Source organism: Trachypithecus francoisi, unplaced genomic scaffold (genome assembly GCF_009764315.1).
Source record: "Trachypithecus francoisi isolate TF-2019V2 unplaced genomic scaffold, Tfra_2.0 Lachesis_group5, whole genome shotgun sequence".
In the NCBI taxonomy this organism is placed as follows: domain Eukaryota; kingdom Metazoa; phylum Chordata; class Mammalia; order Primates; family Cercopithecidae; genus Trachypithecus; species Trachypithecus francoisi.
The window spans coordinates 112,923,560-113,048,331 of NW_022681470.1; the positions used below are offsets into that span (position 1 = coordinate 112,923,560).

At 42.8% G+C, this 124,772-nt stretch overlaps 2 protein-coding genes and 1 pseudogene across 2 annotated transcripts; all 3 read left to right on the forward strand.

Moving 5' to 3' along the window:
- The first annotated feature begins 6,058 nt into the window (after window positions 1-6,058).
- Window positions 6,059-18,428, forward strand: LOC117075272 (transcription initiation factor TFIID subunit 13). The gene is made up of 4 exons (XM_033197434.1): window positions 6,059-6,212; window positions 7,067-7,145; window positions 15,727-15,824; window positions 17,897-18,428. The coding sequence occupies exons 1-4, from the start codon at window positions 6,186-6,188 to the stop codon at window positions 18,065-18,067; spliced, it is 375 nt and encodes a 124-aa protein (XP_033053325.1). The 5' UTR covers window positions 6,059-6,185; the 3' UTR covers window positions 18,068-18,428.
- Window positions 18,429-36,777: 18,349 nt separating this feature from the next.
- Window positions 36,778-118,071, forward strand: WDR47 (WD repeat domain 47). The gene is given in 16 exon segments (XM_033196022.1): window positions 36,778-37,142; window positions 55,978-56,144; window positions 62,395-62,478; window positions 66,315-66,399; window positions 68,826-69,628; window positions 75,980-76,106; window positions 77,986-78,164; window positions 85,617-85,786; window positions 85,789-85,873; window positions 89,748-89,823; window positions 94,692-94,849; window positions 98,253-98,422; window positions 98,917-99,087; window positions 99,837-99,968; window positions 113,765-113,983; window positions 116,708-118,071. Coding segments are annotated over 15 exon segments (2,760 nt in total). The 5' UTR covers window positions 36,778-37,142; window positions 55,978-55,986; the 3' UTR covers window positions 116,851-118,071.
- Window positions 94,089-94,664, forward strand: LOC117074509 (annotated as a pseudogene).
- Window positions 118,072-124,772: the final 6,701 nt, after the last annotated feature.

The following is a 124,772-nucleotide window of genomic DNA, read 5'->3' on the forward strand; positions in this document are numbered from 1 at the left end:
CATACAGCTCCATTTCTTCCTTCTATCAATTACCTCTCTACTGAATCCATTCTTTTGTGAACAAATCTCTTTTGTCATTACCTTTTTCATTAAAAGCTCATTCCATTTTTTTGCTGTAATGAAAGGATTTTCTGAGCAGTTAGTTAAATAACTGGGATAAGTTCACAGCTTCAATTCATTCAGTAATCATTCATTCAAAGTCCACATTCCTTGATCCTACTGCCCTCTTGCCCTCTTTTTTCTTTTTCTTTTTTTGAGATGGAGTCTCGCTTTTGTTGCCAGGCTAGAGTGCAGTGGCGTGATCTGAGATCACTACAACCTCCGCCTCCCAGGTTCAAGTGATTCTCCTGCCTCAGCCTCCCGAGTAGCTGGGACTACAGGTGCCTGCCACCATGCCCAACTAATTTTTGCATTTTTAGTAGAGACGGGGTTTCACCATGTTAGCCAGGATGGTCTCGATCTCTTGACCTCTTGATCTGCCCGCCCTGGCCTCCCGAAGTGCTGGGATTACAGGAGTGAGCCACCGCTCCCAGTCTTTACTGCCCTCTTAAGGCTACTTTTCTCTCTGCTTTTCTACCTTCAGTATCCAACTATATACTCATTCTTTAACCTTTTATAATCTGGCTTCCCTCTTCACCAACACCCTCAAATTTTGTTCTCCAGATTATTCCTATACCTCCTAATTGTCAAATCCAAGGCCTTTTCTTAAATCTTCAATCTTGTGGCCGGGCACGGTGGCTCAAGCCTGTAATCCCAGCACTTTGGGAGGCCAAGACGGGCGGATCACGAGGTCAGGAGATCGAGACCATCCTGGCTAACACGGTGAAACCCCGTCTCTACTAAAATATACAAAAAACTAGCCGGGCGAGGTGGCAGGCGCCTGTTAGTCCCAGCTACTTGGGAGGCTGAGGCAGGAGAATGGCGTAAACCCAGGAAGCGGAGCTTGCAGTGAGCTGAGATCCGGCCACTGCACTCCAGCCTGGGCGACAGAGCGAGACTCGTCTCAAAAAAAAAAAAAAAAATCTTCAATCTTGTAATCTCTGGCACTGAGCACTCCATACCACCTGCTTTTATTTCTTGGGTTGTTTTGTTTTGTTTGAGACAGAGTCTCACTCTTTACCCAGGCTGGAGTGCAGTGGCATGATCTTGGCTCACTGCAACCTCCGCCTCTCGGGTTCAAGCGATTCTTCTCCCTCAGCCTCCCAAGCCACTGGGACTACAAGCACTCGCCACCACACTCGGCTAATTTTTTTTTTTTTTTTTTTTAAATTTTTAATAGAGACGTTTTCACCAGTTGGCCAGGCTGGTCTGAAACTCTGGACCTCAAGTGATCAGCCTGCCTCAAACTCCCAACACCTGCTTCTTTTTGAAACTTTTTCTTTTTGGGTTTTCAGTTCTCCTCCCTCTGCTCCTCCCCTTTTCCTACTTTTATCTTTTCCTGCCTCTTCGACCATTCCTTCTGTCACTCTGTCTCTTTGATGTACTGTTTCTAAGGCTGTGCCCTTTGCCTCTGTTCTCTTAGCCTTTGTTTCTGTGCAATCTCTTCACTATCACTTTGCGATGTCTCCCGTGTCATTTTCTCTAGTACTAATTTTTCTTTTTTTTTTTTTTTTTGGTATTTTATTATAGAGACAGGGTTTCACCACGTTGCCCAGGCTGGTCTCGAACTTCTGAACTCAGGCAATCTGCCCGCCTTGGCTTCCCAAAGTGCCAGGATTACAGGCATGAGCCACCGTGCCCGGCGTAGATCTAGTACTAATTTTTCTGTGGATTTCCGAGCCTGTAATTCCTGGCCTGGATATCCATCATCTTTAGGACATCTCCAGACTCTCAAACACATACTAAACTCATTTCCTTCCACTTCCAACTTCTTTCCCCTTTTTCTTTCCTGTTTATATTAACAGCATTCCATGCTTCTGTCCATAGCTCTCACATTGTCACAAAGTTCTGTAAATTGTCTCTTAAAGTTTGTCTTAAATCAGTTCCTTCTTCCTCTTTGCCTTAATTCAGATTATAATCATCTCTCATCCTAGTTTCCCTGCTAAAGTGATCTTTTTAAAAACTGTAAAGTCATGTGACACATCTGTGTCTATTCTATTCTGTTCTGTTCCCAAGAACTCTGTAGTTTGAAGTTCAGTCTCTAAAGAGAACATTTTAGGCCTTTCACACGCAAATAATTCCAGTCTTATTGCCTGCATCCCCATCCAACAAACTTTGCCCTGGCAACCTCCATAGAGCACACTATGACTTTTCACTCTGTGTTTTCCTTCTGCTCTGCATATCACACTGCAAATTTTTCCCCCACTTTGTATTTTGGATCTCAGGTTCACAGGACTGAATTATTCACATGCCGCAGTTCATGGCATACTATTACAATTGGCCCTTCCAAAGTCTTTCACTTTTTATTGATCAATGTATTCCTTTTATCCTTATTCCCATTTCTCCTAGACTGTAACTTACTCATGTGTTTAATGTCTATGCTTTCTTATATTTTCCTGTAAAATAAGCAGTACTTTTAATTTCTATAAATGGTATTATGTTATGAATTTTGTTTCTTACTTTTTTAACTTAGAACTGCTTTCAAGTTCTCTCATGTTGCTGAATCTATTGCTTCTGATTGCTGCATTGTACTCTATGCTGTGCATCCAGCATATTTTACCAATCTACTCCCCTGATAACAGACACTATGAATGTTTTATACCTGACCTCCTGGACACTGGATCACTACCTAAAAGCCGTTCTCAACCCTATTAGGCTCAACAATCTCCCTTAAATATTAATAACAAATACAATGTCTCCATTATTGTGCAGTGAAATTCAAAAATAATATAATTGACTGTGGTAGGTGGCCTCTCAGAAAGCCCCCAGTGATCTCCAGCGCAATATTCTTGCCCTTATGTAATCCCCTCTCCACGAATTTAGGCTGCACTTTCTTTCATTTCTGAGATGGAGTCTCACTCTGTCGCCCTGGCTGGAGTACAGTGGCGCCATCTCAGCTCACTGCAACCTCCGCCTCCCGGGTTGAAGCAACTCTCCTGCCTCAGCCTCCTGAGTAGCTGGGATTACAGGTGTCCACCACCACGCCCGGCTAATTTTTGTATTTTTAGTGGAGACAGGGTTTCACCATGTTGGCCAGGCTGGTCTCGGAACTCCTGACCTCGTGATCCGCCCACCTCCACCTCCCAAAGTGCTGGAATTACAGGTGTGAGCCACTGCACCCCACCTTAGCTGCACTTTTAGTGAATAGAATAGGGCAGAAATGATGGGATGTCACTTCCAAAATTAGGTAACAAAAAACTTGTGAGTTCTGTCTTCTGGGTTCTCTCACTTGTGTCCTCTGGAGGAAGGCAACTGTCACATTGTGAGCTGCCCTATGGAGTGGATTACATGGAAGGAACTAAGGGAGGCCTCTGGGCAACATCCGGTGAAGAACTGAGGCCCTTAGTCCAACAACCTCGAGGAACTGAAACCTCCAGCAACCTGTGAGTGACTCTGGCAAATTCTCCTCCATCACCAGTTGAGGTATGACTGTGGCCCCAGGTAACATCCTGACTGCAACAGGAAGGACCTTGAGCGACAGGCACCCAGCTAAATTGCACCCACATTGCTGACCCACAGAAACTGTGTGATAAGTATTTGTTTTAAGCCACTAAGTTTTGGGGTGATTTGTTATACAACAATAAATAACTAATATATCTACCTACTCACATAATTTTGAAAATAACGTAATACCCTAACAGGATCCAGTGATCCAGTGTCCAGGAGGTCAGGCATAAAGGTAATATAAAGTAAAGTAAAAGTAGTAACATATGTTTCTTTTTCTTTTTTTTTTTTGAGATGGAGTCTCACACTGTCGCCCAGGCTGGAGTGCAGTGGCAGGACCTCTGCTCACTACAAGCTCTGCCTCCTGGGTTCACGCCATTCTCCTGCCTCAGCTTCCCCAGTAGCTGGGACTACAGGCGCCCACCACAATTCTCAGCTAATTTTTGTTGTATTTTTTAGTAGAAACAGGGTTTCACTCTGTTGGCCAGGTTGGTCTCAAACTGTATCAGGTGATCCGCCCACCTCGGCCTTCCAAAGTGCTGGGATTACATGCGTGAGCCAGTGCGCCCAGCCAACGTATGTTTCAATATGTAAACACTCGAGCACTAGGGGGTATAATGAAGATTTCAGATGCTTGTACCTATATGTAGAATTACTTTGAATGCAGACTGATTTGAGTGAGTATTGTCGACCTAAAAGGAAGAAGCTGAGGCAAAATTAATATAAATAGAGAGTTTATTTGGGCCAAACTTGAGGATTGCAACTCAGCAGCATAAAGTGGCCCAGAATACACTCTAAGATTAGCAGCAGGTACAAGTGGATTTTTAAAGGAAAAGAATGAGGACAGGGAGTGGGCTGACACAAAGTTGTCTTTAAGGAATTCTCATTGGTTTACAAAAATAACATTGATTAGTGATTGACTAAACATTATCAAGCTATAGGGTGTAGGATATAGTGTCCGGTGGGGCATAATTAGGCTAATTTATACCTAATACTTGTGGAATGGCAAGCAGTTTTAAGACATAAATACATAGCTCAAAAGGGGGCAAGTAGGATGTGATTACCTCTTATTTTAATGCCTCTCTGGGCCTAATCATTTAACTCACATTTCTCAAATCAAAGTTCTTTTTTCAGTATTCACCATTCAAATTATTACAAGTGATATTGCTTTGGGTGACATTATTTCTTGAAATGGTACACAACTCTTAATGAATTCCAAACAAAACAAAATACAATTACTATTCAATTTTGGGGCAATAATATTCCTAGAAAATTCAACGTACATTAAAAGTGTGGGAAGATGCTTTGTGTTTATTAGCAAAGATAGGTTCAAGTCTCAGATAATTACTTTTCACTCACCGAATGTTCAGCAGGACATTCAGAAATCGTGTGTTATTACGGAATTTTCTTTATGTAGCATTATCTGTTACACTGTAGAACACATATTTTATATCCCTACCTCTGGCCTTCCAATGCCTGTGGTTTTCCCAACCATTGTTCTGACCAAAAGCCTTCCCTGGTGGACACGGTGGCTCACACTTGTAATCCCAGCACTTTGTGAGGCCGAGGGGGACAGATCGCTTGAGAGCAAGTGTTCCAGACCAGCCTGGGTGATGTGGCGAAACCCCATATCTACTAAAAATACAAAAATTAGGCCGGGCGCGGTGGCTCAAGCCTGTAATCCCAGCACTTTGGGAGGCCGAGACGGGCGGATCACGAGGTCAGGAGATCGAGACCATCCTGGCTAACACGGTGAAACCCCATCTCTACTAAAAAAAAAAAAAAAAAAATTCAAAAATTAGCTGGGCATTGGTGGTGTGCGCCTGTAATCCCAGCTACTTGGAGGCTAAGGTGGGAGGATGGCTTGAGCTCAGTAGGTCTAAGCTGCAGTGAACCCGGATTGTGCCACTTCACTCCAGACTGAGAGACAGTGAGGCTGCGTCTCAAAAAAATAAATAAATAAATAAAAAATAAGGTCGGGCATGGTGGTGCACGCCTGTAATCCCAGCTACTGGGGAGGCTGAGGCAGGAGAATCGCTTGAACTCTGGAGGCGGAGGTTGCAGTGGGCCGGGATCGCGCCGCCGCACACTACAGCCTGGGCGACAGAGTGAGACTTGGTCTCAAAAAAAAAAAAAACCTTCACAAAATTTTAAATGCTTAGTCTTGGGACATCATCTCATGGAAATTTCTGCTGAAGCATAGTATCCCCAATAATTAACGCAGTGCTTAGAAACAATGGAACCACAACTCTTCAAAATGATTTAAAAGCATTTGTGTCAGATAAAGGACCGCTGGCTAGCCCTCCTACGATCAATAGCTTCGCAGTCCCCAAACAGGAAGCCGTGATTCAATACGCAATAGCAAATTTAGGGTGACAACGAGATACACCCCACCTAGCCCGTGATTTCCTTTTCTTTGTTAGTTTTCAATTCCTTCAGCACTACAGGGAGGAGCTCCGGCCTCCTCCGCTAGAGACTGTCGCATTTCCGCCGCTAGGCCGGAAAGCACCATAGTCCTCCCGCAGGCCGCAGTCCTCCAGGCCCAGCTCCAGCCCCGCCCATCACCGGAAGTGAGTCGGCGGAAGTAGCGTAACCCGCTGGGAGCCAGCTGGCGGGGCGCTGTGGGTTGGCGGGCTAGTGGGATGGCAGATGAGGAAGAAGACCCCACCGTGAGTGACCGTCTCTGTCCAAAACCTCTCTTTTCTTCACTCCGTCGGGCTCAGTAGCGGAGGCAGAGTTCAGGATCGGATCCGCTTGCCTCAGTCAATTCAGCCGACAGAATTCGGGGACTTCCCGCCCTAAGGATTGATCATTTTAGAAAGTGGGGAAGGACATGAAGGAAGAGTAGGTTTTGTGACCCCTTTCCCCTTGATTTTGGTCTGTATTTGCCAGACACTGTTTGAAACACGTACAGAATCATCAGAGGTCAAAACTGACATCCATTAGCGCTCACTATGAACCAACAGTTCAATTGTTAACAAAACTGTACTTACTGTGAAGTAATGGGAAAAGAATGCATTGAAAGTCAGACAGCCTGGATTTCAAAATCTCCATTCTCTCTAAGCAAGTTATTTAACTTTGAACATCAGTTTTCTTGTTATAAAATAGGGTTACAGGCTTACTTAAGGAACGTTTTTAGCACCGTATAAGCAAATGCTTAGTAAATATTAGTTTTGCTTAATTGAAAGTCTACAAAGGTAGACTTTGATTCAGTATCAACTGTTTAACAATAGCAATAGGCCACCTTAGTTGTTTAAAAATAAAACCTATGTTCATTAGAACTCTTACACGTAGAAGCAGTAGGATTATTTGTTAGGAACATTGTAGAAGCCATTTTTGGATGAGTTGGAAATTGGACTCGATACCTAGGCTCCTTCAGTGCTAAGGTTTCGTGTTTTTTGTTTTTGTTTTCCTGCTTCCTTTAGGCTTTCTGGCCTATCTGTTGAAAAGGAAAAAAAATTGTTATTATTAAAATATCAAATACAAGGCAATTATTTGACATTTCTATATATACATTTTCTAGTTTGAGGAAGAAAATGAAGAAATTGGAGGAGGTGCAGAAGGTGGACAGGGTAAAAGAAAGAGACTTTTTTCTAAAGAATGTAAGTAGTATTTGACAATGATTTTGTTATAGATGATGAAAACTTTTGGACATGTCCTTTCAAAGTACATTTATTGCTTTGAATGTTTCCCTGTAGTGACAATATTCTCAGACTAGCCTATCAAATTCTGTTTAACTTTTGAATCAGATAGTACCAATCCTAACCCCAATTATATGTGTGTGTGTGTATGTGTGTCTGTGTATAAATTGCTTTTTAAGTGAGCAAATGTAGTTCATGTTTTAATTTAGGGCAGAAGAACATACCTCCATTAATTTTCCTCTTGTCTTTGCAGCAGTAGAAACAGAGGCTCCTTTGACTGTAAGCCACAGATAATAATGGATCCTGCAACAGGTGTTGAGGGAGAGTAGCAAGTGAGTTGGGGCTTGGGCTTTGGACTAAGGCCATGAACAAAGTAAGAAGGTGGTGAACAGCTGGGTGCAGTGGCTCACGCCTGTAATCCGAGCACTTTGGGATGCTGAGGCAGGTGGATCACTGGAGGTCAGGAGTTTGAGACCAGCCTGGCCAACATGATGAAACCCCGTCTCTACTAAAAATACAATAATTAGCCAGACGTGCTAGCTTGAAGCCAGGAGGGAGAAGTTGCAGTGAGCCAAGATTATGCCACTGCACTCCAGCCTGGGTGACACAGCAAGACTCTGTCTCAAAAAAAAAAAAAAAAAAAAAAAAAAGGTGGTGAATAGTGTAAGGCATTATAGTGACATGGAGGCTAGATGCAGTGGCTCACGCCTGTAATCCCAGCACTTTGGGAGGTCAAGGCAAGCAAATTGCTTGAGCCCAGGAGGTCAAGACCAGCCTGGGCGACATAGTGAAACCCTCTCTCTACAAAAAATACAAAAATTAGCAGGGCATGGTGGCACGCCCCTGTAGTTCCTGGAGGCTGAGGTGAGAGGATGGCTAGAGCCCAGGAGGTGGAGGTTGCAGTGAACGCAGATTGCGCCACTGCACTCCAGCCTTGGTGACGGAACCAGAGCCTGTGTCCAAAATAAATAAATAAATAAACAAAATAAATAATGACATGGAGATTATAATGTATTGATTCTCCATCCTACCCCCTCAGTAGATGGTTTTGACCCCTTTTGGCAACACGAGGAAGGGAGAGGAGCTGCTACTACTGATGGTACAGGCCAAGCCCTGGAACACAGCATGAGAATGTGCTCTCCATCTCCCAGTCCTGGGTCCTTTATGTAAAGTTATATCTAAGTATTGAGAGATGAGGCAACACAGATTTATGAATATGGTTTATTTAGGCTGGGTTATATCTGAGCAGTTCCCAAATGCCCTTGAAACTACAGGGTCAGTATATCTGTTTTTTTTTTTTTTTTTTTTGCAATTAACTGGGCATGGTGGCATGCACCTATAGTCTCAGCTATTCAGGAGGCTGAGGTGGGAGGATCACTTGATCCCAGGAGTTCAAGGTTGCAGTGAGCTGTGATCATGCCACTGTAGTCTAGCCCCAGTGATAGAAGAGTGAGACCCTGTCTCACCACCATGCCCCGGCTAATTTTTTGTATTTTTAGTAGAAACGGGTTTCCCCATGTTAGCCAGGGTGGTCTCAAACTCCTGACCTCAGATGATCTGCCTAACTCGGCCTCCCAAAGTGCTGGGATTACAGGCCCGAGCCACCATGACCGGCCATACCCAGCTAATTTTTGTATTTTCAGTAGAGACTAGTTACACCATGTTGGCCAGGCTGGTCTCAAACTCCTACCCTCAATTGATCCTCCTGCCTCAGCCTCCCAAACTGCTCACTCCAGCCTGTGTCGCCAGGCTGGAGTGCAATGGCATGATCTTGGCTCACTGCAACCTCTGCCTCCTGGGCTCAAGCGATTCGCCTGACTCAGCATCCCGAGTAGCTGGGACTACAGGCGCACGCCACCACGCCTTGCTAATTTTGGTATTGTTAGTAGAGACGGGGTTTCACCATGTTGGCCAGGATGGTCTCGATCTCTTGACCTCGTGATCCGCTGTCTCAGCCTCCCGAAGTGCAGGAATTACAAGCATGAGCCACCATGCCCAGCTTCAGGGTAAGTATATCTTTTTTAAGAAAAAGTGTTTTCTTAATTTTTATTTATTTTCTTAGAGACAGGGTCTCACTCTTCTATCCCTGGGGCTAGAGTACAGTGGCGTGATCACAGCTCACTGCAACCTTGAACTCCTGGGCTCAAGTGATCCTCCCACCTCAGCCTGCTGAATAGCTGGGACTATAGGTGCATGCCACCATGCCCAGTTAATTTTTTTTTTTCTTTTCCCCTGAGACAGAGCCTTGCTCTGTCACCCAGGCTTGAGTGCAGTGGCGTTATCTCGTCTTACGGCAACCTCCACCTCCTGGGTTTAAGCAATTCTCCTGCCTCAGCCTCTCGAGTAGCTGGTTTTACAGGCATGCGCCACCACGCCCTGGCTAATTTTTTGTATTTTTACAAAATACAAAACGGGTTTCACCATGTTAGCCAGGCGAGTCTCAAACTCCTGACCTCAGGTGATCCGCCCAACTCGGCCTCCCAAAGTGCTGGGATTACAGGTGTGAGCCACCGTGCCCAGCCATACCCAGCTAATTTTTGTATTTTCAGTAGAGACTAGTTTCACTATGTTGGCCAGGCTGGTCTCAAACTCCTACCCTCAAGTGATCCTCCTGCCTCAGCCCCCCAAACTGCTGGGATTGCAGACATGAGCCACTACACCCAGCCAGACACTCGTATTTTTTAACCATCCAAATCCTTTTCCATGTTTCGTTTCCTCACTAAAACTGACCATTTCTTATTTCATTTCTCTGATGCTCCTTATACTATTATGTGGTTTTACTTATTATATCAGCATAAGAATGGGATCCTTGTACCAGAGCATCCCAGAGTGATGTTCAGTTGGTTGTTAGCAAAGACCTTTGTTCCAGTGAGATTAGTTTGTGATGACAGGAATTTGGAATCTTCAGGCTTCTCCTTATCTTACCTCAATATTCACAGAGGTTACTGACGAAAGATCTGTTTCCTGAACCTTAAAAAAAAAAATAATTGCAGGAGACTGGGTACAGTGGCTCATGCCAGTAATCCCAGCACTTTTGGAGGCCAAGGTGGGAGGATGACTTGAGGTCGGGAGTTCAAGACCAGTCTGGCCAACGTGGCAAAACCCCATCTCTAATAAAAATACAAATTTAGCTGGGCATGGTGATGCATGCCTATAATTCCGCTACTCGAGGGCCAGGCACAGTAGCTCATGCCTGTAATCCCAGCACTTTGGGAGGCTGAGGTGAGTGGATCATGAGGTCAGGAGATTGAGACCATCCTGGCTAACACGACGAAACCCCATCCCTACTAAAAATACAAAAAATTAGCTGGACGTGGTGGCACATGCCTGTAGCCCCACCTACTTGGGAGGCTGAGGCAGGAGAATTGCTTGCATCCAGGAGGCAGAGGTTGCAGTGAGCCAGGATGGCGCCACTGGGCTCTAGCCTGGGTGACAGCAAGAATGCCTCCCCCCCAAAAAAAAAAAAAAAATTCCAGCTACTTGGGAGGCTGAGGCTGGAGAGTCACTGGAAACCTGGGAGGCAGAGGTTGCAATGGGCCTACAGAATTTCAAAGCATTATCTGGCATTTGTTTATGCCTTTATAGACCCTTTAACCAAATACAGTTTACATACTTCCCATATAATAAGTTTCCCTTTTCTAGTGAAATATATTTTCTGTCTGGTGAATTCTGCGCATCAAAATGTTAGTGACAAAGTATCTTCCTCAAAATATTTAAACAAAAACAGTAAACCTACAGTGGAGAATTCTGGAAGACACCATGTTAACCAAGTGATCAAAGCATCACTAATAATATACAGTATATTGACATTATATACCCCAGATATGATGCATTAAGAGGACACATCACCTTGGTGTTCTTCCTGGTAATGTCTAACTTCAATCTAATGAGGAAACATCAAAGAAACCCAAATTGAGGGATAGTCTACAAGATAACTGACCAATATTCTTCAAAAGTGTCAAGGTTTTTTGTAAACAATGGTTTCATTAAAAAAAAAAAAGGTGTCGGCCGGGCGCGGTGGCTCAAGCCTGTAATCCCAGCACTTTGGGAGGCCGAGACGGGCGGATCACGAGGTCAGGCGATCGAGACCATCCTGGCTAACACGGTGAAACCCCGTCTCTACTAAAAATACAAAAACTAGCCGGGCGAGGTGGCGGGCGCCTGTAGTCCCAGCTACTCGGGAGGCTGAGGCAGGAGAATGGCGTAAACCCGGGAGGCAGAGCTTGCAGTGAGCTGAGATCTGGCCACTGCACTCCAGTCCAGGCGACAGAGCGAGACTCCACCTCAAAAAAAAAAAAAAAAAAAAGGTGTCAAGGTTTTGAAAGATGAAAAAGTCGAGGAACTGTCAGAGATCAGAGGGAACAAAGGAGACATGACAACTAAATGGTATGGGAACCTGAAACAAAAAGGACATTGGTGGAAAAACTCGTAAAATCTGAATAAAGTCTGTACTTGTACCGATGTTAATTTCTTAGCTTTGATGACTCCCTATGGTTGTATAACATGTTAACATAAGGGGAAGCTGAATATAGGGCATATGGGAACTGTGTACTATTTTTGCAACTCAGCTGTAAATCTAAAATTATCTTTTTTTAAAAAAAGGCAAAAGCACAGAATCCAAAACAGAAAGATAAAACCTATTGGCTCCTGTGTTTGTTTTTTTCCTCCTGTTTCTGGACCTAAAGACTCTTGCCAGTGTAAACCCTAGGGATATGTCTATCTCAGGCTGGTTTCCAAGTCACCCTTTTCTTCTGTAGGCCTGGCCTACTTTCTTCTCTTTGTACTTCTACTAGTTTTTACTTCTTCTAAATAGAGGAATTATTCTTAATTTACTCATTTCTTCCTTTAGAAGTATTCTACAAGTACTTTTTTTAATTTTTCTTTTTTTTTTTGAGACAGTCTCCCTCTGTCGCCCAGGCTGGAGTGCAGTGGCGTGATCTCGGCTCACTGAAAGCTCTGCCTCCTGGGTTCACGCCATTCTCCTGTGTCAGCCTCCCGAGTAGCTGGGACTACAGGCGCCCGCCACCACACCCGGCTAATTTTTTGTATTTTTAGTAGAGACGGGGTTTCACCTTGTTAGCCTGGATGGTCTTGATCTCCTGACCTCATGATCCACCCACCTCTGCTTCCCAAAGTGCTGGGATTACAGCCATGAGCTACCGCACACAGCCGTACCTTTTTTAAAAAAAATAAAACTTAGATACAATAAATTGTGCAAGTCTTAAGTGAACAGCTTGCTGAATTTTATGTATACTATACAGTCAGCCCTCTATATCCATGGGTTCTGCATCCATGGATTCAACCAACCTCAGATGGAAAATATTCAGAAAAAAAAAAACTGCGTCTGTATTGAATATGTGCAGACTTTTTTTCCTGGTCATTATTCCCTAAACCATATAGTATAACAACTATATACATAGCATTTACATTGTATCAGGTATTGTAAGTAACCTGGAGATGATTTAAAATATAGATAGGAGATGATTTAAAATAAAATATAGATGTTTAGGTTATATGCAAACACTATGCCATTTTGTATCTGGGATTTGAGCATCTGAAGATTTTGGTATCCACGGGAGGTCCTGGAACCAAGCTCCCAAGGATACTAAGGGGCAACTGTATACACGTGCACACACACACACACTCACACACTTGTACCCACTACTAAGATCAAGATAATAAAACACTTGCAGCATTTGACAGTTTCTTACCATTTACATATACGCCTTTGAGAATCTGATGAAAGTTATAATTATTCCCAGAAAAATGCACATGTACAGATAATGTATAAAATTTTTCTGTATGATTTTAGGGTCGTCTCAAGGACTTTTTTTTTTTTGAGACGGAGTCTCCCTCTGTCGCCCATTGGAATGCATTGGCGTGATCTTGGCTCACCACAACTTCTGCTTCCTGGGTTCAAGCGATTCTCCTGCCTTAGCCTCCCTAGTAGCTGGGATTACAGGCAAGCGCCACCACGCCCCCCTAATTTTTGTATATTTAGTAGAGACGGGGTTTCACCATGTTGTTTAGGCTGGTCTCAAACTCCCAACCTCAGGTGATCTGCCCACTTGGGCCTCCAGAAGTGCAGGGATTATAGGCATGAACCACAGTGCTGGCTTGTCTCTGGACTGGGAGTTTATAGGTGATAGGATAAGAACCTGTGTGGATCTCAGCTGAGTGTGGTGGCTCACACCTGTAATCCCAGCACTTTGGGAGGCCAAGGCAGAAGGATTGCTTGAGTCCAGGAGTTCAAGACCAGCCTGGGCAACAAGGTGGGACCCTGTCTCTATGAGAAAACAAAAATAAATAAATTTTTAGAAACCAGTTCAAAACCAGCCTGGGCAACATAGTGAGACCCCTGTCTCTAGAAAAAATTTAAAATGGCTGGCTGTGGTGGCTCATGCCTGTAATCCCAATAATTTGGGAGGCCAAGGCAGGCAGATCACCTGAGGCCAGGAATTCAAGACTCTCCTGGGCAATGTGGCAAAACCCTGACTCTACTAAAAAATACAAAAATATTAGCCGGGTGTGGTAGCGCATGCCTGTAATCCCAGCTACTTGGAGGCTGAAGCTTGAGAATCTCTTGAACCCTGGAGGTGGAGGTTGCAGTGAGCTGAGATTGTGCCATTGCACTCTATTCTGGGTGACACAGTGAGACTTCCGTCTCAAAAACACGCCACAAATTAGCGAGGCATGGTGGCATGTGCCTGTAGTCCCAGCTGCTCACATGAGCCAGGGAGGTTGAGGCTGCAGCAAGCTGTGACTGCAACACCTCTCCAGCCTGGGCGACAGAGCCAAGACTGGCTCAAAAAAAGGGGAGCAAAGAAAAGAATTCATATGGATCCTGTCTGCCCTAAACTGCAAGTACCAACAAGTGCGATGCTATTGTGGGTATGAGGAAAGACCTGAAGCAGATCAGCTGGGTTCAAACTCAGGTTCCATCTCTTAATAGCTTTGTGACCTTGGATAAATCAGTTACTGCAGTGCTTTAATTTTCTCATCTATAGAGTGGGGATAATCAATAGTATCTACCTCAAAGGATCATTGTGAGGATTAAATGAGTTATATATGTAAAGACTTATGAGAGTACCTGGCATATAATAAGGACTATATACAGTTTATCTTTTGCAGTTTTTTTATTTCTGTATATTAGACTTCTCTCTCTATTATTATTATTATTATTATTATTTTTGAGACACAGTCTCTGTCACCCAGGCTGGAGTGCAGTGGCACGATCTCAGCTCACTGCAATCTCTGCCTCCTGTATTCAAGCGATTCTCATGCTTCAGCCTCCCGAGTAGCTGGGATTATAGGCATGTGCCAATACCGCCAACTGACTTTTGTGTTTTTTTTTTAGTAGAGACGGGGTTTCCCCTTGTTGGCCAGGCTGATCTCAAACTTCTGTCCTCAAGTGATCTGCCTCAGCCTCCCGAAGTGCTGGAATTACAGGCATGAGCCACCATCCTGGCCTTCACCCAGCTAATTTTTGTTTTTTTTTTTTTGTAGAGACAGGGTTTCGCCATGTTGCTCAGGCTTGTCTCAAACTCCTGAGCTCAAGCAGTCTAGTTGCCTGGGCCTCGCAAAGTGCTGGATTACAGATGTGGGCCACTGCACCCAACCTAGACTTACCTTTTTCATTTCATATGGGTTGTTCAGATGAAGCCTGAAAGGGCTTTGCCAGCAGTTGTATTGATCTAGGAAATGTCAAAATTCGTTGTAGTAAGCCCTCTGCTTTCTAATTTTGATTACCCTGTTGCTTCCTGTAAGAATGTATTTGGGGCCGGGCCCAGTGGTTCACGCCTGTAATCCCAGCACTTTGGGAGGCCGAGGCAGGTAGATCACAAGGTCAGGAGATCAAGACCATCCTGGCTAACATGGTGAAATCCCCATCTCTACTAAAAATACAAAAAATTAGCCGGGCATGGTGGTGGGCGCCTGTAGTTCCAGCTACTGGGGAGGCTGAGGCAGGAGAATGACGTGAACCCGGTAGGCGGAGCTTGCGGTGAGCCGAGATCGCACCACTGCACTCCAGCCTGGGCGACAGAGGGAGACTCTGTCTCAAAAAAAAAAAAAAAAGTATTTGGAGAACTTTCTCTCATGTCTTTTCCCCTATGGTAATATCAGTAAAGAGTCTGCCTTTTTTCCAATGCCCCACTGCCATGCCCACACACAAAAACTGTCTCCAAAAAAGGCTAAGCTGTTGCTATCTGTCCTGTCTCCTGCCAGAATTTCCTACTTAAAGGTGTTCTGCTGGGGTCAGGGGCTGGTAAATAGATGATAGAGATTAGGAAAACACTGTTTACCTTAGGGTTCAGTAGCTGGGAGGAAGGAAGAGTTTGGTTGGCGGCTATATGGGAACAGTTGGTCATCAGACTGTCCTTAAACCTTTTACACCAGAATCCATACTTGGAGATAACAAATACAATGTAAATATGTTTTTATACCAATATTGTCTATAACTTGGTTCACTTCTAGTTTATTTTTTTAAAGCATTAAATTGTTAAATCTGTAAAAGTAAACAAAAGTGATTGTTCTTTTACAGTGCGATGTATGATGTATGGCTTTGGGGATGACCAGAATCCTTATACTGAGTCAGTGGATATTCTTGAAGATCTTGTCATAGAGTTTATCACTGAAATGGTAAGATTCTTTCCTAACTTGTCTTACTTAATTGAAGAATAGATATGAAATATTAAACTTTAGGTAAGACTAGTAACTTATGTCATCCTTTGAAATAAGCTATCCATCTGAGTGCTTGTTTGCAGAAGTTATTGGTTACTGTTTATCATTAAGGATGGAGGTTATATGTATATATTCTATCCCCCCTTCTTCCTTTTTTTTTTTTTTTGAGACGGAGTTTCATTCTTGTTGCCCAGGCTGGAGTGCAATGGCGTGATCTCGGCTCACCGCAGCCTTTGCCTGCCGGGTTCGAGGGATTCTCCTGCCTCAACCTCTGAGGAGCTGGGATTACAGGCATGTGCCACCACGCCTGGCTAATTTTGTATTTTTAATAGAGACTGAGTTTCTCTGCATTGGTCAGACTGGTCTCGAACTCCCAACCTCAGGTGATCCGCCAGCCTTGGCCTCCCAAAGTGCTAGGATTATAAGCGTGAGCCACCGCACCTAGCCTCTTCCATTTTTTATAAGGACATAATTATAATATCCTTGAATAAAATAAAAATATTACCCCTAATGCCATTGTCCAACGTAGGTTTATTTTTTTCCCCTCCTTTTCCAGTATTTAAAGATATACAATGTTTTTTTGTGTGTGTGTGTGTGACAGGATCTCACTCTGTTGCCCCAGCTGGAGTGCAGTGGCATGATCGTTGTGCACTGCAGCTGAGACCTTCCAGACTCAAGTGGTCCTCCCACTTCAGCCTCTCAAATACCTAGGACTATAGGCATATGCCACCATGCTCTGCTTTTTTTTTTTTTAATTTTTTTTTTAGTTTTTTTTTTTTTTGAGACGGAGTATCGCTCTGTCACCCAGGCTGGAGTGCAGTGGCACGATCTCCGCTCACTGCAAGCCCCGCCTCCTGGGTTCAAGGCATCTCCTGCCTCAGCCTCCCGAGTAGCTGGGACTACAGGCGCCCGGCACCACGCCCGGCTAATTTTTTGTGTTTTTAATAGAGATGGGGTTTCACCATGTTAGCCGGGATAATCTTGATCTCCTGATCTCTTGATCTGCTTGCCTTGGCATCCCAAAGTGCTGGGATTACAGGCGTGAACCACTGCGCCTGGCAAGCTCTGTTAATTTTTAAATTTTTTGTAGAGACGGGGTCTCACTGTGTTGCCCGTTGGTCTGTAACTCCTGGGTTCAAGTGATCTAACCCCTCTGCCTCACAAAGTGGTGGGATTACCGGCATGAGCCACTGTGTCCGGCTTAATGCCATATTATTAAGTATTTAGCTTCTCTTTTTTTGTCATTAGAAATAATGCTGTGATAGGTCTTCAGTTTTGCACAGGTGAGTATATAATGACAGGGGATGAGATAGATTTATTTGGTTTTTAGAAAACCCACGAATATTTATTGGGTATTAAGATGGAGGAGGACACAAAGCATAAATGAAATGGGTGAGTACACAAAATGATAAATTATTTTATACAAATGAAGACAAAATCTACATATATCAAAAAAACAGAAAAGGAACAATAAAGTTGACAGTTTTAATGTCCTTAAGATATTTTTTTGGCTGGGCATGGTGGCTCACACCTGTAATCCCCCAGCACTTTGGGATGCCGAGGCAGGCGGATCGCGAGGTCAAGAGATCGAGACCATCCTGGCTAACACAGTGAAACCCCATCTCTACTAAAAATACAAAAAACTAGCCGGGCGAGGTGGCAGGCGCCTGTAGTCCCAGCTACTCGGGAGGCTGAGGCAGGAGAATGGCGTGAACCTGGGAGGCGGAGCTTGCAGTGAGCTGAGATCGCGCCCCTGCACTCCAGCCTGGGCGACAGAGCGAGACTCCGTCTCAAAAAAAAAAAAGATATTTTTTTAAAGTGACTGTGAAGCATAAAGGGAACATTGCTAATAACCCACTAGAAAATGGACAGAGGACATAAGTAGAAAGATAATTCACAAATGAATAGCCATAATATAGCCATAATAATAAGAGAAAATCTTCGAACTCACTTGCAATTAATAAATGCAAATTAAAACAGTAAAATATTAGATTGTAAAAAATTAAATGTAATATGTTTCTTTGTAATAGACTCACAAGGCAATGTCAATTGGAAGACAAGGTCGAGTACAAGTTGAAGATATTGTCTTCTTGATTCGAAAGGACCCAAGAAAGTTTGCCAGGGTTAAAGACTTGCTTACTATGAATGAAGAATTGAAACGAGCTAGAAAAGCATTTGATGAAGCAAACTATGGATCTTGACACTTTTGGTAGTTTCTGAAAATTACCATCTGGGGAAATCATATATAATAATTGTATATTTTCTAAAATAAGGTTCTGATATCTAGCCATGTAAATGAAAGATGGAGAAAGTTTTCAGCCTTTATTTTTATGCCTTTGATTTTAGAGTGATATGGGTGCATTTAATTGCCTGCCTTTGTATTACCATACTTGAATTACTTACTGGGATTCAATGACCACACATAAGTCAATGTACCTTGCAAAGCATGCCGTTCCTTCTGACTTTTGACTATCTAAAGGATAAAGTAGTATTTATCTGTTAGGTGTGTTTATACCCTTGTAAGCTATACTGTATCTTTTTTTTTTTTTTTTTTTTTTTTTTGAGACGGAGTCTCGCTCTGTCACCCAAGCTGGAGTGCAGCTCACTGCAAGCTCCGCCTCCCGGGTTCACGCCATTCTCGTGCCTCAGCCTCCGGAGTAGCTGGGACTACAGGCGCCCGCCACCTCGCCCGGCTAGTTTTTTGTACTTGTTAGTAGAGACGGGGTTTCACTGTGTTAGCCAGGATGGTCTCGATCTCCTGACCTTGTGATCCGCCCGCCTCGGCCTCCCAAAGTGCTGGGATTACAGGGTTGAGCCACCGCGCCCGGCCTTTTTTTTTTTTTTTTGAGACAGAGTCTCGCTGTGTCACCAGGCTGGAGTGCAGTGGCACGATATCGGCTCACTACAAGCTCCGCCTCCCAGGTTCACGCCATTCTCCTGCGTCAGCTTCCCGAGTCACTGGGACTACAGGCACCCGCCACCATGCCCAGCTAATTTTTTGTATTTTTAGTAAAGACGGGGTTTCACCGTGTTAGCCAGGATGGTCTCCATCTCCTGACCTCGTGATCCGCCCGCCTCTGCCTCCCAAAGTGCTGGGATTACAGGTGTGAGCCACCATGCCTGGCCTACTGTAGCTATTTAATATGTGAAATCCAAATGGCATTTTTGACTCGACAGCTCAGACTTGTACTTCATGTATTTAGAAGTTTTTAGACAGCAACTAGTTTATTGTCTAGTTTATTATTAAAGATAATTATTATTAAAGATAATGAACTAGGCCAGGTGTGGTGGCTCAAACCTGTAATCCCAGCACTTTGGGAGGCTGAGGCAGACAGATTACTTGAGGCCAGGGGTTCGAGACCAGCCTGGCCAACATGGCAAAACCTTGCCTCTACTAAAAATTAAAATATTAGCCAGGCATGGAGGCATGTGCCTGTAATCCCAGCTACTTGGGAGGCTGAGGCAGAAGAACTGCTTTTAACCCAGGAGGCAGAGATTGCAGTGAGCCAAGATGGTGCCACTGCACTCCAACCTGAGCAAGAGAGTGTGACTCTGTCTCAAAAAAACAAATACAGATAATAAACTGGTTTGCATTTCTTTTAAAGAGATGATAGAGGAAATACAGTTCTTTGAGAGAATGTTTCTATCTCTTAAAAGGTAATCTTTTAATTTTCTTCAGATAACAAGTTATTATTTTTTAAGAAAGCAAGTTTCACATGAATAATGCTGTGTTGGAAGGCTTTTTGATTTAAAATCTTTTCAGATTTATAACATCCTGTTAAGTTTTAGGAGAACCCGTTTTCCCAGATCAGATTGAAGCTTCTAAAAATAAATGCTTTCAGTAGCAGGAATGGCATTGCTTAAAAAGCTCATGGCAGGAAAAGCATTTGGGTTAGTGTTTTATTAACATATTTGTAAGTACTTGTTCATTGTGGAAATGTGACTAAAACCATATATGGCTATGGAAACCATGTTTGTAGTTCTGGATACACGGGTTTGTGTGTATTTAGTCTATTGTATTATTATTGCCCTCAGCTTAACGTAAGAATTACAATTGGATTTAAGTAGATCACTGATCTACTTATTGTTTATGAAACTTAACTTTTTGTGTGCCGCTTATAAACATGATCTATAAATCAGTGCTTGGGAAAATTTTACTTTCTTAATCTATTGATACAGGAATAAAATATGAGCAATTAAACAGGTTGATCCTTGAATCTGACTGATTTATTACTTTTTTCCCTCCCAGAATATTATGCCCATTACTGGTAATATGATAATTCTTGCTGCTTAGTCTAGCTGAAATTTTTTTTTTTTCAGTGCATATCTGGGTGAATCTTTTCATTTAAAAAAGCAGGGCTGGGCACCGTGGCCCATGCCTGTAATCCCAGCACTTTGGGAGGCTTAGGCAGGAGGATCTCTTGAGCCCAGGAGTTGGAGAAGGCCAGGCACAATGCCTCACACCTGTAGTCTCAGCACTTTGGGAGGCCAAGGCGGGTGGATCGCTTGAGGTCAGGAGTTCAAGACCAGCCTGGCCAACATGTTGAAACCCTGACTCTACAAAAAATACAAAAAAAATTAGCCAGGCGTGGTGGCATGCCTTTAGTCCCAGCTACTTGTGAGGCTGAGGCGGGAGGATTGCTTGAGCCCAGGAGTTGGAGACCGGCCTGGGCAAGATGATAAGACCCCATCTCTGTAAAAAATAGAGCCAGGCACAGTGGTGTCCGTTTGTGGTCTCAGCTGCTCAGGAGGGTGAGGTGGGAGAATCGCTTGAGCCTGGGAGGTCAAGGCTGCAGTAAACTGCTTACTCTGTCACCCAGGCTGGAGTGCAGTGGCACAATCACGGCTCACTGCCTTGACCTCCTGCACTCAAATAACCCTCCCACCTCAGCCTCCCCAGTAGCTGGGACTACAGGCATGCCTGGCTAGAGAAGCTATTTCACTCTGTTGCCCAGACTGAGTGGGGCTTTGCATTAAGACTATTTTAGGTTGCAAGTGATATAACTTAACTCAAAACTATTAATAGTGTAAACAAGGAAGTTATTGGCTTACCTAACCGAAACATGGAAAAGAAGGGATGGAGCTGAATTTAGGGTTGACTGGATCTAAGTACTTGAGAAGCAAGACTCTGTCTCTCTGTCTTTTATCCTAATTTTGGTTTTATTCTCAGAGTGGCAAAAGAACATGATGGCCAGCAGTTCTAGGGTTCCCTCCTTACAACTCCAAATTGAAGAAGCTGCTTTACTTCGTAATATAGAACATTCCAAGCAAGGATTATGACGATCCGAGCTCTGCTTATTTTCTTCCTGGACCAGTCACTATGGCCAGGAAGAAGTTGTGCTATAGCCCGAATTTCATGCCCCACTTCTGGTAAGAAAGAGCTTGGAGTGGGATTGGGATACTGGATACTGCCATTAACAAAAAGGGGGGGCCGGGCGCGGTGGCTCAAGCCTGTAATCCCAGCACTTTGGGAGGCCGAGACGGGCGGATCACGAGGTCAGGAGATCGAGACCATCCTGGCTAACAGGGTGAAACCCCGTCTCTACTAAAAATACAAAAAAAAAATTAGCCGGGCGAGGTGGCGGGCGCCTGTGGTCCCAGCTACTCGGGAGGCTGAGGCAGGAGAATGGCGTGAACCCGGAAGGCGGAGCTTGCAGTGAGCTGAGATCCGGCCACTGCACTCCAGCCTGGGCGACAGAGCGAGACTCCGTCTCAAAAAAAAAAAAAAAAAGGGGGAAAGAGGCTCGGCAGGCTGACTTGATTCATGAGCTTACTTATTAACTTCAAATTCTGGTAGTAAGATGGCATGGCTGTCTTCCAGTATCTACAGCTGCACTGTGTAAATGGTAGCCACTAGACACATGTGGCTATTTACATTTTAAAATGAAAAATTCAGCTGGGTGCAGTGGCTCACGCCTGTAATCCCAGCTTTTTAGGAGGCTGAGGCAGGCAGATCATTTGAGGTCAGAAGTTCAAGACCAGCCTGGCCAACATGGTGAAACACCATCTCTACCAAAAATACAAAAATTAGCCAGGTGTGGTGGCACATTCCTGTAATCTCAGCTTCTCGGGTAGCTGAGGCAGGAGAATCACTTGAACCCAGGAGGCAGAGGCTGCAGTGATCCGAGACTGCACTACACTCCAGACTGGGCAACAGAGTGAGACTCTGTCTGAAGAAATAAAATATTTTTAAAATGATAATAAAATGAAAAATTCACTTCCTTAGTTGCGTTTGCTATATTTCTTTTTTTTTTTTTTTTGAGACGGAGTCTTGCTCTGTCGCCCAGGCTGGAGTGCAGTGGTGCAATCTCGGCTCACTGCAAGCTCCGCCTCCCGGGTTTACGCCATTCTCCTACCTCAGCCTCCCGTGTAGCTGAGACTACAGGCTCCCGCCACCTCGCCCGGCTAGTTTTTTGTATTTTTTAGTAGAGACGGGGTTTCACCGTGTAGGCCAGGATGGGCTCGATCTCCTGACCTCGTGATCCACCCGTCTCGGCCTCCCAAAGTGCTGGGATTACAGGCTTGAGCCACCGCGCCCGGCCCTATATTTCTTTTTTTTTTCCTCCAGGCTGGAGTGCAGTGGCACGATCTCAGCTCACTGCAAGCTCCACCTCCCAGGTTCACGCCATTCTCCTGCCTCAGCCTCCCGAGTAGCTGGGACTATAGGCGTCCGCCACCTCACCTGGCTAATTTTTGTATTTTTAGTAGAGACGGGGTTTCACCATGGTCTCGATCTCCTGACCTCGTGATCTGCCCGCCTCAGCCTCCCAAAGTGCTGGGATTACAGGTATGAGCCACCACGCCTTGCCGGAATTGGTGTTCTTTAGTAAAAACTGTAATATTGTAAGTGTAGAAATTTTAAAATGGAGGAAAGAGCTCACTTGTCCTGTCATCAGTGGAGAAGGGTTTTGCCTGGAGAGTCATTTGGCCATTTTCCAAGAGACTTTGGGAGGTTGCATTACTTGAGTGAATATATTATAGTCCAGAGCCATAGTTTGATTTCCAGCATTGCAGGCTTGGAAACTGATTTCATCAGCAAATAGCACATTCATCTCTCTGGGTACACTCACAGAATCCAAACTTGTAAGACGAACGTATGGAAACGGATACCAGTTTATAGAGGTAAGTAAAACTTGCACCTATATGATCAGCACATTCTTCCTTCTCTAGGCATACACGTGTAGGAAATGAAAACAACATTATGAGGGTGAATGACAGTGAGGGGAGTTACATGAATGCATTGTCTAGAGCAGTGGTCCCCAACCATTTTTGTACCAGGGACCAGTTTTGTGGAAGACAGTTTTTCTATGGACTGGGGTGAGGGTGATGGGGGATGGTTTTGTGATGAGTCAAGTGCATTACATTTATTGTGCACTTTATTTCTATTATATTATATATTTTTTTATACACACGCCCATCTAATTTATTTCATTTAATTAATTAATTTATTTATTTATTTTGAGACAGAGTCTTGCTCTGTTGCCCAGGCTGGAGTGCAGTGGGACGATCTCGGCTCACTGCAACCTCTACCTCCCAGATTCAAGCGATTCTCCTGCCTCAGCCTCCGGAGTAGCTGGAATTATAGGCGCCCGCCACCACGCCCAGCTAATTTTTGTATTTTTAGTAGAGACCGGGTTTCACCATGTTGGTTAGGCTGGTCTCGAACTCCTGACCTCGTGATCCGCCCACCTTGGCCACCTTGGCCTCCCAAAGTGCTGGGATTACAGGCATGAGCCACTGTGCCCTGCCTAATTTTTTTTTTCTTAAAGAGATGCGGTCTTGACATGTTGCCCAGGCTCATCTTGAACTCTTAGACTCAAGCCATCCACCCGCCTCAGCCTCCCAAAGTGCTGGGATTACAAGTTTGAGGCACTGCACCCAGCCTAAAACCAAGAACTTTTAAAAGCTCTGCCCACATCACAGAACATACCCATTTCTCTAGGTCTGATTTTCTTAGAGTCCCCATGTTTTCTTTCTTGCCACAAATAGATACTGGAAGTGTGGATGATCAGGGAACAGGTGCTAAATGTGTTGTTGAAGGCTGCTGCTTTTCCTGGGCCCTTGTAAATGACTATATGAGTATTCACACCATTAAATTATGTGATAGGGCAGTCTGGGCGACATAGCGAGACCCCCATCTCTACAAAAATAAGAAATAAAATTAGTCGGGTGCAGTGGCATGCCCTTGGAGTCCTAGGTACTTGGGAGGAGTGGTCCTAGATGTGAAGACCACTTGAGTCCAGGAGTTCGAGGTTACAGTGAGCTATGATTGCACCACTGCAAACATATGAGACCCTATCTCAAAAAAAAAAAAAGCTGTGCCCAGTCCTGTAAATCTAGCACCTCTGGAAGCCAGGGTGGGAGAATCGTTTGAAGCCAGGAATTCAAGATCAGCCTGGGCAATATACTGAAACCCTGTCTCTTAAAAAAAAAAAAAGAAAAAGTCCAGGCGCGGTACCTCATACTTGTAATCCCAGCACTTTGGGAGGCCGAGGCGGGCAGATCACCTGAGGTTGGGAGTTCGAGACCAGCCTGACCAACATGCAGAAACCCCATCTCTACTAAAAATACAAAATTAGCCAGGCATGGCGGTGCACACCTGTAATCCCAGTTACTTGGGAGACTAAGGCAGAAGAATCGCTTGAACTCGGGAGGCGGAGGTTGTGGTGAGCCAAGATCGTGTCATTGCACTCTAGCCTATGCAACAAGAGCGAAACTCTGTCTCACAAAAAAGAAAAAAAAAAAAAAAAAGATTAGGGGATTGGCTCAAGGAAAATGTTTTCATATATTGAGTATTTATTTATTAAACACCTGTTGTATCTGAGACAGCACAGATACCATTTTGCTATGTGGTATCCAGATACATGGAATTCTTTTTTTTTTTTATTGAGACGGAGTCTCGCTCTGTCACCCAGGCTGGAGTGCAATGGCATGGTCTTGGCTCACTGCAAGCTCTGCCTCCTGGGTTCAAGCGATTCTCCTGCCTCAGCCTCCCGAGTAGCTGGGACTACAGGCTTGTGCCACCACACCCAGCTAATTTTTGTATTTTATTTTTATTTTTATTTTTGAGACGGAGTTTCACTCTTGTTGCCCAGGGTGGAGTACAGTGGTGCAATCTTGGCTCACTGCAACCTCCACCTTCGGTTTCAAGTGGTTCTCCTGCCTCAGCCTCTCAAGTAGCTGGGATTACAGGTGACCACCACCACATGCAGCTAATTTTTTTATTTTTAGTAGAAATGGGGTTTTACCATGTTGGCCAGGCTGGTCTCAAACTCCTGACGTCGTGATCTGCCTGCCTCAGCCTCCCAAAGTACTGGAATTGCAGGCATGCACTACCATGCCTGGCCTAATTTTTGTATTTTTAGTAGAGATAGAATTTCACTGTGTTGGCTAGGCTGGTCTCGAACTCCTGGGCTCAAGTGATCTGCCCGCCTCGGCCTCCCAAAGTGTTGGAGTTCCTTTGGGCGTGAATCACCATGCCTGGCATTTTTTTTTTTTTTCCCAAGACAGAGTCTTGCTCTGTCACTCAGGCTGGAATACAATGGTGCAACCTTGGCTCACTGCAACCTCCACCTCCCAGGTTCAAATGATCCTCCTGCCTCAACCTCCTGTAGCTGGGACTACAGGGGCACGACACTATGCCCAGCTAATTTTTGTAGAGACAAGATTTCATGGTGTTGGCCAGGCTGGTCTGGAACTCCTGACCTCAAGTGATTGCCCACCTCAGCCTTTCAAAGTGCTGGGATTACAGGTGTGATTCTGATAAATGGAATTCAAAGTTAGAAATAGGGCTGGGTAAGGTCGCTCATGCCTATAATCCCAACACTTTGGGAGACCTAGGCAGGCAGATCACTTGAGCCCAGGAGTTTGAGACCAGTCTGGGCAACATGGCCAAACCCTGTCTCTACATAAATTAGCTGTGTGTGGTGATAGACGCCTGTAGACTCAGCTACTGTGGAGGCTGAGGTGGGGGGATTGCTTGAGCCTGGGAGGCAGAGGTTGCAGTGAGCTGAGATCACGCCACTGCACTCCAGCCTGGGCAACAAAGCAAGGCCCAGACTCAAATAACTAAATACAATGAAATAAAGTAAGGAGCAAATTTTTTATGTGTTACCGGTAGATTGATAGGAGTTCCTTTTTGAACTTTTGTACAAAATCTCATGTTATTTGTAGTACTGAGACTTCCATGTATCATACTTTATTATATTTATACATAATAGGATGATTATTTGTGCTTACACAGAGAATCTGGTAGACTGCCTTGATATCCTTGGGTACATTCTTTTAGGATCAGAACAATTACTAAAGCAAAAATCATTTTTCAATTTGTATTTGCATGACCATTTTAGATAAATAACTGAAATTTTATTGGAAAGAGCCTGCATAGTTACTGACCAAACTCTAAAAGAAATGCTAATGCTGTACTTATTTTTTCTGAAATAGGGTTTTCGTAAGTATTTTGGAGGCTTATGAACTTATAAGACACCAGTCAAGACTTGTTTTGGTGATTATGACATTTCTTCCATCTTTATAGGAAGTTCTACTAAATGGTCACAAGCTTATTACTGGAAACTTTCTTTTTTTTTTTTTTGAGACGGAGTCTCGCTCTGCCGCCCAGGCTGGAGTGCAGTGGCCAGATCTCAGCAAGCTCTGCCTCCCGGGTTCACGCCATTCTCCTGCCTCAGCCTCCGGAGTAGCTGGGACTACAGGTGCCCGCCACCTCGCCCAGCTAGTTTTTTGTATTTTTTTAGTAGAGATGGGGTTTCACCATGTTAGCCAGGATGGTCTCGATCTCCTGACCTCGTGATCCGCCCGTCTCGGCCTCCCAAAGTGCTGGGATTACAGGCTTGAGCCACCGCGCCTGGCCATTACTGGAAACTTTCTAACCTCATCCTAAAACAACTATCTGAAATTATGATGCTTAATGTGCTTTATGTATTACTAACATTTCCTAACATTTAGTTTCCCCTTTTAAAAATTTTGACATATGGCCGGGCGCGGTGGCTCACACCTGTAATCCCAGCACTTTGGGAGGCCAGGTAGGCGGATCACGAGGTCAGGAGATGGAGACCATCCTGGCTAATAGGGTGAAACCTCGTCTCTACTAAAAAAAAAAAAAAAAAAAAAAAGAATACAAAAATTAACCAGGCGTGGTGGTGGGCGCCTGTAGTCCCAGCTACTCGGGAGGCTGAGACAAGAGAATGGCGTGAACCTGGGAGGCGGAGCTTGCAGTGAGCCAAGACTGTGCCACTGCACTCCAGCCTGGGTGACAGAGCAAGACTCCGTCTCAAAAAAACAAAAAAAAAATTGATATATTTCACTGACTTGATTACAGTGGATATTTTCCAAAATAATTTATTTTATTTATTTTTATTTTCAAGAATATATCAGATATTTACTTAATATAAATAACAGCATATCTCTTTTATGTATAACTAAGTTTTTGTTTAGAGGTCTAGATAGGAGCCCTGGAAGACTGAGGTAATTCTACCTCTGTTGCCCAGACTGGAGTGCAGTGGCGTGATCTCGGCTCACTCCAACCTTTGCCTCTTGAGTTCAAAGGATTCTCCTGCCTCAGCCTCCTGAGTAGCTGGGACTACAGGCGTGCACCACTAGGCCCTGCTAATTTTTGCATTTTTCAGTAGAGACAGGGTTTCTCCATGTTGGCCAGGCTGGTCTTGAACTCCTGACCTCAGGTGATCTGCCCCTCTCAGCTTCCCAAAGTGTTGGGATTACAGGTGTGAGCCACCATGCCTGGCCCTTGAATCTGTTTAAAGGAGAAGCAGCAGTGGTGGTGCTTTGTTCTTCTAAAGCCTCACTTAGGTTAATTCCATATCTTGGTTAGGTGCTACTGGCTCTGAAGCACAAAGCTCTTTGATGTGTGTATGTATTTGTGTGTTCTAGTAATGGGAGTGGAGCTTCTAAAACATGTTCTCTTAGCTCCACAAACTTCCCCTGAATTCCTTGAGGCAAAGTTTCCTAGCTTGGGCTTGTTGTACTCAGACTCCTGTCTCCTGTTTGGGGAAAACCAAAAACTTCTATTCTCCTTTTTAGAAATAACATTTGAGAATCATATTAAAAGAGGTCCACCTTAGCCTATAGGCATTTAAGTCACAAGGCACAATGAATCATTCTGTTTTGTAAGAACCTGCATTTCCAAATGATGCCTAACCTAGTTCCTGACCCAGAACTGGCATTCAGTTAATATTTGGTGAATGATTGAGGCAGTATCTTGGGATCTGAGGACAGTCCTTCATCTAAGCAAGCCTTGTCCTCTTTGAACAATTGACTGCTATTGCAGCAACTAGAGTGAAAGACAAGAAGATCTAATCTTAACCAGTGGGGCTGAGTATAGAAGCAAAGGTGATAACTTAGGCTACCAGCTATTAAGGTTGTAACGTAAACTTTGATGTTACATTAAGAAACAAATATACAGTCAATGCATTTATAAGTGTGCAAGTGATAAGATGTACCAGATGCCTTGTGTTTCAGTGCCTCCTTCTTTCTCTCATTCCACCTTCTTTTTTCCAGAAATATAATGGTGGTATATTTGCTTCTAACAATGCTGAATTCCTATGCATTGAAAATGCATATGCAAATAGCACTATGCTATAGGTTATGGAGAATATAAACATTAATAAGACCTCTTATCTTCTCTACCTTGTCAGAATAGGGTCCATTGTATTCAAGCTAAAATTTCTGGCTGAGCATGGTGGCTTAAGCCTATAATCCCAGCACTTTGGGAGGGAGTGCGGTGTCACAATCATGGGTCACTGCAATCCTTGACCTTCCAGACTCAAGCGATCCTCCTGACTCAGCCTCCCTAGTAGTTGACATAACGTGTTACCATGCCCGGCTATTATTTTTATTTTTATTTTTAGTCGAGATGGGGTCCCACTATGTTGCCCAGTCTGGTCTCAAACTCCTGGGCTCAAGGGATCCTCCCGCTTTGACCTCCCAAAGTACTGGGATTACAGGCATCAGCCACTGTGTCTGGTGCAAAATTTCTTAAAACAATTAGCCAGGCAAGGTGGCTCATACCTGTAGTCCCAGCTACTCAGGAAGCTGAGGCCAGAGGATAGTTTGAGCCCAGGAGTTTGAGACTACGGTGAGCTATAATCATGCCACTATACTCTAGCCTAGGTGACACTTTAGCCTGGGTGAGAAAGTGAGACTCTTGTCTCTTAAGTAAATAAATACTAAAATAAAATGTCCAGTTAATATAATGTGGTAGAATGAGGCAGAGCATGGTGGCTCATGCCTCTAATCCCAGCACTTTGGAGGCTGAGGCTGGCAGATCACCTGAGATCAGGAGTTTGAGACCAGCCTGGCCAACATGGTGAGTCCTCGTCTCTACTAAAAATACAAAAATTAGCTGGGTGTGGTGGTGCACGCCTGTAATCCTAGCTACTCAGGAGGCTGAGGCGGGAGAATCGCTTGAACCAGGGAGGCAGAGCTCAAAGTGAGCTGAGATTGCACCACTGCACTTCAGCCTAGGTGGCAGAGTGAGACTCCCTCTCAAAGATAAAAATAATAATAATGTAGTAGAATAGAAAAAGAAAGTTTTAAGAGTCAGAATATCTCTGCTACATACTAGCTGTGTGACCTTGGGCAAGTTATTTAATCACTCAAATGGGAATAATTAATAGGTATTTTAAGGGAGATTATGAGGCTTAAATGAGAACATAAGCAAAGCATTTCCTTTTGTGTTCAATGAATGCCAAAGCCAATCTAATACCTCATTGGGGTTCTCCCTCCCTCCCTCCCTCCCTCCCTTCCTTCCTTCCCCTCCCTCCCTCCTTTCTTTCTTTCCCCTTCCTTCCTTCCTTCCTTCCTTCCTTCCTTCCTTCCTTCCTTCCTGCCTTCCTTCCTGCCTTCCTTCCTGCCTTCCTTCCCCTCCCTCCCTCCCTTCCTTCCTTCCTTCCTTCTGATGTGACTGTAGCAGTCTTATATTTGCAACTCAAGAAGGAATCAAAGCAGCTCAATATGTGGGTCACCTAACCAAGATTTCGTTTTTTTTTTTCGAGACAGAGTCTCACTCTGTCTCCTAGTCTGGAGTGCAGTGGTTCGATCTCGGCTCACCGCAATCTCCGCCTCCCAGGTTCAAGCGATTCTCCTACCGCAGCCTCCCAGATAATTTTTGTATTTTTAGTAGAGATGGGGTCTCATCATGTTGACCAAGCTGGTCTCGAACTCCTGATCTCAAATGATCCACCCGCCTCAGCCTCCCAAAGTGCTGGGATTACAGGTGTGAGCCATGGTCCCTGGCCACGAAGGTATTATTATTATTATCATTATTATTATTTTTGGGACAGAGTCTCTCTGTGTTGCCCAAACTGGAGCGCAGTGGTGCAATCTCGGCTCACTGCAACCTCTATCTCCCGTGTTCAAGCAATTTTCCTGCCTCAGCATCCTGAGTAGCTGGGATTACAGGCACCTAACGCCACACCTGGATAATGTTTGTATTTTTAGTAGAGATGGGGTTTCACCATGTTGGTCAGGCTGGTCTCAAACTCCTGACCTTGTGATCCACCCACCCTCGGCCTCCCAAAGCACTGGGATTACAGGCATGAGCTATCGCGCCCGGCAAAGCTTTTTTTTTTTTTTTTTTTTTCTGAGACGGAATCTCGCTCTGTCACCCAGGTTGGAGTGCAGTGGCACGATCTCGGCTCACTGCAAGCTCCACCTCCTGGGTTCACACCATTCTCTGGCCTCAGCCTCCCAAGTAGCTGGGACTACAGGCGTCCACCACTATGCCCAGCTAATTTTTGTATTTTTTTTTTTTTTTTGAGACGGAGTCTCGCTCTGTCACCCAGGCTGGAGTGCAGTGGCCGGATCTCAGCTCACTGCAAGCTCCGCCTCCCGGGTTTATGCGATTCTCCTGCCTCAGCCTCCCGAGTAGCTGGGACTACAGGCGCCTGCCACCTCGCCCGGCTAGTTTTTGTGTTTTCTAGTAGAGATGGGGTTTCACCGTGTTCGCCAGGATGGTCTCGAACTCCTGACCTTGTGATCCACCCTTCTTGGCCTCCCAAAGTGCTGAGATTACAGGCTTGAGCCACCGCGCCCGGCCAATTTTTGTATTTTTTAGTAGAGATGGGGTTTCACTATGTTGGCCAGGCTGGTCTTGAACTCCTGACCTCATGATCCAACAGCCTAGGCCTCCCAAAGTGCTGGGATTACAGGTATGAGCCACCACACCAGGCAAAGGTATTTTTTAAACTACCACATTTACTCTGAAGCGCATTCATCTCCTTCAGCATCCCACCAATGAAGCACATGTTCCGCTTAGCTAGATAAAAAGGTGAGGCACACTTTGCACTGCTGACATCACAGGAAAGCTGTCTATAAAACTATACTTCTGATACTGGGCTCCAGCATTGTTCTCACAGGTCATCATCCTCATCCGGGAGAGCAGCTGTCTGAGCAAACTCTAAGTCTTCTTTCCGTGGAAGACAATAGATTTTGTCTTCACTTTCCTGTCCTTAATATCCACTTTGTTGCCATACAACATGATGGTGATGATTTCACACACTGGCACCAAATCTCTATACCAGTTAGGCACATTCTTGTACGTAACTCTTGATGTTACATCAAACATTATGATGGCACACTGGGCTACGGCTTGGATATAACAGCCATCTCTGTCCACCACATTTCTTCTGGCCGGCTGTATCCCATTTATTGACTTAATACGTCCTCTGTTGGTGTGGAACACTTGGATGAAGAACCCCAACACCCAAGGTGGCTACATATCTCTCAAATTCACCAGTCAAATGATGTTTCATGAAAGTAGTTTTTCCAGTACCACCACCACCAACCAGTACAAGTTTGAACTAGACCTGGGGCTCTCCCTGGGCAGCCATCATGGCCTTCCTTCCAGAAGTGTCTCCTGCCCGTCGGACTGAGTGATTCTTCCTTCCTTTCTTTTTTTGTTTTTTTTGAGATGGAGTCTCGCTCTGTCACCCAGGCTGGAGTGCAGTGGCTCGATCTCGGCTCACTACAAGCTCCGCCTCCTGGGTTCACGCCATTCTCCTGCCTCAGCCTCCCAAGTAGCTGGGACTACAGGCGCCCGCCACAATGCCCGGCTAATTTTTTATATTTTTGGTAGAGACAAGGTTTCACTGTATTAGCCAAGATAGTCTCGATCTCCTGACCTTGTGATCCGCCCGCCTTGGCCTCCCAAAGTGCTGGGATTACAGGCGTGAGCCACTGTGCCCGGCCTCTTCCTTTTTTTTCAAGCACTATCCCTAGCAGGTGATCGGTTGTCAGATTATCCCTGATTTAGTTACTCTTTCTAGAGCTAGTAGAAGATTTAAATATTTTAAAGGATGCTGGGCTGGGCATGGTGGCTCATGCCTATAATCCCAGCTCTTTGGAAGGCCAAGGGGAGAGGATCATTTAAGCCCAGGACTTTAAGACCAGCCTGGGCAACAAGACGAACCCTGTCTCTACAAAAAAAAAAAAAAAAAAAAAAAATTAGCCGGGCATGGTGGCTTGCACCTGTAGTCTCAGCTACTGGAGAAGTTGAGGTGGAAGGATCGCTTCAGCCCAGGAGGTCTAGGCTGCAGAGAGCCATGATTGCCCCACTACACTCCAGCCTGGGCGACAGAGCAATACTGTTTCCAAAAAAAAAAAAAAAAAGAAACGAAAGAAAATGTAATTAATTCCTAAAGTTTCAGAATATGAGTCCATGGGGAAAAGGTTCTAACTGATAAAACTGTTGGAAATGGGATAAAAAAGGAAGTTAAAAAAAAAGGATACTGGTTCTCAAAACTTCTTGTTTAGCATAAAGATTTAGAAGTGGTTTCTTAAATGAACTACACTAGCAAAATAATTGAGAGACTACTTCCAGGATATAACGTATCTGCCTACTTTTTCAATTTACACACTCTGTAATGCGTTATTTGCTTGTTTTGTTTTCAGTATCAAGATCCTGGGTAACATTCAATTATGTTTATATTTATTTGCCTGTCACTTATCATTAAGAGGGTTCATAATGAAGACTTTCTTTCAGGAGTTATTGACTAGGCAATTGAAATTTTGTAGTTCAGCTTTTGTGTGTTGTTTTCTCTGAATGCATAAGTATTTTTCTTAGAAATGTTTCCTCGGCTGGGTACAGTAGCATATGCCTGTAATCCCAGCACTTTGGGAGGCCATGGCGGGAGGATCACTTGAGGTCAGGGGTTTGAGACCAGCCTGGCCAACATGGTGAAACCTCGTCTCTACTAAAAATACAAAAATTAGCCGAGTGTGGTGGCACACAAATTAGCCAAGTGTGGTGGCATGTGCCTGTAATCCCAGCTACTCAGGGCTGAGGCAGGAGAATCACTTGAACCCAGCAGGCAGAGGTTGCAGTGAGCTGAGATTGCACCATTGCACTCCAGCCTGGGTGACAGAGTGAGACTCTGTCTCAAAGAAAAAAAAAAAAAAAAGAAGGCCAGGCGCAGTGGCTCATGCCTGTAATCCCAGGACTATGGGAGGCCGAGGCAGGCGGATGACAAGGTCAGGAGTTCGAGACCAGCCTGACCAACATGGTGAAACCCCGTCTCTACTAAAAATACAAAAACTAGCTGGGCATGGTGGTGCGCTGTAGTCCCAGCTACTCCGGGGTCTGATGCAGGAGAGTCGCTTAAACTCAGGAGGAGGAGGTTCAGTGAGCTGAGATCGCACTACTGCACTCCAGCCTGGGCGACACAGTGAGACCCCATCTCAAAAAGAAAAAAAAAAAAGAAATGTGTATCTTCAAGCTCTTGCTTCTTTTATCTTGAACTGAACAAAATTTTGTATTTCCAGAAATATGGTTTAAATTTTTTTTTTTTTTTTTTTTTTTTTTTGAGGCGGAGTCTCGCTCTGTCGCCCGGACTGGAGTGCAGTGGCCAGATCTCAGCTCACGGCAAGCTCCGCCTCCCGGGTTCCCGCCATTCTCCTGCCTCAGCCTCCCGAGTAGCTGGGACTACAGGCGCCCGCCACCTCGCCCGGCTAGTTTTTGTATTTTTAGTAGAGACGGGGTTTCACCGTGTTAGCCAGGATGGTCTCGATCTCCTGACCTCGTGATCCGCCCGTCTCGGCCTCCCAAAGTGCTGGGATTACAGGCTTGAGCCACCGCGCCCGGCCTAAATTTTATTTTTAATTTTTATGATTACATAATAGTTATACATCTTTCTAGAGTAAATACAATGTGTAATGATCAAATCTGGGTAATTGGGATATCCATCACCTTAAACATGCATTATTATTATTATTATTATTATTATTATTATTATTTTTGAGGCAGAGTCTTGCTCTGTCGCCCGGACTGGAGTGCAGTGGCCAGATCTCAGCTCACTGCAAGCTCCGCCTCCCGGGTTTACGCCATTCTCCTGCCTCAGCCCGCCACCTCGCCCGGCTAGTTTTTGTATTTTTAGTAGAGACAGGGTTTCACCGTGTTAGCCAGGATGGTCTCGATCTCTTGACCTCGTGATCCGCCTGTCTCGGCCTCCCAAAGTGCTGGGATTACAGGCTTGAGCCACCGCGCCCGGCCGCATTATTATTATTAAGAGACAGGGTCTCACTCAGTCACCCCAGCGGGAGTGCAGTAGTGTGATTATAGCTCACTGTAGCCTTGAACTTTGAGCTCAAACTATCATCCCAGTTCAGCCTCTCAAGTAGCTAGGACTGCAGGTGTGTCTCGCCATGTCTAATTTTTTATTCTCGTTTTTGTAGAGAGGGAGTCTCACTATGTTGCCCAGGCAAGTCTCTAACTAGTGGCCTTAAGTGATCCTAAGCCTCCCAAAGTGCTGGGATTTCAGGCATGAGCCACTGTACCCAGGCATTTATTTTTTTTTTTTTTATTTTTTGAGACAGAGTCTTGCTCTGTCACCAGGCTGGAGTGCAGTGGCCCAATCTCAGCTCATTGCAACCTTTGCCTCCCAGGTTCAAGTGATTCTCCTGCCTCAGCCTTCTGAGTAGCTGGGACTACAGGCGCACACCACCACACCCGGCTAATTTTTGTATTTTTAGTAGAGACAGGGTTTCACCATGTTGGCCAGGATGGTCTCGATCTGCCCATCTCGGCCTCCCAAAGTGCTGGGATTACAGGTGTGAGCCACTGCGCTTGGCCTGCCATTTACTATTTCTTTGTGTTGGGAACATTCTGAATCTTCTCTTTTAGCTATTTGGAAATATAGAATAGATTATTGTTAACTATAGTCACCCAATTATGCTATCGAGCACTAGAATTTATTCCTGCTATGTAACTGTAGTTTTGTACCCATTAACCTCTTTATCCCCCCTTCGCCCTCCACTACTTTCCAGCCTCTGGTAACCACCATTGTATTCACTACCTCCATGAGATCAATTCTTTTAGTTCCCACATGAATGCGAGAACGTGCAATATTTGTCTTTTTGTGCTTTGCTTGTTTCACTTAACATAATGTCCTCCCGTCCCATCCATGTTGCTGCAAATGACAGGATTTCATTCTTTTTTATGGGTGAATAAGATTGCATTGTGTGGCCGGGCACGGTGGCTCATGCCTTTAATCCAGCACTTTGGAAGGCCGAGGCGGACGGATCATGAGGTCAGGAGATCGAGACCATCCTGGCTAACACGGTGAAACCCCATCTCTACTAAAAATACAAAAAAAAAAAAAAAAAAAAATTAGCTGGAGGTGGCAGCGGACGCCTGTAGTCCCAGCTACTCGAGAGGCTGAGGCAGGAGAATGGTGTGAACCCGGGAGGTGGAGCTTGCAGTGAGCCCAGATCGCACCACTGCACTCTAGCCTGGGCGACAGAGCGAGATTCCATCTCAAAATCAAAAAAACAAAGATTGTGTTGTGTATATGTACCACATTTTCTTTATCCATTTGTCTGTTGATTGACCTAGGTTGATTCCATATTTTGGCTATTGTAAATAGTACTGTAATAAGCATAAGCATGGGAGTGCCAGAAGTATTTTTAATGTTTATTCTCTTTACCAGACTGTTACCCCATTTTCCTGGGAGGTCCAGCTCACTCTGGACTTTCGCCTCTGTGAGGATGATGTTCTTTTTTTTTTTTTTCTTTGCGAGACGGAGTCTCACTCTGTCACCCAGGCTGGAGTGCAGTGGCATGATCTCGGCTCACTGCAACCTCCATCTCTCGGGTTCAAGAGATTCTCTTGCCTCAGCCTACCGAGTAGCTGGGATTACAGGCGGCTTGCCACCACACCCGGCTAATTTTTGGATTTTTAGTAGAGACGGGGTTTCACCATGTTGGCCAGGCTGGTCTCAAACTCCTGACCTCAAGTGATCCTCCCGCCTCAGCCTCCTAAAGTGCTGGGATTGCACGCATGAGCCGCCGCGCCTGGCCGAGGATGATGGTCTTACAGGTTTGTGTAATTGTATTCTTCCTTATGGTTATACTTCCTGGATGCTTAATTCAGCTCGGTTGAGCATCACGTATATTTGTGGAATAAGTGGCTTACAACCAACAGGGATAGACAAAAACTGAACATGTTAAATGTTAAGTAACTGAAAAACGCTTTCAAGGCAGATCACCTTTACAAAATGAGAAACCAGGAAGGAGACAAACTACTGGAGTTTTCTGGGATGAAGTGGCACCTAGGAAAGCAGCGAGAGAAGGGTAGAAGGCAACATTAATTTCATTAACCTTTATTAATTATCTGGGAGGAGTATGAAGAGTCAATCCTAATGCGCAGTCTTCTGTATTTGGAGGCGACAACCCCGTTCGTGCTATTTTGGGACATGGGGTCAGCGACCTGCTACGGGTCTAACTCCCTGCCACTAGTCTCACGCTATTGCCGCGCGCGTCCTGCTGGTCCCCCGGGCCCTTAGCCGGTCTCTCCAAGCCTGCCCCGCCCCCAGCCCCGCACAGGCTTTGGGTCCGCCCAGCCCCGCCCCGTCCAGCCCAGCCCCGCCCACCCCACCCTAGCCGACTCGCCCTTCGGCTCAGGCACCTGCCTGGCCGCCCCGCGCGGCGGGGTCCTGAGGCGCCTCGGGGAAGCGCGGCGATTGGCTGTCGCTCGCGGGTAGAGCTCGGCTCCCCGGCATTTGACAACCGCAGTCTGCAAGAGGCTGAGCTGAGCAGTCGCTGGGCCGGGAGGGGCCGACGTGAGAAGTACGGATTGACGAACTGATGGATTGACGCGCGGGCGGCAGGAGGGAGGACCGACGCCAAACCCAGACCGCCGCCCTCGTGCTCCCGCCGCAGACCGGAGCCGGCCGCTTCGGTGCCCTGGCCACCGGCCTCCCAGTCGCGTTCTCCTCCGTCGCTCCTCCAGGCTTGCCCTGGAGCCCTCAGGTGAGTGAGTCCGGGAGGCGGAGGCGGGGTCGGACAGTTGCACACCTCGGGTTGCCATGGTCACCCGTCGCCTCCTGTCACCACCTGACACGGCTTCGACCGGGCGGACCCGAGGGCTGTTTGCAGCCCCAGAGAGGGGTCTTTAGTAGGCTTGGGTGCCGACTGGGAGGGGACTGGGGTCGTGGGTGAGGCCCCAGCATCGCGGGATGAGGACCTGCGAACTGCTGGGCCCCGGTTCGAGGTCACCGCTCCTGGACCACACCTTTCTCACACTACCAGTCGGATTCTGGGGGCAGAGCGACACCCCTCGCCCTGGCACCGAGCAGCAAGTGAGCTCGAGGTTCGTGCCCATTTCGCCGCTGCGCGGATTCTTCCTTCCTCGCCCCTTGGTCGAGCCCGTGCGAGAACTGAGGGGCGCGCTCGCGTCCCTTTCTGGGCACGCCTTGGCCCGGAGGAGGAGAGGGAGCGGCGGGGCTGGGAGCCCCGCTGGGGCCGGGTTTGGCTTTTCTTACATCAGTGGTCGATGGGAGCAGGCCTTTGGGGGTTTGGGTGTGTCGCGGAAAGGGGCAGCGACTCGATTAGAACTGGGATTGTGCTGGAGGGGCGCCTGCGTAGAAGAACGCAAGGTTGTGGAACTCAAAGGGTTAAACCTCTTCCCTTTATAGGGGAGAAAAATATTGGAACTCTAGCTCGGGGGCGAGGCCGTGGGCAAAGGGGGCGGGGGCGAGGGTTTGCCAGGGCGGCATTTGGGCTTTTGACCAGATGATTTTTGCTTCTCTGTAACAGACATGCAGTTAGTAACCGTGCATGGTATCTGAGGGGACCGGGTTTTTTTTTTTTTTTTTTTTTGGCAACTTGGTTTTCTCTGCGTAATGAAAGGAGAAGTCTTTGTTCCACCCAGATTCATAGGTTGTGATCCTAATAGTTATTTCTCTCTTTGTTGTAGACTCTGTAGAATGCCTCAAAAAGTTAATGGCACAGAAATGAACATGTAGGTTTAAAAAATGCTATAAATCTTTTTTTCACGGTAAATCCAAGTAGAATTTTTTTGTCTCCAGCGTTGGCATATGTTGCATTGACATTTTACTAAGAAGGAGAAACGCCCAAGAGCCCATTTTCCTTTATATGGCATATTTTCGAGGTCTCATTTAGGAAGATGAAATGAGTAATTCTACCTTAGGTTTGGGAGGTTAGGATAGATTGCTTCCAATAGGAAAGAAACATTATTACACGGTAATGGAAAAGTCAAGCCACAACAGTGTATTGTTAGGTAAAAAAGCCAAAACCCAGACACTTGAATTTGGATGCCATTATGAAGACGTAAATTTTTTTTTTGACAGGATTTTAACCTGTGTTTATCTCCCACTGGTCCATTTCCTGGTTCTTTTCTCCCTCATCTTAAAAACCAGTACTGTTAAGAATGTGTCATAAGAGAACAGGGGTACAATCCTATGTTACTACTTACATAATGGTGTTCAACCTCTTTTCCTGTTTGTGAAATAGAGTTTATTAGTTATTTAATGGACAGCATGTGAAATACTTAATGTATGCTGCAGTTTCAGAAACGCTTTAGTTATGAAAAGATTTGAAGTTTTCCTTAGTAGATCAGTAAGCTGAAAAATCAGATTACCTGTATTTAAGATTTCTTTTGCTACGGATTGCATTCTTGTAAGAGCTACTAAGCCTAACACTGACTAATTTCTCATTCTGTAAAATGGTGATAATGCTTGCTATTGTTTTAGTCTGAGAATGGGCTCTGAGTTGAAAGCACTTTGGAAGGCATCTGTTGATTACCTTTTTTTTTTTTTTGAGACGGAGTCTCACTCTGTCGTCCAGGCTGGAGTTCAGTGGCACCATCTCAGCTCACTGCAGCCTCCGCCTCCTGGGTTTAAGTGATTCTCTTGCCTCAGCCTCCCAAGTAGCTGGGATTACAGGTGCCAGCCACCATGCCGGGCTAATTTTTGTATTTTTAGTAGAGACGGGGTTTCACCGTGTTGGCTAGGTTGGTCTGGAATTCCTAGTCTCAGGTGATCCACCCTCCTTGGCCTCACAAAGTATTGGGATTACAAGCGAGAGCCACCGTGCCTGACCCTGTGTATTATTTTTGAACAGAAGACTTGAACCCAGGTCTTCAAACTCCATATCCAATGCTGGCCCACACCTGAGGATACTTCAGTTTTGAGACTAGTACACTGAATAGCCAAAGCTTGCGTATTTCAACTAATTTTTCTCTATGTTGAGTTTGTTTGTGTTGAAATGAAAATATATCCTTTAAAAAGGATTTATACCGGCCAGGTGTGGAGGCTTATGGCTATAATCCCAGCACTTTGGGAGGCTGAAGTGGGTGGATCACCTGAGGTCAGGAGTTTGAGACCAGCCTGGACAACATGGTGAAACCTTGTCTTTATCAAAAATACAAAAATTAACTGGGCATGGTGGCATGTGCCTGTAATCCCAGCTACTCGGGAGACTGAGGTAGGAGAATCGCTGAAACACAGGAGGTGGAGCCAAGATTGTGCATGCCACTGCACTCCAGCCTGGGCGACAAAGCAAGACTCTGCCTCAAAAAAAAAAAAAAAAAAAAAGAATTTATACCACACACTCCCTTAAAACCTTTCTTTTGTGTTCTATAGTCTTGTTCACTGTAATAGCTCGATCATGTATCCCAGTTTGTAGCATGTTGTTAATACATAGTAAATACTCATCAGTCATTACCCACCTGAACTTCCCCTGTTTACATGGCTTCAGATGAATATTATCACAAGTAGGAGTTTCTTCATATGGTACATTTAACATAATTGATCTCAATGAACTTTCCAATATTATTTATTTTATTATTATTATTATTATTTGAGACGGAGTCTTGCTCTGTTGCCCAGGCTGGAGTGCAGTAGTGTGATCTCGGCTCGCTGCAACCTCTGCCTCCCAAGTTCAAGTGATTTTCCTGCCTCAGCCTCCCAAGTAGCTGGGATTGCAGGTGCGCACGCACACCTCTGCACTTGACTAATTTTTTTATTTTTAGAAGAGACACGGTTTCACCATGTTGGTGAGGCTGGTCTTGAACGCCTGGTCTCAAGTGATGCACCCACTTCGGCCTCCCAAAGCATTGGGATTATAGGCGTGAGCCACTGCGCCTGGCCTATTTATTTATTTTTTGAGACAGGGTCTCACTTTATTGTTCAGGCTGCAGTATAGTGGCGTGATGATAGCCCACTGCAGCCTCAAATTCCTGGGCTCGAGTGATCCTCCTGCCTCAACCTCCCGAGTAGCTAGGACTACAGGTGCTTGCTACCACACCCAGCTAATTTTTGTATTTTTTGTAGAGATAGGGTTTTGCCATGTTGCCCAGGCTGGTGTTGATCTCCTGGGCTCAAGTGACTTGCCTGCCTTGGCTTCCCAAAGTGCTGGGATTACAGGCATGAGCCACCGCACCTGACTTGATATTTTTTAAATTACTGAAATATTTTCAAAAATAAGTAAGCTTATTCCAAAGTAAATTTTTATACTTCACAGCGCAGTAGCTCTCCCGCAGCAATTCATTAGCAGTCCTTTTGACACATTGTCCTTACCAAGGCTAGGAGCTCTGAAGGGAAGAAATTTACATTTATTGAGCACCGGTTGTATGCTTTCCACTCTGCTAGGAGCTTGTTCTTATTTTATAAGTCAACATCTTATTTTACCAAGAAATAGTACTGGGCTGGGCGAGGTGACTCATACCTGTAATCCGAGTATTTTGGGAGGAGGCTGAGGTGAGAGAATCACTTGAGCCTAGGTTGACAAGGCTCTACCAGCCTGGGAGACAGTGAGACCCAGTCTCAGAAAAAAAAAAAAGAAAGAAAGAAAGAAAGAAAAAACAGTACTACATGCAAAAAGACATAAAATTTTATACTACTTATAATTACTCGTTATATAGTACACTTGACATATGTAACTTAAATAATGTTTTTTTCCTATGGCCAAGTACCATGTTTTGTGACTCTTGTTGATATGATGAAAAAGAAAAAGAAAGTGGAACCTTTTATAAAATCTTTGTTTTTTTTCTTTTTTTTTTGAGACAGAGTCTCACTCTGTCGCCCAGGCTGGAGTGCAGTGGCGTGATCTCCTGCCCACTGCAAGCTCCGCCTCCTAGGTTCACGCCATTCTCCTGCCTCAGCCTCCTGAGTAGCTGGGACTACAGGTGCCTGCCACCACGCCCAGCTAATTTTTTAATATTTTTAGTAGAGACAGGGTTTCATTGTGTTAGCCAGGATGGTCTGGATCTCCTGACCTCGTGATCCACCCACCTCGGCCTCCCAAAGTGTTGGGATTACAGGCGTGAGCCACATCGCCCAGCGGTTCTCTTTGAAACTTTAAGAAAAGCTTTGGAAATGAAATTGCTGGCAGTGCAAAAATAGCATTTCACAAATAGATGATGATATAAAGAAATTTTAGGTGTATTCTATGTAAAGAGCCTAGATTATGGGATATGTTAGTTTCACTGTGTATAGTTCTTGATCAGACCACACCTGGAGTGTTGTGCTTTATTTTTATTTATTTATTTATTTATTTATTTATTTATTTTTGAGACGGAGTCTCGCTCTGTAGCCCGGGCTGGAGTGCAGTGGCCGGATCTCAGCTCACTGCAAGCTCCGCCTCCCGGGTTTACGCCATTCTCCTGCCTCAGCCTCCGGAGTAGCTGGGACTACAGGCGCCCGCCACCTCGCCCGGCTAGTTTTTTGTATTTTTAGTAGAGACGGGGTTTCACCGTGTTAGCCAGGATGGTCTCGATCTCCTGACCTCGTGATCCGCCCACCTCGGCCTCCCAAAGTACTGGGATTACAGGCTTGAGCCACCGCGCCCGGCCTTTATTTTTTATTTATTTATTTTTTTGAGATGGAGTCTTGCTCTGTCTGTCGCTCAGGCTGTAGTACAGTGGTGTGATCTCGGCTCACTACAAGCTCCGCCTCCCGGGTTCACACCATTCTCCTGCGTCAGCCTCCCGAGTAGCTGGGACTGCAGGCGCCCGGCACCATGCCCGGCTAATTATTTTTGTATTTTTAGTAGAGACGGGGTTTCACCGTGTTAGCCAGGATGGTCTTGATCTCCTGACCTCGTGATCCGCCCGCCTCGGCCTCCCAAAGTGCTGGGATTACAGGCATGAGCCACCGTGCCTGGCCTATTTGTTTGTTTGTTTATTTTTTGAGATGGAGTCTCGCTCAGTTGCCCTGGCTGGAGTGCAGTGGCGCCATCTCAGTTCACTGCAACCTTCACCTCCCAGGTTCAAGTGGTTCTTCTGCCTCAGCCTCCTGAGTAGCTGGGACTACAGGCGCAGGCCACTACGTCCGGCTAATTTTTGTATTTTTAGTAGAGATGGGGTTTTACCATGTTGGCCAGGATGGTCTGGATCTCCTGACCTCGTGATCCACCTGCCTCAGCCTCTTATAGTGTTGGGATTACAGGCGTGAGCCACGGCGCCTGGCCTATTTTGGGTTCTTTAAGAGGGAGATTAACAAATATTTAGAGGAGGATGACAGGAGTGGGAGGAGATCTAGAAGCTACCTTCTGGTGAAGAATGGTTTTTGTAAGGATCAATTAAACAATGAATGTAAGATCCTAAAATAGTACCCAGTAGTTTTTGCATTGTAAACAAAGCAGTTAATCCTGTTTTGGGGATTCTGCTTTAGTTGGTACCTTAATATAGATTAGAACTTTTGAGATCTAATCCTTTAATATGTATATATTTTTCATTTTCATAGTTCTTTTTTGCTTTAAAATTAAAAATTGAGCCAGGCGAATTGGCATATGCCTATAGTCTTAGCTACTCAAGAGGCTGAGGCAGAAGGATAGATTGAGCACAGGAGGTTGAGGCTGTAGTGTGCTATGAACAGACCTGGGAATAGCAACTACACTCTAGTCTGGGCAACATAGTAAGACTCCTTCTCTTAAAAAAGAAGAAGATACAAAATTAAAAATTGGCTGGGCACACATGCTCATGCCTGTAATCCCAGCATTTTGGGAGGCCAAGGTGGGCGGGTCACCTGAGGTTGGGAGTTCGAGACCAGCCTGGCCAACATGGTGAAACCCCGTTTCTACTAAAAATACAAAAGAGCTGGGCGTGATGGCGGGTGCCTGTAATCCCAGCTACTCGGGAGGCCAAGGCAGGAGAAAAAAATTTAAAAGTCTCCTTCAACCCTTTTCTTCTGCTAGATCCTTGCCCTCCACCCCAATGCCATTCCTCTCTTCAGAGATAATCACACTGAACAGTTTGGCATGCATCATTCTAGACCTTTCTTTTTTTGTGTGTGGAGTTTTTTTGTTGTTGTTGTTTGTTTGTTTTTTGTTTGTTTGTTTTTCCTGAGACAGGGTCTTACTCTTTCGCCCAGGCTGGAGTGCAGTGGTGCAGTGTTGGCTCACTGCAGCTTCAACCACCCATACTCAAACAGTTCTCCCACCTCAACCTCCTGAGTAGCTGGGACCTCAGGCGTGCACCACCACGCCTGGCTAATTTTTTTTTTTTTTTAAGAGACAGGGTTTCGTCATGTTGCCTTGAACTCCTGAGCTCAAGCTATCCTCTGATCTCAGCCTCCCAAAGTGCTGGGATTATAGGCATCAGCCACTGTGCCCGGCCTCAGACCTTTCTTTGTATATTTATTTAGACACAGAGATATTATGCCTCTCTCCTTTTAAATAAATGGACCTACTTATATTCATTCATTCAACAAATATTTATTGATAGCTACACTATTCTGTGATGCACTTTTCCTTTTTAGGATGTATAGATATGCATCACTGCATTAGTATTCTATAGCAGCAGTCCTCAGCCTTTTTGGCACCAGAGACTGGTTGGTTTACTGGCTTCCTAGAAGAAAATTTTTCCACAGACAGGAGAAGAGGTGGAAACCGTTCTACCTCAGATCAATAGGCGTTAGATTCACATAAGGAGACTGCAATTTAGATCCCTCATATGTAGGGTCCGTGCTCCTGTGAGAATCTAATGCCGCTGCTGATCTGACAGGTTGGGGAGCTCAGGCAGTAATGCTTCCTTGTCTGCAGCTCACCTCCCGCTGTACAGCCCGGTTCCTAACAGGCCAAGGATCAGTATTGGTCTGTGGCCTGGGGGTTGGGGACCCCTGTTTTATAGTATGAATTTACCATAATTTATTTACCGATTCTGCTATTAAGGAGAGTTCCGTTTATTTCTAGTTTTTCTCTGTTACAAATAAATTTTCAGGGAACATCTTTTATTTGCAAGTATTTTTGCAGGCTGGGTTTCTATAAGAATTGGAATTGGGTAGTTTACATTTAACTTTATTTATTTATTTATTTGAGATAGAGTTTCACTCTTGTTGCCCAGGCCAGAGGGCAATGGTGTGATCCCAGCTCACTGCAACCTCCGCCTCCTGGGTTCAAGTGATTCTCCTGCCTCAGCCTCCCAAGTAGCTGGGATTCCAGGCATGTGCCATGACGCCCAGCTAATTTTGTATTTTTAGTAGAGATGGGGTTTCACCATGTTGGTCACGCTGGTCTTAAAGTCCTGACCTCAGGTGATCCACCCACTTCAGCCTTCCAAAATGCTAGGATTACAGGCATGAGCCACCACGCTCTGCCAACATTTTTGTAGGTAAAAATTTCATGCTGTCAAATTCTCTCAAAAAGTGCATCGCAGTTTACATTCTTTTTTTATTTTTATTTTTTTGAGACAGAGTTTCACTCTGTCACCAGGCTGGAGTGCAGTGGCGCGGATCTCGGCTCACTGCAACCTCTGACTCCCTGGTTCAAGCAATTCTCCTGCCTCAGCCTCCCAAGTAGCTGGGATTACAGGCATGCACCACCATGCCCAGCTGATTTTTGTGTTTTCAGTAGAGACTGGGTTTCACCATGTTGGCCAGAATGCTTTCCATCTCCTGACCTCGTGATCTGCCCGCCTTGGCCTCCCAAAGTGCTGGGATTACAGGTGTGAGTCACCACATCTGGCCCCCAGTTTACATTCTTAACAACAGTATATGAAGGCATTTGGCCACACTGTTGCCAAAACTAGATATTATCAGGTCTTCTTTTTTCTTTTTCAAAACTGGTAGGCCCTAAATGGCTACCTCGTTTTACTATGTGTGGAAGTGAGCATGTTGGTACCTTGTTATACAACTATTATTGAGGTTGAGCATCTTTTCATAAATTTGTTGGTATTCATAGTTCTTTTGTGAATTGTCTATATTTTTGCTCATTTTTCTTTTCTTTTTTTTTTTTTTGAGACAGAGTCTCACTCTGTCACCCAGGCTGGAGTGCAGTGGCCAAATCTCAGCTCACTGCAAGCTCCGCCCCCCGGGTTTATGCCATTCTCCTGCCTCAGCCTCCCGAGTAGCTGGGACTACAGGCGCCCGCCACCTCGCCTGGCTAGTTTTTTGTATTTTTTAGTAGAGATGGGGTTTCACCATATTAGCCAGGATGGTCTCGATCTCCTGACCTTGTGATCCGCCCGTCTCGGCCTCCCAAAGTGCTGGGATTACAGGCTTGAGCCACCGCGCCCGGCCTTTTGCTCATTTTTCAGCTGGAATTTTGAGGGTATTGATTTGAAGATGCTATTTATATGCTCTAGATAATAACCATTTAACTCTTTTTTTTTTTGGAGACAGAGTCTCACTCTGTTGCCCAGGCTAGAGTGCAATGGCATGATCTCGGCTCACTGCAACCTCCACCCCCCTGGGTTTGAGTGATTCTCCTGCCTCAGCCTCCCAAGTAGCTGGGATTACTGGTGCCTGCCACTGTGCCCAGCTAATTTTTGTATTTTTAGTAGAGACGGGGTTTCACATCTAGGCCAGGCTGGTCTTGAACTCCTGACCTCATGATCCACCTGCCTCGGCCTCCTAAAGTGCTGGGATTACAGGTGTGAGCCACTGAGCCCGGCCTCATTTATATCTTTATGTGTGTTTTACTTAGTCCTGCTTTGTGCCTTGTCTTTCAACATAATTGTTTGTGGCAAGTTTCTGTTGAATGGAAGATTTACATTTTACAATTTTTTTTTTTGGACAGAGTCTCACTCTGTCACCCAGGCCAGAGTGCAGTGGTGCACTCTCAGCTGACTGCAACCTCCACCTCTCGGGTTCAAGCATATTCCTGCCTCAGCCTCCCGAGTAGCTGGGATTATAGACACATGCCACCACACCTGGTTAATTTTTGTATTTTTAATAGAGACAGGGTTTTGCCACGTTGGCCAGGCTGGTCTTGAACTCCTCACCTCAAGTGATCTGCCCACCTGGCCTCCCAAAGTGCTGGGATTATGGGCGTGAGCCACCATGCCCGGTCTACATTTTACATTGTTAGTGTCAAAGTTGACAATTTTTTTTCTTTATCTTTTCTGCATTACATGACTTAATTGAGCAGTTTGAGTAAGAAAATCGTTTTTATATTGTGAATTTTTAGTACTTAGTAATTTTAAACATACTTGTTAAAAAATGTCTGGGTTTGAATATGGAAAGAACACACATACCTTAGTCCTTAATCTCATAAAGAAAGATTGAGGTAGGTGCAGTTGCTCATGCCTGTAATCTCAGCACTTGGGGAGGCTGGGGCTGGCAGATCTCTTGAGCCCAGGAGTGGGAGACCAGCCTGAGCAACATGGTGACACCCTGTCTCTACAAAAAACACAAAAATCAGCCAGGTGTGGTGGTGCATGCCTATAGTCCCAATTACTGGGAAGGCTGAGGCGGGAGGATCTCTTGAACCCAGGAGGTAGAGGCTGCAGTGAGCTAAGATTGTGCCACTGCACTTCAGCCTGGGAGAGCAAGATCCTGTCTTCAAAAAAAAAGATTGAAATGGTATTTAAATCAGATCAGATCTGAGAAGTCTTGGGTTATGGGGAAAAAATACAAGTTTCTTTGAAATGTTATTACTTCATTATATGCATTAGTTTACTAATTCTTTCTAGTAGTGTGCAAATGTAAATTTGTTATTTATGTTTTGTTATTTTTAATTTTTTGAATAGGTAATATTCGTCCATGGTACAAAATTCAAAAGGGTATATAATGAAAAGTTATCTTCCCATTCCTCTTCTTTTTTTTTTTTTTTTTTAACTTTTAATTTAGGTTCAGGGGTACATGTGCAGGTTTGTTATATAGGTAAACTCATGTTACAGGGCTACTTTGATGTACAGATTCCATTCCTATTCTTTAATTATCTAGTTTTCCTTCTAGGATACAGCCAGTATAATCTATTTCTTATGTTTTTTTACGGAGATATTTTATGCATATATACAACATACAGTTTATATTAGTTTCTTTTCTTTTTATACTTATATAAAGTTGTACCTGCTTTAAACATAATTTATTTCTTCTGGCCAAAAATCATTCACAGTTCCAGAAGGTAAATTAAAATAATTGATAAATTGAGAACAGCTGTCAACAGTAAGAAGGCCCATGTGCTGCACCCATGTTACAAATGTTAGGTGGTTAGCAGACATCACAGCTTTGGTTAAAAGAGCTTTTCTTTTGTTTGTTTGCTTAAGTGATCTAATGCAAATCTATTTTGTTTCTTCTTATTAAACAGACCTTGTTAATTATAGGCTTCTGATTATCCCAGACTTGATATTTTCTATATATTATTGATATTTCTCAATAATATGTACTTTCTGATATTGAAATGTGAGTTAAAGCAATTTATAAAACTTGAAGGGAAATCATAGAAATTAGACAAATGAATCCCCTTACTTTATGAATGAAGAAATTGAGGCACATAGAGGTTAAGTGACTTGCAATATCACGTATGTATTCCTGCAGGTCTGGACATTTAAAATTAAGGGACCTGGCAGCAGCATAAAGTTTTTTGAATGCCATGTTATTAAAAACAGCTAGCAGTTTTTTTCTTCCTTTTTAAAAAAAAAGGGAAAAGATGCAGTAGTCCTGTGTTGCAGTTTGATATTTTACTGAAAAGCTTCATGACACTTCATCTTCTTGTCTGCATTTTGCTTGTGAACTTCTATTGTAAAGCACTATTATTCTGTTAGGCACTCTGTAATACTTGGAAGATTAAAGAGAGCAGTTTTTATTGTGTGAGATGGAATTGCAGATTAATGGAGCCTTTCTTTTTTTTTTTTTTTTTTTTTTGAGACGGAGTCTTGCTCTGTCGCCCGGGCTGGAGTGCAGTGGCTGGATCTCAGCTCACTGCAAGCTCCGCCTCCCGGGTTTACGCCATTCTCCTGCCTCAGCCTCCCGAGTAGCTGGGACTACAGGCGCCCGCCACCTCGCCGGCTAGTTTTTTGTATTTTTTAGTAGAGACGGGGTTTCACCATGTTAGCCAGGATGGTCTCGATCTCCTGACCTCGTGATCTGCCCGTCTCGGCCTCCCAAAGTGCTGGGATTACAGGCTTGAGCCACCGCGCCCGGCCAATGGAGCCTTTCTTAAGCACTTTTGTCATGACTATAAGGTTTATGATGACTGTGCCCTTGTTCTCTTATCTTTATATTTATAATAATTCTTAGCCTGTTGTGTTTTTCTTCCTTCATACTGTGTGTTTAACCGCATTGCAAATGAACATTTAATTAAATCATATCTACTTATATTTGGTTAGAAAGCTACCAGTGATATTTTTTCATGAAGTTTTTCCATATCTTTGTATGGAAATACACAGAGTCAATATATTATTATTACTAGTATATTTTCTTTTCTTTTTTTTTTGAGATGGAGGCTTGCTCTGTTGCCCAGGCTGGAGTGCAGTGGTGCAATCTTGGCTCACTGCAACCTCTGCCTCCCAGGTTCAAGCAATTCTCTGCCTCAGCCTCTCGAGTAGCTGGGATTACAGGCGCCCCCACCATGCCTGGGTAATTTTTTTGAAATTTTATTTATTCATTTATTTTGAGATGGAGTTTCGCTCTGTTGTCCAGGCTGGAATACAGTGGCGCAACCTTGACTCACTGGAACCTCTGCCTCCCAGGTTTAAGCGATTCTCCTGCCTTAGCTTTCTGAGTAGCTGGGACCACAGGTATGCACCACCATGCCCAGCTAATTTTTGTATTTTCAGTAGAGACAGGGTTTTACCATGTTGGCCAGGCTGGTTTCGAACTCCTGACCTCAGGTTATTCACCAGCCTCAGCCTCCCAAAGTGCTGGGATTATAGGTGTGAGCCACCGCACCTGGTCAGTTTGTTTGTATTTTTAGTAGAGACGGGGTTTCACCATCTTGGCCAGGCTGGTCTTGAACTCCTGACCTCGTGATCCACCTGCCTCGGCCTCCGAAAGTGCTGGGATTACAGGCATGAGCCACCGCGCCCGACGGTTTCGTATGTATTATTAACATTTTACCTTTAATCTTAGGTTTCTAAAAATAATTTTATTTCTAACCTTTTAATGCATCCTTCTAATCTTGTTTTACTAAGATAGTAATCAATAGGAGTCCATATAGAGACCCCATCTGGAATTAATTTCAGTACGTGTTAATTGTATCTAAGGACTAGAATACTAAATACCTTCTAGCTGGTTTCCCAACATATTTATTTTTAAAGAACACTCTTATTTCTTTACCTAGTCTGGATATTGGATATAAGTAAAATCTACTTTTTAAGGGAAAATTCACAATTACATTTTTGTGATTTTAACCAGAGGCTGGAAGGGAAAGAGGGAAGGCAAGGATGAAAGGGAAAAAAGATACAGATTTATTTATTACCATTGAACTGTACACATAAAAATGGTGAAGATGGTAAATTATATATGTATTATTAAATACATACTAAATTAATTAAAATGTTAATTATTAACCTCAAAAATGTTTTTTTTAAAAAGTTATTTAAGGCCAGGTGCGGTGGCTCATGCCTGTAATCCCAGCATTTTGGGAGGCCGAGGTGGGCGGATCACGAGGTCAGGAGATCGAGACCATCTTGGCCAACATGGTGAAACTCTGCCTCTACTAAAAATACAAAAAATTAGCTGGTGTGTTGGTTCGTGCCTATAATCCCAGCTACTTGGGAGGCTGAGGCAGGGGAATTGCTTGAACCCGGGAGGCGGAGGTTGTGGTGAGCTGAGATCACGTCACTGTACTCCAGTCTGGCGACCTGACCAGAGCAAGACTCCGTCTCAAAAAAAAAAAAAAAAATTTACTTAATAAGGAAATACTGAGACACTCAGATTCTTTTATGTTTTGTTTTCCGTGGAATACATTCTTACTGTTTACCTACATAAATTCTATCTGGCGAACAATTGTTCGTTCACATGTGCTGTGGACTGGCAGTTCTACCTAAGAAGCTGTCAGAGTTGACTTAGGCTAAATAGTTGGATTGCTTCAGTCACAGCTCCATCCTTTTCAGTGGGTTTTTGAACAATTAAAAACAAAGTCATCTGGGCCAAAGTGATGGCTCATGCCTGCAATCCCAGTGCTTTGGAGGTCGAGATGGATGGATTGCTTGAGCGCAGGAGTTCAAACAATCAGACTAAGCCTGGGCAACATGGTGAAACCCAATCTTTACAAACAAAACAAAACAAAACAAAAAAAACAAAAATTAGCTGGGCCCAGTGGCACATGCCTGTGCCAGCTACTTGGGAGGCTGAGGTGGGAGGATTGCTTGAGTCCAGAAGGCCGAGGCTCTAGTGAGCCATGATTGGCCCTCTGCACTCCAGCCTGGGCGACAGAGTAAGACCCTGTCTAAAACCAACAAACAAAAAAGCAAAACTGTAGTCATCTGTTCTGTACTTTTGTAGAGACATTTCTTTGGTGACTTTTTACCTCTCAAGTTAATTCAGCTAATAGTTATTTATTGAACACATATTATGTGTGCATCTCATTTTAAAAGATAATTTTAGTAGTTCCTAAACTTGTTAAAATCTTTTACTTATACCTCCCCCAGAGGAGAGGGGAAGAAGTAATTATTATTGAATTCTATTTCTCTGAATTAGAGAAAAGTTCTAACTTTGTGGTAAATAGTTTGAGGAGATTAGAAAATGTTAATTAATTATGTTATTTATTTATTTATTTATTTAAGATAAGGTCTCACTATGTTGCCCATCTCAGCCTTCCAAAGTAGCTGGGATTACAGGAAATGGATGTGTAAAATATGTATATAGCTGGGTGCGGTGGCTCACGCCTATAATCCCAGCATTTTGGGAGGTTAAGGCGGTGGATCACGATTCGTGGTCAGGAGTTCAAGAACAGCCCTGCCAAGATGGTAAAACCCCGTCTCTACTAAAAATACAAAAATTAGCCAGGCGCAGTGGCAGGTGCCTGTGATCCCAGCTACTTGGGAGATTGAGGAAGGAGAATCGCTTGAAACTGGGAGGCGGAGGTTGCAGTGAGCTGAGATTGCGCCACTGCACTCTAGCCTGGGTGACAGAGCAAGACTCCATCTGAAAAAAAAAAAGTATATAGTATATATCACTTATAGAGGTAGGATTTTGGGAGCCTGTATAAATGTTTCAGTAATACAAGGGGCTTAGAAGAGAATAATTCTAAGATACAGTCATCAGGCATGTGCCTATGCCTATATTTATGCTATATTCAGCAACAGTGAAGCTTATAAGAATTAAAATTCTAGGCCGGGCGCGGTGGCTCAAGCCTGTAATCCCAGCACTTTGGGAGGCCGAGACGGGCGGATCACGAGGTCAGGAGATCGAGACCATCCTGGCTAGTACGGTGAAACCCCGTCTCTACTAAAAAAAATACAAAAAACTAGCCGGGCGACGAGGCGGGCGCCTGTAGTCCCAGCTACTCGGGAGGCTGAGACAGGAGAATGGCGTGAACCCGGGAGGTGGAGCTTGCAGTGAGCCGAGATCCGGCCACTGCACTCCAGCCTGGGCGACAGAGTGAGACTCCGTCTCAAAAAAAAAAAAAAAAAAAAAAAAAAAAAAAAAAAAAAAAAAAGAATTAAAATTCTGTGCCGGATGCTGTGGCTCATGCCTGTAATCCCAGCACTTTGGGAGGCCGAGGTGGGCGGATCACCTGAGGTCAGGAGTTTGAGACCAGCCTGGCCAACATGGCAAAACCCCGTCTCTACTAAAAATACAAAAAATTAGCTGGGTGTGGCAGCACACGCCTGTAATCCCAGCTACCCAGGAGACTGAGGCAAGAGAATTGCTTGAACCCAGGAGGGGGAGATTGCGTTGAGCCAAGATTGTGCCACTGCACTCCAGCCTGGGCAACAGAGTGAGACTCTGTGTTAAAAAAAAAAATTCTGGGTTGGGTGATTAAAATATACTATTCTACTGGGAATTTCAAGGTATAGAATTAAAACTTATCTTTTTTTAATTAGTTTTTTTTTAAAAACACTTGAACCAATTTTAAGTTAATTAGGATATATTTTCTGTTACCTTCAACTGTCAGTATAAAATATGTATTTGTAAGAATATAGTTCTTTTAGGCTTTATTCACCAAAAATGACAGCAGCATTAAACTTGTAGTTATTATTTAAAGTGGGACTATTGCCATAAATTCCATTCAGATTAACTTTATATCTGGACTAGTATTTAGATTGAATGTTGAATATGAAGCCTATACAATGTTTAGTATCGTTGGTACATTGAGCTATATTAAAAATTACAGTCCCAATTCTGCATTAAGTTTGTGTGGTTGGTACATGGAGATACTTGTGATGTGCCATCTAAGAACCTACAGAGGAGGGAATATTTTTCCTCTAAAGATTTGAAGAATGCTGAAATCACTAATCAGTGTGCTCTAAGAATAATATTAGGGAGGCAGTTCTGATGTGATCAGAATTTAATGAGTAGTTTCCACAGATAACCTGAAAAAAAAAAAAAAAAAAAAGGTGGGCACGATGGCTCATCCCTGTAATCGCAACACTTTGGGAGGCCGAGGTAAGAGGATTGCTTGAGCCCAGGAGTTTGAGAGCAGCCTGGGCAACATAGGTAGATCCTGTCTCTACAAAAAATAAAATAAAAAATTAGCTGGGTATGGTGGCACACACCTGTGATCCCAGGTACTTGGAAGGCTGAAGCAGGAGGATCACTTGAGCCTGGGAGGTCAAGGCTGCAGTGAGCCATGGTCATGCAACTGTTCTCTAGCCTAGGTGACAGAGTGAGACCTTGTCTTAAAAAAAAAAAAAAAAAAAAGAATTTAGTGAGTTTTAGTGAGTGGAAATGTTACTCATTTTATCGTATCCTCTTTTGGACGAAGTCTATGAACAGGAGGATGGTGGTCAGCTCAGAAGATAGCAAAGGGAAGCCTAAAGCATGCGGAGTTGGGCAGCTGGTGTGTTGGGAGAGAAGTTTCTAATTTACTGTTTCCGGAAGCAGACATATTCTTACTCTGTAGAGGGATTTGTGTAGTCTGATGTCATTAAATATTTGAGTGAGTCGTGTAATTGTTTTTCTGTGGTTTGTCCCTTGTTTACCCTAGCACCTTTTTTTTTCTTGTTTGTTTGTTTTTTTTTTTCCCAAGATGGAATCTGGCTCTATCGCCCAGACTGGAGTGCAGTGGCACAATCTCGGCTCACCGCAACCTCTGCCTCCTGAGTTCAAGCAATTCTGCCTCAGCCTCCCAAGTAGCTGGGATTACAGGCACGCACCACCATGCTCAGCTAATTTTTGTATTTTTAGTAGAGGCAGAGTTTCACCATGTTGGCCAGGCTGGCTTCAAACTCCTGGTCATCTGCCTCAGCCTCCCAAAGTGCTGAGATTACAGGTGTGAGCCACTGTGCCCAGCCTTCTTTTTTTTTTTTTTTGAGGCAGGGTCTCACACTACCACCCAGGCAGTGGTATGATCACTGCTCACTGTAGCCTCAACTTCTGGAGGCTCCAGAAGCCTCCTGAGTAACTGGAACTACAGGCACACATGTTGGCTAATTTTTATATTTTTTTGTAGAGACCATGCTTCACCATGTTGCCCAGGCTGGTCTCGCACTGCTGTGTTCAAGTGATCCTCCCACCTTGACCTCTGAAAGTGCTGGAACTACAGGTGTGAGCCACCATGCCCAGGCCTCTAGCTGAGGGAGAAAATGTACTCATCTGCTGATGAGAGCGTTGTAGTCTGGTAGACATTTGCGTTTTTTGTTATGAACAAATAAATCGACCTAAAATTAAATAAATGGAAACAACACCTGTGGGCCTACATATATTTTTTGTTTTGTTTTGTTTAGAGACATGGTCTTCCTCTGTTGTTCAGGCTGGAGTGCAGTGATGTGATCATAGCTCACTGTATGTAACTTCTAACTTCTGGGCTCAAGTGATCCTCCTGCCTCAGCCCCACAAAGTGCTGGGACTACCGGCATGAGTCTCTACACCCAGTCCACATGTGTATGTTTATGTTTCTGCAAGCTTCGTTAGAGTAAGTTGGTCCTGTGAGAAAGATTTGCTTATAGTCTGTTTCATCTGATGAAATTTCTTTGTGGCTACTCCACTAGTGTGGTGGTATTTTGCATTGCTCTGAGCCTTAACATTTGAAAACTGCAACAGTTTAGGCCATTTAACTTGTGTGACCTCACTGGTAAAATTAGAATGTTGAACAAATGATCTTATAGTCCTCCCAGGTCTAAATCTTTATGGATTCATAACTTGAGCATTACGTGCTCAGTTGTAGCAGACCTACAGGTAAGAGTTAGAAGGAAGCTTGGAGAGTATGGAAATATCACTGATATTACCCGTATGACTAAAGTTGCACTTTTTTCTTTTTTTTTTTTTTGAGACGGAGTCTCATTCTGTTGCTCAGGCTGTAGTGCAGTGGCATGATCTTTGCTCACTGCAACCTTGATCTCCTGGGCTCAAGCGATCCTCCCACCTCAGCCTCCAGAGTGCTGGGAATATAGACGCACACCATCATGACCTGCTAATTTTTATTTTTTATTTTTTATTTTTTTGAGACAGAGACTCGCTCTGTTGCCCAGGCTGGAGTGTAGTGGCCGGATCTCAGCTCACTGCAAGCTCCGCCTCCCGGGTTCACGCCATTCTCCTGCCTCAGCCTCCCGAGTAGCTGGGACTACAGGCTCCCGCCACCTCGCCCGGCTAGTTTTTTGTATTTTTTTTAGTAGAGACGGGGTTTCACCGTGTTAGCCAGGATGGTCTCGATCTCCTGACCTCATGATCCGCCCGTCTCGGCCTCCCAAAGTGCTGGGATTACAGGCTTGAGCCACCGCGCCCGGCCCTACCTGCTAATTTAAAAATTTTTTGTAGCGACGTGGTTTTGCCATGTTTCCCAGGCTAGTCTCGAACTCCTGAGCTCAGGCAATCCTCCCACTTTGGCCTCCCAAAGTACTGGGATTACAGGCGTATGCCACTACACCTGGCCTGAAGTTGCACATCTTAACTAACCTTGTTTTGTTTGGTTCCACTGTACTGACCAGGTATCATTTAGGTATTGCTGCTAGGCTAAAGCTTCTTAAGGCAAGGCCAATGTCTGCTGAGTACAGAATGGTGTCTGTCACAGAGAAAAGGCATTAAGTACTTATTGAGTGAAGTATTAGAGCATACCTGGGACACTGTATTTGGGACATAGCTAAACATGGTTTGGTTATTAATGACTTTTCAAAATATTCTTTAGTATGGAAAATTTTAAACATGTAGGAGTAGACAGGATTATATAATAAACCCTCATTTACCTATCACCCTGATTCAGTAACCATGATCATTCTTGTTTCATCTTTATCTCTTTCCACTCTTCTGTTCTATTATTTTCATGTAAATCACAAACTTTATATCATTTAATCTGTAATTATTCCAATATATATCTCAAAAATAAGGACTTTAAAAAATCATGGCCATACCATTGTCACACATTAAAGAATGACTTGGTTTTGATAAATACTAAGTTAACTTCACTTCAGAATATGTGTACTAAAGATTCCCAGTAAACCTGTTATGTGTAGTTTCCAGGCAGTTAAACTTAGAAATAAATCAATAGGACTAGCTTTATTGTTTTTCTGTTTCATATTTAGGCTATCAATATGACGGCTGAGGAAACAGTGAATGTAAAAGAGGTTGAAATCATTAAGCTAATTTTGGACTTCCTGAATTCAAAGAAGCTTCACATTAGTATGCTGGCCCTGGAGAAGGAAAGTGGAGTCATAAATGGCCTGTTTTCAGATGATATGCTTTTCCTGAGGTATGATTTCATTATACTGTGAAGTTTGTAGCTCCTTCAAAGAGATGTTAAGTATTAATAAGGTAATATATTTAATACAGATAGAACTTTATAATCATGAAAAGGCTATGTAAGTGTAATTTAAAAAAATATTTTAAAAATAGAACATTTACAAAATAGGCTGGGCATGGTGGCTCACGCCTGTAATCCCAGCACTTTGGGAGGCTGAGACAGGCGGATCATTTGAGGTCAGGAGTTTGAGGCCAGCCTGGCCAACATGGTGAAATCCCACCTGTATTACAAATATAAAAATTTAACCGGGCATGGTGGCGCATGCCTGTAATCCCAGCTACTCGGGAGGCTGTAGTCCCAGCTACTTGGGAGGCTGAAGCAGGAGAATCGCTTGAACCGGGGAGGCAGAGGTTGCAGTGAGCTGAGATGGCACTGCTGCACTCCAGCCTGGGCAGCAGAGTGAGACTCCATCTCAAAAATACAAAAATAAAAAAAAGAACATTTACAAAATAATGCTTTCTGTAGAATGTTTTCAGTAGTAAGACCCAGAGGTCTGTTAAAAAGAACAAGAGTCACAACTCCATTGTGGTTGTGGTACCATAATAAAAGATATTTGACTGAGAAAATCAGAGACTTTGAAAAGGTAAAGAAAATGTTTCTGAAATACCATTTTTGGCCATAGAAATAAAATGTGTTCATTGTAGAAAATATAGAAAGATAAATGAAAGAAAAATTACCCTACCACCCAGACATAATATTGTTCTTATTCCTTGCTGTTTTCATTCTTAGAGTGTGATTTCTGTGCATCTTTTTTTTGCATCTATTAAAAATTACAATTCTGGCCGGGCGCGGTGGCTCAAGCCTGTAATCCCAGCACTTTGGGAGGCCGAGACGGGCGGATCACGAGGTCAGGAGATCGAGACCATCCTGGCTAACACGGTGAAACCCCGTCTCTCCTAAAAATACAAAAACTAGCCGGGCGAGGTGGCGGGTGCCTGTAGTCCCAGCTACTCAGGAGGCTGAGGCAGGAGAATGGCGTAAACCTGGGAGACGGAGCTTGCAGTGAGCTGAGATCCGGCCACTGCACTCCAGTCCGGGCGACAGAGCGAGACTCCGCCTCAAAAAAAAAAAAAAAAAAAAAAAATTACAATTCTGTTGTGTGTTTGTAATTTAGAATCGTGCTTTATCTATTAACATCACACGGTTTCTCGGTGTGATTACAAATTCATATTTTAAAAATCTTCAGGCCGGACATGGTGACTCATGCTTGTAATCCTAGCCATTTGGGAGTCTGCAGATCACCTGAGGTCAGGAGTTTGAGACCAGACTGGCCAACGTAGTGAAACCCCATCTCTACTAAAAATACAAAAATTAGTCGTGTGTGGTGGTGCATGCCTCTAGTCCCAGCTACTCGGGAGGCTGAGGCAGGAAAATCACTTGAGCCCGAGAGGTGGAGGTTGCAGTGAGCCATGATGGTGCCACTGTACTCTAGCATGGGCGACAGAGCGAGACTAAATAAATAAATAAATTATAAATAAATAATAAATTTAAAAAGTCCAGGCGTGGTGGCTCGTGCCTGTAATCCCAGCACTTTGGGAGGCCGAGGTGGGTATTTTACCTAAGTAAGGTCAGGAGTTCGAGACCATCCTGGCTAACACGGTGAAACCCCGTGTCTACTAAAAATACAAAAAATTAGCTGGGCATGGTGGCGGGCACCTGTAGTCCCAGCTACTCTGGAGGCCGAGGCAGGAGAATGGCGTGAACCTGGAAGGCAGACCTTGCAGTGGACTGAGATCGCACCACTGCACTCCAGCCTGGGCGACAGAGCGAGACTCCATCTCAAAAAAAAAAACTAAAAAAAAGACAAAACTAAAATTAGCTGGGCATGGTGGTGCGTGCCTGTAATTCCAGCTACAAATAAAAATTTCCAGTTTACTTCATTTCCTAAATGGTTTCCCTAATTTTACACAATTGTTCCCAATTTTTCTTGAATAATTGCTCTACAGAACGTCTTTTATACAGGAGTGTTTTTTTTTGTTTTGTTTTGTTTTGTTTTTTGAGATAGAGTCTTGCTTTGTCACCCAGGCTGGGGTGCTGTGGTGTGATCTCAGCTCACTGCAACCTCCACCTCCTGGGTTCAAGTGATTCTCTTGCCTTAGCCTCCCAAGTAGCTGGGACAACAGGTGCACACCACCACGTCTGGCTAATTTTTGTATTTTCAGTAGAGGCAAGGTTTCACCATGTTGGCAAGGCTGGTCTTGAACTCCTGACCTCAAGTGATCTGCCTGTCTTGGTCTCCCAAAGTGATGGGATTACAGACGTGAGCCAGTGCACCTGGCAGAGACTTTTTCTATATATTAGATTATTTCCTTAGGACAAGATTCTTAGAGGTGGAATTGCAAGGCAAAGTGAAGTAACATGTTTGCCAAAATGGAAAGCTAAATATATTCTAGTTTGAATTGGATAGAAACAGAAAATCCCAAATTTGCAGGCAGAAATGTATTCTATTTTTATGAGATACCAAATATCCTTGACAAGAAGTACAGATTTTTGGACATGTGGCATTTTGTGATTTGGAAAGCCTTAAGAAATGAAGTGTTCCTCCCAGGAGGCGGAGGTTTCAGTGAGCTGAGATCGTACCATTGCACTCCAGCCTGGGCGACAAGAAGGAAACTCCATCTCAAAAAAAAAAAAAGAAATGAAGTATTCCTAACTTAAGGAACTATTCAACAACAACAACAACAACAACAAAGCTTTATTATATTAGGGGAGTCTATTTAAACTTGTTACACTTCCCTATATTTTGTGTTATGAATATCATCCAGCTCCAGAGAGCTTAGTTTTTAGTGTGGTATTTTTTTAAGCACTGTCTTTCAAGCATTAATACTCCTAGAATTTAACAATGGCTGCTCTCAGGTACCCTCCTGCTTGATTTATGATGAAATTTTACTGGTCTTAGGTGAAATGCAAAGAGTAATAAAATAGTAGGTTTTTCATTAAACTAAATACGTTCGGCCAGGCGTGGTGGCTCACACCTGTAATCCCAGCACTTTGGGAGGCCAAGGTGGGCAGTTCACGAGGTCAGGAGATTGAGACCATCCTGGCTAAAATGGTGAAACTCTGTCTCTACTAAAAATACAAGAAATTAGCTGGGCGTGGTGGCAGGTGCCTGTAGTCCCAGCTACTCGGGAGGCTGAGGCAGGAGAATGGCGTGAACCTGGGAGGTGGAGCTTGCAGTGAGCCGAGATCGTGCCACTGCACTCCAGCCTGGGCAACAGAGCAAGACTGTGTCTCAAAAAACAAACAAACAAATAAATATGTTCATCTTAAAGGGCTGGCCTTTGAAATTATGTCCTTTCTTTTTAAATATTGAAATTCACCTTTATAAAATGATTATGATATGCTGTGATTGCTTTATTTTTATTTAAAAAATTTCCTTTTTTTTTTTTTTTGAGGTGGAGTCTCGCTCTGTCGCCTAGGTTGGAGTGCAGTGGTGGGATCTTGGCTCACTGCAAGCTCTGCCTCCTGGGCTCACGCCATTCTCCTACCTCAGCCTCCCGAGTAGCTGGGACTACAGGCGCCCGCCATCATGCCCAGCTAATTTTTTGTATTTTTAGTAGAGACGGAGTTTCACCATGTTAGCCAGGATGGTCTCGATCTCCTGACCTCGCGATCCATCTACCTCAGCCTCCCAAAGTGCTGGGATTACAGGCGTGAGCCACCACGCCCGGCCTAAAAAATTTCTTTATTTTAAAATTTTTTTATGGAGATGGGCTATTGCTATATTGCCCTTTGCTGGTCTTGAGCTCCTGACCTCAAATGATCCTCCCATCTTGACCTCCCAAAGTGCTGAGATTTACAGGCGTGAGCCACTGTGCCCATCTTGCTTTTATTAATATTTCTTCTTTGCAGAATATTGTTAATCCTGTGTAGGTCTTCCTGCCCATCCTTCCCATTTAAAATTTCTCTGTTCTAAAACATTCAAAAATAGGGAAATTGCCATTGTAAAAGAAAAGAGATAAGAATGCCTTGTAACTTTTGGATATTCCCATAGACCATTGAAAGTAGGATGAAACTTGTTCTTATTCCTTGCTGTTTTCATTCTCAGTGTAAACGTTATTGTTAGATTTCTCAAAGCTGTAGATTTCACATAGAATTCACAATGTAGAGCAGAGTTTCTCAGCCTTGGCACTGCTAGCATCTGGGCCAGATAATTCTTTGTTGTGGAGAGTTGTCCTTTGTTGTAGGATATTTAACAGCATCCCCAACTAGATCCCAGTAGCTCCATCCACTAGATCCCAGTAGTATCCCCAGTTGTGACTACCAAAAACGTCTTTAGATGTTGCCAAATGTCCTGACGGTGTGCAAAATCACCCCCAGTTGAGATGGGTTTTCACCATGTTGCCTCAGCCTCCTAACATGTTGGGATTACAGGTGTGAGCCACCACTCCCGGCTTTTTTTTTTTGAGGTGGAGTCTCACTCTGTCACCCAGGCTGGACTGCAGTGGTGCTACTTTGGCTCTCTGCAACTTCTGCCTCCTGGGTTCCATTGATTCTCTCTGCCTGAGCTTCCCAAGTAAGCTGGGATTACAGGCACCTGTAATTTTTGTATTTTTAGTAGAGATGGGGTTTCGCCATGTTGGCCAGTCTGGTCTTGAGCTCCTGACCTCAGGTGATACGCCCGCCTTGGCCTCCCAAAGTGCTGGGATTACAGACATGAGCCACCATGCCTGGCTCACTCCCAGCTTTTAAAATTCTTTTTCCTTTTTTTTTGAAACAGGGTCTTGCTATGTCACCTAGGCTGCCAGGCTGGAGTGGAGTGGCATGACCATGGTCACTGCAGCCATGACCTTCTTGACTCAAGCAGTCATCCCACCTCAGCCTTCTGAATAGCTGGGACTACAGGCATGTACCACCATGCCCAGCTAATTTTTAAATTTTTTGTAGAGATGGGGTTTTGTATATTGCCCAGGCTAGTCTTGAACTGCTGGGCTCAAGTGATCACCTGTTCTTTCTTTTTTTGTGTGTTTTTTTTGAGACAGTGTCTCACTCTGTTGCCCAGGCTGGAGTGCAGTGGCACAGTCTCAGCTCACTGCAGCCTTGACGTGTGGGCTCAAGTGATCCTCCCACCTCAGCCTCCCGAGTCGCTGGGACGACAGGCATGCACCACTATGCCTGGCTAATTTTTGTATTTTTTGTAGAGACAGGGTTTCGCCATGTTTCCCAGGCTGGTTTCGAACTCCTTAGCTCAAGTGAATTGCTTACCTTAGCTTCCTAAAGTGCTGGGACCACAGACATGAGCCACTGTGCCCAGCCACTTGTTCTTAAAGTAATGTAAAATAGCTTTAAAACTGTAAGATGAATATGGAAATATAGGAACTTTTAGACTTAGTCCAATTTTTTTTTTTGAGACAAGAGTCTTGCTTTTGTTGCCCAGGCTGGAGTGAATGGTGTGATCTTGGCTCACTGCAACCTCCGCCGCCCAGGTTCAAGCTTCTCCTGCCTCAGCCTCCTGAGTAGCTGGGATTACAGGCGCCTGCTACCATGGCCAGCTAATTTTTGTACTTTTAGTACAGGACAGGGTTTCGCCATGTTGTCCAGCATGGTCCCAAACTCCTGACCTCAGGTGATCTGCCTGCCTTGGCCTCCCAAAGTGCTGGGATTACAGGTGTGAACCACCATGCCCAGCATGTCCAGTGTTTTTACATAGGTCAAAAACCACATATACGTTAGTATGAGTGGTTGTAGATTCACACATTCTTCTCATATAGTGTGTGTCGTTATAAGTAAGTTATGAAAAATTTAGGCCAGGCGAGGTGACTCATGCCTGTAATCCCAGCACTTTGAGAGGCAGAGGTGGGTGGATCACCTGAGGTCAGGAGCTTGAGACCAGCCTGGCCAACATGGTGAAACCCTGTGTCTACTAAAAACACAAAAAAATTAGTGGGGCATAGTGGTGCGAGCCCATAGTCCCAGCTCCTCGGGTGGCTGAGGCAGGAGAATTGCTTGAGCACAGGAGACAGAGGTTGTAGTGAGCTGAGATCGTGCCATTGCACTGTAGCCTGGGCAACAGAGAGACACACTGTCTCAAAAAAAAAAAGTTATGAAACATTTGTTTGAGGAATCAAATAAAATGTTAATCTCATTATGTGCTTTATGAAGTTTGAATGCTGTTTTGTCATCTCTTCTGCTTTAAATTAGTATAACCTGAATTTGGTGACATACTAGTTTTTTTTTGTTTGTTTTTTTTTTAATTCAGGCAGCTAATTCTTGATGGTCAATGGGACGAAGTTCTTCAGTTCATTCAGCCTCTAGAATGTATGGAAAAATTTGACAAAAAAAGGTAAGATTTTATCTAAAGTTTTTAGTGTCTCATCATTGGTAGAAGCTTAGCAAAACAATGAACAACAATTTTTATTTTTATTTTTCTTTCTCCACTGGCTTTGAGCAGAGAGTAAGCAAACTGATCTCTCTCTGTCATCCAGGCTGGAGTGTGGTGGCATGATCACAGCTCACTGCAGCCTTGGTCTCCTGGGCTCAAGCAATCCTCCCACCTCAGCCTCTCAAGTAGCTGGGACTACAGTCGTGTGCCATGAGCCTAGCTAATTTTTGTAGTTTTTTAGAGTTGGGGTTTCACCATGTTGCCCCAGCTTCCCTTGTGTTCTTTTGGATTATTTTAAGTTGATTTAATGTTCCCTGACCTTTCTTCTGCTATTAGCAATCTGATGATAAATTGTGAATTTTTTTAAGACAGGTTCTTGTTCTACCACCAGGCTGATGTGCAGTGGCATGTGTGTGGCACTGCAGTTTCAAATTCCACAGTGAATTTTTCACTTAGAATATTATGCTTTTCATTTTCAAATTTGTATAATTTTTTTTGTAAGATTTTTCCATCTGTTCGTTCATTATGATTATATTTTTCTTTAGGTCCTTCAGCATACTGAGAGTGGCTGCTTGTTTGCTTGTTTGGTAATTTGGACTTGTGCTTATGTCAGGCTCAGTCTCTAATGAGTGCCTTTTCTCTTAACTGGGAGTCACTTTTTGTTTTTTTTTAACTATATCTAATTATTTTGTAAATGTAATCTGCATATTGTAGCTTCACTCTTGAGGCTCTGAATTCTGTTCTCTTCCTACATAAAAAGTTTGATTTTTATACAGGCAATTATTTAACTTAGGTAGATTCAAAATGCAAACTCTTTCTCTCCTCTTATGGATACCAGCCAAAATCTCTGCTCAGTTCTTTGGCCTTTCATCTGTTTTCTCCAGACTCCTTGGAGTCTCCCTTGCATCTTTACAGTTTAGGGGATAGCCAGGGATTTGGGTACCTAAGTTTATACAATAGATTTTGGTATGTTTCCTACTGTGACTCCCTCCCTTTTTTTGGATCTTCCTCTCATTTTTTAGCTGCTCTGGCAGTACCAAACTTTTTTTTTGAGACAAAGTCTCATTCTGTTGCCCAGACTGGAGTGCAGTGGTATGAACACAACTCACTCTAGCCTTGACTTCCTGGGCTCAAGTGATTTGCCTGCTTCAGACTCCTGTGTGGCTGGGACCACAGGCATGTGTCACCCCGCTAGGCTAATTTTTAGATTTTTTGTAGAGACCAGGTCTCACTTTGTTGCCCAGGCTGGTCTTGAACTTCTGGGCTCAAACAATCCTCCTGCCTTGGCCTCTCAAAGCGCTAGGATTACAAGTATGAGCCACTTTGCTCAGTCAGTACCAGACCCTTCAAGCCACAGCATTCTGTTTGAGTTCTAGCTCACACTGTGTGAACTGGGGAGTGCCCTCAACTGGAAAGCCTTATGCCCTTGAATCTGACCTCTGAAATTTCGGTGTTTTTATTTTTATTTTTTTCTTTGAGACAGAGTCTCACTCTGTCGCCCAGACTGGAATGCAGTGGCACGATCTTGCCTCACTGCAACCTTCGCTTCCCAGGTTCAAGCAATTCTCCTGCCTCAGCCTCCTGAGTAGCTGGGACCACAGGTGTGCACCACTATGCCCAGCTAATTTTTGTATTTTTAGAGATGGGGTTTCACTGTGTTGGCCAGGCTGGTCTCGAACTCCTGACCTCGTGATCCACCCGCCTTGGCCTCCCAAAGTGCTGGGATTACAGGCTTGAGCCAACGCACCCGGCAAATTTCTCTTTTTTTAAGGGTTGACTTCCCTCTAATTGTGCCAGCTTTTCAAATGCATTCAAAATAGTCATTTTTTGAGGCCAGGCATGGTGACTCACACCTGTAATCCCAGCACTTTGGAAGGCCAAGGCAGGCAGATCACCTGAGGTCAGGAGTTGGAGACCAGCCTGGCCAAGATGGCGAAATCCTGTCTCTACTAAAAATACGAAAAAAATTGGCTGGGTGTGGTGGCACATGGTTGTAATCCTGGCTACTTGGGAGGCTGAGGCAGGAGAATCGCTTGAACCTGGGAGGCAGAGGTTGCAGTGAGCCGTGATTGTGCCACTGCACTCCAGCCTGAGCGACAAAGCAGGACTGTGTCTCAATCAGTCAATCCATAAACGAATAAATAAAATAGTCATTTTTTGTATTTTATGTAGGATTTATTGTTGTTATATGCAGAAAGTTAGCCAGATACAAGTTACAAGTTACTCTATCATTATCAGAAGTTGAACCTCTTGTTATTTTTTGATTTGCTGTTCAGACCATGCTGCTTGATAGTTCCTTGCGTTTGTACATTCTTATCTGGAATATTAATCCTTTCCCCATCTCCTGCCTTTACCTGGTACAGTTCTGATTGTCTTCTGAGAGTCAGTTATTATGTCTTTTTTTTTTTTTTAACTTTCCACCCCTTTTGTACAATTGGTTTCATACTTCTTTGAGACCTTGCTGAACTCTGTGAATATTTCATATAATTTATTAGGTGACCCTCTTTTTAAAGACAGGGGTTTTGTTTTATTAGACACAATTTGCTACTACAACAGTGGCTGAAAGAATGACTGAAGGTTCATTATTTTTTTCTTTCCAGACTTAGAAACACTTTTTCTATAAATTGCTTTGGGCAATAAAACTTTTGATTCTTAGACAACTTAGGTAGACTCTTTGCTATCCCTTCCCTCACTGAAAAATTCTTGTTAAACAGCTTTAAGTTGGTACCAGGTAAAGTGGCTGATACTTGTAATCCAAGCACTTTGGGAGGCTGAGGCAGGAGAATTGCTTGAAGCCAGGAATTTGAGATCAATCTGAGCAACAAAGTGAGACCCAGTCTCTACGAAACAATTTTAAAAATTGGCCGGATGCTGTGACACACAATTGTAGTCCTAGCTGCTTGGGAGGCTGAGGCAGGAGGATTGCTTGGGCCAAAGTTTGAGACTCTGTCTCTATTAAAAAAAAAAAAAAAAAAGCTCTAAGTCTCTATTTTGTAACGTTTTAGAAATGTTTATTTTCTCCTACCCTTTCAGTCCCATGTTTTATTAGACTTTTCTCATATTTAAAAAGAAAATATTTAATCTTTCTACAATGTATATGTATATAAAAATGTAACATACCCCATATATATATACTATTATTTGTCAATGAAAATTTTTTTAATAAAGAAAAAACAATGTAAGGTAAACAAAACATTTTGGATATAAGACTTTTTGATTTACTATTAGGTAACATTTGATATCTTCTATAAAAATTGGATTTTTGTTTACAATTAATATTGGAAATAGAAATTCATTCTCTGAGTGTTAAATTGTGATTACTTGTGACTGAACTTTCTTCAGTTATGGCTTCAATATAAGAAGCCTTGTAAATTATTTGATTATTTGAATAATTTTCTTTTTTTTTTTTTTTTTTTTTTGAGAGCGGAGTCTTGCTATGTCACCCAGGCTGGAGTGCAGTGGCGCGATCTTGGCTCACTGCAAGCTCCGCCTCCGGGTTCCCGCCATTCTCCCGCCTCAGCCTCCGAGTAGCTGGGACTACAGGCGCCCGCCACCACGCCCGGCTAGTTTTTTGTATTTTTAGTAGAGACGGGGTTTCACCGTGTTAGCCAGGAGGGTCTCGATCTCCTGATCTCGTGATCTACCCGCCTCAGCCTCCCAAAGTGCTGGGATTACAGGCTTGAGCCACCGCGCCCGGCCTTGAATAATTTTCTTAAAGCAAAAGTGCTTATAGAGTAACTTCTAAGTATATTTGACATCAGACATTGGAAAAATTAATGTTTCATTTTTTTCCACAGGTTTCGTTATATTATCCTGAAGCAGAAGTTTTTAGAAGCTTTATGTGTTAACAATGCAATGTCAGCAGAAGATGAGCCCCAGCATGTAAGATTTTTATTCCTGAAGGTTTGCGCCCTAGTCTTGTTTTCAGTCATAAGTATTTTAGTCACTAAAACGAAGGATTAGCATCACAAGTTTTCAAAGTTTTTATGAGCTGGGATGGGGCAAGATCTGGTGTTTTCCAGGTGTAGTATTTTCAATCTGTAGCGCTTCTAAACTTGTTCCATGGTTTAAGCCAAGATATATAAATAGCTGGCTAGTTGAAGCGTTTGTGCATCTCTCTTGTTTAAGGTAAGTCAGCAATAGCCAAAGTTTGACTTGATGACTCTTCATCATTTCTTCTTTTTTTAATCCCAGAAGTGGGTTGGTTATGTTTATTTCCTTTTTCTCTGTCTTTTCCGTATTATCTTTGATCCAGAGATAGTTTTTTTGCTGAAATGTTTATCTTCATGATTATTTAAATTTAATGAAGTTAAATTCATTTTGATTAGGAAAGTGACTTTTAAAGATTCAGTGTTAATACTAAAACCGAGAAAACTTTTATTAAGTTCTAGTAACTGTTAACTGAAGTAAAGTGTCTAAGTCCATTTGAGCTTCTATAACAAAATATCATAAACTAAGGGGCTGGTAAACAATAGAAGTTTATTTCTCACAGTTCTGGTAAGCTGTAAAGTCCAAGATCAAGGTACCAGCAGATTCATTGTCTGGTGAGGGCTTGTGCTCTGGTTCATGGATGGTGCCTTTTAGCTGTGTTTTTCACCTGGTTAAAGAGGCTAGCTAGCTCTCTGGGGTCTCTTATATGGGCACTAATCTAATTCATGAGGGCTGAGCACTTATAACCTAGTCACCTCCCAAAGGCCCGGCTTTTCTAATACCTTTACCTTATGGGGTTAGGATTTCAACATAGGAATTTTAGGGAGGCACAAACATTCAGACTGTGGCAAAAACCAAAGGATTTTACAGTGGAGACTTTCAGATAGAGAAATAGCCGGGCGCGGTGGCTCAAGCCTGTAATCCCAGCACTTTGGAGGCCGAGATGGGCAGATCACGAGGTCAGGAGATCGAGACCATCCTGGCTAACACGGTGAAACCCCGCCTCTACTAAAAAAAAAAAATACAAAAAACTAGCTGGGCGAGGTGGCGGGAGCCTGTAGTCCCAGCTACTCGGAAGGCTGAGGCAGGAGAATGGCGTAAACCCAGGAGGCGGAGCTTGCAGTGAGCTGAGATCTGGCCACTGCACTCCAGCCTGGGCGACAGAGCTAGACTCCGTCTCAAAAAAAAAAAATAAAGAGAAATATTTGCCAGACAATGATGTTCAAAAGTGAAAAGAACACTGGAACATGAGTTAGGAGACCTATTTTTTATTCTGTCTTCGCCACTAATCAACTGAATTACCTTGGTAAATGCGTACCCTGACTTTTCCCATATGTAAGATATGGAGGCTGGACCAGGTGAGTGCTGAGGTTCCTGCATCATTAAAAGCTTGTGATTCAAAGACAATATTCACTATACAAATTATTATAATTTGTCTCTCAGCTAAGCTTCCTTTTTGGTCTGTCCGGATTGTTTTGTAGTACGTCAACTGTAGGCTTTCCCTTTCCTTTTTTTTTGAGGCAGAGTCTCGTACTGTGCCCAGGCTGGAGTGCAATGGTGCGATCTTGGCTCACTGCAACCTCAACCTCCCGGGTTCAAGTAATTCTCCTGCCTCAGCCTCTGGAGTAGCTGGGATTACAGGCACCTGCTACCACGCCCAGCTAATATTTTGTATTTTTATTAGAAACAGGGTTTCACTATGTTGGCCAGGCTGGTCTCGAACTCCTGACTTCATGATCCGCCTGCCTTGGCCTCCCAGATTGTTGGGATTACAGGTGCGAGCCACCGCGCTCGGCTCCATTTTCTTGACTCTCTATCCCCACACAATTTTGCTCTAAGGTAAGTTAGGACTAAGAGAATGGCTCTTTTGCCTTTTGGGTAAGCTGGAATAATAGGGTTTATAAACAGTTGAATATTGGCATGCTTCAATTTTTATTTCTAGAAAAATTATTCTTACCCTTAAAAAATTGTATATTTGAGAGCTGGGTGCAGTGTGGCACACCTGTGATCCCAGCTACTTTAGAGGCTAATGATCACTTGAGCCCAGGAGTTCAAGGCTGTAGTGCACTATATTTGTGTGTATGAATAACCCCTGCACTCCAGCATGGGCAGAAGAGTGAGATCCCGTCTTAAGCCTGAATTATAATAGAACAGTGTTTTTATAGATAAAAGTTTAATGTGCTAATTAACCAAATTTTTTATTATTTTTATTTTAGTTGTGAAAACATTTTGGTTCCTGTCTTGAAAGCTGTTGCATATCCTACAGATTATATGAGTATTCTGTGCTAATATAATTTATTCTTTGTACTCTTGTTGTTTTCATATTTCACAGCATGTTTTTTATAGTGATTATTTGATCATTTATATTTTTCTTACAGCTGGAATTTACCATGCAAGAAGCTGTCCAATGTTTACATGCTCTAGAAGAATACTGTCCTTCTAAAGATGACTATAGTAAGCTCTGTTTGCTTTTGACTTTGCCTCGTCTGACCAATCATGCCGAGTTTAAGGACTGGAATCCCAGTACCGCACGAGTTCACTGTTTTGAAGAGGCTTGTGTCATGGTTGCGGAATTCATCCCTGCTGATAGGAAGCTAAGTGAAGCTGGTTTTAAAGCTAGTAACAATCGTTTATTTCAGCTTGTAATGAAAGGCCTACTTTATGAATGCTGTGTAGAGTTTTGTCAGAGTAAAGCAACTGGAGAAGAAATTACAGAAAGCGAAGTGCTTCTTGGCATCGACCTCTTATGTGGTAATGGTTGTGATGACTTGGATCTGAGTTTACTGTCATGGCTTCAGAATCTTCCATCTTCTGTCTTCTCTTGTGCTTTTGAACAGAAAATGCTTAATATTCATGTTGACAAACTTCTGAAACCTACAAAAGCTGCATATGCTGATCTTTTGACTCCTCTTATCAGCAAACTCTCTCCCTATCCATCATCCCCAATGAGAAGACCTCAATCAGCTGATGCCTATATGACCCGCTCTTTGAATCCTGCTTTAGATGGCCTCACCTGTGGACTAACCAGTCATGATAAGAGAATTTCAGACCTTGGAAACAAAACTTCTCCAATGTCACACTCCTTTGCTAACTTCCATTATCCAGGGGTACAAAACCTCAGTAGAAGTCTCATGCTTGAGAATACAGAATGTCACAGTATTTATGAAGAATCCCCTGAGCGGTAAGCATTTGCTTATAAAAATGAGGAAATCTTAGACCGGGTGTGGTGGCTCATGCCTGTAATCCCAGCACTGTGGGAGGCCAGGACGGGCAGATCACATGGTCAGGAGATCGAGACCATCCTGGCTTACATGGTGAAACCCCATCTCTACTAAAAATACAAAAAATGAGCCAGGCGTGGTGGTGGGCGCCTGTAGTCCTAGCTACTTGGGAGGCTGAGGCAGGAGAATGGTGTGAATCCAGAGGCAGAGCTTGCAGTGAGCTGAGCTCGCGCCACTGTACTCCAGCCTGGGTGACAGAGCGAGACTGTGTCTCAAAAAAAAAAAAAAATTAGGAAATCTTCAGAAGTTTGAGATAATCTAATTATAGTGTGTATATGTTTTATTTTCTTTGAGACAGGGTCTGGCTCTGTCACCCAAGCTGGAGTGCAGTGGAACAATCTCCCAGGTTAAAATCAGCCTCCTTAGTAGCTGGGACTACCAGCACACACCACCATACTTGGCTAATTTTTGTATATTTGATAGAGACGGGGTTTTGCAGTGTTGCCCAGGCTGGTCTCAAACTCCTGGACTCAAGCGAAGCAATCATCCCGCCTCGGCCTCCTAAAGTTCTGGGATTACAGGTGTGAACCGCCGTGCCCAGGAGTGTGTATGTTTTCTTAATGTTCAGGTCATTTGAGTTGAAAGTTAGTCCTTAATACTTTAGTAAGCATTTAAAATTTTTGATAATTAAAATTATATGAGAAAAATCTTCATTTTTGTATCTTATTCTTTTGCTGGTTATAAATGTAATATATGTGCTGTGAAGAAAATTTGGAAAATATAGAAGAATAATAGTATGAGAATTAAAATCCCACACAATCTCATACTTAGATGGACCAGTCTTTTTTTCTCTGAGTAATGTTTTTTTTTTCTTTTTGAGATGGAGTTTTGCTCTTGTCACTCAGGCTGGAGTGCAGTGGCACCCTCCGTCTCCCGGGTTCAAGTAATTCTCCTGCCTCAGCCTCCCGAGTAGCTGGGATTACGGGCACCTGCCACCATGCCCAACTAATTTTTGTATTTTTAGTAGAGACGGGGTTTTACCATGTTGGCCAGGCTGGTCATGAACTCCTGATCTCAGCTGATCCACCCACCTCGGCCTCCTAAAGTGCTAGGATTACAGGTGTGAGCCGTTGCGCCCGGCTATCTGAATACATTTTAAAAAATTGGGAACGTATTATGTAGATTTTCACGTAATCTGCTTTTTCCACTTGAAAGATCATGACTATTTTCCATATTCTTGAAAATTTCTTGATATCAACGATTAATCGTAAGTATGCAGTATTTCATTGTATGACTATATCACAAATTTAACTCCTTATTGTATAAATTTAACTCCTTATCCTTAAGGATACCAGATTGTTTCTACTTTTTTTCTGCTGTACATAGTAGTGTGGAGAACAACCAGAACTTAAAACTCTATAATTATTTCCACTTACTTTATTTAGTAATTTTTATACACATGAAGGGAAATAAGTGTTAAAGCCACCATTCAGTTTTTCCTTCAAACCTGGCAAGAAATAGTAAACTCCTGATCAACAGTTATTTATTTCAGGGTTAGGAAACTTTCTGCCTCATTTTTCCAGGAAACCCATGAGTATGTATGGATGGTTTTCTGTAACTTAGAGTTGGCACAATGAAGTATTAGTGTTGACTTCAATAAATTTATTCCACGAAAGAGATAAAAATGAAACCTTTTCACATTACATAGGATAGTTGGAGCCATTCTTTGCAGAGGAAGGAGCAGTGGACTCAGAATTTCTGTTTCTAATTACAGCAAGTGAGCTGGGTATGGTGACTCAGGCCTGTAATGCCAGCACTTTGGAAGGCCGAGGCGGTGGATCACTTGAGGTTAGGAGTTCAAGACTAGCTTGTCCAACATGGTAAAACCCCGTCTCTACTAAAAATGCAAAAATTAGCTGGGCGTGGTGGCACATGGCTGCAGTCCCAGCTACTTAGGAGGCTGACGCAGGAGAATCGCTTGAACCTGGGAAGTGGAGGTTGCGGTGAGCCTAGATTGCACCACTGCACTCCAGCCTGGGCGACAGTGAGATTCTGTCTCAAGAAATAATAGTAATTAGAGCAAGTGGAGATCCTTAGTTAAAGCTTAAGAAATACAGGCTAAGGCTGGGCACGGTGGCTCAAGCCTGTAATCCCAGCACTTTGGGAGGCTGAGGTGGCTGGATCACCTGAGGTCAGAAGTTTGAGACCAGCCTGGCCAACATGGTGAAACCCTGTCTCTACCAAAAATACAAAAAAATTAGCTGGTGCATGCCTGTAACCCCAGCTACTTGGAAGGCCGAGGCAGGAGAATCGCTTGAGCCCGGGATGCAGAAGTTGCAGTGAGCAGAGATCGCACCATTGCACTCCAGCCTAGGTGACAGAGTGAGACTCCATCTCAAAAAAAGAAAAAAGAAATATAGGATAAATGTATAGGGAAGCCTTTTCTCTTAAGTTGCTCTGAGATTATAGAGGAGAGGGTTGTGATATTTTCTTTCATGTTCTTTAGAGAGGAGAATCTAACTTGAATCAGTTAAGTGAGGGACTTCCTAAAGGGTAGGTTAACTTTTTCTTTTTTTTTGAGACGGGGTCTCACTCTGTTGCCCAGGCTAGAGTGCAGTGGCGCAATGTAGGCTCACTGCAACCTCTGCCTCCTGGGTTCAAGTGATTCTTCTGCCTCAGCCTCTCAAGTAGCTGGGATTACAGGTGCCTGCCACTGTGCCTGGCTAATTTTTGTATTTTTAGTAGAGATGAGGTTTCACCATCTTGGCTAGGCTGATCTCGAACTCCTGACCTCATGATCTGCCCACCTCGGACTCCCAAAGTGCTGGGATTACAGGCATGAGCCACCGCGCCCGGCCTGAACATAGTCTTTAAAGTCAGACATAAGTCTGAACAATAGCTTTGCCATTTACTGGCTGTGTGACCTTGGGAAAGTTACCTAATCTCTCTAAGCCTCAGTTATCTTCTCTATATAATAAAGCATTGACTTGCAAAATGAGGTAAAGCTTCTAGTAGAGTGGCAAGCATGTGATTGGTACTTAGGGAATATAAATTTCTTCCCTTCAGAGCTCATAGCTTTGGTAAGGATAGTGTGTAAAAAAAGACTACTAATGAAATGCTATGAGAGAGTTACTGTCCTATGGATAAAGTATAAAAATTTACTTTGGAACAAATGTACTTATTTTTAAATATACTTTAGATGTAATTTAAAAAATATTGGGACAGGTACGGTGACTCACACCTGTAATCCCAGCACTTTGGGAGGCTGAGGTGGGAGGATTGCTGAGGCTAGGAGTTTGAGACCAGGTTGGGCAATATAGCGAGACCCTATCTCTATTTATTGTTTTGTTAAATATATATATAAGCTCAATTAGACCAATTATGCTAAGTATGCAACATGAGGAGTACTACTTGAAATACTTGAAGTCAGTATCTTTTTTTTTTTTCTTTAAGTGAGTATGCATTTAAAATATATTTCAGGCTAGGCACGGTGGATCACTGGAACCCAGGAGTTCAGGACCATCCTGGACAACATGGTGAAAATTTGTCTCTACAGAAAAACACAAACATATTAGCCAAGCATGGTGGTGTGTGCCTATAGTCACAGCTACTTGGGAGGCTGAGGTGGGAGGATCAGTTGAGCCCAAGAGGCTGAAGCTGCAGTGAGCCTTGATTGCACCACTGTACTCCAGCTTGGGTGACAGCAAGATATCCTATCTCAAAAAAAAAATTTTTGTTTTTTTGGTGATTACTATGTGCTAACACCATGCTACAATGTGATTGAACTACTATGGTGAACAAGAAGATAAAACATGAAAGAAAGGGAGTGTGTAATATTTTATAAGGATACCCTTCCACTTGAACAGAGACACTTAAAATGGAGGAAAAGTCATTTGAAATATGTAAGCTTGAAATGCATGTATTTCAGGCATGGACCAGCATTGGAATTGGAGTCTGATGACCTGAGTTCAAGTTCAAGCTCTATTTTCTAGCTGTGCAATCTTAGGAAAATCACTTGTTTTTTTGAGTCTGTTGCCTCTCTGTGAAATGGGTCTTATAACCTGTTTCACAGGTTATTGTGCAAGTTAAATGAGATAATGCATATGGAAGTTCTGTATATGTTGCAAAATTAAATGAAATGTTACTTTTTGAAGGTTATTTTATTCTTTATACAGTTAATAGCTCTTACAAATTTTTATTTGTGGACATAAAAGGGGACTTCTTGTGGTCATTAGTAATTTACAGCACAGCCTGGTAGCCAAAAACTCCTCCTCAGTCTTTTTTTTTTTTTTTTTTTTTGAGATGGAATCTAGCTCTTCTTGCCCAGGCTGGACTGCAGTGACGCGATCTCAGCTCACCGCAACCTCTGCCTCCCAGGTTCAAGTGATTCTTCTGCCTCAGCCTCCCAAGTAGCTGGGATTACAGGCATGCGCCACCATGCCCAGCTAATTTTGTATTTTTAGTAGAGACACGGTTTCTCCATGCTGGTCAGGCTGGTCTCGTACTCCCGACCTCAGGTGATCCGCCACCCTCGGCCTCCCAAAGTGTTGGGATTATAGGCGTGAGCCACTGTGCCTGGCCCAAAGAAAGTCTTCTAATAAAATCTCAAAAATTCTTAAAATTGTACAGAAACATATTAGAGGAAAAAATGTTTAGATAACAAAACTGTAAGTTTATATTTTATAAAGATAATTTAGGCATTATGTTATCCAACTTATTACTTGTATTCATCAGCCTATTTTAAGCCGAGCCACAGAGAATATAAGTGACTGTCCCAAGGCCACACAACTGATTTTATTATTTTTTTATTTTTAGTTTTTTTTTTTTCTGAGGTAGAGTCTCACTCTGTAACCAGGCTAGAGTGCAGTGGCCTGATCTTGGCTCACTGCAACCTCTGTCTCCCTGGTTCAAGCGATTTATCTTGTCTCAGCCTCCCAAGTAGCTGGGACTACAGGCGCATACCACGCCCAGCTAATTTTTGTGTTTTTAATAGAGATGGGGTTTCACCATGTTGGCCAGGATGGTCTCGATCTCCTGACCTCGTGATCTGCCCACCTCAGCCTCCTAAAGTGCTGGGATTACAGGCGTAAGCTGCTGTGCCTGGCCCACACAACTGATTTTAAACTGGAGACCTACTCTCACTCTCCCTGCCTAATAACCCAGTACTCCTCCATTAAGACCTTGCTATTTTTAAAAACCCTTTTTGTGGTATTTTTAAGAGAAAAAAGGAAAATAAAAAATCTATTTGTGTATAGTTTATACACAGGCTAAATATTCTTTTTTTTTTTTATTTATTTATTTATTTATTTATTTATTTATTTTTGAGATGGAGTCTCGCTCTGTCGCCCAGGCTGGAGCGCAGTGGCCGGATCTCAGCTCACTGCAAGCTCCCCCTCCTGGGTTTACGCCATTCTCCTGCCTCAGCCTCCCGAGTAGCTGGGACTACAGGCGCCCGCCACCTCGCCCGGCTAGTTTTTTGTATTTTTTAGTAGAGACGGGGTTTCACCATGTTAGCCAGGATGGTCTCGATCTTCTGACCTCGTGATCCGCCCGTCTCGGCCTCCCAAAGTGCTGGGATTACAGGCTTGAGCCACCGCGCCCGGCCTTCTTTTTTTATTTTTTGAGACAAGGTCTCACTCTCCACCCAGGCTGGAGTGCAGTGGGATGATCTTGACTCACTGTAACCTCTACCTCCCGGGATCAGGTGATCCTCCCACTTCAGCCTCCCAAGTAGCTGGGACCACAGGAGCCCCACCACACCCAACTAATTTTATTTTATTTTTTTAAAGAGACTGGGCTTCGCCATCTTGCCTAGGTTGGTCTCAAACTTCTGAGCTCAAGCGAGGTGCCTGCCTTGGCCTCCCAAAGTGCTGGGATTACAGGCGTGAGCCACCGTGCCTGGCCTATTCATTTTTTAAAATTAAAATTTCTTGGCTGGGCTTGGTGACTCATGCTTGTAATCTCAGCACTTTGGGAGGCTGGGGAGGGTGAATCGCTTGAGGTCAGGAGTTTGAGACCAGCCTGGCTAACATGGTGAAACTCCGTCTCTACTAAAAATACAAAAAATTAGGCAGGTGTGGTGGCAGGCACTTGTGATCCCAACTACTCTGGAGGCTGAGGCAGGAGAATTGCTTGAACCTGGGAGGTGGAGGTTACAGTGAGCGGAAATTACATCACTGCACTCTAGTCAGGGCTACAGAGAGAGACTCTGTCTCAAAAATAATAATAATAAAATAAAATTTCTCTAACTAAAATATATTTTCCTTTACTCCCCCCTCTGCCTTTTTGTTTTTTTTGCACGTTTCTGGAAGAAGTGATACACCTGTTGATGCACAGAGGCCTATAGGCAGTGAAATCTTGGGCCAGAGTTCAGTTTCAGAAAAAGAGCCTGCAAATGGAGCACAGAATCCAGGACCAGCTAAACAAGAAAAAAATGAGGTAATATTTACTATACCTAGTGTTTTTCAGAGTTATTCTCTTTGTAAGAAGTAATAGAATTTACTTAGAATATAAAAAGAATTTTCTGATATTTGGGAGTAGGAAAGAATATACATAGATTTTCTTATTATTAGCTTACTTTCTCTCCTCTCTTCACTGAATATGTCACGTATTTTAGTTGCCATTGTGTATTCTGGAGCAATTTTAACAGGTGAATTTATTAACAATATAAAATATTACAGGTGACATTGCATGGTTTGCATGCTTTGTGACTCAAGTAATTGAGCTTACATTAAACATGGCTAATTTACATTTTTAAGATATATGGCCTGTATTTTACTAATTATATTTAATAATAAGAAATTAGACATTTTAAATATAGAATAAAACTTTTATCCAAGTCCAGGGTTCTAGATTATTTTTCTTTAATGTTTTTGTGAGGAAATTTTATTGTGAAATAGGATATAAGTTTTATATAGGCTGGGTGTGGCAGCTCCTGCCTGTAGTCCTAGCACTTTGGGAGGCCGAGACAGGTGGATCATCTGAGCTCAGGAGTTCAAGACTGGCCTAAGCAACATGGTGAAACCCCATCTCTACTAGAAATACAAAAAATTAGCAGGGCGTGGTGGCACAGCTACCTGTAGTCCCAGCTGCTCGGGAGGCTGAGGCAGGAGAATCGCTTGAACCTGCGAGGCAGAAGTTGCAGTGAGCCAACATTGCACCACTGCACCCCATCCTGGGCAACAGAGTGAGACTCTGTCTCAAACAAACAAACAAACAAACAGGTTTATATAGCATGCCATTTCTAAGAGGTTAAGTGGTTTTAATAAGTTAAATATGTTTTTTGTTTTCAACTAAGTATTAAGAATGTATTTATAGCAATGCAGGAAAAAAATTAAAATTAGAAAAAGAATGAAGTAGAAAAATTACTATTAAAAGTACATTGATATGCACCAAACAACAGAGCTTTAAAATATGATGCAAATATTGAGAGAGCTGAAGGAAGAAATAGTTTTGCAATAATAGCTGGAGACTTCAATACCCTACTTACAATGATGGATGAAACATCTAAGTAGAAGTTCAATAAGGATATAGAGGACTTGAACAAGACTGTAAACCAACTAGACCTGACAGACATATATAAAACAGTCCACTCAATAACAGCAGAATACATACCCTTCTCAAGTGTACATGGAACATTTTTTAGTACTAATTTAGGGCTATTGGTAATTGTGCTGCAATAAACATACACTTGCAGGTATCTGTTTGATATCATGACTTATTTTCCTTTGCGTGGATACTCAGTGGGATTGCTGGATTGAATGGTAGATCTAGCTCTTTAAGAAATCACCATACTGTTTTTTTCCGTAGAGACTGTACTAATTTATATTCCCTCTAGCAATGTGTAAACATTCCCTTTTACCCTATCCATTCCAACATCTATTGTTTTTTAATGATGGCCATTCTGGCTGTGGTAAGTTGGTATCTCATTATGCTTATTAAATATTAATGCCATCCTGCAGTATGGATATTTTTAAAGAAATGCCAGGTTTGTATTAGTCTTTATCTACATTCATATTCTCTGATCATGGCCCCCTTGTAAGCATTATAATTTGTATTTTTATTTTGGGTTAGTCAGGGAACCAAGGCAACCATTCATTTCGGTCAGTCTGTTTCTGTGGAATAAAGCAAATTAACTGATCCACTTGAGTATTAAGACTCATACTGTTTTTCAAAGAGCAATAGATTAAGTATTTTGTGATTGTTAAATATAGCTAATTGTATATTTTATTCAGCATTTATAAAAAGTACTGTTGAGTGAAGACATGTTCTGTCATAATTTGCTCAAATATGTATATTTTTTTCTAATGTTTTTAAGCTTCGAGATTCAACAGAACAATTTCAAGAATATTATAGGCAAAGATTACGCTATCAACAGCATTTAGAACAGAAGGAGCAACAGCGGCAGATATACCAACAGATGTTGCTTGAAGGAGGCGTGAATCAGGAGGATGGTCCTGATCAGCAGCAGAATCTTACTGAACAGTTCCTTAATAGGTTGGTCTTCTAGTCACTTTTTAAAATATGGAGTTATTTGAAAGCTATTTAAAACATGCAATAACTGCTACTTTCTATGTATAGTTTGACATTTTAAGGCTTTTTAAGCATTTCAAGTAATGTGGAGTTACATATTGCTTTCTAGTCACAGCATTCTGAGGGCTCATCTAGTTTCGTCCTTATTCCCTAAGCAACTAGAGCAGAAGAGTGCAGAGGTTCAGTGCACAGGCTGAACCTGTGCACAGCCAACAGCCAGGTGGATTCAGCTGTCCCAGCGTAACTGAGAATCTAAGGGAAGTTACTCTAGTTCTTTGTATCTCTTTATCTGTTGCCTTTTTTTTTTTTTTTTTTTTTTTTTTGAGACAAGACTCTCTGTCGCCCAGACTGGAGTGCAGAGGTGCGATCTTGGCTCACTGCAGCCTCAACTTCCTGGGCTCAAGTGATCCTCCTGCTTCAGCCTCTTGAGTAGCTGGCATTACAGCACACACCACCACACCCACCTAATTTTTTTATTTTTTGTAGAGATGGGGTTTTGCCCTGTTTCCCAGGCTGGTCTCAAGCTCCTGGCCTCAAGCAGTCCGTTCACCTTGGCCTCCCAAAGTGCGGGGATTACAGTCCCTGTACTGGCCCTTATCTACTTCTTATTTCTTCTAACCTTCTTACAAGATTACCATGAGGATAAATAGAGTTAATCTGTGTGAAGTGCTTAGACCAGTATCTGGCACACTGTAAACACTGTATTCTTAGCTGCTATTTTTATTGTTACTAAAGTGCTTAAACCTATACATTTTTTTGATTTGATATATTAAAATGATTGTTATAATTTCTGCCAAAACAATATGAACTACGTTTATTGTTTTCAATTATAGGAGAAATATATACACACGTGTGTTTTTATTTTTTATTATTTTATTTAATTAATTTATTGATTTATTTATTCTTGAGATGGAGTTTTACTCTGTTGCCCAGGCTGGAGTGCAGTGGCACGATCTTGACTCACTGCAACCTCCGCCTCCTGGGTTCAAGCAATTCTCCTGCCTCAGCCTCCCGAGTAGCTGGGATTACAGGCACATGCCACCACACCTGACTAATTTTGTATTTTTTTAGTAGAGATGGGGTTTCATTGTGTTGGGCAGGCTGGTCTTGAACTCCTGGGCTCAAGTGATCTGCCCATTCCCAAAGTGCTGGGATTACAGGCATGAGACACTGCACACCTGGTCTTATGTGTGTGTGTTTAGAATTCAATAAAATAATATATATTTAAATAAGCAATGATTGTTGGAAGATTAAGTGAATTAATATATACAAATGTGCTTACAACAGTTCTGGCACATAGGAAGTGTTCTATAAATGTTGGCTATCATCATGGTTACAATTAGGTAACTGTAATGGTGACTGTTAGCTCTTCACTTGATTCAACAATATTGGAAGTAGTCTGCTTGACAGCTCTGAGTGTTATGTAAGTCAGTGAGCCTGAAATTGATCCTGTCTTCAAACCTTCACAAAGGGAGTGGGTTTTTTTTTTGTTTTTTTTGTTCTTTTTTGAGATGGAGTCTCACTCTGTCACTCAGGCTGGAGTGCAGTAGCACGATCTAATCACGGCTTGCTGCAGCCTCTACTACCCTAGTTGAAGGGATTCTCCCATCTCAGCCTCCCAAAGTGCTGGGATTACAGGTGTGAGCCACCACACCTGGCCTTTTTTTTTTTGAGACGGAGTCTCGCTCTGTTGCTCAGACTGATGGTGGTGCAATCTGGGCTCACTGCAACCTCCGCCTCCCAGGTTCAAGCGATTCTCCTGCCTCAGCCCCCTGAGTAGCTGGGATTACAGGTACGCACCACCACACCTGGCTAATTTTTGTATTTTTAGTAGAGGCATGATTTCACCATGTTGGTCAGGCTGGTCTCAATCTCCTGACCTGGTGATCTGCCTGCCTCAGCCTCCCAAAGTGCTGGGATTACAGGTGTAAGGCACTGCGCCCGCCCTTTTTGATTTTTAAATAGAGGTAGAGTCTTGCTGTGTCATCCCAGGCTGGAGTGCAGTGGTGTGATCATAGCTCACTATAACCGTGAACTCCTGGGCTCAAGCGCTCCTCCTGCCTTGGCCTCCCAAAGCTCTGAGATTACAGGCATGAGTCATTGTAGCCAGCTCACACAAGGATTGTTTAAACTGGTGGTCTCAAGAGTCTAAATAGGCCTCTGAACATCCAGTTTGGGTATCATTTTCTTATCACCTCTGATGAAGTCAGTAGCTTGTCAGAATTATTCTTATTTGATGAATTGCCATTTCTGATTTTTGGATGTTTTCTTCATAGCCATAAAAGTCATGGATGTAATTTTAATTTCTGACCAACTTATTTTGCAGTAAGAGCAGATAATCTAGCAGTGAGAAGATGAAATGGCAAAGTTCTGTGACCCTCCTCCCCAATAGTGATTAGTGATATACGTCCTCAGAAAAAAAGCGAAATTATTCAGGAAGGTTCATCTTTCCTTTAAAGGCAATCATAAATAGAATTTAAATTCTTTTTTTTTTTTTTTAATTTGAGACAGGGTCTCGCTCTATTGCCCAGTCTGGAGTTGCAGCAGTGTGGTCATGGCTCACTGCAGCCTCGACCTTCCACCTCCAGGGCTAAAGTGATCCTCCAGTCACCACAAACAGCTAATTTTTGTATTTTTTGTAGAGATAAAGTTTCTTCACCATGTTGCCCAGACTGATCTTGAACTCCTGAGCTCAGGCAATCCTCCTGCCTCGGCCTCCTAAAGTGCTGGGATTACAGGCGAGAACCACCATGTCTGGCCTATAATTTTTTTTTTTTTTTTTTTTTGAGGCGGAGTCTCGCTCTGTCGCCCGGACTGGAGTGCAGTGGCCGGATCTCAGCTCACTGCAAGCTCCGCCTCCTGGGTTTACGCCATTCTCCTGCCTCAGCCTCCCGAGTAGCTGGGACTACAGGCGCCCGCCACCTCGCCCGGCTAGTTTTTGTATTTTTAGTAGAGACGGGGTTTCACCGTGTTAGCCAGGATGGTCTCGATCTCCTGACCTCGTGATCCGCCCGTCTCGGCCTCCCAAAGTGCTGGGATTACAGGCTTGAGCCACCGCGCCCGGCCGGCCTATAATTTAAATAATTTAAATTCTGTCTTGTAATTTAGGTTTATTTAGAGTATATTTATTGTTTTGATTTTGTTTTTGATACGGAGCCACTGTGCCCGGTCCATCCTAAATTTTTTTTTTTTTTTTTTGAGGCGGAGTCTCGCTCTGTCGCCCGGACTGGAGTGCAGTGGCCGGATCTCAGCTCACTGCAAGCTCCGCCTCCCGGGTTTACGCCATTCTCCTGCCTCAGCCTCCCGAGTAGCTGGGACTACAGGCGCCCGCCACCTCACCCGGCTAGTTTTTGTATCTTTAGTAGAGACGGAGTTTCACCGTGTTAGCCAGGATGGTCTCAATCTCCTGACCTCGTGATCCGCCTGTCTCGGCCTCCCAAAGTGCTGGGATTACAGGCTTGAGCCACCGCGCCCGGCCCATCCTAAATTTTTATATATTAGTTTCCCATAAATTTTCTGTGTTCTCTTTTTCTTGAGACGGAGTCTCACTCTGTCGCCCAGACTGGAGTGCAGTGGCGCGATCTCGGCTCACTGCAAGCTCTGCTTCCCAGGTTCACGCCATTCTCCCGCCTCAGCCTCCGGAGTAGCTGGGACTACAGGCGCCCGCCACCACGCCTGGCTAATTTCTTTTTTTTGTATTTTTAGTAGAGACGGGGTTTCACTGTGTTAGCCAGGATGGTCTCGATCTCCTGACCTTGTGATCCACCCGCCTCGGCCTCCCAAAGTGCTGAGATTACAGGCTCATTCCTGGCCCGATATTTTTGTTTAATTATTTTTTCTAGACTCTTTAGTTTTATATATTTGAGCCTGTACTAGGACTTTAAGATACCTAATATCAAGGACAAATTGAATGGAGATAGGATCTGTAAATTAAAATGTGCTTTTTCCTCTTAATGTTTTATTCTTCCAAATCACTCTTGCTGCAGGTCATTATTTCCAGATTTAAGTTTTACTTCTTCCTTCTGAGGGGCATAGAAAGAAGAGAAATAAGTTGTGTTATACAATTAGATCTTACTGAAAAAATTATAGCATGATATGAATTTATTAATAGTGCTATATCATTATACCTCTTGATCTTTTGTTTTTATTAATACTAATAATTGGCACCATTGATTTGACAGTTAATAGGCATATTCAGCCTCTTCCCCATCCCACCCCATTTTAAGAGAGTTCAAATGCTATATTAACATTTTTTTTTGTTTTTGAGGTGGAGTCTTGCCGTTTCCTAGGCTAGAGGACAGTGGCGCGACCTTGGCTCACTGCAAACTCTGCCTCTCAGGTTCTGGCGATTCACCACCTCAGCCTCCCAGGTAGCCGGGACTACAGGCGTCCACCACCATGCCTGGCTAATTTTTGTATTTTTAGTAAAGATGAGGTTTCACCATGCTGGCCAGGCTGGTCTCAAACTCCCTACCTCAGGTGATCTGCCCGCCTCGGCCTCCCAAAGTGCTGGGATTACAGACATGAGCCACTGTGCCCGGCCTGTATTAGCATTTTAAATGCTTTTTATACTTAGCATTTTTCCAAAGTGTATTTGACCTCATATCCTTTTTTATGGGGAGTATAAAAAAGGTATATGTACATTTCACGAGAAATGTGTTTCACAGAACACAATTTGAGAAATGCTACTTAATTACAATTTTTAACTGATACATATTTAGTAAAGGCTAACAGTTCCTCTAATAATATTGAGCTGCTTTTTTGTAAGTATTTTTTAAGCCTTAAAAATATACATACACAATGTTTAATGTAGGAAAATTTAAAAATACCATGAGGCACAATACCTCTCAATAATTGTACTCCCTGTGTTAGTCCTTTCTTATATTGAATCTCAGCTGGAGAAAGTGATGCTGGGCTAGTTTTGGGTCTAAATCTTCGTTCCTCTCTCCCTCCTCTCCCCTCCCCTCCCCTCCTCTCCCCTCCCCTCCCCTCCTCTCCCCTCTTCCGCCCTCTCCTATCCTCTCCTTCTTCCTTTCCTTTCCTTATTCCTTTCCTTTCCTTTTTTTGTTTTCTCTTTTCTTTTCTTTTCCCCTCCCTCCCTCCCTTCCTTCCTTCCTTCTTTCCTTTTTTTTTTCTTTTTCTTTCTTTCTTTCTTTTTTTTTTTCTGAGACAGGATCTTACTTTGTTGCCCAGGCAGGATCACGGCCCTTTGCAGCCTTGACCTCCTGGGCCCAGGCAATCCTTCCACCTCAGCTTTCCAAGTAGCTAGGACCATAGGCATGTACCACCATGTCTGGCTATGTTTTTCTTTTTCTTTTTCTTTTTTTTTTGGTAGAGACAGGGTCTCCCTCTGTTGCCCAGGCTAGTCTCAAATTCCTGGGCTCAAGCAATCCTTCTGCCGTGGCCTCCCAAAGTGCTGGGATTATAGGCTTGAGCCACTGCTCCTGCCCATGGGTCTAAATCCTTTTTTTTTTTTTTTGGAGATGGAGTCTTGCTCTTGTCGCCCAGGCTGGAGTGCAATGGTGTGATCTCAGCTCACTGCAACCTTTGCTTCCTGGGTTCAAGTTACTCTCCTGCTTCAGCCTCCTGAGCAGCTGGGATTACAGGCGTCTGTCACCATGCTTGGCTAATTCTTTTTTTTTTTTGAGACAGAGTCTGGCTCTGTCGCCCAGGCTGGAGTGCAGTGGCCGGATCTCAGCTCACTGCAAGCTCCGCCTCCTGGGTTCACGCCATTCTCCTGCCTCAGCCTCCCGAGTAGCTGGGACTACAGGCGCCCACCACCTCGCCCGGCTAGTTTTTTGTGTTTTTTAGTAGAGACGGGGTTTCACCGTGTTAGCCAGGATGGTCTCGATCTCCTGACCTCGTGATCCGCCCGTCTCGGCCTCCCAAAGTGCTGGGATTACAGGCTTGAGCCACCGCGCCCAGCCTAATTCTTGTATTTTTAGTAGAGATGGTGTTTCACCATGTTGATCAGGTTGGTCTCGAACCCCTGACTTCAAGTGATCCGCCCACCTCAGCCTCCCAAAGCGCTGGGATTACAACTGTGAGTCACTGCACCTGGCCCATGAGTCTAAATCTTTTTTTTTTTTTTTTTTTTTTTTTTTTTTTTTTTTTTGAGACGGAGTCTCGCTCTGCCACCCAGGCTGGAGTGCAGTGGCCGGATCTCAGCTCACTGCAAGCTCCGCCTCCCGGGTTTACGCCATTCTCCTGCCTCAGCCTCCCGAGTAGCTGGGACTACAGGCGCCCGCCTCGTCGCCCGGCTAGTTTTTGGTATTTTTTAAGTAGAGACAGGGTTTCACCGTATTAGCCAGGATGGTCTCGATCACCTGACCTCGTGATCCGCCCGTCTCGGCCTCCCAAAGTGCTGGGATTACAGGCTTGAGCCACCGTGCCCGGCCGAGTCTAAATCTTAAAAGAGTAAAGTAGCGTCCTGTTTGTGCCCTTTGTAGCCCTGATCTCAACGTAAGGAGTCAGGCTACAGTAATGGAAAGACTATTTGTTGAGGGGAAGGCCCTGAGGCTAACTTGTTTTGCTCCCTGTTTTATCTCCCTGTTGTCTAGATCAGAGCCTGGCAAACAGTATTCGTAGAATGAATTAATGAGTGAATGAGTACATGTAGAGTATTAGGGATGCCATTTGACTTTTTACTCATCATGGCCTGCTCAAGTCATCCATTTCCTACTTGATACTACTCAAGACATGGAATGAAAATGTCTTGTTTTGTTGATGAGCAATTTTGGTAGTGATGATATTGTTATTGACTCTTTTTGAAAGTTAAGTTTTAAATGGAAAATTAAACCAAAGTTATATTGGGAAGAAGCAGTTTTTTGTTTTTTTGTTTTTTTTTTTTTTTAATAAAAGCTGCTTTCAAAAAGTCTGTGATACTGGCTGGGCACAGTGGTTCATGCCTATAATTCCAGCACTTTGGGAGGCCAAGGCGGGAGGACAGCTTGAACCCGGAGCTGAGGACCAGTCTAGGCCATATAGGGAGACTCTGTCTCCACAAAAAATTTGAATAGTTAACTAGTCATGATAGTGTGCACCTGTTGTCCCAGGTATGTGTGGGAGGTGGAAGGATTGCTTGAGTCCCGCAGGTCAAGGCTGCGGTGAGCCATGATCATGCCGCTCTGCACTTCAGCCTGGGCAACAGAACAAGACCCTGACTCAAAAAAAAAAAAAAAGAAAAGTCTATAATGCCCATTATGCCTATCTTCTTTAGTGTTTTACTATGGGAAAATGTGGATCTTCTTTCAGTATCTTGGTTATGTCTTAAGTTAATGGTGGTAATTTTTAACACTAAATTTGCCATAGATTATATATGTGCATATATTTACCTTTTCACACTTTTAATCTTGTATATATTAGGAATGCATTTAAGTTTTTATTTTAAAATGATTATATTGTTTAATTTTATAGGTCCATTCAAAAGCTTGGTGAATTAAATATTGGAATGGATGGGCTTGGTAATGAGGTATCAACACTCAGCCAGCAATGTAATGGGAGCAAAGGCAATGGATCTAATAGTTCTTCTGTGACAAGTTTTACTACGCCACCCCAAGACTCTAGTCAGAGATTAACACATGATGCTTCAATATTCATACAAGCACTCCTCGTAATCCTGGATCAACAAATCACATACCTTTTCTGGAGGAATCACCTTGTGGAAGCCAAATGTAAGTGCTTGACTTTGTAAAACTTGGAAATATTAGCTTACTACTAATGACTAGAAGGTTGAACTTGTCTTTGGAGCCTTAGAAATAAAAGTTTTTAGAGCTTACTGCCTACCAATATTTTTTCCCTAATCTGCCTTCATTCATCTATATTCTGTTCTACCAACGTCTAGTCTCTTTATAGTTTTCATTTTCCTTCTGTTTTTCTTTTTGCTTCCTCACTACCACCAAGGCAATTATATTTTTTATAAGCCATCCTACTCAAAGAACCTACAGTTTTAGGATCTCTAAATCTCCTTGATTTTCTTTTTTCTTCAATTGGCATCTTGGAACAAATAATGTTAAAATTCAGACTTTCAGGGCATAGAAAGATGTTTTACAATCTGGTGGAATTATTGCAGCTGCAGTGTTGGCCGCTTTGGCAATTACAGCAGTGGAAGACTGCATATTTACATTTTCACTATTCAGGGAAAATTTTTATCTTGCTATCATTAGTATACAAGTGTTAATTTATGCAATGGGAATAGTTAAGGAGCGTTCTCTTTATTCTTAGTATAAAACACTTTTCAGGGTGGTTCATTAAAAAATGTATAAGATGAGATTCCCAGCTTTTTGGCTGAGATTAAGTACAAAAATGCATAACTTGCTTTTGGCACTTGGATGCTTATAGGAATTCACTTTATAAATAATTAGTGTTAAAAACCTAGTTTTATTTCAGAGCATACATTCAATTTTTGCTTCTTTTCTGAATTTTTATTTTTTTAATATTTGCTTTTTATTACAGTTTTCATAATAGTTTTGAGTGCTTAAGAACTCAAATTTTAAAATTTAATTTTTGTTTTTGTCCATGTAATATACATACGTGGTTTCAAAAGACAATTAGTACTTCAAGGCTTAAAATAGAACCCATCTTTGTCCATGGTTTTATTTCTTATTGGCTGCCATTTTCAACCCATTTGGCTATTTGTTCTGATATATATACATACAGTTTTTTTTTTTTTTTTTTTTTTGAGGCGGAGTCTCGCTCTGTCGCCCAGGCTGGAGTGCAGTGGCCGGATCTCAGCTCACTGCAAGCTCCGCCTCCCGGGTTCACGCCATTCTCCTGCCTCAGCCTCCCGAGTAGCTGGGACTACAGGCGCCCGCCACGTCGCCCGGCTAGTTTTTGTATTTTTAGTAGAGACGGGGTTTCACCATGTTCGCCAAGATGGTCTCGATCTCCTGACCTCGTGATCCGCCCGTCTCGACCTCCCAAAGTGCTGGGATTACAGGCTTGAGCCACCGCGCCCGGCCTGTTTTTTTTTTTAAGATGGGATCTCACTATGTTGCCTAGGCTGGTCTCGAACTCCTGGGCTTAAGTGATCCTCCTACCTCAGCCTACCAAAATCCTGGGATTATAGGAGTGAACCACCACACCCAGCCTTTTGCTATATATTTCCGCATTTCTCAATAATATACTTCTATTACTGTTTTGTTTTTTTGAGATGGAGTTTTGCTCTTGTTGCCCAGGCTGGAATGCAGTGGCAATTCTCCGGCCTCAGTCTCCTGAGGAGCTGGGATTACAGGCATGTGCCACCATGCCCAGCTAATGTTTTATATTTTTGGTGGAGACAGGGTTTCACCATGTTGGCCAGGCTGGTCTCGAACTCCTGACCTCATGATTCGCTCACTTCAGCCTCCCAAAGTGCTGGGATTACAGGCATGAGCCGCCACACCCGGCCTCTATTACTGTTTTTGCTATGTGTTGATTCCCTACCATACTCTTCATGCATGGCACCCTCAATTGGTCTATCCCTTATCTTCAGTATATATCAATTTTTGTTTAAACCAGTATCAATGTTAACATTACTGTGACCTTGTAAATGTTATTTACAACTGGGTCATGTAGTGCCATATGATTATATTTCTTTTTCATATAGCTTCTTGTTTTTCCTGGAGACAATAATTATATCAAGTTGTTGTACATATGTCTGTACATGATTAGTTTTCTTAATATTTATCACTAAACTATCTGTAAGTGCTTTGACAGAATTATAAAATCATAAAACTTCTCTCATTAATTGTAAAACGTATCAGAAATTTCTCTATTCCATTTTTTCTCCTTGGGAGATGTCCCTCCAGGATCACTCCTGCTTCACTTTATATTTATTGCTTTTTGATCACTTAGATAGAATCCTGGGACTTTCCTTACTATTCTCCTGGGGTTTCCTTTACCTCATCTCTTTATTAAGTTCCCTGTTTTTAACATCTCACAGTTACCTGAAAAGGGATACATTAGAGGTGAAGTTTCTGAGACCTTGCATGTCTAAAAATGTGTTTGCTTTTTCACCTTTTTTGTTCGTATAGCTGGGTATAGAATTCTAGGATGAAAATCGTTCCTTAGTATTTCAATGGCATTGCTACATGGTCTTCCAATTTTAGTGTTCTTCGTAAAAAGTCTGATGCTATTTTGATTCCTCATTGTCTTTTTTTCTTTTTTTTTTTTGAGACGGGGTCTCGCTCTGGCTCCCAGACTGGAGTGCAGTGGTGCAGTCTTGGCTCACTGCAACCCCCACCTCCTGGGTTCAAGTGATTCTTGTGCCTCTGCTACCCTAGTAGCTGGTACTGCATGTACACGCCACCACACCCAACTAATTTTTGTATTTTTGGTAGAGATGGGATTTCACCATGTTCACCATGTTGGCAAGGCTGGTTGATTCCTCATTCTTTGGGTGAGGCCTATTGCTCCTTCTACTCTGGAATTTTTCAGGTTCTTCACTTCCCTGATAGTCTGAAACTTCATGATGATATAGAAAATAGACCTTAGAGTGATTCTATTTTCTTCATTCTTTTCTTCATTCTCCATGGGTATTTTATGGGCCCTTTTAAGTTGGAAACTTAAGGTCTAGGAAATTAAAAAATTATTATTTAGCAATTTCCTCACCTCTGTTTTCTATGGATTTACTTTTTTCTACCATCATATTTTAATTTTCTAAGAGGTCTTTCTTATTATCTAATTTCTTTTCCTTTTTAAAAAATCTTGCTCTTGTTTCCTTATTAATCCATTATTTCCTCTTATATCTAAGGGTTTAAATTATATTTTTGTAGCTTTTGTTCCCTAAATTGCTTCTCTTCTCCCAAGTTCATTTTTCTGTTCATTTTAGTCTATACCTTTTTTCTAGGCTTTTTTCAGGTATCTAGAAAACTTTGGCTGGCTGTAAACAGTGAGGCATTAAAACAAAAACTGGCCGGGTGTGGTGGCTTACACCTGTAATCCCAGCAATCTGGGAGGTTGAGGTGGGAAGATTGCTTGAGCCCAGGAGTTCGAGACCAGCCTGGGCAACATAGCGAGACCCCGTCTCTATTATATTTTATAATATTAAATAAAAAATTAAAAAGCTGATTAGAAGGAAGGGCTACATATGTGGGTGGATCTGTCTGCCTGTTGGCCTCACAAAAAGTGATTAAGTGGAAACATAGTTTTACTAAGGGACCCTAAACTGTGAGTTTCTGATATTTTTTCTCTTGGGCCAGATACTTTTCCTGGAGCATTCTCCAGCATCCTGTCTGGGGTTAGATTTAAGGATAGCAAACAGGATTCTGGTTAAGCATAGCAAACAGGATTCTGGAACAAAGCAAGAGAAGGGTACTTGACATCTCACTATAAAATACGTGGACTTTGACTTAATTTTCTTTCCAGAATAGCTTTTCATCTCCTCCTTACAACTGTCATTGGTGCTACTGAATCCAAAGGCTATTTTAATAAATGTCTCCAGAGAGCAACTTTGGAGTCAGCTAGGATTGTTTGCTAAAAAGAAAAATTAGTGTTTGAAAGGGTAAATTAATTTAGTTTCTATTTTGATACATGGAGTAAACTTTACTTGAATTTTAACTCCCACAGCTCATCAGAACATTCGGTCATTAAGCCACCTCTTGGAGATTCTTCAGGGAGTCTATCAAGGTCAAAAGGGGAAGAGGTAATACTTTGGGGAAGGAAATTTTTTGTTTTCATATGCACTTATAAATTTTGCTAAGGAATTCTCAATTCAAAGAAAGAACCGTTTTAGTCAGACGTGCTGTACAGTACCCAGGAGGCTGAGGCAGGAGAATGTCTTCAGCCCGAAAGTTTGAGACTGTAGAGTACTAGATCGCACCTGTGGATAGCCGCTGTACCACTCCAACCTGGGCAACAGAGTGAGACCTTGTGTCTTTAAAAAAAAAAAAAAAAACTTTTAAAAAAGTAGTTATTACTGCTAATATTGGTATTTATTTCAAGGCTCAGGGCAGTTGAGCTCTCAGTGGTGTAACTGAAGAGGGAGCCTTAGAAAGCACAGTTGGACATGTGGGAGTGTTCATATTAATGGCCCAGTAGTGGCCTTGGGACATGAATTGAGGCTCTGTATTATTCTTTGAACCCTATGGTTAATTTCATTATTGGTATGTCTTTGGGCTTCTTATCAGAACACCTATTATTTTTTGCTTTGGAACCAAGCATCCTTTCCTAACTAGTGTATAGCTTCACTCTATCTTACTTTTCCTAGTTCAGATTTTAACCCCATAAACAAAGGTGTTAATTTGAGATGCTTTTAGGGATGAAGCAGATAAGCATAAAGGAACATTTGTCCCTTGTGAAAGAAATATGCAAGTCCAGTGTTTCTAGTTCCTTTGATTTTAAAAAGAATATTAGGCCAGGCATGGTGGCTCACACCTGTAATCCCAGCACTTTGGGAGGCTGAGGCAGGCAGATCATCTGAGGTTGGGAGCTTGAGACCAATGTGGCCAACATGGCAAAACCCCGTCTCTACTAAAAATACAAAAAGTAGCCGGGCATAGTGGCTCACACCTGTAATGCCAGCCACTCGGAAGGCTGAGGCACTAGAATTGCTTTAACCCAGGAGGCAGAGGTTGCAATGAGCCAAGATTGTGCCTTTGCACTCCAGCCTGGGGGACAGAGCAAGACTCTGTCTCCAAAAAATATATGTATGTATATCTATTAATAGAGACATGGTCTGACTACATTGCCCAGGCTGGTCTCGAATTCTTGGGCTCAAGCAATCCTCCCACTTCAGCCTCCCAAAATGCTGGGATTACAGGTGTGAGACACTGCACCTGACCTGATTTTCAAGAAAAGCTAGAAATCTAGATTTTTATGTGAAATATCCTAGTTTTTTTTTTTTTTTTTTTTTTTTTGAGGTGGAGTCTCACTCTGTCGCCCGGACTGGAGTGCAGTGGCCGGATCTCAGCTCACTGCAAGCTCCGCCTTCCGGGTTTACGCCATTCTCCTGCCTCAGCCTCCCGAGTAGCTGGGACTACAGGCGCCCGCCACCTCGCCCGGCTAGTTTTTGTATTTTTAGTAGAGATGGGGTTTCACCGTGTTTAGCCAGGATGGTCTCGATCTCCTGACCTCGTGATCCGCCCGTCTCGGCCTCCCAAAGTGCTGGGATTACAGGCTTGAGCCACCGCGCCCGGCCGAAATATCCTAGTTTTTTAAATGACAACAAATTAAAAAAATTTTAAGGCTGGATGCAGTGACTCACTCCTGTAATCCCGACACTTTGGGAGGTCAAGGCAGGTGGATCACCTGAGGTCAGGATTTTGAGACCAGCCTGGCCAAAATGGCCAAACCTCATCTCTTCTAAAAATACAAAAACTTAGCTGAGCGTAATGGGGGGTGCCTGTAATCCCAGCTATTTGGGGGGCTGAGGCAGGAGAATCACTTGAACCCGGAAGGCAGAGGTTGCAATGAGCCGAGATTGCACCATTTCACTCCCTCCTAGGCAACAAGAGCAAAACTCTGTGTCAATTTAAAACACTGGAGGACAGCAAATAAAATCAGTGTGTGTGGCTTCTGCTATAAAGCAATGTTTAGTAATTATTGATGTGCTATAGGCCATTTAGTTAATTAGTCATTTTTCCTCCCTTTTTCTCTTATCTACCCCATGCTATTATATAATTTTGCAGTCACATTCCCTTTGTATGGATTATTGGAAAATGCAACATTTCTAGCCAAATTCATATGAATAATACCAGAATTCAATTCACTTACATAGAACGTACATAGTGTAACACATTAGGTTTGCCCCCTACTCCTGCAAGGAGGATGTATTGCATGAATAAAGGCTTAGGTAGAGAGAGGCATAGTCTTTTCATTGCTGTAGTCATTATGGGTCCTAGACCTCTCAGAATACATGCAGAGCTGAAGTGATTTTCCTTTGTCTGTGTACTTGACATTCATACTTCTCAAAAGACAGAGTTTGGTTGAGTCTATTGACCATACCTAGTGTAGAGGTTCCTGCACCATGTCCAGTCAGTCCTGGTCGGGGTAACACGGTGGTTACAAATGACATCAGTAGTAGGAGTCACCAAAGCTTTTATACAGAACTGCTTCAGCTTCTCTCTTCAGAAGATAGATCTGGATGGACAGGTTGACAGTTTAAAGTAAAAATGAGGCTAGGCACGGTGGCTCACACCTGTCATCACAGCACTTTGGGTGGCTGAGGTGGGCAGATCACTTGAGTTCAGGGGTTCGAGACCAGTCTGGCCAACATGATGAAACCCCATCACTACTAAGAATACAAAAATTAGACGAGTGTGGTGGCACAGGTCTGTAACATCAGCTACTTGGGAGGCTGAGGCAGGAGAATCACTTGAACTTGGGAGGTGGAGGTTGCGGTGAACCAAGATCGTGCCACCGCACTCCACCCTGAACAATAGAGTGAGAATCCATCTCAAAAAAAAAAAAAAAGTAGAAATGAAACATTCAAATGTTTCCATTATTTTTCCATTTATTTTAAAGGGATGTTTGTTTGTTTATTTATTTAATTTGAGACAGAATCTTGCTCTGTTGCCTAGGCTGGAGTGCAGTGGTGCGATCTCAGCTCACTGCAGCCTTGACCTCCCAGCCTCAAGTGATCCTCCCACCTCAGCGCCCTAAGTAGCTGTGACTACAGGCATGTGCCACCACACCCAGCTAATTTTTGTATTTTTTTTCTTTTTTCTTGGTAGAGATGGGTTTTCATCATGTTGCCCAGGCTGTTAAAGGGATATTTTATAACTTCAGCTTGAAATACTGAAATATTCATTGCTAGAGATAATGGTAAACATTTTTTCTTAAGCAGATTAATAATCCTTTGTACTTCCTTCATTTGGAAACACAAATGATACTCTATTATTTTTGTTAGAACTTCTAGTGGGCTTTTTTTCTCTTAATAGTTAAAGAGAACTTAATATAGGAATGCATACTTATTCTTTCCTTCCTTCTTCGTGCCCTAGCCCTCCCCACCTTCTACCTCCCCTCTCCCCACTTCCCTCTCCCCTCACTGACAGGTGTTGCCCAGGCTAACTATAGCCTCAACCTCCCAGACTCAATCGATTCTCCCACCTCAACCTCCCGAGTAGCTGAGACTACAGATGCACACCACCACACCTGGCTAATTTTTTTTTTTTTTTCATTTTTATAGAGATGGGCTTTCGCCATGTTGCACAGCCTGGTTTCAAACTCCTGGGCTCAAGTGATCTGCCCAACTCGACCTCACAAAATTCTGGGATTACAGGCATAAGCCACTGTGCCTGGCCCATATTTATTACTATATTTTGTCTTAATAATTGAAGAAAAACTTGAGTGTTTATGACCTGAGCTTAGTTTAGCCATGAGTAATGAAAAATAGAAAAATTAGGAAATTTGAATTTGCTACTTAATATATGGAGACTGCTGTCAGAAAAACTTCGTGTAATCATATGTATTTAAATACAATTGGCTGGAACCAGGTGCAGTGGCTCATGCCTGTAATCCCAGCACTTTGGGAGACTGAGACAAGCAGATCACTTCAGGAGTTCGAAACCAGCCTGGCCAACACAGTGAAACCCTGTCTCTACAAAAATTCAAAAATTAGTCTAGCATGGTGGTGGGCACCTGTAATCACAGCTGCTCAGCAGGCTGAGGCAGGAGAATCACTTGAACCTGGGAGGCAGAGGTTGCAGTGAGCCAAGATCATGCCACTGCACTCCAGCCTGGGCAACAGAGTAAGACTCTATCTCAAAAAAACCGAAACAAAACAAAACGAACAATTGGCTGGGTGCGGTGGCTCACACCTGTAATCCCAGCACTTTGAGAGGCCATGGTGGGCAAATTGCTTGAGCCCAGAAGTTCAAGACCAGCCTGGGCAACATGGCGAAATTCCATCTGTATTTTTTTTTTTTAATTAAAAAAAGTAAAACTTTTTAAAAAAGGAAAGCAGTAATATTGCATTTTAAAAGGATCAGCTAAAGAATGCAGACATGACCCATAGACATGGACGTGAACATGAACATAATAAAATGGAATTTCCAGATTATAAACAATGGAAGATAGAAGAAACACCATTAGAAACCATCCAGGAGAAGCTGGCTGCAGGAGGGCTAAGGATCTATGGGGCTGTAATGAAGCTTGGAGAAATATGGGTGACTTTGCAAATAGTGTTTCCTCTGATGGTGCATTATTAAAAGGATTCAAAGATTTGCTGCATTTGTGGTAGCTGTAGGTCCTTAATATTACATGGTGTCCCAGAGTAAAGATAAGAAGCATCACTGAAGATAATACCTGGAAGTACCTTAGTGGCTTCTTAACTCTCCAAAATAAGATTTCTTCACTGTAGCCTACTCCTGTGTGTGTTTGCCTCTTAAAGGATATTACTAAGATTTAATAAAGTAAGAAAAACATAGAGAAAAGAATATATGGTTATTGGTAGTAAACCTAACATGATCCAACAAGAATAATACAGTTCAAATGAATTTAAAATGGGAGAAAGATGAATTCTTTCAAATTCATGTTTTTAATAGGTGACTTTAATATTCATTCTTTCCATAGGATGACAAATCAAAAAAGCAGTTTGTTTGTATTAATATCCTAGAAGACACACAAGCTGTTAGAGCAGTGGCTTTTCATCCAGCTGGAGGTTTATATGCTGTTGGTTCTAATTCAAAAACTCTGAGAGTATGTGCCTATCCAGACGTAATTGATCCAAGGTAAGGATCAATGACTTGTGCTACCATTCTTACCTTAGTTTTTAATTTAGCCGTATAGGTTCCTTTTCCAGAATTGCCATTCAGTGGTGTTTCAGATCTTTCTTTCCTTTGATTAAACTTTATTTTCTGTTACAAAATAACTTTTTACTTTCAGTGCTTAGGAAATATACTTAAATCATTGATTAACTTTATAATTTTTTCATAAAATGTTTCTGATTACAACATTGCTCATTTATTGCTTTAGACTTCTTTATTTCCATGCCTTTTGTATTTTGTTTTTTATCTGAAAAGTCTTTATATAGTAGTCCCTCCTTATTTGCAAGGGATACATTTTAAGAACCCCAGTGGATTCTTGAAACCTTGGGTGGTACTGAACCCTATATATACTGTGTTTTTTCCTATTCATACACACCTATTTATAAATTATGTATGTAATTTACATACAACTTTTACTCTTTTACACTTCTTAAGACTTTTTAAATTATAACCCTAGTTTGAGAAACAGAGGGGTGGGATTTTTCATTTGTTTGTATTTTTTTGCTATCTCTATGTCTGAAACCAATAATTTAGGCTTTTGGACTGTTGGCAGCGTTTAATGATTGGGAAAGGGAATATAATAAGGCCCAGGTTAATTGATAGTATTATAATTTACTGGTGCTCACTGCATTATTATTATTATTATTATTATTATTATTTTTTTTTTTTTTGAGACAGAGTCTCGCTCTGTCGCCTGGGCTGGAGTGCAGTGGCCAGTTCTCAGCTCACTGCAAGCTCCACCTCCCGGGTTTATGCCATTCTCCTGCCTCAGCCTCCGAGTAGCTGGGACTACAGGCACCCACCACCTCGCCCGGCTAGTTTTTTGTATTTTTTAGTAGAGACGGGGTTTCACCGTGTTAGCCAGGATGGTCTTGATCTCCTGACCTCGTGATCCGCCCGTCTCGGCCTCCCAAAGTGCTGGGATTACAGGCTTGAGCCACCGCGCCTGGCCCACTGCATTATTTAAGTAGAAATATTTAAGAAAGAATGGCAAAATTATCTATAAGGGAGTGAGAAATAGCAATAATTATGGAGGTAGAACCAAAGACTTGTATGTTTAAGGTTAACTTTGAACTTAAGGTAACTGTTTCTCATCTTGTATTTCTTACACAAACACAGATGTGTCATAGGCTGTGAAGAAACTGATTTGAAAATAAATACATTTATTTAGCAAATACATATTTTGGGTTCCTGTGTATTAGGTACTATAGTTGTGTGTAAAGCAAACATGTTTATTGGCTTCATGGAACTTCTGGTTTAGTGGGGAAGATGCATTCATTTGCATTATATCATGCAAATGAACACAAATACACATTTTGGGAGATGTTATGAAGAAAGATTACAAGGTGCTGTGAGAGAATAAAATGGAAATGGGGTAGGGTGCAGACTGGCAAGTCAGAGAAAGACTTCTTTGAGGAAGAGGCACTAAAGTTGAGATCTAAGGATGAGTAGAACCTAGCTATGTAAACAGAAGGGAGAAGAGAATAATATAGAGGGAATGTGAGGTGAGAAAGAGCTTAGCTTTTTTTAGGAACTGAAATAAATTCAGATTGGTTGGAAAATTATGAGCTTGAGTTTGATAAGGCTGCAGAGATAGACATGAACTAAATTAGGCAGAGCTTTCTAGCCATTTTAGATTTCATGCTGAGTGCAGTGAAAGTACTTATCACTGAAAGTAGCAGATCAAGTGTAAATGTATTTTGAGATGATCCCTCTGCCTGTGATTGGATGGCAATAAGAGGAGATGCTGGGAGAAAGGGAGGAAGCTGTTTGTATTTGATGGCTAATGTGGTGGCAGTGGCAGTGGGGCAAAGTGGGTGGGTTTGAGAGGTATAATCCATTTAAGAAGGAATCAGTGGGACTTGGTGATAAATTGGTTGTGCAGCTGAAAAGAAAATCTTTTTATCTGGTCTGTTCTCTAGATCAGTTTTTTTGTTTTTTGTTTTTGTTTTGAGACAGAGTCTTACTCTGTCACCATGCTGGAGTGCATTGGCACGATCTCGGCTCACTGTAACCTCCGCCTCCCTGGTTCCAGTGATTCTTCTGCCTCAGCCTCCTGAGTAGCTGGGACTACAGGCACGCGCCACCATGCCCAGCTAATTTTTGTGTTTTTAGTAGCGACAGGGTCAGGATGGTCTCGATCTCCTGACCTCGTGATCTGCCCTCCTCGGTTTCCCGAAGTGCTGGGATTAGAGGCATGAGCCACCATGCCCTGCCTAGATCAATATTAAATGCTTCTTAGGTATTAGAGATTTGTCGGTCTTCTTGTTTGTTTTTTAAAAATTTCTTAATTATGAACATTTTCAAAGACACAAAAGTAGAGAGACTAGTATGCTGAAATTCAATAGTTGTCAAGATTTTTGTAACATTGCTTCCTTCATCTTTTTTATTTGCTAAAGTATTAAAAATAAATCTTAGATATCATGTCATTTAACCCTTTCATCCTTCAGGATGAATCTCCAGAAACATGTACATTTGCTTACATAGACTTGATTTTATCGTTATACCTGATTTAGAAATCTTTAGTTTCATATTAGTCTGTGTTTCAAAGTGTAGATAAAATGCTGTTACCCCATGAAGCCAATGTTTGACTGTCATTAAAGGACAAACTCTTGAGGAGCATGGCATTTAGAACCCTCCACAGCTGAGCCTGCAGCGCCTCACCCACATCCCTCCTGCTCACTCTACTAAATGCCTCGTGCTTTTCACCGCTAGCCCCACAGACTCTTTGCATTGCTGCATACTCAGTCAGTACTTTCCCTGCTATATTTTATTGTCACTAAAGTGGTTCTCCTGCCTTCTTCTTTTTCTGTAAAAATTCACCCTATCCTTTAAGGCCCAGTGCTTTATACTGGACTATATAACAACTTATACTTGCCTTTCTATATATAGGTAGTCATGACAATATCTGCCTGTACCAGATTTTAAACTCTGGACAGAACTCTTGCACATTGCTCATATTATATGTTTATTACATGTTTGTTATGTGCTTATTGTATGTTTATTACATGCTTATTGCTTTTTAAAAAAATTTGGAAGCGTTGTTAGCTTTTTAATTTTTTTTTGTTTCTGAATTTAAAAATCCATGCAAAATATGAGAAATGGAGAGTTTTTTTTAAAGTCGTATATCCTATTTCCTTTGTCATCTGAAATGAGAGTTAGTTTAGTATGATTTGGTTTATAATTTTACTTTTTGGGTTTTAAGTATGCTTCTAATTTTATTTCTTCTATGATTTTGAAAATTATTAATAAGCTGTTGTCTGACATGCTTTTTGCTCCTTCAGGAACAACTATAATATGGAACCTCATAATAACTGATTGTAGCAAGCAAGAAATTGAGATATCTTTCTGTAATTTTTCTTTTCAGTGCACATGAGACTCCTAAGCAGCCAGTGGTACGTTTTAAAAGGAATAAACATCATAAAGGATCCATTTACTGTGTGGCCTGGAGTCCTTGTGGGCAGTTATTAGCAACAGGATCAAATGACAAATACGTCAAAGTGCTGCCCTTCAATGCAGAGACTTGTAACGCAACAGGTAGGGCCCAAGTATGTAAGCAGTAGCTAGCTTACCAGTGTATACATTATGTTTCCTCCATGTTGAATTTCTGTATTGTCTTTAATGAAATCCAAGAATATAATCTTAAGAATTTTTTAATAATTCTAATTGTTTAGTTACATTCATGAGGTATTACTCTTTCTTAGTAAATTCTTACAGGTATCTAGGTGGTGTTTGAGTTTTATAAAATTATTAGAAAAATAACCTTTAAATATCTACCACATGTTTTCTAGACATCACCTGTCTTCTCTTTTTCTTTGAGATAAGAGACAAGATAACCATGGTAATAGCTATTTTGATAAAATTCTTTGCTCAGTGAAGTGAAGCTGCTTATAATACCAATCCCTACATGAAAATACAAACCATATTTCTAAACCATTATTCTTGACCAGTTTTGAGGTAGTTTAGCAATCTCAAGTTACCACAGTAAGTTGAGCAGCATTTTTTTTTTTTAATTCTTATTACTGTTTCAGGACCAGATCTGGAATTTAGTATGCATGATGGAACAATTAGAGACTTGGCATTTATGGAAGGCCCAGAAAGCGGAGGAGCTATTTTAATAAGTGCTGGAGCAGGGGATTGTAACATTTATACAACAGATTGTCAAAGAGGACAGGGCCTCCATGCTTTGAGTGGACATACTGGTATGTAATATCAGTTTCAAGTGCTGCTTTTCTTTTTGTTCAATCTGCGTTTTTTCCTCTCTGCATTTGCTTTTCTAAGAGACTGGGTCTTGCTCTTATTGCCCAGACAGAGTGCAGTGGCACAATCGCAGCTCATTGCAGCCTCAACCTCCTGAGCTCAAGTGATCCTCCTACCCAGCCTCCTGAGTAGCTGGGACTGTAGGCATGTGCTACCACGCCTGGCTAATTTAAAAAATTTTTTGTAGATACAGGGTCTCACTATGTTGCCCAGGCTGGTCTTGAACTCCTGGGCTCAAGCCATTATCCTGTCTCAGCCTACCAAAGTGCTGGGATTACAGGCATGAGCCACCATGGCTGGCCTAGTATGGTTTTGATGTTGTGCATTTTACTGAATTTTATTTTATTTTTAAAATTGTCAGTCTATTTGATAAATGTGAAAAATCTCTATCACATAGTACATTTGATTAACCAGACCTCCACTTGCCCTGTAAATAAGGAGTACTTAGCTTTTTCTTTTTTTTTTTTAGAGACAGGTTGTTGCACTGTTGCCCAGGCTGGAATGTGGTGGCATGATCATAGCTCACTGCAGCCTCGAACTCTTGGGCTCCAGCAGTCCTCCTGCCTCAGCCTCCTGAGTAGCTGGGATTATAGGCATGAGCCACCTTGCCCAAGTCTAGAGTGTTTAGCTTTGAATATGTTATGGAAAGACAGTCTCCCACGTTAATAATTGACTATATGATCTTTTATAGGGCATATTTTAGCACTTTATACCTGGAGTGGCTGGATGATTGCATCTGGTTCCCAAGATAAGACTGTTAGATTTTGGGATCTTCGAGTACCAAGTTGTGTTCGTGTTGTTGGCACAACATTTCATGGAACTGGTAGGTTTTTCTTTAATTTAAATGAATTTATATGAGAAAAAAACTTTGTAAATTGCAGTAGCCTACTTCCTCTCCCCTGCAATATAAAAAATAGAAAAAATAGTGAAATAAATACTTGATGTTTTATTAGTTACTTTCAGTTCTTTCAGAATACTTTCATTTGTTACCTTATTTGTAAAACTAATATTCAGCTTAGGGAACCAAGGCCCAGGGAGATTAAATATAATGTCCCAGATTGTCTGTTAGCAGGGCCATTTTATAACTCAGATGTCTAGAAACATTTTTTAAAATGCATGCACATGGCAAAAAGTGAAATTGAACAAAGGAGTGTACTATTTTCTTTCCGTTCCTATTTCTTGGTCTCTCTTTCACTAAAGGACCAATTTCTTATTTATTCTTCCAGAAATATTCTATAAATATATAACCAGAAAGTTTGTATGTATCCTAATCTCCCTTCTCCTGTAAACACAAATGCACACACACACACACACACACACACACACACACACACACAGAAATGGTAGCATGCACTACAAATTTCTCTTTCTGAACTTAACAGTATGTCTTAGATTGTTCCATGTACTGTTCTTTGCATTGTACCACCTTTTTGTTTTTTTTTGAGATGGAGTCTCACACTGTCGCCTAGGCTGGAGTGCAGTGGTGCGATCTCAGCTCACTGCAAGCTCCGCCTCCCAGGTTCACGCCATTCTCCTGCCTCAGCCTCCCGAGTAGCTGGGACTACAGGCGCCTGCCACCATGCCCAGCTAATTTTTTGTATTTTTTAGTAGAGATGGGGTTTCACCGTGTTAGTCAGGATGGTCTCGAGCTCCTGACCTCATGATCTGCCCGCCTTGGCCTCCCAAAGTGCTGGGATTACAGGTGTGAGCCACCGCACCTGGCCGCATTGTACTACCTTTTAAGCATGGTATCTAAGAGTGACACAGTATTCTGCTATTATCCTTATTTTATTCTAAAGTACCTTTTCCACCTTTGTAGTTTTGTTGTTGTTGTTGAGACAGGGTCTCTCTCTGTCACCCGTGCAGTGGCACGATCTTGGCTCACTGCAACCTCTGCCTCCCAGATTCAAGCGATTCCCCTGTCTCAGCCTCCTGAGTAGCTGGGACTACAGGCGCCCAGCACCACACCCAGCTAATTTTGGTATTTTTAGTAGAGATAGGGTGTCACCACACTGGCCAGGCTGGTCTCAGACTCCTGACCTCAGGTGATCCACCTGCCTTGGCCCTGCCAAAGTGCTGAGATTACAGGTGTGAGCCATCATGCCTGGTCCTTTGTAGTTTTTAATAGCAGAATTAGAAGAGAATTCTATGGTAGTATTCCAAGTGAAAAGATCTGCCTTGTATTCTAAATTTTTGGTGTTTTTTTTAATGCCTTGTTTATTCTTTTGAGTTTCATGGACCTTTTTCTTCACTTTGATTCAAACCAGATATGATGTTTTACAGCACATTTGAATCCATGATCATTGATTTGTTAAAATTTAGTTTGTATCATTTTCAAAATTAATATATGACATAGTTTAAGGCAGCAGTCCCCAACCTTTTTGGCACCCACCAGGAATCAGTTTTGTGGAAAACAATTTTTCCATGGGTGGGGTGGGAAGGGGTAGGGATGGTTTAGGGATGAAACTGTTCCACCTCAGATCATCAGGCATTAGATTCTCATAAGGTGCACGCAACCTAGATAACTTACATGCGCAGTTCACAATAGGGTTCCCACTCCTGTGAGCGTCTAATGCCACCACTGATCTGACAGGAGGCGGAGCTCAGGTGGTAATGCTCACTCACTTGTCGCTCACCTCTTGCTGTGCGGCCTGGTGCCTAACAGGCCATAGACTGCTATCAGTCAGTGGTGTGGGGCTTAGGGACCCCTGGTTTAAGAAATCAAGCAATTCAATAAGGCTTATTAAGAAAAACAGCATTGCCCTGGTTAAAATAATGTAAACAATGACTACTGATCTAACCAAAACTGGTATAACTATATTGAAAAGATGTGGTAGGGCGGAGCAAGATGGCTGAATAGGAACAGCTCCAGTCTCCAACTCCCAGCGCGAGCGACACAGAAGACCGGTGATTTCTGCATTTTCTTTTTTTTTTTTTTTTTTTGAGATGGAGTCTTGCTCTGTCGCCCAGGCTGGAGTGCAGTGGCCGGATCTCAGCTCACTGCAAGCTCCGCCTCCTGGGTTCACGCTATTCTCCTGCCTCAGCCTCCGGAGTAGCTGGGACTACAGGTGCCTGCCACCTCGCCTGGCTAGTTTTTTGTATTTTTTCGTAGAGATGGGGTTTCACCGTGTTAGCCAGGATGGTCTCGATCTGCTGACCTCGTGATCCGCCCGTCTCGGCCTCCCAAAGTGCTGGGATTACAGGCTTGAGCCACCGCGCCCGGCCGATTTCTGCATTTTCAACTGAGGTACTGGGGTCATCTCACTAGGGAGTGCCGGACAATCGGTGCTGGTCAGCTGCTGCAGCCCGACCAGCGAGAGCTGAAGCAGGGCCAGGCATCGCCTCACCTGGGAAGCACAAGGGGGAAGGGAATCCCTTTTCCGAGCCAGGGGAACTGAGACACACAACACCTGAAAAATCGGGTAACTCCTACCCCAATACTGCGCTTTAAGCAAACGGGCACACCAGGAGAATATATCGCACACCTGGCCGGGAGGGTCCCCCGCCCACGGAGCCTCCCTCATTGCTAACACAGCAGTCTGCGATCTAACCGCAAGGCAGCAGCGAGGCTGGGGGAGGGGCGCCCGCCATTGCTGAGGCTTAAGTAGGTAAACAAAGCCGCTGGGAAGCTCGAACTGGGTGGAGCTCACAGCAGCTCAAGGAAACCTGCCTGTCTCTGTAGACTCCACCTCTGGGGACAGGGCACAGATAAATAACAACAACAAAAAAGCAGCAGAACCTCTGCAGACGCAAACGACTCTGTCTGACAGCTTTGAAGAGAGCAGTGGATCTCCCAACATGGAGGTTGAGATCTGAGAAGGGACAGACTGCCTGCTCAAGTGGGTCCCTGACCCCTGAGTAGCCTAACTGGGAGACATCCCCCACTAGGGGCAGTCTGACACCCCACACATCACAGGGTGGAGTACACCCCTGAGAGGAAGCTTCCAAAGTAAGAATCAGACAGGTACACTCGCTGTTCAGCAATATTCTATCTTCTGCAACCTCTGCTGCTGATACCCAGGCAAACAGGGTCTGGAGTGGACCTCAAGCAATCTCCAACAGACCTACAGCTGAGGGTCCTGACTGTCAGAAGGAAAACTATCAAACAGGAAGGACACCTATACCAAAACCCCATCAGTACGTCACCATCATCAAAGACCAGAGACAGATAAAACCACAAAGATGGGGAAAAAGCAGGGCAGAAAGCTGGAAATTCAAAAAATAAGAGCACATCTCCCCCTGCAAAGGAGCGCAGCCCATCGCCAGCAATGAATCAAAGCTTGTCAGAGAATGACTTTGACGAGATGAGAGAAGAAGGCTTCAGTCCATCAAACTTCTCAGAGCTAAAGGAGGAATTACATACCCAGCGCAAAGAAACTAAAAATCTTGAAAAAAGAGTGGAAGAATGACAGCTAGACTAATTAATGCAGAGAAGGTCATAAACGAAATGACAGAGATGAAAACCACGACACGAGAAATACGTGACAAATGCACAAGCTTCAGTAACCGACTCAATCAACTGGAAGAAAGAGTATCAGTGATTGAGGATCAAATGAATGAAATGAAGCGAGAAGAGAAACCAAAAGAAAAAAGAAGAAAAAGAAATGAACAAAGCCTGCAAGAAGTATGGGATTATGTAAAAAGACCAAATCTACGTCTGATTGGGGTGCCTGAAAGTGAGGGGGAAAATGGAACCAAGTGGGAAAACACTCTTCAGGATATCATCCAGGAGAACTTCCCCAACCTAGTAGGGCAGGCCAACATTCAAATTCAGGAAATACAGAGAACGCCACAAAGATACTCCTTGAGAAGAGCAACTCCAAGACACATAATTGCCAGATTCACCAAAGTTGAAATGAAGGAAAAAATCTTAAGGACAGCCAGAGAGAAAGGTCGGGTTACCCACAAAGGGAAGCCCATCAGACTAATAGCATATCTCTCGGCAGAAACTCTACAAGCCAGAAGAGAGTGGGGGCCAATATTCAACGTTCTTAAAGAAAAGAATTTTAAACCCAGAATTTCATATCCAGCCAAACTAAGTTTCATCAGTGAAGGAGAAATAAAATCCTTTACAGATAAGCAAATGCTTAGAGATTTTGTCACCACCAGGCCTGCCTTACAAGAGACCCTGAAGGAAGCCCTAAACCTGGAAAGGAACAACCGGTACCAGCCATTGCAAAAACACGCCAAAATGTAAAGACCATCGAGGCTAGGAAGAAACTGCATCAGCTAACGAGCAAAATAACCAGTTAATATCATAATGGCAGGATCAAGTTCACACATAACAATATTAACCTTAAATGTTAATGGACTAAATGCTCCAATTAAAAGACACAGGCTGACAAACTGGATAAAGAGTCAAGACCCATCAGTCTGCTGTATTCAGGAGACCCATCTCACATGCAGAGACATACATAGACTCAAAATAAAGGGATGGAGGAAGATCTACCAAGCAAATGGAGAACAAAAAAAAGCAGGGGTTGCAATCCTAGTCTCTGATAAAACAGACTTTAAACCATCAAAGATCAAAAGAGACAAAGAAGGCCATTACATCATGGTAAAGGGATCAATTCAACAGGAAGAGCTAACTCTCCTAAATATATATGCACCCAATACAGGAGCACCCAGATTCATAAAGCAAGTCCTTAGAGACTTACAAAGAGACTTAGACTCCCATACAATAATAATGGGAGACTTCAACACTCCACTGTCAACATTAGACAGATCAACGAGACAGAAAGTTAACAAGGATATCCAGGAATTGAACTCATCTCTGCACCAAGCGGACCTAATAGACATCTATAGAACTCTCCACCCCAAATCAACAGAATATACATTCTTCTTAGCACCACATCGCACTTCTTCCAAAATTGACCACATAATTGGAAGTAAAGCACTCCTCAGCAAATGTAAAAGAACAGAAATTATAACAAACTGTCTCTCAGACCACAGTGCAATCAAACTAGAACTCAGCATTAAGAAACTCACTCAAAACCGCTCAACTACATGGAAACTGAACAACCTGCTCCTGCATGACTACTGGGTACATAACGAAATGAAGGCAGAAATAAAGATGTTCTTTGAAAGCAATGAGAACAAAGATACAACATACCAGAATCTCTGGGACACATTTAAAGCAGTGTGTAGAGGGAAATTTATAGCACTAAATGCCCACAAGAGAAAGCAGGAAAGATCTAAAATTGACACTCTAACATCACAATTAAAAGAACTAGAGAGGCAAGAGCAAACACATTCAAAAGCTAGCAGAAGGCAAGAAATAACTAAGATCAGAGCATAACTGAAGGAGATAGAGACACAAAAAAACCTCCAAAAAATCAATGAATCCAGGAGTTGGTTTTTTGAAAAGATCAACAAAATTGACAGACCGCTAGCAAGACTAATAAAGAAGAAAAGAGAGAGGAATCAAATAGACGCAATAAAAAATGATAAAGGGGATATCACCACCGACCCCACAGAAATACAAACTACCATCAGAGAATACTATAAACACCTCTACGCAAATCAACTAGAAAATCTAGAAGAAATGGATAATTTCCTGGACACTTACACTCTCCCAAGACTAAACCAGGAAGAAGTTGAATCCCTGAATAGACCAATAGCAGGCTCTGAAATTGAGGCAACAATTAATAGCCTACCCACCAAAAAAAGTCCAGGACCAGATGGATTCACAGCTGAATTCTACCAGAGGTACAAGGAGGAGCTGGTACCATTCCTTCTGAAACTATTCCAATCATTGAAAAAGAGGGAATCCTCCCTAACTCATTTTATGAGGCTAACATCATCCTGATACCAAAGCCTGGCAGAGACACAACAAAAAAAGAGAATTTTAGACCAATATCCCTGATGAACATCATGCAAAAATCCTCAATAAAATACTGGCAAACCGGATTCAGCAGCACATCAAAAAGCTTATCCACCATGATCAAGTGGGCTTCATCCCTGGGATGCAAGGCTGGTTCAACATTCGCAAATCAATAAATGTAATCCAGCATATGAACAGAACCAAAAACAAGAACCACATGATTATCTCAATAGATGCAGAAAAGGCTTTTGACAAAATTCAACAGCCCTTCATGCTAAAAATGCTCAATAAATTCGGTATTGATGGAACGTACCTCAAAATAATAAGAGCTATTTATGACAAACCCACAGCTAATATCATACTGAATGGGCAAAAACTGGAAAAGTTCCCTTTGAAAACTGGCACAAGACAGGGATGCCCTCTCTCACCACTCCTATTCAACATAGTGTTGGAAGTTCTGGCTAGGGCAATCAGGCAAGAGAAAGAAATCAAGGGTATTCAGTTAGGAAAAGAAGAAGTCAAATTGTCCCTGTTTGCAGATGACATGATTGTATATTTAGAAAATCCCATTGTCTCAGCCCAAAATCTCCTTAAGCTGATAAGCAACTTCAGCAAAGTCTCAGGATACAAAATTAATGTGCAAAAATCACAAGCATTCTTATACACCAGTAACAGACAAACAGAGAGCCAAGTCAGGAATGAACTTCCATTCACAATTGCTTCAAAGAGAATAAAATACCTAGGAATCCAACTTACAAGGGATGTCAAGGACCTCTTCAAGGAGAACTACAAACCACTGCTCAGTGAAACCAAAGAGGACACAAACAAATGGAAGAACATACCATGCTCATGGATAGGAAGAATCAATATCGTGAAAATGGCCATACTGCCCAAGGTTATTTATAGATTCAATGCCATCCCCATCAAGCTACCAATGAGTTTCTTCACAGAATTGGAAAAAACTGCTTTAAAGTTCATATGGAACCAAAAAAGAGCCCGCATTGCCAAGACAATCCTAAGTCAAAAGGACAAAGCTGGAGGCGTCACGCTACCTGACTTCAAACTATACTACAAGGCTACAGTAACCAAAACAGCATGGTACTGGTACAAAAACAGAGATGTAGACCAATGGAACAGAACAGAGTCTTCAGAAATAATACCACACATCTACAGCCATCTGATCTTTGACAAACCTGAGAGAAACAAGAAATGGGGAAAGGATTCCCTATTGAATAAATGGTGCTGGGAAAATTGGCTAGCCATAAGCAGAAAGCTGAAACTGGATCCTTTCCTTATTCCTTATACGAAGATTAATTCAAGATGGATTAGAGACTTAAATGTTAGACCTAATACCATAAAAACCCTAGAAGAAAATCTAGGTAGTACCATTCAGGACATAGGCATGGGCAAGGACTTCATGTCTAAAACACCAAAAGCAACGGCAGCAAAAGCCAAAATTGACAAATGGGATCTAATTAAACTAAAGAGCTTCTGCACAGCAAAAGAAACTACCATCAGAGTGAACAGGCAACCTACAGAATGGGAGAAAGTTTTTGCAATCTACTCATCTGACAAAGGGCTAATATCCAGAATCTACAAAGAACTCAAACAAATATACAAGAAAAAAAACAAACAACCCCATCAAAAAGTGGGCAAAGGATATGAACAGACATTTCTCAAAAGAAGACATTCATACAGCCAACAGACACATGAAAAAATGCTCATCATCACTTGCCATCAGAGAAATGCAAATCAAAACCACAATGAGATACCATCTCACACCAGTTAGAACGGCAATCATTAAAAAGTCAGGAAACAACAGGTGTTGGAGAGGATGTGGAGAAATAGGAACACTTTTACACTGTTGGTGGAATTGTAAACTAGTTCAACCATTATGGAAAACAGTATGGCAATTCCTCAAGGATCTAGAACTAGATGTACCATATGACCCAGCCATCCCACTACTGGTATATACCCAAAGGATTATAAATTATTCTACTACAAAGACACATGCACACGTATGTTTATTGCGGCACTATTCACAATAGCAAAGACTTGGAATCAACCCCAATGTCCATCTGTGACAGACTGGATTAAGAAAATGTGCCACATATACACCATGGAATACTATGCAGCCATAAAAAAGGATGAGTTTGCGTCCTTTGTAGGGACATGGATGCAGCTGGAAACCATCATTCTTAGCAAACTATCACAAGAACAGAAAAGCAAACACCGCATGTTCTCACTCATAGGTGGGAACTGAACAATGAGATCACCTGGACTCGGGAAGAGGAACATCACACACTGGGGCCTATCATGGGGAGGGGGGAGGGATTGCATTGGGGAGTTATACATGATATAAATGATGAATTGATGGGTGCTGACGAGTTGATGGGTGCAGCACACCAACAGGGCACAAGTATACATATGTAACAAACCTGCACGTTATGCACATGTACCCTAGAACTTAAAGTATACTAAAAAAATAAATAAATAAAAAGAAAAAAAAAGAAAAAAAAAACAATGCTTATCAAGCAAAATCTACAAAACACATGCAACAAAGAAAAAAAAGAAAAGAAAAGATGTGGAGAGAGGAAGAATTTGTATGTCAATAAGGGACATATTCATATTTATTTAATTTATTTTCTTTTCTTTAGGATTATTTATTGACTTCCTACCATAGAAGATGAAGATTTAACTTTTTCATGTCCCTTTCCAGCTCCCATCATCCCATGTTCACATATATTTTTCCTCTCTCTGCATCTTTTCTTTTTTTTGTTTTTTGTTTTGTTTTGTTCTGAGACAGGGTTTTGTTCTGTCACCCAGTCTGGAATGCATTGTTGCATTCATGGCTCACTGCAGTTTTGACTTCCAGGTTCAAGCCATCCTCCCGCCTTAGCTTCCTGAGTGGCTGGGACCACAGGCACACACCACCCTGCCTAGCCCCTCCGCATCTTTTTAATACATCAGTTTTGGTTAGCTCAGTTAGTCATTGTTTACATTGTTTTAACCAGTGTGATGCCATTCATAGCTTATTTTTTTTCTTGTGTATATTTTCCTTGGGGTTAATAATTGTGTTTTTTTGTTTGTTTATTTGTGTAATTTCTATACACTTACCACTAATTTATTTTTAAACTCTAGCTTTCTACTTATTTTCAGGCCCTTTTTCTCCATTTCAGAGACTTCTAGTTTTTGGTTGTCTCCTCTCTCTGATAACATTACTGTCTTCCTCTTACTGTATCTCTCTTCCTCTGCTTCTCTATCATGCACATGGAAACATTTTATAGAATTGGCAAGCCAAAAATTCATCTCTTGACCTCCTTATCCACCTTCCAGCTCTTACCCTCAATTTTTGCTTCTTTTTTTACTCAGATATCTCAAAAGTCTTGCCTAGATATACTGTTAGCCATTTCCTTACCCTCAGTCTTTAACTTATTCTAATCTGGTTCCTGCTGCAACCGTTATAACAAATGCTGTCTTTTTCAAGATCACCAATAAACTTCCAGTTGTCAAATCACTTTTATATCCTACTTTTGCTTCAACTCTCAGTGTCATGCAACACAGTTGATTTCTTCCACTTTTCTTTTGGGCTTTCTGCTATTCTCTTACCTTTCTGGGTAATTATTCCTTTGCTGGCTCTTTCTCTTTGCTCAACTTCTAAATTCTGGCATTCCCTAGGGCTCAGGACTTTAGTCTCTTTTCTTTTTTTTTTTTTTTTTGAGACGGAGTTTCGCTCTGTCACCCAGGCTGGAGTGCTGTGGCCGGATCTCAGCTCACTGCAAGCTCCGCCTCCCGGGTTCACGCCATTCTCCTGCCTCAGCCTCCCAGGTAGCTGGGACTACAGGCAACACCACCTCGCCCGGCTAGTTTTTTGTAGTTTTTAGTAGAGATGGGGTTTCACCGTGTTAGCCAGGATGGTCTCGATCTCCTGACCTCGTGATCCGTCCGTCTCGGCCTCCCAAAGTGCTGGGATTACAGGCTTGAGCCACCGCGCCCGGCCTAGTCTCTCTTCTTTCTCTAGATGATTGCATCCATTTCCCCGGCTTTAAGTGTAACACATATGCTGAAGGACTTACATTTTTATCTCTAGCTGAAACCTATTCTGTGTGCTGGGCTCATAAAATTCTTTTTTTTTTTTTTTCTTTTGAGACAGAGTCTTGCTCTGTCGCTCAGGTTGCCCAGGCTGGAGTGCAGTGACGTGATCTCAGCTCACTGCAAGCTCCGCCTCCTGTGTTCACGCCATTCTCCTGCCTCAGCCTCCTGAGTAGCTGGGACTACAGGCTCCTGCTACCACGCCTGGCTAATTTTTTTGTTTTTTTGTTTTTGCACCTGGCCGAGTGTGATTGCTCATGCCTATAATCTCAGCACTTTGGAAGGCCGAGGTGGGATTGCTCATGCCTATAATCTCAGCACTTTGGAAGGCCGAGGTGGGCGGATTTCCTGAGGTCAGGAGTGTGATTGCTCATGCCTATAATCTCAGCACTTTGGAAGGCCGAGGTGGGCGGATTTCCTGAGGTCAGGAGCTCAAGACCAGTCTGGCCAACATGGTGAAACCCTGCCTCTACGAAAAATACAAAAAAATTAGCTCGGCGTGGTGGTGGGTGCCTGTAATCCCAGCTACTCCAGAGGCTGAGGCAGGAGAATCGCTTGAACCAGGAGAATCTCGGCTCCGTGCCCTGAGCCGAGATCATGCCACTGCACTACAGCCTGGGCGACAGAGTGAGACTCTGTCTCAAAAAAACAAACAAAAACCCAGTTACGTATTTTCCTCTATTTCTACCACTCTAGGATAAATAGGATAAACTACCATCTCAACTGAACCACTGCAATAGCTTCCTTACTGTATACTTTCACTTGTGCTCCCTTTAGTCTGTGATCCACATAGCAGTCAGAGTACCCTTTTGAAAAAATAAACCTGGTCACCTCACACCTTCAGTGGCTTTAAATCTTAAAGTGCACACTTGTTATCACGACCTGTAAGACACTGCTTGATTTGGCATTTTTACCCTTCTAGTCTCATCTCAGATCACTTACTTTTTTTCTTTCCAATTCCTGGAACATGCCAAGGTCCATGTCCAGTAAAGCCATGCGCTGTTTCCTTAGTTGGAAATGTTCCTCCTCTTGTCGTCTCATGGTTAGGCCCTTCCTGTCTTTAGGTCTTAACTTCAATGCTACCTGGCCAGAGAGGCCTTCTTTGATTTACCTAATTGGGACCTCACCATTATTTTCTATGACTGAACTCTTACCACTATTTAAAATTATATACTCGTTTACTTGTTTAGTGCTTACCTCTTCCAATAGATTTTAAGTTTCATCAAGGCAGCAAAGATACCTCTTCTATTTTCAGAAGAGATTTAATACCTACCATAGTGCCTGGCCTAAGGGAGTAGTGATTTAATAACTTTTTTGAATAAATGAATGAAGATTTTTTGTTGACACTATAAATTTTGTACATGTAAAACTAAACTCTTTGTTTTTCTCCTCTAAATCAGTTATTCTTCCCACCTTCCCTACTGTTGTTGTTGTTGTTTTTTTTTTTTTTTCATTTTCCTAGTTTTGATAATGGTTCTCTTATTTCCTCATGCAACTAGATTTGAAATCTGGGACTCATTTTTGCTTTATTTTAATTAACTGCCCCACTCAGGCAGTTAATTTCCTAGACTGTTGACTGTTTATTCAGTTTTTGTTTCTGAAATCTTTCTTGTCTTCCAGTGGCCTTTTTTTTTTTTTTTTTTTTTTTTTGAGACGGAGTCTCGCTCTGTCGCCCGGACTGGAATGCAGTGGCCAGATCTCAGCTCACTGCAAGCTCCGCCTCCCGGTTTACGCCATTCTCCTGCCTCAGCCTCCCGAGTAGCTGGGACTACAGGCGCCGGCCACCTCGCCCGGCTAGTTTTTGTATTTTTAGTAGAGACGGGGTTTCACCGTGTTAGCCAGGATGGTCTCGATCTCCTGACCTCGTGATCCGCCCGTCTTGGCCTCCCAAAGTGCTGGGATTACAGGCTTGAGCCACCGCGCCCGGCCCCAGTGGCCTCTTTTGTTCTACAATCTTTCCACTTTAATTTGATACACATTTTCACTTAGATTAATCTACTCAAAGTACTGCTTGAATCATGTAATTCTCTTGCTTAGAAACCTACAGTGATGCTGGCCGGGCGCGGTGGCTCAAGCCTGTAATCCCAGCACTTTGGGAGGCCGAGACGGGCGGATCACAAGGTCAGGAGATCGAGACCATCCTGGCTAACATGGTGAAACCCCGTCTCTACTAAAAATACAAAAAAAAAAAACTAGCCGGGCGAGGTGGCGGGCGCCTGTAGCCCCAGCTACTCGGGAGGCTGAGGCAGGAGAATGGCGTAAACCCGGGAGGCGGAGCTTGCAGTGAGCTGAGATCTGGCCACTGCACTCCAGTCTGGGCGACAGAGCGAGACTCCGCCTCAAAAAAAAAAAAAAAAAAAAAAAAGAAACCTACAGTGATGCTTTACTGTCTACAGAGACAAGTTCAGAACTCTGCAGTTTGAGATTTAGGCACTTGATGGCCTGGCCCTAACCCACCTTTTGCATTTCAGTTTCAAGCTGCCTTTCATGTTAACTTTTGTTAAAAGTTAAACTTTTAACTCCAGCCAAACTGGTCCACCTTCCTGTAACTGTTTTATACTTTTCCTCTAAATTTTTTCTCATGTAATTCTGTAATTCTTGCTGATCATAATAGCCCTCTTCTCTTTCAATATTTCAAGAAAAGATTATTCTTTATTACATATAAATGTATGTGTTTGCCTGTGTATACATACATACATACTCTTATTTATACTGTTTATTGTTTTTCAAGATCTAACTTGTGTCCCATTTTTTTGTGAAGTCTTCCTAGACCACTTTGGTCTAGAGCAGTGTTACTCAAACTTCTTTTTTTTTTTTTAATTAATTTATTTTTTTGAGACAGGGTCTCACTCTGTCTCAAAAAAATTTGTCTATTTTTTTTGAGATGGAGTCTCACTTTGTCGCCCAGGCTGGAGTGCAGTGGCACGATCTCAGCTCACTGCAACCTCCGCCTCCCAGGTTGAAGCGATTCTCCTGCCTCAGCATCCTGAGTAGCTGGGATTACAGGCACGTGCCACTACGCCCGGCTAATTTTTGTATTTTTAGTAGAGATGGGGTTTCACCATGTTGGTCAGGCTGGTCTCGATCTCCTGACCATGTGATCCGCCTGCCTTGGCCTCCCAAAGTGCTGGATTACAGGTGTGAGCCACCGCGCCTGGCCTATTTATTTATTTTATTTCTGGGAGACGTGGATTCAAGTTGCCCTGAATATATGCCCCCAAGAGCTTATTTTCTGTTCACAGTTCCTACTGGCAGTAATCATGTGTTGCTTTAGTACATTTCCTATACTGTTGTCCTAAAATAAAATACATTTTATTACTGAATTTCTTGTCTCTTTAACTAGACTCTTAGCTAGGTATAGGAGCATTTCTAGACACTTACTCAGTAGTGAAAACACTGGATTGAGAAAAGTGGTTTCTGTAGCATGGCTCATCTATTGCACTATAGGTGATGCTGTTCCACACAGTTCTCTCAAATGACAAATAATGGACTTTCTCGTTTCTTACAAAATCTTATTTAGGCCTTGGGCCTTAAAAGGACACAAGTGTTCATTGGTTAACTGTTAATTTGGATTTTTTCATAGCTGAACAGTGTTGATAAACTACATTAAATCGTTAGTATATGGCTCAGTGAACATAATTAGCTGTGTTGCCATTTGGGTATATTGATTTTCCATATTTAAACTTTCATTCCTCCCACTACAGGCAGTGCAGTGGCATCTGTAGCTGTAGATCCCAGTGGTCGTCTCTTAGCCACAGGTCAAGAAGATTCTAGCTGCATGTTGTATGACATAAGAGGAGGAAGAATGGTACAAAGTTACCACCCTCATTCCAGTGATGTTCGCTCTGTTCGATTCTCCCCGGGAGCTCACTACTTGCTAACAGGCTCTTATGATATGAAAATAAAGGTGACAGACCTACAAGGTGATTGAAATCGACTTCTCTGTTTTTAATCTTTCCTGTTCTATTTTGGACCTTTGTTTTTTTTTATTAGTGTGATGTGGTTGTATATAATCAACCACAACCACTGATTATATAATCAATTATAATTCAATTGATTTATATAATTAATTATATAATCAATTATAATTATATAATATTTTCAATAATTTTATGATATTGAGCAGATTCTGAGACTGTATTAAGATATATAATAGCAAATTATTAAATAAGCAGTGAATAGTCTTGTTAGGCTTTGGTTTTGTTTTTATAGAGGCAGGGGCTCACTATGTTGCCCAGGCTGGACTCGAACTCCTGGGCTCAAGTGATCCACCCGCCTTCGTCTCCCAAAGTGCTGGGATTACAGGCGTGAGCCACCGCACCAAGCCTGTTTTTGTTTTTGAGACAGGGTTGCACTCTGTCGCCCAGGCTGGAGTTCAGTGGCGTGATCTTAGCTCACTGTAGCCTCTATCTCCCCTGCTCAAGTGATCCTCCCACCTTAGCCCTGCAAGTAGCTAGGACTACAGGTGCATGCCACCACACCTGGCTAATATTTGTGTCTTTCATAGAGACAAAGTTTTGCCATGTTGTGCAGGCTGGTCTCGAACTTCTGAACTCAAGCCATCTGCCTGCATTGGCCTCCCAGAGTGCTGGGATTATAGACATGAGCCACCATGCCCAACCTTATTGTTAGTTTTTGATTTCTTTTTTGAGGCAGGGTCTCACTCTTTCACCCAGGCTGGAATGCAGTGGCATGATTACTGCTCACTATACCCTTGACCTCCTGGGTTCAAGCGATCCTTCTGCCTCAGCCTCCAAGTAGCTGGAACTACATCTGTGCACCACCATGGATGGCAAATTTTAAAAATTTTTTTGTAAAGATGGGATCTTGCCATATTGCCCAGGCTGGTCTTGAACTCCAGGCCTCAAGTGATCCTCCCACCTCCACTTAAGATATTTTTTAAAATCAACATTTATTTATAATGACTCATTCTGAGATAAATGATGGATTTCTGTACTCTTATTAGCTTCTACATTAAATAATTAGCATACAATCTGTAATTAGGTCTTAGTATCTAGTTTTATTTTTAAACATTCATCAAGCAAATATTGTGTATCAATTAGGGACTGACAGATGAAAATAAGACAGTTAATTCCCTCCCTGATGGAGCTTATATGAGTTCAATGAAAAGTAAACCAATAATCAATGTAATTTTAGGTATTAGTGCTGTTTAAAAAAATTAGCATGGTAGGAAGATAGTGACTGGGGTGAATAGGGAAAGATTATCTATCTATCTATCTATCTATCTATCTATCTATTTTGAGATGGAGTCTTGTTCTGTCGCCCAGGCTGGAGTGCAGCCGTGCATCTCAGCTCACTGCAGGGGGAAGGCTATTTTAAATAGGATCATTGGAGTAGGTCTCTCCAGGGAAATGCCATTTGCACAGAGACCAGAATGATGAGGAGGAACAAGCCAGGCCAGGACCCTAGGAGAAGAGCACAGCAAGTATAAAGATGCTGAAGTAGGAACCAGCTTAGCACGTTCATGACACTACAAGAAGCCAATGTGGCCAGAACTTAGTGAACTAAGAGAGAGAGACACAGAAGAATAAATGGCAGGGTTTTATAGACATTTTTAAAGGGCTTTATTTTGAATAGCAGTGATAGGTTAACAGCAAAATTGAGAGATACGGAGATTTCCCATATACTCCTGACTCACACATGCATAGCCTGCCCCCCCCCCATTATCAGTATCCCCCTCCAGAGTGGTACATTTATTATAGTTGGTGGGCTATAAGCATTTTAAAAGTATAATATGAAGCCTTTGGAAGATTTTAAATGGGAGTGATAGGAGCTGAATTATGTTTTTAGAGAATTTGGAGTTCTGTAGAGAGTAGATTGTAAGGGGGGCAAGAGTAGAAATATAAATGTCAGTGAGGAGGCTGTTGGAATAGTTCAGGTGAGATGATGGTGGCTTGGACTAGGGTGGTGGAGGTGGAGGTAGTAAGAAATGACTAAATTTGAGATATATTTTATTTGGATTTGATTTAGGGAGTGAGGGGAAGAGGATTCAGTGATGATTCCTAGGTTTTTGTCATGAGCAACCAGATGGTGCCATTGAGATAAGGGAGATAGGTGAGGGGAGGAACAGGTTTAGGCAAGAAAACCAAGTTTAGTTTTAGACAAGTTTAACTTAGGATGACTATCAGGCAATCAAGTGAGATGTTGAATGACTATTTGGATACTAGTCTGGAGCTTAAGTGAGAACTCAAGATTGGAGATAAAATATGTATGAATTGTAAATATATAAATGGCCATGTTGCTAGATGAAATTTTGTAGGAAGTTAGGTACAGAGAGAACAGAAGAAATCTGAGGGTTGACTTCTGAGATTCACCAAGCTTTAAGTCAAGAAGAAAAGGGAAACTAGCAAAAGATGGAGTGGCACTGAAATCAGGGAGAAATCGAGTTGAGAGAATTTCAAAGAGAGAGCGAGCAACTTGTCAAATGTTGCTGTGTGGGTATGTTACCAAATACTAATAGCATAATTAGGTAGTTAGTAATTTATCCCTGTGTAAACCTTTCAATGTATTATATTAATGTAGTTTAAGATTTTTTATACTGTAGTATCTTAAAGTAACAGGAAGTCTATAAAATCTGTACCTATTCTTATTTTGCATTGTAAATCAACATCTCTTTTCTAATTTAGGGGACCTCACCAAGCAGCTTCCTATCATGGTGGTGGGGGAGCACAAAGACAAAGTGATTCAGTGCAGATGGCACACCCAGGATCTTTCCTTCCTGTCATCCTCTGCAGATAGAACTGTCACCCTCTGGACTTACAATGGGTAGAGCACACCCCATGTCAGTCTATGCAGCAAAAGCACAGAGACTTAAGACTACTGAGTTGTGAAAATTACAAATCTGAAGAACGTAGTGTCCAGGAAAGTGGTTTAGCACGAAGAGGCCCCTTATTACCATGTATCCCACTGATAGGAGGTGTTGGGTGGTGTTATTCCACAGCGCTTTCAGTCTTCCATGTGAGCTCGTGCTGCTGTGACCTGCTATATGTAGTCTCGTTGCCAAAGTCTGCAGAAGAGCTCTTCCGTTGTTGGTGTGCACTCCAAGTCAAGGTGGACAATGTGTTTACAGTTTAGTATTAAATGCATTCCTTGGTCTTTGCCTAAATAACAGTTTTATATGCACATTGCAATGGAATTATACTTCAACTATATTATTAAATGTAATGCAACCAAGTTCCTCCCAGATTAAACTTCCCAGGTGTTCAGAATTACTTTTGCTCTTCTCATGATCCCATATTGTATTATCACTTGTCTTCTAGAGGTCAGAATTCCATAATATATGTCACTCAAAAGTTACATGGTTGCTTTCACTTAAGGATCATTATGGAGTTTAAAGATGAATGAAAAACTGCTTCTTCACTATGTGGTATAGGCCCTTTCTTTTTTCTTAAACCCAGGGATGTGATTATTTTGTCATATAATTTTGTTTCAGGCTAAAAGGTAAATATGTTTGCTTCAGAAACTTGTTAACTTCAGTTTTTTGAATGTAACAGGATACCTCCCTTCCAAACTGAACCATAGAAGCAGAGCAGCAGCAGTTATGTGATGCAACACTTGATGGGGCAGTAAATTTACTGGCTAGCAGTTTTCTCCTTAAAAATTAAAATCCTTGCCATAGACCATAGCATGGCTTGAAATGCTATGTCTGCATGATAATTTAAAATGGAAGATTTAAAGTTTGCACTCCAAAAGCTTATTTGGATTTTTTTCTTGCACTGTTTTGTGTAATGCAGAATAATGATTTTATTTCTACAGCTTTGTAGATTCTAACATTTATGTATCTTTATTTTCATATTGTACAGTAATTTTACTTTAAATTATTTAAATAGGCTATTTTATTTATTTCACATGCAGTTGTATTGGTTCTCATTATTGAACTGTCTGTGCACTGTATGTAGCAAGCATTTTTCATCTGTTGTATACAAGTGGAAAGGGTATTAGAAGTGTAACTGTGCTATTATTTCAATAAAGACCTCTTGACACCTAAAACTGTTTCTGTTCCTCAGAGTCTTTGGCTTTCAAAAGAATGTTATTTTTTCAGTTTACTGGGAGAAAGTGAGGTCCAATGGATGAAGCCCATAATCAGTTTCTTAGATTCTTTCTAAAGTTCTTCTACTAATTTGCATTTTAATCCTTGGCAACTGTATAACTTAACAAAAAAACAATTTTTCTAGAAATGGGGTCTTGCTTTGTCCAGGTTGGTCTTGAACTCTTGGCCTCAAGTGATTCTCCTGAGTCAACCTCCTGAAGTGTTGGGATTACGAGCATGAGGCATTGTGCCTGGCCTATATAACTTTTGTGTGTCTTCTATCTCTTTTATCCAAGATTTAGAGAACTTTCATCCTTAATATATTGTGAAAGTTGACTAATAAAAGCCTAACAATATGTATAAATTCAAACTCAAGAGTATGAATATGTCAAATTAGGTAATCACCCAACAGGTTCACCATGCCTTCTGCCTAGATACAGCCAATTTATTCAAGACATGGGAATTGCAATAGAGAAAGAGTTATTCATGCAGAGCCAGCTGTGCAGAAGACTGGAGTTTTATTATCACTCAAATCACTCTCCCTGAACATTCTGGGATCACAGTTTTTAAGCATAATTTGGTGGATGGGGTTCACTCCTAATGAATTGCGAGTGCTGATGGGTTGGGTTGAAGATGAAATCATAGAAAGTCAAAGTTTTCTTCTTAAGTCAGTTCCTGGGTGGGGGCCACAAGATGAGATGAGCCAGTTTATTGATACAACTGGTGCCAGCTGATCCATCAAGTGCAGGGTCTGGGAAATATCTCAATCTCTGATCTTAGGTTTTACAGTAATGATGTTATCCCCAGGAGCAATGTGGGGAGGGTCAGAATCTTGTAGCCTCCAGCTGTATGACTCCTAAACTGTAATGTCTAATCTTGTGGCTAATTTGTTATTCCTACAAAGGAGGCAGTCTAGTCCCCAGGCAAGAAGGGGGTTTGTTTTGGGAAAGAGCTATCACTTTTTTTTTTTTTTTTTTTTTTTAGACAGAGTCTCGCTCTGTCACCCAGACTGAAGTGCAGTGGCAGTGGTGTGATCTTGGCTCACTGCAACCTCTACCTCCAGCGACTCTCCTCCTCAGCCTCCCAAGTAGCTGGGATTACAGGTGCACACCACCACACCCAGCTAATTTTTGTATTTTCAGTAGAGACGGGGTTTCGCCATGTTGGCCAGGCTGGTCTTGAACTCCTGACCTCAAGGGATCTGCTCACCTTGGCCTCCCAAAGTGCTGGGATTACAGGCCTGAGCCACCAAAGTTAGTTTGGCCTACGACCAGGAATGAACAAGGACAGCTTGGAAGCAAGATGGAGTTGGGGAGATCAGATCTCTTTCATTCAGTTATAATTTTGCAATTTCAACTTAGAAAGAAATAAAATACAGCTAGCTTGTGGGTATTCAATAGGTACACAAATTTTCTACCTTTCAGGCATGCAGAAGGGAATTCTGCTGAAAGTAGGCCACAATCTCTTCTTTTTAAATTTTTGACATGAAGTCTCTCGCTCTTGTCCCCAGGCTGGAGTGCAATGGCATGACATTGGCTCACTGCAACCTCCGCCTCCCAGGTTCAAGCGATTGTCCTGCCTCAGCCTCCCTAGTAGCTGGGATTACAGGTGACAGCCACCACACCTGGCTAATTTTTATATTTTTAGTAGAGACAGAGTTTCACCATGTTAGCCAGGCTGGTCTCGAACTCTTGACCTCAGGTGATCCACCCACCTCAGCCTCTCAAAGTGCTGGGATTACAGGCATGAACCACCATGCCTGGCCCAGTCTCTTCTTTAGTTTACTTTCATGTTGAATTTCACACATTTTAGATATTAGATAAGTTGTGTTAAGTTTAAAATTAGGAAAATAAGCTATTTCTCAGAGACCAGTTCAAGTTCCTGGTTAAAAATATTCATAAAATTGTGTATTCCACCTTCATCATTCTCAGGGAGAAAAGATTCTCCTGGACATTAGGTATGGAATTCATTTCTTTTACTGCAGTACATTAGATAATAAGCACCAAGGCTGGGTGTGGTGGCTCATGCCTGTAATCCCAAGACTTTGGGAGGCTGAGGCGGGTGGATCACTTGAGGTCAGGAGTTCAAGACCAGCCTGGCCAACATGGTGAGGACTAAGCTCCGATTTTTTTTTTTTTAATCTTGCCTAAATTCTTATCTAAGGGGTCTGGGGAGTCGTGCCTTACAAACCATGAATTCTCATCAGATGGGTTTTATTTAATCCTGTACATCATGACTTACTTTCCAGTCTGACTCTGGCATAACAGGAGTATCAAAATGTTTGACCCCAAAATACATTTTCTTGCCATACCTTGAAATTGCCCTGCAAAGTCTTTGGTGGGAAAAATGCACATCCTATAAAGAATCCCTTTTCCCCTTTGTTTTCCTTCCTTTCTTTCCAGATCCAGGAGGTAATCAACTTGGAACCAGGCACCTTTTTAATTCCTGTAAGAAACATTTTACAACCTGCTTTCTCTGAAGTCTTTTATCTGAGCGCTTTCTATGCACAATAAAACTCCGTCTCCACAATCCTTTATCTTAACCTGAGCATTTCCTTTGATCCCAGGTCTTCAGATAAACTCAACCAATTGTCAACCAGAAAATGTTTAAATTTACCTATAGCCTGGAAGTCCCCGGCTTTGAGTTCTCCCAGCTTTCTAAGTCAAACCAATGTATTTGTTAAATGTATTTGATTAATGTCTCATGCCTTCCTAAAATACATAAAACTAATCTGTACCCTGACCACCTTGGGCACGTGTTCTCAGGACCCCCTGAGGGCTGTATCACGGGCCATGGTCACTCATATTTGGCTCAGAATAAATCTCTTCAAATATTTTAGAGTTTAACTCTTTTTGTCGACAACGGTGCAACCCCGTCTCTAAAAAAAAAAAAAAATTAGCCGGGTGTGGTGGCGTGTGTCTGTAATCTCAGCTACTCGAGAGGCTGAGGCAGGAGAATCGCTTGAATGCGGGAGGTAGAGGTTGCAGTGAGTCAAGATTGTGCCACTGCACTCCAGCCTGGGCGACACAGCAAGACTCCCTCTCAAAATAATAAGCACCAGAAATTGTCATATTTGCTTCAATAAATAGTTGGTTACATATGTCATTTTTTGTTTGTCTCCACATGTCTTCTGCATGGGGGTGACAAGGTTCTTTGAGGTTCACATAAAAGGGAAAATGAGAGGACTGAAGTATCTATACTTTCAGGGTCCATCTCGTTTGGGAGTGCAAGGAAGGGGAGTTTGGGGTGGATGGGTAGTGCAGAGGTTCTTTTTTTTTTTTTTTTTTTTTTGAGAGAGTCTCAGTCTGTCGCCCAGGCTGGAGTGCAGTGACACAATCTCGGCTCACCGCAACCTCCACCTCCTGGGCTCAAGCAATTCTCTGCCTCAGCCCCCTGAGTAGCTGGGATCACAGGCGTGTGCCACCATGCCAGGCTAATTTTTGTATTCTTAGTAGATATGGGGTTTTACCATCTTGGTCAGGCTGGTCTTGAACTCCTGACCTTGTGATTCACCCACCTCGGCCTCCCAAAGTGCTGGGATTAAAGGCGTGAGCCACCGGGCCCAGCCAGAGGTTCTTAATTATTCCCAGGGAGGACTTTTAGAGGTCTGCTCCAGTTTTGTGTGTGTGTGTGTGTGTGTTTGCCTCATCAAGTTGAGAGATTATTTCTATTTTTAAAATGTTTAATTTTTAAATTTATTGCATCGTGTTGTATTGACAAAGTCTTGCTCACTATAGCCTAGAACTCCTGGGCTCAAATGATCCTCTTACCTCACTCAGCCTCCCAAGTAGCTAGGACTACAGGCACATGCCACGATGTGGGGCTAATGTTTTATAGAGATGGGGGTCTCACTATGTTACCTAGGCTGGTCTCAAACTCCTGGCCTCTTAACAATCCTCCTACCTTGGCCACCCAAAAGGCTAGCATTACAGGCATGAGACACCACACCTGCCCCCAAATTTTATTTTTAAAATGTTTATGTTTTCAAAATTGTAATGTCGATAGAGTCAAACTCTGTAAAATATTGGAAGAGATTTATTCTGAGCCAAATGTGAGTGACCATGGCCCATGACACAGCCTCAGGAGATCCTGAGAAGATGTGCCCAAGGTGTTTGGGTCACAGCATGGTTTTATATACATTTTAGGGAGCATAAGACATCAATCAATACATGTTAAATGTACATTGGTTCAGTCCAGAAAGATGGGACAACACAGAGGTGGGGGTAGGGGGTGGACTTGCTGTCACATTGGTGTCTTATTGCTACAAAGTGTATCATTGTTAAGGTCTCTGTTTTTTTTTTTTTTTTTTTTTCTCCTGAGACGGAGTCTCGCTCTGTCACTCAGGCTGGAGTGCAATGGCATGACCTCGGCTCACTGCAACACCCACCTCCCAGGTTCAAGCGATTCTCCTGCCTCAGCCTCCCAAGTAGCTGGCATTACAGAGGCCCACCACTATGCCTGGCTAATTTTTGTGATTTTACTAGAGACAGGGTTTCACCATGTTGGCCAGGCTGGTCTTGAACTCCTGATCTTAAGTGATTCACCCACCTTGGCCTCCCAAAGGGCTGAAATTACAGGCATGAGCCACTACACTCAGCCTGAGGTTTACTTTAGAATGCTCTTGGCTGACAGGATGGGTCTATTTAGTCGGTTGGGGGGCTTAGAATTTTATTTTTGTTTTACAGTAAGAAGCCAAAGGACACAACAGAGTGAAAAGGCAACCCACTAAGAGGGAGAAGACGGGGGCCGGGCGTGGTGGCTCATGCCTATAATCCCAACCCTTTGGAAGGCTGTGGCAGGAAGATCACTTGAGCCCAGGAGTTTGACACCAGCCTGGGCAATACAGGGAGACCCTGTCTCTAAAAAAAATGAAAAGAAAAGAAACAGTGGGAGAAGATATTTGCAAATCCTATCTGATAAGGTGGTTAATATCCAGAATATACAGGGAACTAAAATACAACAAAAACCCTCTAAAAAAATGGGCAAAGCCAGGAGTTCAAGGCTGCAGTGGGCCATGATCATGACACTGCACTTCAGTCTGGGTGACAAAGTGAGACCCTGTCTCTTAAAAAAACAAAACAAAACAAAACAAATGGGTAAAGGACTTGAACAGACATTTCTCCAACGAAGATATACAAATGGCATGGCTGATAAGCACATGAAAAGATGCTCAACATCATTGGTCATTAGCAAAAGGCAAATCAAGACCACAATGAGACACCTCACACCTATTAAGATGACTACTATACAAAAATAAAAAGATGTCAGCAGAGATGTAGGGAAATTGGAACTTTTGTGCACTCTTGGTGGGAATGTAAAATGATGCAGCCACTATGGAAAAGAGAATGGCAGTTGCGCTGGGCACAGTGGCTCATGCCTGTAATCCCAGCACTTTGGGAGGTCGAGGTGGGCGGATCACGAGGTCAGGAGTTCGAGACCAGCCTGGTCAACATAGGGAAACCCCCATCTCTACTAAAAACACAAAAATTAGCCGGGCATGGTGGTGCATGCCTGTAGTTCCAGCCACTCAGGAGACTGAAGCAGGAGAATCACTCGAACTCAGGAGGCAGAGGTTGTGGTGAGCCGAGATTGCACCACTGCACTCCAGCCTGGGCAACAAGAGTGAAACTCCATCTCAAAAACAAAAACAAAAACAAGAGTATGGCAGTTCCTCAAAAAATTAAAAATAGAATTACTACATAATCCAGCAATTCCACTTCTGTATATATTGCTCAGGAGTTGAAAGCAACAGATATTTGAACATCTGTGTATATACCCAAAAGGGTTAAAAAACAGGTATTTATATATCCATGTTTATAGTATTATTTCAAGGTAGACAAAAGTGGAAACAACCTGTTATCCATTAACAGATGACTGAATGAACTGGCACATACATAAAGTGGAATATTATTCAGCCTTGAAAGAAATTCTGACACATGGATGAACCTTGAGGACATTATGCTAAGTGAAATCAGTTACAAAAAGACAAATGCTGTATGAATCTTTATATGAAATACCTAGAGTAGTCAAATTCATAGAGACAGAAAGTATGGCAGTTGCTGGGAAGAAGGGAGGGGAAGAATGAGGAGTTACCATTTACTGGGTACAGAGTTTCAGTTTTGCAAGATGAGTGCTGGAGACGGATGGTGGTAATGGTTGCATAACAATGTGAATGTATCTAATGTCACTGAATTGTACCTTTAAAAGGTTAAGATGGTAAAATTTACCATCTTACAGTTTTACCATCTTTACAGTTTCTCGAGATTGCAAGGCCAGCAGTTAAAGACAAAAACAAAACTTCACTATTTCCAACTGCCCTACAGTGTGCAGATCTTTCCCTTGGCCTGCCCTGAGTAGAACTACAGTTGTCATCCGTGATTCTCCCTTTAAAAAATTATGCTTGTGGCCAGGCGCGGTGGCTTATGCCTGTAATCCCAGCACTTTGGGAGGCCGAGGCGTGCGGATCACCTGAGGTCAGGAGTTCGAGAACAGCCTGGCCAACATGGTGAAACCCCGTCTCTGCTAAAAATACAAATTAGCTGGGTGTGGGGATGTGCGCTTGTAGTCCCAGCTGCTCGGGAGGCTGAGACAGGAGAATTGCTTGAACTCGGGAGGCGGAGGTTGCAGTGAGCCGACATCGCGCCACTGCACTCCAGCCTGGG

What these genes read in the sequence shown, in the direction of transcription:
- LOC117075272 (XM_033197434.1), top strand. Translation starts at nt 6,186, where the DNA reads ATGGCAGATGAGGAAGAAGACCCCACC. An exon ending in ATGAGGAAGAAGACCCCACC is followed by an intron (nt 6,213 to 7,066) that starts GTGAGTGACCGT and finishes TACATTTTCTAG; the next exon opens with TTTGAGGAAGAAAATGAAGA. An exon ending in GAGACTTTTTTCTAAAGAAT is followed by an intron (nt 7,146 to 15,726) that starts GTAAGTAGTATT and finishes GTTCTTTTACAG; the next exon opens with TGCGATGTATGATGTATGGC.